This window comes from Lynx rufus, unplaced genomic scaffold (genome assembly GCF_022079265.1).
Source record: "Lynx rufus isolate CCGP_SWC_20201006 ecotype Redwood Valley unplaced genomic scaffold, mLynRuf1.p SCAF_9, whole genome shotgun sequence".
Lineage (NCBI taxonomy): Eukaryota > Metazoa > Chordata > Mammalia > Carnivora > Felidae > Lynx > Lynx rufus.
Window position 1 is genome coordinate 26287218 of NW_025814897.1, and position 144179 is coordinate 26431396.

Consider the following 144179-nt stretch of genomic DNA (forward strand, 5'->3'; position numbering starts at 1 on the left):
TTATTTTTTCAAAAAACCAACTCTTGGTTTCGTTGATCTGCTCTACTGTTTTTTTAGATTCTATATTGTTTATTTCTGCTCTGATCTTTATTATTTCTCTTCTTCTGCTGGGTTTAGGCTGCCTTTGCTGTTCTGCTTCTAGTTCCTTTAGGTGTGCTGTTAGATTTTGTATTTGGGATTTTTCTTGTTTCTTGAGATAGGCCTGGATTGCAATGTATTTTCCTCTCAGGACTGCCTTCGCTGCGTCCCAAAGCGTTTGGATTGTTGTATTTTCATTTTCGTTTGTTTCCATATATTTTTTGATTTCTTCTCTAATTGCCTGGTTGACCCACTCATTCATTAGTAGGGTGTTCTTTAACCTCCATGCTTTTGGAGGTTTTCCAGACTTTTTCCTGTGGTTGATTTCAAGCTTCATAGCATTGTGGTCTGAAAGTATGCATGGTATAATTTCAATTCTTGTAAACTTATGAAGGGCTGTTTTGTGACCCAGTATATGATCTATCTTGGAGAATGTTCCATGTGCACTCGAGAAGAAAGTATATTCTGTTGCTTTGGGATGCAGAGTTCTAAATATATCTGTCAAGTCCATCTGATCCAATGTCTCATTCAGGGCCCTTGTTTCTTTATTGACCGTGTGTCTAGATGATCTATCCATTTCTGTAAGTGGGGTGTTAAAGTCCCCAGCAATTACCACATTCTTATCAATAAGGTTGCTTATGTTTATGAGTAATTGTTTTATATATTTGGGGGCTCCGGTATTCGGCGCATAGACATTTATAATTGTTAGCTCTTCCTGATGGATAGACCCTGTAACTATTATATAATGTCCTTCTTCATCTCTTGTTACAGCCTCTAATTTAAAGTCTAGTTTGTCTGGTATAAGTATGGCTACTCCAGCTTTCTTTTGGCTTCCAGTAGCATGATAAATAGTTCTCCATCCCCTCACTCTGAATCTAAAGGTGTCCTCAGGTCTAAAATGAGTCTCTTGTAGACAGCAAATAGATGGGTCTTGTTTTTTTATCCATTCTGATACCCTATGTCTTTTGGTTGGCGCATTTAATCCATTTACATTCAGTGTTATTATAGAAAGATACGGGTTTAGAGTCATTGTGATGTCTGTATGTTTTATGCTTGTGGTGATGTCTCTGGTACTTTGTCTCACAGGGTCCCCCTTAGGATCTCTTGTAGGGCTGGTTTAGTGGTGACAAATTCCTTCAGTTTTTGTCTGTTTGGGAAGACCTTTATCTCTCCTTCTATTCTAAATGACAGACTTGCTGGATAAAGGATTCTCGGCTGCATATTTTTTCTGTCTAGCACCCTGAAAATCTCGTGCCAATTCTTTCTGGCCTGCCAAGTTTCAAAAGAGAGATCAGTCACGAGTCTTATAGGTCTCCCTTTATATGTGAGGGCACGTTTACCCCTTGCTGCTTTCAGAATTTTCTCTTTATCCTTGTATTTTGCCAGTTTCACTATGATATGTCGTGCAGAAGATCGATTCAAGTTACGTCTGAAGGGAGTTCTCTGTGCCTCTTGGATTTCAATGCCTTTTTCCTTCCCCAGTTCAGGGAAGTTCTCAGCTATTATTTCTTCAAGTACCCCTTCAGCACCTTTCCCTCTCTCTTCCTCCTCTGGGATACCAATTATGTGTATATTATTTCTTTTTAGTGTATCACTTAGTTCTCTAATTTTCCCCTCATACTCCTGGATTTTTTTATCTCTCTTTTTCTCAGATTCCTCTTTTTCCATAACTTTATCTTCTAGTTCACCTATTCTCTCCTCTGCCTCTTCCATCCGAGCCGTGGTGGTTTGCATTTTGTTTTGCATTTCATTTAAAGCGTTTTTCAGCTCCTCGTGACTGTTCCTTAGTCCCTTGATCTCTGTAGCAAGAGATTCTCTGCTGTCCTGTATACTGTTTTCCAGCCCAGCGATTAATTTTATGACTATTATTCTAAATTCACTTTCTGTTATATTATTTAAATCCTTTTTGATCAGCTCATTAGCTGTTGTTATTTCCTGGAGATTCTTCTGAGGGGAATTCTTCCGCTTGGTCATTTTGGATAGTCCCTGGTGTGGTGAGGACCTGCAGGGCACTTCCCCTGTGCTGTGGTGTATAACTGGAGTTGGTGGGCGGGGCCGCAGTCAGTCCTGATGTCTGCCCCCAGCCCACCGCTGGGGCCACAGTCAGGCTGGTGTGTGCCTTCTCTTCCCCTCTCCTAGGGGCGGGATTCACTGTGGGGTGGCGTGGCCCGTCTGGGCTACTTGCACACTGCCAGGCTTGTGATGTTGGGGATCTGGCGTATTAGCTGGGGTGGGAAGGCAAGGTGCACGGCGGCAGGGGGGGCAGGCTTAGCTCGCTTCTCCTTAGGTGATCCACTTCAGGAGGGGCCTGTGGCAGCCGGAGGGAGTCAGATCCGCTGCTGGAGGTTTGGCTCCGCAGAAGCACAGAGTTGGGTGTTTGCACGGAACGAGCAATTTCCCTGGCCGGAACCGGTTCCCTTTGGGATTTTGGCTGGGGGATGGGCGGGGGAGATGGCGCTGGCGAGCGCCTTTGTTCCCCGCCAAACTGAGCTCTGTCGTCCGGGGGCTCCGCGGCTCACCCTCCCTTTGTCCTCCAGCCTTCCCGCTTTCCGAGCAGAGCTGTTAACTTATGACCTCCCAGACGCTAAGTCGCGCTTGCTGTCGGAACACAGTCCGTCCGGCCCCTCCGCTTTTGCAAGCCGGACTTGGGGGCTCTGCTTGGCTGGCGAGCCGCCCCTCCGCCCTGGCTCCCTCCCGCCAGTCCGTGGAGCGCGCACCGCCTCGCCGCCCTTCCTACCCTCTTCCATGGGCCTCTCGTCTGCACTTGGGTCCGGTGACTCCGTTCTGCTAATTCTCTGGCGGTTTTCTGGGTTATTTAGGCAGGTGTAGGTGGAATCTAAGTGATCAGCAGGACGCGCGGTGAGCCCAGCGTCCTCCTACGCTGCCATCTTCCTCGATCCCCACTGCATTGTATTTTTATATATTTTGGATATTAACTCCTTATCAGATATATGATTGACAAATATTTTCTAATACCCTGTGAATTGCCTTGTCATTTTGCAGATGGTTTCCTTTGCTGCGCAGAGAGTGTTCAGTTCAATACAGTCCCATTTATTTATTTTTGCTTTTGGTGCCAAATCCAGAAATCATTGCCTTAATTTCTCTTTCTGATAGTTCATTGCTAGTGTTGTTAGAGGAAGTCTTTGAAGGGACGTGACCATCCGCTGACCCATGAGTTGGATCCATGCAAACAGAGGATCCTCATTCCCTTCCCTGTCCTTGGAATGTGTGTTCTGCTGGCCTTCCCCACACTAGAAGTTGCCTCAGAGATACAGCCTTGAGATAGTATTGTGTTGTTGAGGTCATGTGGACAGTATACATGAATGAACCCAGTTAAAGATTCTATATAAACTTTTAAGATTCTGGTGGGTGGGGGTGGGGATCTACTCATCTGGTGGCTAAGATAAGTCTCATATTTAAGTTCCCTTGCTTATTAAACCTACTACCTATCAACCTGGAGTGGTCTGTCTTTCTTGGGTCTCTCCTTGCCCTCCATGTAGGGGGACCAGTTTGCAAACCAACAAGTGTTTAGAAATGCAACTGATTTTTCTGTATTGCCTTTATATTCTGTAACATTACTGAACTCATTTAATAGTCCTAAGGATATTTTGGTGGGGTTTTTATAGTTTTCTATATATAAGATCATGTCATCTGTAAACAGGGACAATTTTACTTTTTCCTTTCTGATTTGGATGCCTTACATTTTTTTTTCTTTTTCTTTTTTTTGTTAATTGGTCTGGCTAGGACTTCTAGTACTATGTTAAACAAAGAGGCAAGAATAGGTATCCTTGTCTTATTCCTGACCTTGAAGGAAAAGCTTTCAGGTTTTTACCATTGAGTAAGATGTTACCTGTGGGCTTATTATATTTGTCCTTTATCATGTTGAGGTCATGTTTGCCTTATACCTAGTTTTTTGAGAGTTTTTATCATGAATGTATTTTGAATTTTGTCAAATGTTTTTTCTACATCTATTGAGACGATCATACGATCATTTGTATCCTTCAATTTGTTAATATGGTGTCAATTGATTTGAAGGTGTTGAACCATCCTTGCATCCCTGCAATTCATTCCACTTGATTGTGTTGTACAATCATTTTAATGTGCTGTTGTAACTGGTTTGCTAATATTTTGTTAAGGATTTTTGCATCTATGTTCATCAGGGATATTGGCCTGTACTTTTCTTGTAGTGTCCTTGTCTGGTTTTGGTGTTATGGTAAATCTGGTTTTGTAAAATGAATTGGGTAATATTCTCTCTTGTTCTGTTTTTTTGAAAGAGTTTAAGAAAGATTGGTATTAATTCTTCTTTAAGCATTTGCTAGAATTCATCAGTGAAGCCATTGGCGCTGGACTTGTGTTTGTTGGGAGGTTTTTGATTACTTATTCAATCTCCTTACTAGTAACTGGTCTGTTCAGATTTTCTATTTCTTCCTAATTCAGTCTTGGTAGCTTGTGTGTTTCTTGGAGTTTATCCACTTTTTCTAAACTGTCTAATATGTTGGCATAGTCTCTTATAATCCTTTGTATTTGTGTTGTACCCGTAGTTATGTCTCCTCTTTCATTTCTAATATTGTTTTTTGAGTTCTTTTTCTTTTTTTCTTGGTAAGTCTAGCTAAAGGCTTGTTTATTTTATCTTTTGGAAGCCAGGTTTTAGGGGTGCCTGGTTGGCTCACTTGGTAGAGCATGCGACTTGATCTCAGGATTGTGAGTTCAAGCCCCATGTTGGATGTAGAGCTTACTTAAAAATAAATTATTAATAAAAAAAATAAAAACCAGCTCTTACTTTCATTGATCTTTTCTATTATCTTGTAAATTTTCATTTAATTTATTTCCTCTCTAATCTTTGTTATTTCTTTCCTTTTACTAACTTTGGGCTTAGTTTTTTGTTTTTTTTTAAATTCTTTGAAGTGTAAAGTTAGGTTGTTTATTGAGCTGTTTCTTTTTTAAAATTTTTTTATCTTTTAGAGAGGGAGAGAGAGTGTGTATGAGTGGGGGAAAGGAGCAGAGGGAGAGAGAAAGAGGATCTTAAAAGCTCCACACTGAGCATGGAGCCTGACATGGGACTTGATCACACGACCCTGGGATCGTGACCTGAGCTGAAATTAAGATGCCACTGACTGAATGGCTGACTGATTCTTTCTTTTTAATTAATGGGATATTTATTGCTATGAACTTCCCTCTTAGAACTTTTTCTGCATCTAATACATTTGTTATGTTGGTATGTTGTATTTCCATTTTCATTTGTCTCAAGGTATTTTTTAATTTCTCTCTTGATTTCTTCTTCGACTCATTGGTTATTTAGTAGCATGTTGTTTCTTCACCACATATCGGTGTTTTTTTCTTCTTCTAGTTTTCTTACTGTAATTGAGTTCTAGTTTTATATCACTGTGCTGGAAGAGATGTTTAATATCAATATGCTTAAATTTATTAAGACTTATTTTGTGACCTAACATATAATCTGTCGTTGAAAATGTTCCATGGGCACCTAAGAAGAATGTGATTCTGCTGCTTTTGGATGGAATGCTCTGGAAGTATCTAAGCCCATCTAGTCTAACATGTCATTTAAGTCCACTGCATCCTTGTTAATTTTATGTCTGGATTATCTATCTATTGTTGAAAATGGGATATTGAAGTCCCCTACCATTATTGTGGTGCTGTGAATTTCTCCTTTCAGGCCTGCTAATATTTGGTTCATTTAATTATGTGTTCTTATGCTGGGTGCAAAAGCATTTACAAATATCATATCCTCTTGTTGGATCGACCCCTTTACCATTTTGCAATGACCTTTGTATCTTATTACAGTGTTTTATTACTTTTTTTTTTGTTTTTTAAGATTTCATTTTTAAGTAATCTCTACACCCAATGTGGAGCTCAAACTTACAACCCCGAGATCAAGAGTTACATGCTCTACCAACTGAACCAGCCAGAGCCCCTACGGTGTATGTTTTAAATTCTATTTTGTCTGATATAAACATAGCTACCTCTGCTTTCTTGTGGCTTCCATGTGCATGAAATGTCTTTTTCCATCCCTTCACTTTCAATCTGTATGTGTCCTTAAAGCTGAAACGAGTCTCTGGCAGTATACAGATGATTTCGTTTTTTTTATCCATTCAGGCACTCTATGTGTTTTTATTAGAGAACTTAGTCCCTTTACATTTAAGGTAATTATTGATAGGTATGGACTTAACTGTTACCATTTTGTTACATGTTTTCTGGCTGTTTTGGAATTCTTTTATTCCTTTTTTCTACTGTTGCTCTGTTGCTTTGTGAATTGATGATTTCCCACAGAGGCATGTTTAGATTCCTTTCTACCTTTTGTGTATCTACCAAGGGTTTTTGGTCTGTGGCTATTATGAGGCTTACATAAAACATCTTATATTTATATATTTATATATTATATTTATAACAGTTTATAACAACTTATTTTTTGGTTTTGCTTTTTTTTGAGAGAGAGAGAGAGAATGTGCATGTGCATGAGTGGGGTAAAGGCAAAGGGACAGGGAGAGAGAGAGAATCTTAAGCAGCCTATACATCCAGTGAGTGCAGAGGTTGATGTGGGACTTGATCTCACAACTGTGAGATCATGACCTGAGCCGAAATCAAGAGTCCCTTAACCGACTTAGCCACCCCGGGCGTCCCAACAACTTAACATTGAATGCATACTATAACTCTCCATTTTTACTCTCTCCTCTGAGATTTTACGGTTTTGATGCCACCATTTACATCTTTTTACCCTGCATTCATTAACAAATTATTGGTGACATAGTTATTTTTAATACTTCTGTCTTTTAACCTTCATACTAGATTTACAAATGATGTACCCAAGATGAATACACTTACAGTATTCCGAACTTAACTGTGTCTTTACCTTTATCAGTGAAATTTATACTTTCAGATGTTTTCCTCTTACTAATTAGTGTCCTTTTGTTTCAGCTAGAAGGAGTCTCTTTAACATTTCTTATATTACCAATACTGAACATCTTTGTTTTTTTGCTTGTCTAGAAAACTCTTCATTTCTCTTTCAGTCCTGAAGGGCAATCTTGCCATGTAGAATTCTGCATAGACGTTTTTCTCTTTCAGCACTTTGAATATATCATGACACTCCCTTCAGGCCTCCAAAATTTCTTCTTTTAAAAAAGAATTTTTTTTTAACGTTTATTTTCAAGAGACAGAGAGAGACAAAGCATGAACAGGGGAGGGGCAGAGAGAGAGGGAGACAGAATCTAAAGTAGGTTCCAGGTTCTGAGCTGTCAACAGAGTCCAACCCGGGGCTTGAACCCATGAACCACAAGATCATGACCGGAGCTGAAGTTGGATGCTTAAACCGACTGAGCTACCCAGGAGCCACGGGTCCTCCAAAACTTCTGATGAAACATCTGCTGATAGACACTGTGTTGGCTTTTGTACATCAGATAATGCTAACACTCAGTCTGATGGAATGGTCGGAATAGGAGATAAACATTATTTAGGTTGGCCTGGGGCAGGTGGAGGGAGGGCTCTTTGTTTTCTCTCAAACCCTTGTGATTGTCCAGACTGCTCTCTTTGTTCTCAGCTGAGGCTTCTTAATGTTTATTTATTTTTGAGAGAGACAGAGACAGAATGCGAGTGGGTTGGGACAGAGAGAGAGGGAGACACAGAATCCGAAACAGGCTCCAGGCTCTGAGCTGTCAGCACAGAGCCCGACGCGGGGCTCAAACCCACGAGCTGGGAGATCATGACCTGAGCTGAAGTCAGATGCTCAACCGACTGAGCCACCCAGGCGCCCCTCAGCTGGGGCTTCTAATAGTTGAAGGTGTGTCAACACCTATCAGCCTCCCACAGTGGGGAGGGGGTCTCAGTCAGCACCTGGATGCTAGCTGATTGAAGCCAGACATTTAGGCAACAGCTTTTAAAGTATGCAAATAGGCCTTTTTCAAGGAAAGGCTAAGAGATGGGCATTTCTGTCTGCTCTTTCAGTGCTAATCCCTGGAGGGGAGGAGAGCCTGTTAAGAACTCTCTGTTTGTTTGCTAAAGTCCTGTGGAACTTGCAAACACAAACTGCCACTGACCGCGGCCCTGCGGGAGCCAGGTGATCAAGGAGCGCGACCCTGGGCAGGAGCCCCCAAGCCAGCCCAGGGACCAGATGTGTGCACAAGCTCTTTCCAGGGAGGCACCAGCATCCTGGAGCCGGACACGGGGAGAATGTGGTAACAGTACCTACTGACCTCGGGGAAGATCCCAGACAGCTTTTAGATGTGTCCCACTCCCCTCCCCTTTGGCAACTTCCAGTTTGTTCTCTGTAGTTATGGGTCTGTTTCTGCTCTTTTGGTTTCTTTGCTTGTTTTGTTTTTTTAGATTCCACATATAAGTAAACCGGTATGGTGTTTGTCTTTCTTTGTCTGACTTGTTTCACTTAGTATAATACCTTGTAGGTCCATCCGTGTTGCCAATGGCAAGAGCTCATTCTCTTTTATGGCTGAATAACAGTACATTGTATAGATAAACCACATCTTTATTCATTCACCTATGTTCGCTACTGTAAACAAAGTTGCAATAAACACAGGCCTGCATGTATCTGTTCAAATTAATGTTTTTATTTTCTTTGGGTGAATACACAGTAGTGGAATTAATGGATCATGTGATATTTCTATTTTATTTTAATTTTTTAATTAAAAGAATTTTTTAACGTTTATTTATTTATTTTTTTTAAATTTTTTTTTCAACGTTTATTTTTATTTTTGGGACAGAGAGAGACAGAGCATGAACGGGGGAGGGGCAGACAGAGAGGGAGACACAGAATCGGAAACAGGCTCCAGGCTCTGAGCCATCAGCCCAGAGCCCGACGCGCGGCTCGAACTCACGGACCGCGAGATCGTGACCTGGCTGAAGTCGGACGCTTAACCGACTGCGCCACCCAGGCGCCCCTTTAACGTTTATTTTTGAGAGAGAGAGAGAGACAGACAGAGTGCAAGCTGGGGAGGGACAGAGAGAGAGGGAGACGCAGAATCCGAAGAAGGCTCCAGGCTCTGAGCTGTCAGCACAGAGCTCCACGCTGGGCTCAAACTCTTGAACTGCGAGATCATGACCTGAGCCGAAGTCAGATGCTCAACCAACTAAGCTACCTAGGTGCCCCGATAGTCCTATTAAAAGAAAAAATTTTTTAATGTTTATCTTTTTTTTCTTGAGAGAGAGAGCGCAAGCAGGGGAGGGGCAGAGAGAGAGGGAGACACAGACTCTGAAGCAGTCCCCAGGCTCTGAGCTGTCAGCACAGAGCTGGACGCAGGGTTCGAACACCAACTGTAAGATTATGTACGACGTGGGGCGCCTGGGTGGCTCAGTCGGTTAAGCGTCCGACTTTGGCTCAGGTCATGATCTCACAGTTTGTGGGTTCAAGCCCTGCATTGGGCTCTGTGCTGACAGCTTAGAGCCTGCAGCCTTCTTCGGATTCTGTGTTTCCCTCTCTCTCTGCCCCTCCCCTACTTGTACTCTGTCTCTCTCTTTCAAAAATTAAAAAAAAATTAAAAAAAAAAAGGAAAAGATCATGACCCGAGCCGAAGTCTGATGCTTAACAACTGAGCCACCCAGGTGCCCCTATTTCTATTTTTAATTTTTTGAAGAAACTCCATACTATTTTACACAGTGGTGGCACCAATATTCTGTGTGTCCTTGAATGTTGAGGACAGATATATCACACACGTCATCGATGCTGTGCTCGTCCTACCGTAATTCCATCAGGGGTTGATTTGTTCTATCGTTGGTGATGTTACTCTGGTCACTTAACTAAAGTGCTATCTACCAGGTTTCTCCACTGTAAAATCACACTTTTCCCCTTTATAATTAATACTTATTTTGTGGGTAGGTCTTTTGAAACGCTGTAAATATTCCATTACTTATCCAACTTTATTCCAGTAGTTTAGGATATATTCATATTTCTTGCTTGAATTATTACTATGATGTTTTCTAGTGATTTTTCTTATTTCACCATTTCTTATACATTGACTGCTTAGCATTGGCTATAAGGAAAGGTTTTTTTCCTCTCTCCTCATTTATTTATTCATTTCTGTTAACTTCAGTATTGGCTCATAGAATCCTTTTTTTTTTTTACTCAGTGAAATATAATTGTTTATTTTCATTATTTTGGTTCTTAATTTGCCCCAGGTTTGTCCAGTGGAAGCCGCTTCACACTATCCTCTTTGCCCTTTTGACATGTCCCCATTGGTCCTTTAACTCCCTTACTTTTGGTCACAATAGGATGTTCCAGGCTCATCTTGAATTTTTCTGCTCCAATCCTAGAATTGACTATTTCTCCTTTTACTGGAGAATGGTATTTGGAAACCAAAGTCTGGGTGTACAAGTTACGCTCATTGCTATTAAGACATTGCTGCTCCAAAGCACACTTGGGTCTAGGAATTATACGCACACCTATGCACACACACTGCTGTGGGCTCAATTGTATCCCTCCCAAATTCACATGTTGAAGCCCTACTCCCCAAGAAGTCAGTATTAAAGATGGAGGCTTTGGGAGGTAATTAGGGTTAGATGAAGTCATGAGGGTGGGGCCCGCATTATGAGATCAGCAGTTTTATAAGAAGAGAAGGAGAGAGAGGATCTCTTTGTCCACTAAGAAGACAGTTAGATGTTTGCAAGCCAAGAAGAGGGCTTTCACCAGGAAATGAATTGGCCAGCATTGATCTTAGACTTCCCAGCTCCAGAACTGTGAAAAATAAATATGTGCTTATTAAGACACCTAGCCTATGGTATTTTGGTTTTTTTTTTTCTTTTTAATGTTTATTTATTTATTTTGAGAGAGAGAGAAAGAGAGGGAGCACGAGTGGGGGGGGCGGGGCAGAGAGAGACGAGAGAGAGAGAGAGAGAGAGAGAGAGAGAGAGAGAGAGAATTCCAAGCAGTCTCCATGTGCTGTTAGTGCAGTGTCCAATGCTGGTGTTTGATCTCATAAACCATGAGATCATAACCTGAGCTGAAATCAAGAGTCAGATGCTTAACTGACTGAGCCACCCAGGCGCCCCTATGGCATTTTGTTATAGCAGCTTCAGCAGACTAGTACACACACACACACACACACACCTATATTTAATTATTCTTCCCATATGGAAGACCATAAGTTTATACCAACATCTCCAATTCCTTTCCAACAAGAGTGTTCCCTATAGCTTTCCCTCTTTTCAAATTTATGATTCCCTTCTCTCTGACAGTGAAAAACCTGGTTCCTGATGTCTTTGATACTTTTATGTAACTCAATTACCCTATATAACCAATCTTTTGATTCCACTGGATCTCACGTGGCCACCTCTTGCTCTGTCTACAATCTCCTGCCAAGCTGCCTTTCTGCCCAGTCTTCCTCTTTGTTGCTTAATGGCTCTGTGGCTGAATTATTTAAGTAGGAAGAAAGCTTGTGTTATTTTAAAAATGTCTTTTAACTTATTTTGAAATAGAATTTCAGTTCTCTTCTGTGAATTAGATGTTGACATGTTTCGTTACCCAGTAAAGATGTTATTTTGTTTCTTGTTCTTTTATTTCTTGTGAGAATTTCCATGGGATTTGACTTTGATGTTCGTTTTTATTGCTAATTTTTATTGAAATTGGTTTTCCTTGGGGTGCCTGGGTGGCGCAGTCGGTTAAGCGTCTGACTTCAGCCAGGTCACGATCTCGCGGTCCGTGAGTTCGAGCCCCACGTCGGGCTCTGGGCTGATGGCTCAGAGCCTGGAGCCTGTTTCCGATTCTGTGTCTCCCTCTCTCTCTGCCCCTCCCCCGTTCACGCTCTGTCTCTCTCTGTCCCAAAAATAAATAAAAACGTTGAAAAAAAAAATTAAAAATGAAATTGGTTTTCCTGAACGTTTAGAAGGCAGCATAGTTCACAGTGGTTCTTGTAACTTCACGGTAGTGTTGAAAAATATAGTGGCTTTCTTTCTAAGATTTCCTTCCTTTATCTTCATCTGGGTCTTTTCTTCCTTTGTCTTTGTTATCCCTGCCCTATGAAATTTTGATTTCACTCTTAGCACTTTCTCCTCAGTATGGGTCCTATTCTGGAAGGGAGTCTTGGAGGGTCAGTTTTGAGTTACAGAGACCAGGCTCTCCAGACCTTTCTGTCTTTACCTCGGCCTCCTTGCGCTCACTTACCATGGGGTTAGGCCAAACTGCTCAGTTTCAGCTGCTGTTCTCAAGTTAGATCACCACACTTTCCAGGGGATACCGGCTGCTATTTTGGGGTTCACCTGTTGTTGGCTTGTCAGATAAGCCATTACTTCCATTTGCATTCTCTCACACATATACCAACACCCTGCTGGTCTTGTACTGTTGGTAGTTGCCCTCACTGCTTGCATTTTACAGTTCATAGGGACACCTTGCCATTTGGTTTTCCCTGTAAATATCATCCATGGGTCTTTGGTTCTTCTATTAGTTATTTTATTCTATTAGAAAGAGTAAGAAATTAGATGATCATTACATACTCTTTTTCTTGTTTCTAATTGTTTTCAAATGTTCCTATTTAGTTTGTGCAGGAACCAGATGAATAGCTGCCAACGATTACAGAGTAGGGTAAACTTAATCAGGTGGTGATGCTTATCACGGCTGCATTTCTGGAAAGAGCATCCTCACTGGAGCACAGTAACAGGGCTTTTGGCTCCTGCTCCGCAACCATTGGCCAAGATATCCCACAGAATATCACACTTGACATTGATGCTGTTTTTCTGTTTGTATCTGGAAGAAGGCATTAGAAAGCACTCCAGCTACCTTAGTATGACCCATATATGCTAGAGAGTGGGAGCTGAAACTTGCTTGCTACATCGATGAAATCACTAGGGTGCTGTGGTCTGAGGCATGTCGGGATATCCACCTCTAGGTGAGGCACAAGTTTCTGCACCTTGCACTGCTCACCACAAGGGAAGGGCACAGGCTATGGGCCTCTCTGGATTTTGGAAGATTGCGTATGATGTTTGGCTGTGCTGGTCTGACTCACTCATTGGGTAACCCCTAACGTTGCATATTTTGGGTGGGGCCCAGTACGAGAAGTCTTGGCAGGGGTCCAGGCTTCATTTCAAACTGCCCCACCAATTTTACTTATAAAACCCAGCAGACCTAAAACTATTATAAGTGTCTCTGGCAGACAGAGATGCTATGAAACTTCTGGAAGGCTCCAGTAGGACACCCCAGGGCATGGCCATGCCCCCTTCTGTGGACAGCTATTCTCTATTTGCCTGCTTGCTACTGGGCCTTAGCAGAGATGGAATGTCTGACTACGGGACACCAAGTAATTATGCAACCTGAATTGTTCTCCCTGAACTGAATCTTAACTGCTTGACTAAGCTATAACATTGGGCCTACAGAGCAGTATGTCATTGTAGGATGGAAATATGTCCAAGGCCAGGTCTGAACATGTCCAGAAGGCACAAGTGCTTCCGTTATTCATTGCTGTGGAACAAACCATCCCAGACCTTAGTGGTTCAGAACAAGGACTCATAGTTTCTAATTCTGTGGCTCAGGAATTCGGGAAGGACTTGGATAGGCAGTTCATCTGCCCCCTGTGGCATCTCCATGTTGTGAGGTCACTGACTTGGCTGGACTGGATCGCCTCACAATACCCGGCTCCTTGGGACTCCTCTTCCTGGTGACTGTCTTCCCACATGGCTGGTTTGGCTTTCCTCACAAAGAGACCTGGTGTGGTCTCTCAGGGAAGCTAGACTTTTTACATGACAGCTGACTCCCAAGAGGAAAAAGTGGAACTGAAGGTTCTCCTGAGTAGCAGGCCCAGGACCGTTCTGGTGTCACCGATGCTGCATTTTATTGGTTGAAGTCAGTTAGAAGGCCAAGTCAGAATCAATCTCTCTCTCTCTCTCTCTCTCTCTCTCCCTCTTTTGAGAGGGGAGCAGGGGGGGAGCCTGACATGGGGCTCTATCTCAGAACCTCGAGATCATGGCCCAAGCCAAAATCAAGAGCTAGACGCTTAACCAACTCAGCCACCCAGGTGTATTTTGACTCCACTTCTTGATGAGAGAAACAACATAGAATTGTGGCCACTATAGCTGGTACATTCTATGAACAGGTGTCTCAGATTCCCATGTTTTGTTTTGTTTTTTTATCATCAGCCATTGCCTCAAGTAGCTTCAGAAAACTCTGAAGCTGAAAGCAGCAATGGTTTATTGGCAGGTTGGCTGAGGGTTGACTGATTTGGGCTGACCCTGGCTGGGGTGATTTGGTCCTCCTCTGCATGTCTCCCATCTTCCTTCTGGGGGAAGTGACCCACCGGGTATATTGTTCTCATGGTGACTTCAGCAGTGAAAGAGTATGAGTAGACACAGAAGAGGTCTCAAGTCCAGACAGACACAGAACAGACACATCACTTCTGCTTCGTTCTATTGGCCAAACGAGTCACGTTGTTGAGTGAAAAGGTGCTGAAAATGACAAATGGATGGATACAGGGAATGGTGGAGAATTGGGGTAAATAATACAATTTATGACAGCACTTGAAGAGAACGGTAATAGAACGTGAGGTGCAAGATGTAGGTACAAACCAGTTCTTGTAGTTCCAAAGGAGTTTGAATTTTACTCCGTATAGAGGGTTTACATTTTTTATATGCCTCAGTTTATCTTTTTTTTAATGTTTATTTTTACTTTTGAGAGAGAGACAGAGACAGAGAGAGACAGAGAGAGTACGAGTAGGGGAGGGGCAGAGAGAGGGGGGACAGAGGATCTGAAGCAGGCTCAGTTCTGACAGCAGTGAGCCCAATGTGGGGTTCGAATTCATGAACTATGAAGTCGTGAACTGAGCCAAAGTCAGACGCTCAACTGACTGAAACATCCAGGCATCCCTGCCTCGGTTTATCTTTAAAAACATTTCTTTTAAAGTAATCTCTGTACCAATCGTGGGGCTGGAACTCACAACCCCAAGAACAAGAGTCGCATGCTCTACTGACTGAGCCAGCCAGGCACCCCCCATATGGCAGGTTTTAAGCAGGAAAGAACTGGACCCCGAAGACCTGATCATCTCTATCTCCTACTTGCTCTTCGTTGACAACACTTTTCACTCGATGCTTTATGAACGCGGAGCTCATAGTTCTCTGCTTCTCATGACTCAGGCTGAGGTAACTTACAAACTCATTCATCAGTCGCAACTCAGAGTCTACTCTCTCAGAGGAACTTTTCATGAATCCCTCAGAAAGATTTAGGATTGCCTTCTCCCAGTGCACCTGGTAGAAACATCTTCATTATAGTCATTATCTTGTAATTGTTAGTTTATGCGGTAGTAATAGCCACCATTGGTTGAGTACCTTCACCGTATTGGTGTTCTGTGTATATAATTTCTAAACCTATGACAGCTTTGCTAATTAGTTTTCTTTGGCTGTGCAACAAATTACCACAAACAGCATTCATGTGTTAGCAGCTCACAGTTCTGTAGGTCAGAAGTCTGGTGTGCCAAGGATAGATCATCTACTCAAGGCTAAAATCAAGGTGGCAACTGAATTCTTTTTTTTTTTTAAGCTTATTTATATATTTTGAGACAGAAAGAGAGAGAGCATGCATTCCATAAGTGGGGGAGGGGCAGAGAGAGGGAGAGAGAGAATCCTAAGCAGGCTTTGCCCCATCCGTGCGCAGAGCCCGATGCAGGGCTCGAACTCACACACTGTGAGATCATGACCTGAGCCAAAGTCTGAGAGTCAGACGATTCTTTTTTCCTTCTTTTTTAAAAGCCTTTATTTATTTATTTTCAGAGCGACCAAGCAAGTCAGGGAGGGGCAGAGAGAGAGGGAGAGAGAAAATCCCAAGCAGGCTCCACACTGTCAGCACAGAGCTCAACGCAGGGCTCCATTTCATGAACCGTGAGATGATGACCTGAGCTGAAACCAAGAATTGGATGCTGAACTGACTGAGCCACCCAAGTGCCCCAGACCTGAATTCTTATCTGAAAGTTCTGATGAATGTTTTGCTTCCAAGCTTAATCTCATCAATGCCAGAATTGAGCTCCTTGCAGTTTTAGTGCTGAGGGCCCCAGACTCCCTGCTGGCTATCAGACAGGAGCCGCTTTCCGCCTGCAGAGGCTGCCCACGTTCCTTACCACATGGTCCTTTCAATCTTCCAGCCAGCAATGGTGCACTGAACCCTTTTCTTGTTTTACATCTGTCTCTGACCTCTATGCCCCAATTTAAAGGCTCGTGTGATTAAGCCAGACCCACTCACATTATCTCCTTATCTTAAGGTCAGCTGCTTTGAAACTTAATTTCATCTGCAAAATCCCTCTTGCCATATCATCCCAGGAATGATATTCCATCATAATCACAGTGTAGAACATGAACTATATCACTATACAGAACACATATACCAAGGGACAGGAATCTTGGGACATCTCAGAATTCTCCCACATCTGCTAAAGATTATTTTACTTTTTTGTGTCATCTAGTAAATATTCCTGAATTTATATGAAATGGATCATTGGGTTCTTTCGTTTTTCCTCACGCTGTTTTTAGATTTCTCTAAATTGGGAACCTACCACCACTGCCAAGGACTAAACTGTATTCCCTCTCAAATTCATCTGCTGAAGCCCTAACACCCAATGAGCTGGTATTTGGAGATGGGGCCTTCAGAAGGTAATTAGTTTTAGATGGGATCATAAGGGCAGGCCCTTAGGGTGAATTAGTGTCCTTATAAGAAGAGACAACCGGGGCGCCTGCGTGGCTCAGTCAGTTAAGTGTCTGACTTCAGCTCAGGTCATGATCTTGTGGTTCATGGGTTCGAGCCCCACATCAGGCTCTGTGCTGACAGCTCAGAGCCTGGAGCTTGCCTTGGATTCCACATCTCCCTCTCTCTCTGCCCCTCCTCCACTCATGCTCTATCTCAAAAATAAGTAAACATTAAAAAAAAAGAAGAAGAAGAGACAACCAAAGGAGACAGCTCTCACCTGCTAACACAGACCCTGCTGGTACCATGATGTTGAACTTCCAGTCTCTAGAATTGTGAGAATAAGTTCCTGTTGTTTAAGTTACCCTGCCTCCAGCCCGAGCTGCCTAAGACAACAATTTACAGCGAGCATCAGCAAATGTCAACTGTAGATACAATTGGTGCTGCATTCCCTTTCTAGGATATTCTGCTCCTTCTATATTTGTCTAAATAATCCAGTCATTAACTTTAAAGGGCATTTAAAAACATTTTTAAAAATTGAGATAAAACACACATAAAGTACACACTTCTTATGTTGACGGCTTCAGGAATTTTTATAAAAGTGTAGCTCCATGTACCTCCCACGTGGGTCAGGCCCTAGAACATTTCCAGCACCTCAGAAGGCCCCCTCAGACACTGCCCAGTCACTACCTTCCACCAAAGGTAGACCCCATTCTGATTTACTTCACCGTGGATTAGTTTGGCCTGTTCTTAAAAATAATAGACATGGAATCATATTTCATGAATCTATTGTGTCCAGCTTCTAGCCCTCAACGTTTTTGTCTATGGAATTCATGCACGCTGTGTGTCTAGCAGTTGTAATTTATTTGTAATTGCTGTGGTAGCATTTCATTGTACGGGTGTAACACCATTTATCCCCTCTCTGGCTGGTGAACATTTGGGCTGTTACCGTTATGAAGAATGCTGCTATGAACATTTGTACATACGATTTGGTATGATTGAGTATTTTCAATTCTTTTAGGTATATACTCTGTTTAAACCCCTGTTTTGAATTATTTATGGTATATATCTAGGATCTGAACTGCTGGGCCATATGGGAATGCTATGTTTAGCTTTCTGAGGAGCTGTTTTCCACAGCAGCTGTACTATTGTATATTTGCACCAGCAATGTACAAGGGTCTAATTTCTCCACCTCCCTGCCAACACTTGTTATTTTCCATTTTCTTTGATTATTGCCATCCTAGTAGGTGTGAAGTGATAACTCATGGTGGTTTTGATTTGCATTTTTCTAGTGACTGATGTTGAACATTTTCCCATGTGCTTCTTAGCCACTTGTACATTGTCTTTGGAGAAATATCTATTAATGTCCCTTCCCTACTCTTTAACCGGGTCATTTGTGTTTTTGTTGTTGTAGGAGTTCTTTTTATTCTGGATATTAAATGGATCTCACTCTTTACTTTGACTTCCTTATTTTCCCCCTCCTAAATAATCCTTGAGTCTCATAGAGTGTATTTTCTGAAAACCACTTCAATCTGTCCTTGTTTCTCTCATCCCCATTACTTTGGAAGTCCACTAGCTCTCACTTGGGTTAATATAGTAACTTCTGACCTGATTTCCCTGCCTCCGGTTGAATGTTCCTGCTCTGCTGTGGTCTACACTCTGCAAACGTTGTGGCCAGGGCTATCAGAGGCACTAATGTGGTTATGTCATTCTCCTGCCATAAACCCTTCCGTGCCTCATTGTTTTCAGAATAAAATGTAAATCAATAACATAGCTTAAGAGATGCTTTATGATCTGGCCCTACTTTTCTTCTCTCACTTCCTCTTAACAGTCTCCCCTCTCAACCTATGCTTCAACCACACTCAGTGCTGCAAATCCCAACAAGACACTTTGTCTTGTCCCTCGGTCTTAGATGTTTTTCCCCACCTGCCTTGCGTGCTCTCCCCAATTCCTTTCTTCCCAGCTAAGTCATACTCTACCTTCAAGTCTTAGCTAAGATGACAGTTCCTCTTGAAATCCTTCCCTGATCCCTCTGGACACTGAGCTAGGTAACTCTCTCTCTCTCTCTTTTAATTTTTTAAAAATGTTTTATTTATTTTTTTAAGACAGAGAGAGAGCATGAGTGCGGATGGGACAGAGAGAGAGGGAGACACAGAATCTGAAGCAGGCTCCAGGCTCAGAGCTGTCAGCACAGAGCCTGACGCAGGGCTCGAACCCACGAACTGTGAGATCACGACCCGAGCCGAAGTCGGATGCTCAACCGACTGAGCCACCCAGGCATCCCTATGTACCTCTCTTTTGTGCTCCCATAGTTCCCAGTACATAATCTTGGGTATCGATCTGTCTCTGTTATGGGTATATTATTCTGAGGACCAGGAATGTGTACTTCTTCCAATTTTAGTATATGTGCTGCTGAAGCGAGCACAAGAAATGTGTATTTCTTTGGACAAACATGGTGCCTGGGGTAAAGTGGGTGCTTAATGAATATCCATAGGATATACGATCTCTATGTTCAATTTGCACACATTAGATATATCACAAAACCACAGTGCACTGCCACAATTAAGACAATGCAGCGCGATGCAAAGAAGGAAATGCTGCCATTTAAGAATGTATTATTAAATATATTGAAATATAACAATATCCTGTCCTTAACTCAGTTATCTGATTGGCTGAACAGTCATTAGGAGCACAGCACCTCAGCCAGCTTCTTAATCACTCTCCATGGTGTCATGGTAATTTAAGCAAGTCACGTGAATTGACGTTTTGTTTTGAAAATTTTGTTGAGGACAGGGGGAGTTGCTGTAGGTATGTACAAACTCGTTTTTCATGCCAGGCAACATTGATTTGCTCAGGAAGATCCATTCCAAGAAGAGAGAGGATAAGGAAATACGGGTGTTTGTTAATGAGAACATAGCAAAGTCAGCTTTGAATTTACGGTGTATGGGGTCAGGGCTTTCCCTCCTGGCAGGAAATGTTGAGTTCTTTCTATGTCCCTTCTTTCATATTCATCTTGTTATTAATATTTTACTTTTGACATTTTTCCTCCACCAGACCTTCAACTCTCTTTCTTCAAAGAGGGTCTATAACCTGAGTTAAGGGAGACCAGGTGTCATCTATGAATTCAGAGTCCTGTCGGTGCACCCGACCCATAATTAAAAAGTAGGAACACATTGCTGAATACACGAGAGATCTACCAACATCAGCTAATTACATCTTGAGACTAACTTGAGAGAGTGAGCCTTTCCTTATGGTTGAGGCCTCCAAACCTATGCCAGAGGAGAGCCGCATCTCTCTTACACGGTGGTACTGCGGGCACAGTCCGGGATCTTGTAACTGCATGCTCCAGCCTTTCTACTTGTACTACGTGCTTTTGTCGTATCCTCCCTTGTTAAATGGCCTTATTAAATAGAAGTAGAATTAAGTTGTATAAGACTATTTAAATTTTTTTTTAACGTTTATTTATTTTTTGAGAGACAGACGGAGCATGAGTGGGGGAGGGGCAAAGAGCGCGAGAGGAAGACACAGAATCCGAAGCAGGCTCCAGGCTCTTGAACTGACAGCACAGAGCCCGACGTGGGGCTCGAACCCACGGACTGTGAGATCACGACTTGAGCCGAAGTCGCATGCCCAACCGACTGAGCCACCCAGGCGCCCCGACAATTTAAATCTTTGATAGTGAGACTATCAGGACTAAGACTAGGGTTTAGGGCCAGCAAAGATAAAGAGTGTCTCTTGATCCGCTTCACTATTTTAGGAAAGAATAGCAACTTCTGACACTTCTGTCACAGAACTGGGGTTGAGGAGCCCCCAGAGCAGAGAACCGAACTCTGTGCGGCCGCAGAGTTACTTAAATGTCTGCACTGAACACCCATCGAATGATAGCTGCTAAATTCCACCCGAGCTTGTCCGCGCCGAGATTATGTTCGGAAACCGTGGGACCGCAATGGGCGCTGATTCATCACCTCCCTAGCGCCGGTCTTCGGTGTAGTATTTTTTTCTGCCGGTAGGGGGAGACGGGATTCCACAGCACAGACGCTGCGCTTCCTCTTCATCCAGGAGAGGGCAGTGTCAGCCACTCCGCGGCCCTTGATCGAGGCTGCTCCCTTAGAATAGTCCCCTGATGTCAGGCGCGGTGGAAAGCCAAACTTGCTTAGCCCTAAAGCTCCGTCGGATGCCTCTGGCCAGATAACTAGGAGCTGAAAAACCAGTGAGAACTCAGAGAAACCCCAACAGCGGTCTCCATTCTATGTAACTGCCAACGTACTTTCTTGGCTCATGAAATTTCTGTTAACTTGTAACAGGTGACTGGGACTGTCTCTAGAGGATTTCTCGTGTCCTCCGAAACCCGCAGGGCACATGGAAGGGTGAAGGTTTGTATTAAACACCTGACTTTGATATTTTTTGACTTTACTGTTGCCATATCAGGCATATTGGTATTCAACTTTTCTCAGTTTTATCAAGTGCTTAGTATTCTTCTTAATGCAGAGGATAAGAAAACTACATATTCATAAAACAGAAATCCATTAAAAATGTTTTATTATTATTATTTTAAATTAATTTATTTTTGAGAAAGAGAGTGTGAGCCAGGGAGGGGCAGAGAGAGAAGGCAATGGAAGATCTGAAGCGGGCTGTGTGCTGAGAGCAAAGAGCCCCATGCAGGGCTCCAACCCACTAATGGGGAGACCACGACCTGAGCTGAAATTGGATGCTCAATGAGTGAGCCGCCTAGGTGCCCCCCTCTTTTTAAATATTAACTGGGATCAGTGAGGGAGTATTGTCCCATAGAAAGTATGCTGTTGCGCTCAAAAGACCTGGGTTTGAGGGCCGCCCGGGTGGCTCAGTGTGGGATTCTTGGTTTTGGTTCAGGTCATGAACCCAGGGTCCTGAGATTAAACCCCATTGGGCTCCGCACTGGGCATAGAGCTTGCTTAAGATTCTCTCTCTCTCTCTCTTTCTCTATCTCTAAAAAAAACAAAAACAAAAACAGAAAACACCTGGGTTTGACACTAGGATTTGCAAAGATAGCAGTGTGGGTGTAAGTAAACCACTTACCTTTGGTTTCCTTATCTGTAAAAAGGAAATGAGACATGTCCTTTTTCATTCACAGGACTGTGTGAGGTTCACGCAAAGTAACACAATTGGAAAATTTCTGTAAATGGAAGTGTTATACAAATGTAAGATGTTACTGAAGTACAGTTTATTTTTTTGAACTTAATGTAATGTTTTGGGGGGAAGATGATAAGTGTTTTTTTTTATTTTTTTTTTAATTTTTTTTTCAACGTTTATTTATTTTTGGGACAGAGAGAGACAGAGCATGAATTGGGGAGGGGCAGAGAGAGAGGGAGACACAGAATCGGAAACAGGCTCCAGGCTCTGAGCCATCAGCCCAGAGCCCGACGCGGGGCTCGAACTCACGGACCGCGAGATCGTGACCTGGCTGAAGTCGGACACTCAACCGACTGCGCCACCCAGGCACCCCAATAAGTGTTAATTGTAAAATCGAGCAGTACTCAAAACTACAGAAAGGAAAGTAACTCCCTTGAAATTCCACTATCAAGGAATCATTGTTAATGCTTGAACAGGCCTTCAGGCACCTTTAGAGACAGAGAGAGAGTACACGCACAGGGGAGGGGCAGAGAGAGGGAGACAGAAACCCAAAGGACCTCACAGTGTCAGCACAGATCCCGATGTGAGGCTGGAGCGCACCAACTGGGAGATCAAGACCTGAGCCAAAATTCATTCTCTTAACTGACTGAGCCACCCAAGTGCCCTAGAATTTATTGATCCTTAACAATGTGTCAACCATTGTCTGGGGCTTTTATGTGGAATCTTTATTTAATCCCACAGGAATGGCATTGAGTGTTTTTACTGCAAAGACAGAGAACTGAGGTTCAGAGATGTGAAAGAGATTTTCCCATTCTTGCAATTTTAAGATTTTTACAATTAACACATTTGCTTCTGCTTATAGCTTTTCCCGCCTTTATTATTATCTCTTTCACATCTGTTTGTTAGACGGTAACAAAATTAAGAAGGCTGCTTGTTTAAAAATATCAGTTCTCACACCTCCAGATTCCTGTCTGGGGAAAGAGACATAGCACTCCAACCATGTTGTTGTGTGCAGTCATGTCTGAGAACCACAACCTTGGTTTACATTCCTAGGTTGGGCTTTACTGGATTGATTCTGAATTTGAGACATAATGCCAAACTGCCTTCCAGAAATGTCATACCAGTTTATGTTCCCACAAAGAGCGTGTGACTAATTTGGCCGCTTTTGTTTGGATCTCTCTGTATTCCACAATATTACCTTGTAGATTACTTCTTAGTTTGTCATCAGGACAGTAACCTACTTGTAGGCTACTGTGTGTGTGTGTGTGTGTGTGTGTGTGTGTGTCCATGCGCGTGCACACGCACGTGTGTATTCTAAAGTTTGAATTCAAGGTCCAGCCCTACTCTTCAAGCACGTTAATCATTTTGTGGTCCTCAGGGACGTATCTGCACATTCTGTGTTCACGATACCCAATCTGCGTGTCTCCTCTCTTCAGCACCCTCCCTTCTGTCCTTTCCCTTTTCTGGTCTCCAAGGCAGTAAAACCTACTTTTCCAAAATTATACTAGATAGATGAAGGCATAAACTCTGCATAATTAGTCCTTACAGATGGAAAACAAATTCTGGTTCTTTCCATAAGAAGTCAACTATAATCTACCCTCCTTTCCCTGTTTGGACTTCCTCATTCATCCCATTCTTAGTTCCAGAGTCTTTCTGCCTAATTCTCCAAAAAGTTTTGATCCTACCAACCTCAGCCTTGGCCACATGAACATCATTCCTTCACTGGACCCCAGATTTTATTAAGCAAGATTCAGGTTGAACTTCTAAATACAACTTCATATTAAAGTTCTAAATTCAAGTCTTTTTCTCTCTTTCAAAAATTATCTTCCTCGTACCTGGGAAATTGGATTTCTTTTAATTTCTTTGTCCTTGAAGTAAAGATCTATTTTCTCTCCTAAAGGAGACAGAAAGCCTTTTGTTTGTTTATTTGTTTGTTTGTTTTTGTTTTTACTAATTTATTGACAATTAATCCTTAACAATTAAGCTATAGACATTTAACAAATTATACACAGACGTCAGCCTAAGAGATCATGCACTCTGGAATATTCAGTGGGAGGGTGAGTCATCTCAGACAATATAAAGTTTACATTATTCAATTATAACAATAATCATTTCTAATTGTGGCTTTAAAAAGACTTCAAATAAATGCACAGAAAACAAAGCCATATAAAACCTGACATGGGTAGGTTATCTGTACTTAATGTTGCCTGAAATGAACATGAAAGATGTTCTTCCAATGCATTTATTCAAGCAGGACCTTGCATTCTAATACAGATTTCTGAACTAAATCATTCCATAAAACGTTTCAGATCAGAGAATTTTTAGTCCGTAAGTGAGAACTGTAATGTGAAAGGAAAATGGAGTAATATGGGCAGAATGTTGGGCTGGGATCCCGAAGTGAGGTCACATGCTCATAGAAACGCTAGTAAGTTCCAGGGGGAATACACACTATTCTGTGATTTCTAGTATTGCCGCTTTTATTTTTCAACATTTAGGAAACACCAGTCTGGCCTAGTTCTGGCATAGTCCCAACCTTGAGAACATAGAATTCAAATGAGCACAGAACTGTCTCAGAAATGTGACTAAGTCATCTTCATACCCATGACATTTTGGACAGAAATTCTGTCAGAATACCTCCCAAACATTTACTTGATAAAAATCACAACCTCCTTCAGGAACTCTGGACTGTATTCTGGTTTCAGAAGCGAAAACCAAAACCTTTTGAGCTGTATCCATTTACTGACTTCCCTGAGAAAATAATCCATTGTTCTGCCTATACAAAGGACTAATTTGACTAATTTTTTCCCCTGGCTTGGCAGAACCTTTTATCGAACTGATTGAAATGACCAGATGTTTTGGCGGCTTATGTAGACATAATCTAAGAGACTCAATAATTGACTTAAGTAAACGTATCAGGATGTAGATTGGCAATAATATCGGGGATTCTCTGTTCTGTGATGACTTCAAATCCCTTTTAAAAGGGCAGGCTGCTTGTGTAATGGCAATGCACAGAGATTGGCATCACCCCATTCATTTACTTCGGTAATTTATAGCTGATTTAGATCTGAGCACCCCTGTAACTTTTGAAAGTAAGCAAGGACCATTTTGCTTGAGCGTATCTGCCACATTGTAATCTCTCCTGATAATAAAAACATTCACTCTAAATAGCTCACAGAGGTCAATTTTCTCTTACGAGGCCATCTTCATAAGAAATATTTCAAATTGGGGTTTATTTTTTCAAAAAGGAAACGGTCTACATGCTGTTCCATGCATGAAGGCCTGCATTGTAACCTAGGCCGAACCCAGGACAGAAGGGTACTAAAAATGTGAAGTTTTGGCTGGGCAACTCGGCTCCTTTTTCTTTTTTCTCCGTAGATTATGGATTTGTCTTGAATTTGTTTAGCCAAAAAGATTTTCAAATGTCTCTCCTTTCCCCCTTAAAAACATTTTTTTTGATGTTTATTTATTTTTGAGAGAAAGAGAGAGAGAGAGAGCAGGGGAGGGGCAGAGATAGAGGGAGACACAGAACCTGAAGCAGACTCTGGGCTTTGAGCTGTCAGCACAGAGCCAAACAAGGGGCTTGGACTCACCAACCGTGAGATCATGACCTGAGCCAAAGTCGGACGCTTAACCGACTGAGCCACCCAGGTGCCACACCTCCTTCCCCCTTTTTAAAAGTTCCTCTTTCTTACCCAGTTTTTCATCCCTCTTAAAAAAAAAAAAAAAAAAAAGTCTACAGACCATGAGCCCAGGCAGGCATGCACACAAAGGCACACCCTCTCTGCGTAGACCTAAGTGGGTGATTAGCACCTATGTCCACGAGTTTGTACAAGCTCCTTCTTTCTGCGGAACCTGGAACGCAGAAACCATTACCTTCTCTGACTGGCACACTGCACCCGGCGTCCCTGGTAAATGTTCTTCTGTATTCGCAAACGACAACCATACCAGCAAATTTCTTTAATCATTCAAAGCTCTCATGAGTGTTGTTTTACCTTCATGGGTTCGGAAGGCCGACTGGCCCCACCAGTCTTTCCCTGCGCTGGCTGACACAGGAGCCTGCTTGTCCTCGATTACGGGCCATGTGAATGTCCCACTGCTAAGTGCCTGTTCTCTGAGATCCTGCCTTGCTGGGTTGCTGACTAGCCCTGTGTTAGGGAACATGACAAAGAGTTCATGAGAAACCCAACCTGGCCTGCTTGAGGCAAAGGAGAGAATAAAAATATTTTATGAGATGATTTGAATGGGATGTCACCCAGTGGGTGCAGGATCAGGTTTGCTTTGTTTGTTTGTTGTTTTTTGGTTTGGTTTTGTTTTTGTGTTTTTTTTTTTTTTTTTTTTTTTTTTTTGCAGACAAGAAAATGTAACAACTATAAATGAGTCAGTCTCTTGCGAAGTGCTCGTTAGAATGATTGACGCCTGCAGATGTGCTGAGTCTGTGGCTGTAGGTGCCAGATGTTAAGTAGCACTTGGGGACTCTTGGTGGCCAGGCCATTTCCTTTTAGTGAACAACAGTCCTCTGCAACACTCCTCTGCTTCCTCCTTCCCCCACTTTTTATTTCTTGGTGGATCCTGGGTTTTGAACATGGAGCAAAACCCAAACCCAAACACAGGCAAAATAGCAAAGGCTCTGATGCTTTTTAAAAAGCAGGTTTTTGGGGTGATGGTTTTTGGTCGCCAATTGAACTCAGGGCAAAGGTGGTGGGAGTGCTGTGCACGCGATCTTGCATGGACTCTTTCAACAAACCTCCAGTTGGCTGCCATCGCCCACATGTTACGGTTGGAGACCAGAGGTCAGGGGAGTTACTAAGTGATTGGCCAGGATGGAACCCAGATTTGCCTGGCTCAACGGTTTTTTCCACTTACCTCAGGGCTCTGCCCCACTGCACATTGAGATGTGCCTTTTCTGTTTGTAGTTCTCTCCTTGGTGAAGGGTTATCCTGTGGAGAAAAATGATGTTGAGGCCAGGGATGCTCTAAACACTCATATTTATTTTCACCACATTATGACAAAGATAGGAGAGATCAAATTTTATTTGCCTGGCTATGTCAGTTGAGATAATCAAAGCACACAGGCCATTGGCAGCAATAGGGCTGTCTCAGGTCACAATAACACCAGTAAGAAAGGGAAAGGATTCGCAAAACTAATGATATTATTTGATTTAAAAAATGTTTTTAAAGTTTATTTATCTTGAGAGAGACAGAAATAGTACAAATGGGGGAGGTACAGAGAGAGAGAGAGAGAGAGGAGAGAGAGAGCCCCAAACAGGCTCTGAGCTGCCAGCACAGAGCCCTACTAGGGGCTCATACCCACAAAGCCATAAGATCGTGACCTGAGCCAAAACCAAGAGTCAGACGCTCAACCGACTGAGCCATCCAGGCACCCCACAAAACAAATTATTTTAACCTGTATACCAAACTATTAAAAATTTGGAAACATTTGCACGATTAACTGCATTTCCAGTCTTCATAACATTTTAGAGCTCTGCAGATAGAGTTAATTGTCTTAGGTTTTTGTGGGTTATTTTTTCAGTTTAAACTTTTCCTCCACAAAACTGTTTTGAGAAAAGACAGAAAGACTTACTCAGACCTTCCCAAGCTCATTTGTGGATTACATTTGTGCCCTCTCTTGAAACGATGCTTTACCGTGTATGAGAGCAGTTCTTGTAAATTAATATCATCATTACAAATAAGCTAGCCTCCTTGTATACCACCTTTAACTTTTTGTTGTGCAAGGCTGCCGTGCTGGGCTCCACAGACGGCAGTGCGGGCATGGCCCTGGGGCCCAGGGGAATATTAACTTACAAGGCTTTCCCTATTTTGCTTTTACGTGTCTGAAACGATTTCAAAACTCAGCAACTGAAATACAAGTTATTAAATACACTTTACTAGAATATAAAAAGTTCTTTTGTCCCCCTTCCCTTCTTTGGAGAAAAGAGATTGGAAATGTATTTATAAGACCTTTGGTGTGGCTGCTTCTGAAGATCTACGTTGACACATAGCCCAAGGTTATAAAAGGATAAACTAAAAATCAAGCTGAGTTCATCTAGGGTGAAAGCCTGCATGCAATTTCAATGCTGCCCTAGAATTTTTAAAAACCACTTTGTTTTATTAAATTTTATGAGTTCTAGTTGAGTGGAGATACCAGGTGTGAACTGAAGTAGGAAAGAGGGATTTCTTGGTGTTTGACTGTCTGAGCCTCCTAACGTTGCAAAGATGTCCTTGTCCCCTTCTTTTTGGCTGGGCTCTGTCCCCAGGAATCAGGTGCCAGATGGAATGGGGGGCTGATTTCCTGAATTTTTATCCCTTTCCATGCCTGCCCAAGCGTGGCTCACTGCAGACGGTTCTGTTCCTCTCTGTGTGTGTTCCCCTCCCTGGGCACCAGGGCAGACACTGCCTGGGTAGAGTCACAGGAGGCTGGGAAGTGTCTGTGCGTCTCCAGCAGCTGGAAAAGGTTTGAGTCTCTTTGGCAGATGTTTGCTGTTCCAGCCACTTCATTAATGTTGGAAACTAAACCCCTGACTATTCCTGACCAAAGCCCCACTTCATGATTGACAGCTGGGGTGTGCTTCCTCCCACAGAAGCCCTTTACAGTCTGAGAGAAGGAGAGAGGGAGGGAAAAGAGAGAGATGGGAGTAAAATGGGAATTGGGCTAGATGCCATTGCTAAAAAACCAAAAATATCAAGAAAAGAGAGAGGCAAAGACTCATTTGAGGAGAAAGACCAATTCAGTACAAGTTAAGATTTCGAGTCCCATTATATGCTTGGGTCTTTCACACACACGTTATGGAATCATCTCAGCTTTCATGCATTCATTTATTCATGACATGCTTACTGAGAACCTACTATGTGCCAGGTGCCATGCTAGTATTGGTTAAACAAGATGAGTAAAACACCAGGAGCTCATTGTCCAGTGAGTGAAACAAACATGTAAAAGATAATGCAGCAAAGGAACCACTACCACCGAGGTAGGAATCAACAAACAGCCTTGGGAGTGGGGAACCGTTTCACAGAGGAGGTGACATTTGAGATGGGTCTTGAACTAGTTTTTCAGGCAGGGATGGAGGGAGGGGGTAGGCTGTGGAGGGCGTTCCCATAAAGGGAAAAGCTTGTGTAAAGGCATGGATTATGAAAGGCCAACCTTGTGAAGTAGGTAGGTATTACGATTACCTCTTATAATGAAAAAATGGAGGCTCAGCTTTGATTATAAGCGACAGACAGCTCGAGGCTCCAGACTCCCGGGATCTGGAATCTCTCTCTGGCCACTACATCTGAGTCTTGTGCCCTCAGACCCCCTCTGCGAGGTGGAAAAAGTGGAAAATCCAAGGAGTTGAATAGAAATTCTTTAGCTATTTAAAACGCGTTAGATTTCAAATCGAAGGGCAGTGTGCGGGAGACTGTGAGCAAATTTTGAGCCTGTGGTCCAGAGGCCAAGCGGGGAGCGGAGGTCCGGGGGTGGGGCGAGGCCAAGAGAGGCGAGGGCGATTGCCTCCCGCAAGGCGGTGAGGACTTTCCCCGCTGTCCCCTCCACGCGCTGCCTGCAGCCCCCCGTGTGGCAGCGCCGCGACGCAGGGACACAGGAGCGCGGCTGCAGATCCGGGTTTGAAGAGAGGGAAGGAAGAGAGGAAGAGGAGAAGGAGCAAGGGAAGGAAGAGAAGGGGAGAAAGAAAGAAACCAGGATAGAAGATGGGGTGAAGAGAAGGAGAGTGGAAGAGAAAAGAGAAGGGAGACGTTACACAGGGGAGGGGAGGCCGAAGTGCTGGGAAGGGGGGGGGGAGGCAAAGGGATGAATGGGAAGGAAGAAGAGGAGAGGAGTTAAGGCGGTTAAAGGGGCGGAGAGAACCAGACGGGGAGGAGGAGGGGGAATAAGTCTGGAAAAGGAGACAAGAGGTGCAGGGGAAAAAGAGCCATGCAAAGACTGGCCCGGTAAGAGTAACTCGGAGTAAGCGCGTCCCCAAAGCGCCCGGCAGGACCGGACAGTCCACACGGGTAACGCTGTCCCACTCCTGGGTCGCCCGGTAAAAGGAGAGGCTGTCACTCAGGTGCGGCGCCTCAGGCGCTGGAGCACTCCGGGAGGTGTGCGCTGCCCGTGGGGTCCTCCCCACGCCGCGCGCTCTCGAATCCCACCAAACACTCGGTTTCTCGGCGCCTGCCAACAGCTCCGCGCTCGCCAGGGAGAAAATATAACCCCCTACCCCAAATTGTCCTCGGCGCGAGCGCCGCGCCCCTGGGACCCGTCCACAGCTCGTGGAGCAGCTGGTCCCCGCTCCGCCCAAGCCCTGGAGAACCCCTCTGGGCTGGCATCGTGCGACGGGGCCCGAGCCGAGCCGGGAGCGGTCCTCTGCCAGGCGCCGGACAGAGGACAGGCTGCGGGGACTACTGGCCACCGGGGCCCGGGGCGCTCCTGGGCCCAGCGCGACGACCTACAGTCCCTGTGGCGGGAGGCGCGCCGCCGCCGGGACACCTAGCCGCAGTCTTCGCGGGCCCTCGAGCCGCCTGTGCGTGGAGAAGGAGAACGAACGAAAACCATTCTAAATGGAGAGGAGGGGACGAGTGGGGACGCTGGCACACGTGAACACTTCGGGAATGAAGCTCCCCAAAGTCTCCCTGCCGGCCCTGTCTGATACTAGGCTCTGATCCGGTTTATTGCTCTCTATGTTCTCTAAGTGCCTACTTATTAGTCCTCCAGGTGTGTCCCTTCCGTTCGACCTGAACCACCCGCCCAGGGGCTCGCGTCCGCTTGCTTCCGCGGAGACTCGGACTCCTAGGCGAGCAGCTCCGCAGCGAGCCCGCCGCGACTCCGGGCCGCTTGCAGGTTCCGAGCTGGATGTCCCCAGCCCCAAACTCGGTCTGGGAGAAGGCCGTCCGCGTCCGTCATTCGACATCTCCCTCTCGTGCATTTTCCTTCTGGCCCCACGCACACCAGTTCGGAGACAAAATCGTGGGAAACCGGCGCCAGCGGGCGGTTTCGGCCGGCCGCCGGGCGGGGTGCTAGGACGCAGGCAGCGGGAGCCGTCCGGGGCGCGGAGACCGGGCGGGGCCCCCCTCGCCCACCAATTCCAATAGAACGCATAAGTTCCTACAGATATTGATTGGTTGGAACAGACTCGGAGGTTAGGAGCCCAGCAGGAAGAAGGCAAGCCCCCCAGTAAGCACGTGTCCTCGCGGCTCTCTGAACGCTCAGCGTCTCGAGGGAACCGGGAACCGAAGCCGCGCGGCCGGAGCGGCCGGCGATGAGCCGCCGCGAGTGGGGCTGACGGCACGAGGGCCCGCAGGCACCGCGGGATCGTGCTGCGCTGGCTCTTACGGCGGCGAAAACGGTTTAAAACCTTTTGCTAAAACTTAAAAAAAAAAAAAAAGAACGCACGCCTTTGGGGGATTACTTTTTATTTTTACAATTCATTATTGGGATAACGGTCAGGGCAAGGGTCATTTACGGTCTGGGATCTCGTGGGGGGTGGTCAGGTTTGCGGCTCCGCTGGGGGCAAGCGCGTGGAGGGAACTCGAGGGAGCGCCGAGGGTCCTTGGGAAACGGGGTATAAGGACCCGCGGGTCGTCGGGGCGCCGGCGCTGGGGCCCGCAGCCTCGGGAGCCTCAGCAAGGACTCGACTTCTTCCTAGCGGGAGAACTAGGCGCGCCTCCCCGCCCCCCGCCCCGGGTGGCGGGTGGAGAGTACCGGACCTCCAAGGAGGTGCGCGGGGTCGCGTCCCGTAGGAGCGGCCGAGGCCCGGCCCGCGGGCGGGGGCGGCGCGCGCTCCCCGCACGGCGCGCACACCCGCGCGCGCACCCTCGGCACACACACCTGGAGCTCGTCCCAGGAGGGGGGCGGGGTGGAGAGCCAAAGCGAGTGTCTTAAAATAGAGAGGCTGGCAGAGGAGCGCGAGACGCCGCGAGGCGGGAGGAGGCGAGCGAGAGAGGCGGGCTCGAGGCGTGCAGGTCCGCGGCCGGCTCGCACGGGCGGACTGGGTGGGGTGGGCGCCGACGCCCCTCGGCGGCCGGCCCTCGGCGCGGCTCCGCACCAGGCCCCGCAGGAAGCGCGCGCTGATTGACAGCTGCGCTGTCCCAAAAAGGCTCGGCGAAGATGCTGATCTAGACGCGCGGCCGGCGCGCCCGGTGCCCGCTCCCCTCCGCGCGCCTCCCGAGCCCGCCGCCTCCCGGCGGCCGAGGAGCCGGGCTGAGGTCCCCGCCGGCGCGCCAGCCTCCGCGGCCCCGGCCGGCCGGCGCTCTCTCCGGCTCACCATGCACTGCCACGCGGAGCTGAGGCTGAGCTCGCCCGGCCAACTCAAAGCAGCCAGGCGGCGCTACAAGACTTTCATGATCGACGAGATCCTTTCCAAGGAGACCTGCGACTACTTTGAGAAACTTTCCCTCTACTCCGTGTGCCCGTCGCTGGTCGTGCGACCCAAGCCCCTGCATTCCTGTACCGGTAAGACGAGCCGCCGCAGAGCGGGGGTGGTGGTGGTTAGTGGGGTGCGGTAGCTTTCGCGCCGTTGTCGGGAGCTTTCCCGCCTTCGACCTCCCGCGGGAGGGCGAAAGGAAGGGTCGCGGGGATTCTTGTGTTGTGCGCCGGCCCGGGGTGGGGGGCAGCGGCGGGCATCGCACAGGCGTCCGCGACCTGGGAAGGGCCGGGCAAGGTGTCGATCGCGAGCTTGGAAGTGGAGTGGAGGTAGCGGCCCCCTAGGAGCGGCCGCTACTGCAGCGCGGGCGATCCTGCTCGCGGGAGAAGAGCTACCCCCTTCCCAGCGCCGCTGTGGTTTTCGGCCGGAAAGTTCAAATACTTGACCCGGTTCAACGCCTGAATCGTTGTTTCAGGACGTGGTGTTGTGGCTCCCCTCGAGTTAACTTGTCCAATCTCCTCTTGTCTCCCCTGGGAGTTTTACAAGTTAATTAGTATCCTGAGGTTCTCCACAAGATCCAGAGATCCTTGAACTTCACTTAAAAGGATCTCGCTCTGTGGCGGTAGTTCTGGAAGACGTCGCGTTGTGGTGCATGCAAGCTGAGGAGGTCACCTCTTTTTGTTTTAAGTGACTAAGAAAACAACAGGCATAACAATAAAAACATTCTTCACGTCTGGTTTCCTCTATCCACAAGACCTAACTCAGGCCAATAGGAAAGATAACATTTAATAAATACATTGAAAAAGTCGTAGGTTTGTGTGGAAAGTAAGTCCAAAGGCATTTTTAAAGCTTTGAGTGCATTAAGAGAAGCTCCAAGTTTCAAAGTGCACCCTGGCATTCAAAGGATTTAGGCTATCGAAAAGCAGGCATAGAAAAAAAAAAAAGTTGAAGCAACTTTTATAAAAAAAAATAAGTTATCAGCTGTGGTTTCAACTGAAGGTAAACATTTAGTATTTCCCAACGAAAAGGAACTTTGAGTTTATGTTTGTGGCATGGGTGCCATGAAATAATTTATATTGAAAAAGTAAAGCAAAGAGCTAGCAGTGTTTTTATTTAATTATTATTATTGCTGGCAGTGTTTTTAAAAGACTTTTTTTTTTTTTTTAACTTTCAGGCCTGAAGCATCTAGTACATAGTTCTTGGAATCCTTGGTTTCTTGGATTGTCCCAAATACATACAGCAAAGTTATTTCAAAATCAAGTTGTTCCTACATGTATTTGGTTCTAAGATGAATACTATATTCAGTTATACCTTCGTAAAATAAATTTTATCTGTAAGGTGGGATTAGGCCTGATAGGCCATCACAAGACTTGCAATCCCGAATTTTAAGAACCAAGAAGTATATGAGACAAGAAACAACTAAGACACTTTAGGAACGAGGTAGATATCCTTGATGTGTATATTTTTACATTTATGTGTCTGCCATGTGCAAACCCTCGAATGAATAGACTACATATATATATTGGGTAGGGGAGGTAGGCTGAATCTTGTAATGAGCATAAATTATCATGTGCTATAATAACTCAGACACCTTTGAGGAAAAATAAGATTTAATCACAAATTTCAATGCACCCTGCTAAGACATTGCCCTCCTGCAGGACCCTAGGACAAAACAGAACAAATCTGAACACCTAGGTGTGACGCAGGGCCGGCACAATTTTTAGCGACTTTCTGCTGTGTGTTGTCCTGAAGGCAGTTTTCCTGGCTTTTAGCAGTCACAGAATTGGATCATAGTAATAACATGCTAAAAAAAAAGAATAAATTGCTCAGAAAACAGAGGTCCAGTCATTAATACGGGCTGAGTAAGTTCTATATTTCACTAAACCTTGTATGGGAAATCAGTCGGAAGGAAGTAAGTTGATTCATATGTAGTTTTGAGACTGTTAAGGGTGAATTGTACATATATCACGAGCTGAAAGTTTTGCTTAGCCTTGTGCTTTTGAAGTTCATTGATGGTTCGTATGAAAGGGTGGTTGTTGGTAATGGTTTTCTTGCCCTGTCATTTCAGTGTTTACTTTCTTTAGATTGTTCTTTTGAAAAGGTCATGATTTTGCTCTCGTTGAGATTTAAAATATAGAAACTGGGATTTGCCAGTGGAATTAAGCCCATAAAAACTGGCTACAATAGTCCATACTTTCGGATCATAAGCCTTTAGTGGGTTTACAATTACAGTTAAAGCCTTACGTGTATTAGATCATGGGAATCCCATTAGTGACTTCTCAAGGGTTTTGCAAATACCACACTTTCAAAGCATTTTTGTTGTTTTTAACAGTTATGTTCAAGATCAAAAATCTTAGACTGGATAAACTTAATCTTTTTTTATTAATTAAAAAACTGGCAATAAGTTGCTGGCATTCATCATACAACTATATATGTAAATATATATTTGCTGGATAAAGATAATTATTTAGCACTTTTCATAGAACTGATGTATAAAAAGTTCAAATCAAGTGAAAGGCACAAATTGGAATTAAAATTACTGAACTTTCTCATCGTTTGGTTTGCTGTTCTTAAGATTTAAATAACTACCAGAAGTGAACCTTGCCTGGTAAAATAATGAAGTAAGAATAAAAAAAGTTATCACCCTGCACAATAAGTATATAAAATTGGGGTGGAACAAAAGCCACAGCATTTAAAAAGCCTCTACATAATTAAGTAGTCCTTGTTGTTTAGATTTAGTAATCCAGATGCCAATTTATGGTACTGAATCTCCTCAGGCAGAGGAACATGTATTCAAGTAAACTGAGAAATGGAAACATTTTTCATCAGGCAGATCATCACCTGACAGTCATTTATTATTAGACACTCTAACCTTGATGGAATACTCACCTCCAAAAAAATTGTTGTTTGTTTTAGCAGGCCCTTTCTTATTACAAATGCAGTAATTTTAGGCTTAGGAGGCTGTCTCTAAATTTACTGAAGTTTCCCAAGAGATGTTCTACATCACAAAATAGGCAGGGAGGACGGGAATCCTATCCTTTGAGGCCAAGCTAAAGGAACATTTGTCATTAAATTTAAAATAAAATTAAAAAAAAAGAAAAAACCAACTAAGCCCAAAGAGAGCCTCCATTTGAAAAAAAAAAAAAAAGTTTGTTATTCAGACCATCTATGAGGGGTGAAATATGTTTGGAATTTATTTAGTGTGTAACGTGTTTTGTTTGTTTTGTTTTGTTTTGTTTAAATCTGGTAACAGCAATCCCCAATTAGAATGGGAATATACTGCCGTTTAGAAATCCGTTAACATTCTCTCATACGTGTTAGAACATTGACAGATTAAAAACCAAAACTGAGGTGCAGTTGAGGATGTCATAAATACTATTAACTCTTGAGTACATTATTTCACCTTTTTGGTTGTGATTAACGTTTCTTGGGGGGAAGAGTAGCTTGGAGAAATCTGGTTCCTCAGGCTGGAATCCATTGCAAAGATACTGGCAGAGTCGTTTTTGAAGGCTCTCTCTTTCAGTTTGACCTTTAGAAACAGGCGGTTTCTAAATTTGAGGATTGTTTGGAAACGATGAATAGCCTGCTTCACAAAAACAAGGATACAATTTATCCTACGGGTTTTCATAGGGATGCCGAGAAACCAACCTACTGTGCTAATTACTTAGAGTTTTATTATAATTACTTATACTTATAACCTAGAATTGCCCTAGACTTGCACATGCACATTTTGGGGGAAAGGTGAATTGTAGATATTTGGGACATTTTCAGCCTGTGACCAGCACAGGGCTTTTTTAAATAATCCACCAAAACCTATAGGCTAATTCCTTTCTCCTTCTCCGGTGGAATGGTTCTGTTGGATTTCCCGGTGACCTTCGGTGGCCAGTCGTGTCGAGCTGACTGTTGCGGTTACAGAGCTGGAAGGGATCACAGAGGTCACAGTTAGAATCTAATCTAATCTCCCCAGTTAGAATATAGGTTTTTTTTGTGAAGTGCTGGGGTCACATCAGTGCTTAGACACTTTCAGTCCACACTGGGCACTGCTGCCCTTCTCGTTAGGGGACTCAGAAATCGAGAAGACTTTGCCAATTTGGTTACACACCCGGGATAAATCCGTGTACTCACACCCAAGGGACAGTCAACCAGCCAATTAAAAGGGGCATTTGGGGAAGGGTGTTTATCTTAAGAGATGGCATTGAGAACATTTTATCCTTTGGTGGGTCCAAGAGAAACAAGTTCTTTCGGGTGGTGTCCTTGGGTTCATTTTGATCACAAAGATTGGGTGTCATCCCAGTGAAAAATGAAATGAGGTGGGGACATGTGTAATGACTTCTTTGGGAGTTGGACAGCCAGCTATTGCTTTGTGGAGTTGGCTTCCGTGATTCCCCAAGTCTCAGCTTGGTCTGTTAGTCTAAGACCAAAACCCACAGGATCTTGGGAACCTGAGCACTGAGGACTGAAATGTTAATGGAATAATGTAAACTGGGGTTTGGGAGAATGATCATTATCACCAAGCATTTGCATTTCTGCCAGAGGCAAATAGGCTTTTATTAGCAATTACTTATAACTGCTTCTCCTGTTCCCATTCTAAGGGTAAATAAAATGAGGGGTGCAAAGGATATAGGACTCATCCAGGGTCAGAATATATTTGGAGCTGCGCTCTTCTGGGATCCTCAGCTGTTGTCTCATTTACTCCTTAAATTTTGTAACTCCTTTGTTAAACAGGGAGGCTCAGGGGACCCTTCTGAGTCAGTTTGAACTAGTGAATAGAGTTTATTAGCAGCTTCTTCTCCGGTTCTGATTTTCCTAATAACCCATGGGAGAATGTATAGTTCACATGTTAAAATGCCTCTCCAAATGTCTACAGTCTTTTGTATCATTTAATTTAATAATTTCCTTCTACAGCTGTTTACACTTGCTTGGTGATGGCACTGTTATTGAGTCCTTGTGTTTAAGTTTATTGTAAATCTTGACTCACAGTTGGGATACTTTAAACATTCCTCTAAACTACCTGTAGACCCACTACTGAGCCCTTCTTTGTTCTTCTCGAGAACATATGATGGGCAGTTTGGAATTGGGATAGGGGAACATTATGACAATTTAATATTTTTGCTTACCATGTAGAATTTTGTCTTTGAACTCCACCTAAAGGGTGTTATCACCAACCGAACTATCATATTAATCCCGTGAAATATAACCAAAATGAAATGGTGTAGACGGTACCTCCTTAATGAAGCCAGTCTGCTCAAGTTCTTGTTGGTTGTACCTCTCTCGATTAAAACTGCATTTGGATACAAGCGTGGACTGCATAAAGTTGCTAGTTTTATTTAACCTACCTAGGGAATCTAAGTGAAAAGATTGTTAGCTTGAATGTATGTATCCCAAGAATCTATAGGAAAGCAGTAAGGATTATAAAAGCTTGTTTAAATTGTAAGGAGAGGTTAAAATGAAAAAAAAAAAAAGAAAAGGGAAGGAGTAGAGAAAAAGTAAAAGAGCGGGTTTCCCTAGAACTCCTGACGCTTCTCCATTCAGCGTTGCACGAAGCCCCTGTCCTTCAGCATGACCTCCCCCCCACCCCCCAGCAGAACTCATGGGGCTTCTGAGATACCTGTCGGTGCATGGATAGTAAATGGCTAAAGTTGATTTTGCTTCCATACGTGCCGGACCCCTTAAAACAAGCCACCCGGAGTCTGGGCCCTGCCCAGCATTCAGCATTCACTGAGGGGAGACTGAAAAAATGTTAAGCCAAAAGCATTTTTAGGTGTCATTTGCATGTTGTTTTGCAGTCTGGGAGGAACAGAGATGAAAAGCTTAGGTAGGCCATGCGATCTGAGTCTCCCTCATCTGTACTAATCCTGTGAACTTTGGTGGGTGTCCCAGAACCTGCCCCGCCAGCGTGCGGGCTGCGTGAATCCAGCTCCACATTGAAGTTGACCCAGGGCCTGTGGCCGAACCTGCTGATGAACTTTTCAGTGGAATGTGGGACCAGAGGATTGGAACAGAGGGGCTGTAGGGATTGGGTTGAGATGTACAGATTTAAACCTCCTTTGACATCGTTCTTTGGGGAATACACCGCGGCTCATGGAGCTGGTGCTTTCAGTGTGGCACCAGAGAAGAACCCCACGTTCACAGCTGGATCAGCCTCTTCACCGAGGGCTGCCCAGAGCCTACGGGTGTTCCGAACTGTCAGGAACCACGCCTGTAAGTGGCCCACTTCCCTCGGAAGCAGCATGACAAAGTGGGAAAAAGAGAGGGACTGTGGCTATTCGGGTGAAGGCCCTTGACGTGTGTGACAAGCCCTTCTCGGCTGCCTCTCTGGTGCCTGTCTCTGCGTTAGCTGCCTGTGAGATTGGAGTGGTTATTTCTTCCTCTACAGCACAGTTGACGGGATTAAAATTGACATCAGAATGTATTAATAATGGGGTTCAAGGGGCGCCTGGGTGGCGCAGTCGGTTAAGCGTCCGACTTCAGCCAGGTCACGATCTCGCGGTCCGTGAGTTCGAGCCCCGCGTCAGGCTCTGGGATGATGGCTCAGAGCCTGGAGCCTGTTTCCGATTCTGTGTCTCCCTCTCTCTCTGCCCCTCCCCCGTTCATGCTGTGTCTCTCTCTGTCCCAAAAATAAATAAACGTTGAAAAAAAAAATTTTTTTAAATAAAAAAAAGAAAAAAAAAAAGAAAAAAAATAATGGGGTTCAATTCAGAACCTTGTATAAACTTGGTGATATTAACAAAACAAACGGTTCCAGAATGAGAAGTTTTTGTTTGTTTGTTTGTTTGTTTGTTTGTTTTTAACCAGAAAACCTTTGCAAACTCTCAGGATTTAATTTATGTTTATTGCAGCTTAATAGCAGTTAGAAAAAAAAAAGTCTTGTGAAAATGAATGCTCTAAATAAAAACACAGTTAATTTTCCATTACAGTGTCTAATTACTCATCATCACCAGGGCATTTTTATATGGCAATTTAACTTCTCGAAAGTGGAAACTTGGCATACGTTTAAGGAAGAAAGCAGTGCTCCTAGATAGGTATCAGAAGATGGTCTAATTATGTTTGGGCTAGAGTTGACTCTTACACATGACTGCCCTGGAGGAGATGCGGGGGGGCGGGGGCGGGGGGGCGGGTAGAGGGCCTCACTTTAGTCGCAAAAGAAAGTCTCTGGTTTCTTTAGTGCCAGTTGAAACTGAATACGGAGGGAGATAATTCTGAACGTTAGATGATGTGCAAGTACATCTGAAAAGGGACCCTGCCAGTCACCAGCTGAAGCTGATGTCAGGACTACTTGATAGGCCTGGAGAACAGCTATATATGCTTTCTGACTCCACTGGCAGAGTTCATAAAGATGAACATGGCCTTTCTCCAAGGAAAGGTCAAGATACGACTGAATAGAAGCCAATCTGGGAGGATCTCACCATGAAACTAAATTAAGAGTTCAAGCAGACAGGCTTACATGATTCCTTTTTACTGCATCCTTCTAGCTTACCAACACGTCCTTAGCAGCATGTTCCTCTCGATATTGGGGATAGATAAACATTTTCACAATGTGCATTGAAAAGGATTGCCTGCCACCTCGGCGATGTCAGTGTCACTATTTAAAAAAAAACAAAAAAACCCCTTAGGTGCGATCAGTGATATGATGGTCCTTTGGCTTTTCTTATTCAAGGATCTCTTATGAAGTGTGGGAAAATGGAATGGTCTTGGCCTTGGTGCAGTCTCATGAAGTCGTGGCTGTATTTCCACCCCAGGAATACCCGGCGAGTTCCTGATACTGATGAACCTGCCAGCCTCCACCACCCACTTCCCTCTCCTCAGAGTTCTCTTCATTCTGTAACATAAGCTTTGTTGAAATTCAGGATTATGGTCATTTCACAGACCGGAGCACAGCCGCTTGTAGACTGAAGGAAGTTCAAGGTAGATGTTTAGTTTAAGCAATATTTATAGGAAGCGACTTTGTACATTTAACTCATGGTAACTTACAAAGAACAGAGTCCTTGTTTTATCTCTTCTGTGGTGGGGAAATAGCTTGGGCACAGAGAGTTGCCCAGGCTTCTCTTCCTGAATCCTGCTTTATTTATCCCAAAGGCAGCTATAAACTTGAGATATGTTAGAAATACACTGAACCTTCTTATTCACATTCATAACAGTCATAGAAAGAGTGACTGGTTTTTTTGAGTGCCTGACATGTAATAAGCATGGGACTGAGTGCTCTATGATCAGCTTCAGATCATCTCTAAGAGGTAGGTGTTACTATTGCCACTTTACCAATGGAAAGCCGAGAAGTAATTTTCCCAAAGTCACAGGACACAGAAAGATCTCTTACAAACTAATGAGAAAAAGGGCAGGTAGAAAAATTCGCCGTTCATAGAAATGAGTATCCAGATGGTAAAGATGAAAGGATGTTCTGCCTCACTGTTAATCAGGAGAACACACATTAAAATGAGATAACATTTCACACCCATCAGATAGGTGGAAATCAAAGAATCTGACTCTATTTATCGATGACAGCGATAGACATTCTCATACACTGGTGGTGGTGGGAATGTTTTTTCGGTACGATTCCTTCGGAGAGCAGTGTAACAATACCCGTAAAGCTATAGATACACATGTACCTTCCAGCCCCCGCTCCCCCTCTGGGCTGATGCCTTGTATGTGTGCAGAGGGACACCTGTTTAAGACTGGTCATTTTTGTGTTGTTTGTGATAGTGACAAATCTAAATCAAACTGCCCTTCAGAAGGAAAAAGGATAAAAGTACATGTGCTCCCTTTAAGCAGTGAAATTCTATACAATGAAAATGAATGGACCAGATCTATTTGTATGAATATGGATAAGTTTTAGAAGTACAGTGTTGAGAAAAAAACAAATTATAGATTGATACCTACAGCCTGATACCATTTATATGCTGCTTGAAAACATGCAGACTGATACATATTGTTGAGGGAGACAAAGGTATGGGATTAGGAAGGCAACCCACAGGTTTTTATTGTCCTATGTCATAGTTTATTAAGGAAAAGAAAAGGCCTAATGTAAAATATGGCCAAACATCGAGATTTAACAAAGCTTGGTCGTGGGTATACAGATGTTCATTACATTATTCTTTTCTGTGTGTTTGAAATTTTTCGTAATATAAACATTGAAAAATGATAGTATGGGAGACCCTAGATGTCCATGAAACTCTTAATCTTGTGGACCTTTTGATGGCTTTCTTAATAGCTTTTCTGCCCTGAAACAGGGGAAGCTTTTAAATGCAGACCTTGTTGTATGCAATCTCACAGTGGGGAAATAAAAACACTTTATAATTAGATACATGTGTACAACTCTCACTAAAACAACCACTGTAGCTTCTGTAATTGGCTTTTGGATCTCACTTAACCTCCCCTGGCTGGATGGGGGCACTATTATCACCAGGATAGCTGCCGTTTCCCCAAGTAATACTTTGGCATATGAGTAAGCGCTCTCTGAGCTGGGCACTAGGACTAGGAGGTGATTGCTCCAAGAAATGTTTGTTTTAGATATACATCCATAATCATGTAAGCAAGAGTCATTAGGTTTTTTTTTCTCTTCTTAGTGATGTTTAAAATCACAATAACTTTTTTTTTTTTTTTTTGCATCTTGCATTTGTATGTATTTGCTGATATGATATGCCACCCTTGGCTTTTGAGCAAGGTTTGTCCATTGCTAGTGACAGTTTAACTTTAAAAAAATTGTCTGGGGATAGCTGTGAATACCAAAGAATCTAAATTAAAATGTAGCCTATTAGAGGGAAGAATGATGTCGGTATTGCCATATGAAATGACCGAGTGCTCCTTATATTTTGGAGCTGTGATTTTATTTTTTATTTTTATTTTTTAAAGTTTATTTATTTATTTGGACAGAGAGAGAGAGAGCAAGTGAGCATGGGGAGCGGCAGATAAAGAGGGGAGACAGAGAATCCTAAGCAGGCCCTGCACTGTCAGCATAGAGCCCAACGTGAGGCTCGAACCCATGCACCATGAGATCATGACCTGAGCCGAAATCAAGAGCTGGACGCCCAGCCAACTGAACCAGCCAAGCACCCTGGACCCATGATTTGATTTTAAAACTTTGATATGTGGTATCAAGGCTTGTTAAGAAGGGATGAGAACTGTTACCATGGAAATCACATAGATAGCTGTGTGTTAGGAATAATAAATGGCCATCCTGTGGTTTGGAGAAGTTAACCTAGACCATATTACTCTACAGTGACAACTGTGATGGCAGGTGCTTTGCTCGGCCTGTCTTAACATCCAAGACCTTTTTTCTTTTCTCTGCAAAATAGTTCCAATTTAGAAATACTGCTGTTAAGATATTTGACAAAAATGTGGCCTTTGGGGGCTTTATCTCTCTGCGTCCCTCAAAGGGAAAATATTCTTCAGTGCGGCCCAAACAGGAGTTGGCCAACGTGTTTCCCTTTCTTAGACCACCCCTCTCTGCCTCAGTACAGCTGACTCTTGAACAACACGGGCTTGAACTGCACAGGTCCACTTACACATGGATTTTTTTTTTATATATATAAATACAGTACAGCCCTGTGGATGTATTTTTTCTTGTGATCTTCTTAATAACATTTTCCTTCCCCCAGCTTCCTTGATTGTAGGAATACAGTACATAATACACATAACATGTAAGATATGTGTTAACTGCTTAGGTTGTGGGTAAAGCTATTAGTAATTAAGTTTTGGGGAGAATCAGAAGTTAGATGGTGATTTTCAGGCACACTGCAAACTCTTTCTTGTCCAAGAGTCAACTGTACATACAGAGAAGCAAAGAAATCTAAGTACTGTAGGGCCCACATCCCACCCGGACGATCTGTAGACAGTGCCACAGGGCTTTCTTTGGTGCTCAGCAGTGCAGCCACGGTCAGCAGCAGGAATTAATGACCACATCTAGAGGATTGTGGACAAATTGGACATGACTGAAGGGACGGTGGATCTGTCAGATTTGTTGTCCATGAACAGACTTCCACCAGTTGCAGGAACAAGTTCTGCAATTTATCTTAACCTATGTAGGCACTGGCAGTGGCCAGAGTAGATCAGACGGGCTGAAATTTTCACCGTGTCTTACTCAGTCAACCTTCTGGATCTTTTCAGTGAAATCTTACTCCTCGTAAAATGGACCAGCTGGGCTGGAGGCAGTGAATGGAGAAAACATTATCAAGAAAAAGTTCCAGAGAGCTGCCGCAGGATACTCTAAGTAGGATAAAATGCAGAAGGACCTGTTCTTGCCACCCGTGGAAGTCTGTTTGTTGGCAACAAATCCAACAGGTCCACCTTGGATCTTCTGTTTGGAACTCCTTGGGAAAAGACAGGCAAGGATTTAGAATATTTACGGTTACTTTTCAGCAAGTTTCACTGAGAGAGAGAGGTAGGAATCCTCCCAGTTCCAATCCAGCTTCCTTTTCTTCTCATGACTGAACATTTTACTGAAATAATTGGTAAGTCGCCCCAGAGGACATTGTTTTGGAGGACGTTGTTAATTGTGTTATCCCTGGATATCATGGCAACTCATTATTGCTCTTAGCACGTTAGACAGCTGTGTGTTCTGGAAGCATGTTTTCAATCCTCAGTTTAGAGTACAGCATAGAGGAGCATTCTGTGGGAGCTCCGGTTTTGTTTTTTTTCAAACTGGGACATTGAGCCTTGGAAGTTAGAACAATTAGCTGCATAAGCAGAGTGTTTCACTTGTCAGGTAACTGCAAAGTTAAAATAGAAATAATTATAAATGGTAACCGCGTGGCAGACACATTCCTGCATTGAGGCATTTACCTTAAAGGGAGACCCTCTCTGTAATAGTTGTGATCACTGCTTTTCCAGTGAGAAAGATGAGACACAGGGACACTAAGAAATAGTAACAAGGTCACATGAGTAAGTGGCAGAGTTGAGATTGGAACTCAGGTCTGTTTCTTTCAGTACAAAGCTCCGTACTGTATATAATCATATGAAAATGTGTAAATTAGAAGTCACATTTGTCCCTTTCCATGGAGTCCATAGAAAGTCTGTACTTTATATAAAGCAAGGCCCAATGAATGTGAAGGAGTTTACTTTGAACGTGGTAACTCCTTTACACATATTGCCAATCATTTAGTGTGTGCCCTCCAGTCTTTCCTTTCCTGAGATTATTTGGGTCTCTGAATGATTCTAGACAAATTCTCAGAAGCCATAAGATCTTTGGAGTGAGATTGTGGACCTACCGCCTTCTGGCTGTGTGATTCTGAACACATCTCCTTGCCCCTGGATACTAGTGTCCTTCTCAGTATGACATTCCCAAGGCTTCTTTCCTTAAGGTGCTTCCATGAGCTATGATTCTTTGAATAAAGCTTTTCTGTGGGGGTCAAAGGTGGAATTCCTATTCATTCATTCATTCATTCATTCATTCTTGTGACCCAGAGAGAAAGAATATGTATGCTTAACCACTAAATGCCTTGTGAGTTAAGACTTGGAATATTTTTCATGAAATATTCACTATTAAGTTTAGTGGGGAAAAAAAATCTGGCTATTGGTTTGACATCACTTTAAAAAGAATAAGAGACTAATTTTTTTCACATTATATCTAATTGGGCTGGGGTAGGTTCTGGGAAACTCTGTTTTCAAAAAGAGATTGTAATGATTTTAGTGAAAAGTCAAGTTTGGGAGCCATTGTAGTGTAGATACCAGCTTAAAGGTGAGATTGATAAAATTTGTACCCTATGACTCAAATATAGGAAGCCGGTTTAATGGAATGATCCTTGTGGATGGATTTTGAGTCAGAGGCACTGTTTGACCTTAGGCAAGTTATTTAAACTCTCTGACTCTCAATTTCTTCATCTATAATGGAAAGATAATATTAACTGCCTAATAGGGTTAGTCATGTAGGTTAAATGAGATAATGCATATAAAGCTTTTAGCATAGTTCCTGGAGCGTAAGTGCTCAGTAATTGATAGCTTCGATTAAAAACAATAATCTTATAATCATAACCATGTCTTGGTTGTCTGAAGCACAGTCCTTTAGAGAAAGATCACTATCCTTGATGAATTAAACTCACGAAAAATGAAATATCCGTAAAAAAAACCACTTCACTCTAGGGCATTCTTGTGAATTATGTCATTTCACTAACTGCCTTTTGAGGCCTCTTGCATCCTGGGTGGTCTGGGAGCCAAGTTCAGGTCTTTATGAATAGACATGTTTGATTCCCTCACCTTTCTGTTTTATGATATAAATTCAGAATTTTGTAAATTCCTAAATGAGTGGCACAAACAGGTCAACATGACATCGTCACAAACTGTGCTTTGTTATGTCATTTTTTACAAGAGTTGCTCAGGATTAATTACCTGTAGGAAACGTTTCATCATACAGCTGTGTATCTCAAGAACTGTTTTAGAAAAGTGGCAGAATTTCTCAAGTTTAAATGCTTTTCTTCTTTGAAGAGTACAGTTAGGGATAGTCTTGTACAAGAGAATATGAATATTCTTCTCTTATTTCAGAGTACTGAGAGAGAAAAATAATTCAGTTGTGACCTTTTTTGAGGTGATGTGGGAAAAGGTAGGTTGGGAGACAGTCATTGTCCTAGTATATTGGTCTGTGATTCACAGGGAGTTCCAAATAAAGCCCCTGTTCTACAGCTTTTAAATTGGTAGAGGGGCTAGTTGAAGATTGCATTCTGAATGGTAATGGTGACTGTTGTGTGGATGGGATTGTGTGGACAAGGGCTTTACATGGACTTCTCCTGGAATTGTGTTTCTCAGCTAGCCACTGGTATCTTAGGAGATAAGTAACTGCTAATGAAATACTTTAATCAGTGAATCCCCTCCATAGTGTGAGAAAAATTCTCTTGATGAGGAGTTCTCGCCTTCCATGGTATGAAGGAAGCCCCAGTGAACAGGGTGGTACCTCTCTCCACCCATTTATCATGATGATTCCTACAAACAGTGTCTAATGACATCATTCAGTTTCAGTGGTGGGTTGGGGGCCAAGTGGAAGCAGGTGAAATAGAATGAGTTGATATGTCATTAAGGCCACCATGGAGAGGTAGTGATTGGCATAGAGAAGACTCAAGTGGTTCCCTAAATTCCTCAGAACCAATGTTGAAATAGGACTCAGTTGGAGATAGAGATTTTTGGCAGCTTGTTGAGAATTTTCTGGTAAAGCCATGAACTCAGAAAAGCAGTGTGTACATATGTCTATCACAGTAGTAGGGGCATAGGCAGAAATGGGTTGGGGATGAGAAGGAATGTTGGCAAGTGGAGAAAGGAAGAGTCAAGGGTCAGGAAACGGGTTATACTACTGAAGACTGAAGCATGGGTCCTTAGATGCCTGCTCAGCATGTATTGTCCCCAGCAGGAAAACAGATTTAAAAATGAGAATGGAATATTTCATTTTGGAAATTGCCCTGTGAGTACGTGCTTATTACCAGAGGCGTTCCTCATCACTGACAGCCATTGATGGCTTCTGATCGGGCAGTGGCCCGCCCAGCCACTCATGTTGTCTAATTATCATATATAGTAAGGATGCATTAAAGAATTTCATCATCCTGGGTCACAAAACGATCATTATTATTACATGATAATACAGTATGCATGCAGTGCCAGGCAGGAAATCACACGTACTTGATATAAAGAGGCCGTGTGGGAGCAGAGTTCAGAGTGGAAATCCTGTCAGAAAACCTTTCTTGGGCCCTTCACTGCCTCAGTTTCTGCTATTGATAAAGCAGACCTACTCCCCCATGTGTTGGGGAAGAGTGATAGATTAAGGAGTACTAATTTAATGCTTTGCAAAGATAAAGGTGTGGTGAACATGCACAGACTTCACGCAAGATTAGCCACGCAGTCTCAGGGTAGTAACGTACATGATTACTGTGTTTCTCTAGACCGCTAGGCCAAAGGCGAGCCAAATTTGGCCGGCCACCTGTTTTCCTACTGCTATGAGCTCAGCATGGTTTTTACAGTTGTAAATGGAAGAAGAGAAATCAAAAGAAGAAGACTTATTTTGTGACATGTGGAAATTACCTGAAGTCCCAATACCTCTGTCCATAAAGTTAGATTGGAGCAAAGCCATGCCCACTTGTTTCCATATTGTGTTGGGTGGGCTTTCATACTTCAACAGCAGAGGGAAGCAGTTTCAACAGAAACAGTATGGCCCACAAAACCCAAACTATTTACTGTCTGGCCCTTTACAGGAAAAGTTTGCAGACCCTTGAACTAGACTACTGGAAGTAGGGTTCCTCTGTTGTGTAATAACGGTTATTACTGATCCACAACATGTGATGTCATCTTAGTTATTTCAGGCCACAAAATACCTCCTTTGATTCATCACAGACCAGGGTTCTGTTGTCATCCTGTGATGTGTGAACGGCCTTGGAAGTGGGAGTTTACTGGGAAATTTTGCAGGGACGCTTTTAAATTGAGACAAGGCTCTTGGAACTAGGGTTGAGTTTCTGACCCTTTCTAGAAATAACGCAAGATTCTTCTGCACCAAGAGAGGGGTTAACAATATTTACAATAAAGTAGTCAGGATTCAGTTGAATTCTGGGGACTTTTCTTTGCTGTCCTAACCCTCAGTGGGTTTTCCCAAAGGAAATCTGAAGATGAAAACTTTTTAGAGTCTGACATTACCAAAATTACTGACATTTTTCAGCTTGAGGTTTGGGTGACATTTTCTTTATTTTCTTTATTTTTTAAAAATATTTTATTTTTAAGTAATGTCTACACCCAAACATGGGACTCGAACGTACAAGTCCAAGAACAAGAGTCGCACAGCTCAGGGCACCTGGGTGGCTCAGTCTATTAAGCGACCAACTCTTGGTTTCAGTTCAGGTCACGATCTCACAGTTTGTGAGTTTGAGCCCCTCATTGGTCTCTGTGCTAACAGTGCAGAGTCTGCTTGGGATCCTCTCTCTCCCTCTCTCTTTTCCCCTCCCCCACTCACATGCTCCCACCCGCTTACTCTGTCTCTCAAATAAATAAATAAACTTAAAAAAAAAAAAAAGTCGAAAGCTTTTCCAATAGAGCCAGCCAGGAACCCCTGGGTAAACTTTTACATACTTCTCACTTGACTTTAACTTCTTGTCTGTCCCTGGAAATAATAGCAATAATAATACAAGTTCTGCACTTACATGACTATAGCCCTCGATTGTGGTCACACATTCTGCCTTGGAAATTCACACATTTCGGAACTTTCAATTATTCAGGGTCAGGGGGCCACCAGACCTTTCAGGAAGAACAAACGATGATTCTCTTGGTGCCTCAGTGCACTCTTATTTTGTTTTAGGCACTTGGGTTAGGATGAGGCTTCTAGTGTCTGAGGCAGCCTTTGAGCTAATGGAGCCCTTTCGGAAGTGGGAGATATGAAATAAATTTGATTCATGATAACTTCCTACCCACTATATTTATCCAGTCACGGCGCTGAGAATCCTTCAGACATTGCCCTTACCACTAAAATGGACTTGGAAAGAAGTGTGTATACTGGAAGGTAGGTTAACTTAAGAAGAAGAAATCACCGATGTCAGTAGGCACTGTTTGACCTCAAAGAGAAGCATACACGCTACCTCTGATTTTTTTTTTCTCAAAGAGAAGGTATATGCTACCTCTGATTTTTTTTTTTCTCAAAGAGAAGGTACACGCTACCTCTGATTTTTTTTAACTCCAAATGGAGATGAACTTGATTAAGGGACAGTAATAACAATGATAAACAAAATAAATATAAACACAAAATTAAATATAACATCAAACACTTATTTAATACTATTATTTCTTGCACTTAAAAATGAGGAAACAGAGAAATAGACCTCTTCTTGGATGGGATAGTATGGCAGAGGAGAGGAAATCACATTTTAGGTGGCATAGAGATTAATTATATTGGGAGATAATCTCTGATTTCTACACTGCTAATATAGAAAGTGGGGGGGGGAAAGCCCTACTCAAAATATATGGGTGGAGGAGTAGAGGAGAAATCCCAACTTTGTCACAAATAAGGAACTCTGTTGCTTAATTTGGAGCTTAGACTCCTGAAGGATTTATTTTTATTTATTTATTTATTTATTTATTTATTTATTTAAATTAAACATTTTTTAAATGTCTATTTATTTTTGAGACAGAAACAGAGTGTGAGCAGGGGAGGGGCAGAGAGAGAGAGGGAGACACAGAATCCGAAACAGGCTCCAGGCTCTGAGCTATCAGCACAGAATTCGACACGGGGCTCGAACTCACGCACCGTGAGATCATGACCTGAGCCAAAGCTGGACGCCCAGCTGGCTGAGCCACCCAGGTGCACCCCCCGCCCCCAAATTTCTCTTTTTGAAAAGTAGTGCTGCCTGGGTACAGAGTAGATCTGCAGCAGTATTTTAAGAAAATTTCTGATTTTCTCTTATTATAACTCATTTGATTTTCCTTACCTAGTTCTTTATTTCTAGACTATAAAACTCCCCGGAATGATTAGGATATCTTTTTCCCCAAGGAATGGTGAAGTCCTGGCTGAAGTCCTAGGGAATCCATTAGTGTCCAAATTTGCCAAGTGAGTGAAGGGTGGGCGCTGTTCAGTATTTTACCCATCATGCTTTACTGCCTTAGGTACTGTTCCAGGATGGGTATAATTTAACTTACCTTATTGTTAAGATTAAAAAAATTAAATGTGAATAGATAAAACTGTTTATACAATATATATACGGTATAAAGAATAACAATATAGTGAGCACCTGTGTGTGACTTCCACTCAGTTTAAAGAAAGGACATTTATTCTGAGGTTACCCTGTGCCTCTCCCCAACACTGCCCCATTCTTCTCCTCCATTAGAGGTAACCAGTATTTCCATTCTCTGTTCATATCCTGCTTTTCTCTGTAGTTTTACCATATGTTTGTATCTCTAAGTTACAGATTGCTTGACTCTGCTCGTTTTTTAACTTCATATAAACGTAAGTATGCTGTGTGTATTTTTTGTGACTTGTGTTTGCATGTAGCACTGCATTCCCAAGATTCATCTATGTTCTGTGTGGCTGCAGTGTGTTTAGTTTCTTCCTGGCTGTATACTATCCAGCGTATAAATACGCATTTACCCATTATGTTGGCGGACTTTGGGGTTGTGTCCAGTTCTTATTAGCGATATCATTGTTTTGAACATTCCTGTTAAATTCCTTTTCTTAAACCAGTGATCGGGAGTATTCACTTAAATAGTTTTTCTAGGGGCGCCTGGGTGGTGCAGTCGGTTAAGCGTCCGACTTCAGCCAGGTCACGATCTCGCGGTCCGTGAGTTCGAGCCCCGCGTCGGGCTCTGGGCTGATGGCTCAGAGCCTGGAGCCTGTTTCCGATTCTGTGTCTCCCTCTCTCTCTGCCCCTCCCCTGTTCATGCTCTGTCTCTCTCTGTCCCAAAAATAAATAAAAAACGTTGAAAAAAAAATTTAAAAAAAAAATAGTTTTTCTATGAAAAGCATAGTCTTACAGTTTAACGAAAATTGTAATATGTATTTTTTAAACAAATAGGTGTTGTTTTTATTTGGATGCCTGCTGCATATTAAATGGATTTATTTTTGATTGCTTTTTTGGTTAACTTTTTTCCAGAATTGAAAATGATTTGTATGTTTTATTTTCTAATGAATTGAAGCATTTATTGGAAAAAAAAATCCCTGGTAGAGGTTTTATATATTTTAAAAATAATTTTTAAATGTTTATTTTTCAGAGAGAGAGAGAGAGAGAGAGAGTGCGTGCAATCAAGCGGGGGAGGGGTAGAGAGAGAGGGAGACACAGAATCCCAAGCAAGCTCCAGGCTCTGAGATGTCAGCACAGAGCTTGATGTGGGGCTCGAACCCACGAACAGTGCAATCATCACCTGAGCTGAAGTTGGACACTTAACCGACTGAGCCACCCAGGTGGTTTTAAAATTTTTATTTTTTAATAAACAAGGTTGAAAACAAAGTAATCTTAACTAGAAGGTGAAGTACTTTCTTCTCTAAATGAAACATTAAGTAAGCTTTTTGTCATCCAGAGCAACAGAGAGCAAATACTGCATTATATAGGTAACATGGTCTTTGCTCCACCCGTTTCCTTATAGACTAGAAAAGAAATGTTTAATTTGGACATTTTTCAACCTAAAAAGATAGTCGTTAAAAACTTTCTGAAATAATCTATGGAGTTGTACAAAGGCACAGAGGTTTAAAGCAGGTAGGGATCTATACTCCACCCCGCTGTCTTTGACTGGAAAGAGACCCAAAGCCCAGAGTAATTATGTTACTTAACCAAGACCACAGAGGGGCCTGCCATGCCTTTTAAATACAGCTTTTCTCAAAGAGCTACAGGAACCCACAGTTTCCTTTGTAAGTCATCAGCCGCTTTTCCCAGTCCTATTTTTTGCTTCAGTGCATCTTAACTTATTTAGGATCATTTAAAAAATGAAATCATTAATCAAACCTATCATGACAGTTTAAGGCTTGATTTTTAAAACTGCTTTTCCCCACCCTGTCAAGTGTGCTGACCTTAGAGAGATTTTATTTACTTCCCGGAGCCTGGTTTCTGTCACTGACAATATTTCCATTGTCTTGCAACTCAGCAGCCGCCATCGGTGTTGGAAGACAAGCACTAAGCTTGAAGAATCCTGCTGTAGTGTCAACAAATATTGGCACAGGCATCTCTTCATCAGCTTGTCCACAACCTGTCCTGGGGCTTTCCCTCTTAAGGAAACGGCAGCTTTGCAAGAGAGAGCTTAATGAGGTCATTTGGATTAGAGGGGGGTTAGGGGGCAATGAGTTCCATGCATTTAGGGTTGGGTGTGAGGCTTTTAATGTTCTTGGAATCTCGCCGGGCCCTCCCATCACACCCCTCCAGTGCCCTGTCCAGCCCTCTCCCTCTGCCCCCATCCTGAAATAGCCATGGTTCAGCGTGGAAGAAATTTGCTCCTCTAATCTTCCTGAGCTGGTGAGCTCTGCATTTGCCAGGGGAGGGGCGGGGGGTGGGTTTTGACTTGGTTCCCCTTAAGAACAATCTCTGAAAGCTTAAAATCCGTTTTACGAACGGAACAGGAGCGCAAGAGAGGACTTGGAGGCACACTGTGCAGATGGAGTTGGTGACCGAATAAGCTGCTGTGTGTTTCTCCGCCTCTCCCTTATTGAGTGGGAAATAGATACATCAGTAATCAGATGTAATCAGATGTACCCGTGCTCCTGGGTTTTGCTGTAGAGATTGACTGAGCTGCGTCTCCTGAATCTTACGTGGACAAAGGAATTTACCTCTGAAATAAATATTTAAAAATAGATATATTCTCCATGTTTCCTTATTTTTTTGCATCAGAAAGCCAGAGAAGGCGTCTACAGAAAGTCGGAGGGAACGGTGATTGCGAGATGCGTGGCATGCCCCCCGCACTGGGGCACACCAGCTGGCCTCTTCTCCTGCCCTCCAGCAGCACCTGGCTCAGCTACTATACCGCACTGAAATTTTCTGTTTGTTTGACTGTCTCTGCTGTGGGCCTGTGAGTTTCCATCAGCCGAGCAAAATGCCTTATTCATCTTTGTGCGGCTGGCACCTAGCATAGTTTGGCACACTTAGTAGGTACTGAAAACAGTGTGGTTTTGCACCTTACCGAAACTTGCTAAACCTGCTGCGATTTGTCTCTGCCTGGTGTCGCCTTCCAGCACTTAACTTACTGTAGGCAGTGTAGTCTTTTTTCTGCTCAGCTTCTCCCTGCTTCCTCCCTACTAGGAACCCATCTAGGAACCGGCATGCTCCTACACCTGCAGTTCATGTTGGTGCTCCTTCCCGGACCCACTTTTTTTTTTTTTTTTTTTTTTTTTGGTCTCAGAATTTATGATATATACAGCTTGTCACACACGTGGCTAATAGACTTTATTATCTGGAATTGTCTGCTCTGGTGTGAGAATCCTTAAATTTAAGGCCTGTCATTCAATGAAAGTGTCTGGTGCTCTAAGTTCATATCGATTGTACTTCCCCATGAGGGATAATGGTTCATTTCCAGTTAATCTACAAGACTAAAGTGTAACTTACTGGGGTGGGGGAGATGGGAGCTAAATGGCAGCTGTTGAACAGTGCATAGCAACTCCTCACAACGGCTTAAACATGAAAAGGGAATTGGAGTAATAGAATATGCTGGAATTTGATGAGGACACCGTGTGCTACAGGACATGGGATTGGAACTTGCAGTTGTAGACAATGACTACGCCTCATGAGACCAGAGCCCCTGAGCCTTTAGCCCCGCGATGCCCCAGAAGAAAGCCTGGTGGAATCACCAGCAAGGTTTCAGTGTAGCTCGGGGAGCTTTACCCTCCGTTGGCACGCAGCATCCATTCCTTGCTTCCTTACTTGAAACATCCATGTAATAGACATACAGTTCTTGCCACCTTGGTGTCATGTAAAGTTGATGATCAGAATAATTGCAAAACCTTTTAGAATTTTCAGAGATTGGTTGAAAAGCACTAAGAAACTGAAAGAATAAGTCACCTACTATATAAAACTGGTATGAAACATCTTTGCATGAAAGAACCTGGCCATTGCTGGCAGTTTTGGGAAGATGCCCTAAAATGTTCACAGCTTCACTTCCGAGTGTGACCCATTTGGAGATGAAATTATTAATGAACTCGCGTGCCTCTCTTTGTGCACAGGAAATTGTACAGACGGCTGTGATTTTATGCAAATCAGATTCTAAGCAAGTTTATCAAAACTTACAATGTCTACATTAAAAACTTTAGTGAGTTAACAATAAGATATCACCTCACACCTGTCAGAATGCCTAAATCAAAAACACAAGAAGTAGCAAGTGTTGGCGAGGATGTGGAAGAAAAGGACCCCTCATGCACTGTTGGTGGGAATGCCAAACTGACCCACCACCCACCCACAGACTGGTGTGGCCACTGGAAAACAATATGGAGGCTCCTCAAAAAATTAAAACTAGAAGTACCCTGTGATCCAGTAATTCCACGACTGGGTATTTACCCAAAAAGTATAAAAAAATACTAATTCAAAAAGATACATGCACCCCTATGTTTATTGAAGCATTATTTACAATAGCCAAATTATGGGAGCAGCCCAAGTGTCCATCAGTAGATCAGTGGATAAAGAAGATGTGGAGTGTGTGTGTGTGTGTGTGTGTGTGTGTGTAAAATGGAATATTACTCAGCCATAAAAAAAACGAAATCTTGCCATTTGCAAAAACATGGATAGAGCTAGAGCTTATAATGCCAAGCAAAATAAGTCAGCTAGAGAACGAAAAATACCATATTATTTCACTCATATGTGGAATTTAAGAAACAAAACAAATGAACAAGTAAAAGAGACAAACAAACAAAAAGACTCTTAGAATGCAGAGAACAAACTGGTAGTTGCCAGAGAGCAGGGGGCGGGGGGGGTGGGTGAAGTAGGTGATGGGGATTAAGGGCACACGTATCATGAGGAGCACTGAGTAATGTACAGAATTGTTGAATCACTGTATTGTACCCCTGAAACTGATATGACACTGTACATTAATTATACTGGCATTAAAAAAACAGCCTTAGTGAATAAAATTTAACTCTTATATGATGGAGAGATCCACGTTAAACTTTCTGATTGAAACAAAGAAAAGGTAACAGCCCTTACTGTTTCAACTAGAGTTCATTAATAAAAAAACTATCAAGCACTTGTCCCCCAGGTGTTATGACAAGACTGGAGATAGGATGGTGACAAAGCATCCAGGTTTCTGCCCGCATTCTTGTGGGAGATGCACTGGAGTAAATACGAGGTCGCCAGTACAATATCAAATGGCAGATTCCATAATGGGGGTAGGTCAGTGTGCTGAGGGGCACCTAACCCAGACAAGGACATGGGGCAGCAGTTAGGGAAGGCCCAGGGAAGGCAGCCTCTAAGCTGAGGCCATCAGGATAAATAGGCAGGCTCAGAGGAATTCTAACTCATTTCTAAAATGAGTTCCTTTTCCTGAATGCTATGGCAAACGTGATTGAGCATGATTTTGATGGTTGAAGAACTTGTGACCTTCAGGGTAGTAATTTTTATCACCAGTCTTTATACAGTGTTGTAAATGTAGTTGTATAAAATATTAGTGGAATATTAAAGATACTACTGTCTGAAATACATCTTTGGAAGTTGTGTTTTAAACATAAACCCGTGTAAACTCAACCTAATATTTGTATAGGAGAAGGACAATGCAGAAGGAGGGTAAATTGTGTGTTGTTGAATCATGACCACTGTTGCCTCAAAAATCTCTTTTTCTTTTTTTAAAATTTATTTATTTATTTTTGAGAGACAGGGAGAGAGAGCACAAGTGGGGGAGGGGTAGAGAGAGAGAGAATCCAAAGCAGGCTCTGCACTGCCAGTGTAGCGCTCAACATGGGGCTAGAACCCGTGAACCACAAGATCGTGACCTGAGTCAAAGTCGGACGCTTAACCAACTGAGCCACTCAGGCGCCCCCCAAAATCCTCCCTTTTTCATCATTACTGCCTTGTAGGGTCAGTATAGTATCCATGTCTCTTGATGAAATTAGGTCTTTGTTTTACCAGAATGGAGGCTGCTTTGATATACTGAGTTTACTTGTAATTGTGTAATGAGTTCCTAGAGTGACTTACACTCCTAGAGTAAGTTGTAGTTCTTTCGAACTTTTCTTTTGAACACAGATAGCATGCTCATTGGTGGAGTACTTGGAGGTTCTTAAATACCAAATAGGAAACTTAGGAAAATGCAAACCGTAGTTATGTACATACACATTTGCCTGCTTCAAGCAGATGCTCAATAAATGTTTGCCAAAGTAAATTTAATTGAGATCTTAACCATTCCCGGTTCACTGCAAAGTGTTAGAATCCTAGTTGCAACAGGTGAATTTAAAAAAGTGTGTCCTTCCTGTTGGGATGAGCACTGGGTGTTGTATGGAAACCAATTTGACAATAAATTTCATAAAAAAAATAATAAAGTGTGTCTTCGCTGTTCCCATTGGAATTTCAGTGCTCCATGTGTATTTCAGATTCTGGTTTCTTCATCATTTGGTTGGCTGAGTTCGTCCAAATCTGCATGGGAGGTCAGGAAACGTGTTGGTTCACTTCGTACAGAACACAGTTTGGCACTCTACTGGCAGAAGCTGTGTTTGATCTCAGTTCCAAATACTTGGCTTATAAAACCTTGACACAGCCAAGTGCCCATGATAGGGTTTGTGAGAGAAGGGGCCTGTGTAGTTCTGAGTCTCCTTGTCCTCAGAAGGGTTGGGATAACTGTGTCCCTTGGTGACAGGGGCTCAGCGAAAATCACGCCAGACTCCTGTACCTAGTGAAGCTACCATTTAGGGATTGTGGTTCCACTGTAGGGATATTTTCAGAAAGAGAAAAAGCATAACAACTTTTGTCAGTAGCTGCTCAAGGAACATCGTGGCAGACGACCTATATGACAGTCCATGTAGTCCATGTACTTCTGTGGTCGTCCCTGGGAGCTCCTGTCTGCCCCCTAGATTAGCCCATCAGTATTGCATTTGTAACATGGTGTATCAGCATTGTAATCTCTCCAGGAGTGTAGTTAAATAATCAGTTTATCATTCAGATTACAGTGAAACCTTGGTTTGGGAGCATAATTTGTTCTGGAAACATGCTTGTAATCCAAAGCACTTGTATATCAAAGCGAATTTCAAAAACTCAATTGTGATCATGTGATCGTGTGATGTTCAGCGTCACATGCTACTTGTATTGCAAGACACTGCTTGTTTAGCATGGTAAAATTTATCAGAGATGTTGGCCTGTCTTGCGGAACACTCACAGAACAAGTTACTTGCAATCCAAGATTTTGCTGCACTGTTCTCCTGGGAAGACCTTCAGATTGGGGCACAGTGGGAGGGCAAGTGGTCCTGGAGAGCCAAGAGAACAAATTTGACTTGAAGTCAGCTGCTGCTTCTCTTGAATCTAGGGAGATGGTCCTTTGATTAGAACCCTTGACCTTTAAAGCCAGAGGGTACTTGTGGCTGTTCATCAACTAAGCACCTTCATTTGGCACGGGAGAAACAGATTTAAGTCAGCTCAGAAAACATTCATTGAAGGCCTGCTCTTTGCCAGGTTGAGGGAACAGCTACAAAGATGAATTACCCCCTCAGAGCTTACTGAGTAGTGAAGGGATACAAATATAAGTCAATTTAAGTACTCTGGGGAGAGCACTGTGAAAGGTAAGCACAGAGGCACCGTGGGAGCACAGAGGAAGGGATTTAGCTCAGTCTGTGTAGGAGGCAGCAGGAAAAGGCTGGGGAAAGTTTTATGGATGAGAAAGCCCAAGCTGAATCTTAAAGGATGAATGAGAATTAGGCAGGGGAATGAGACTCCTGGGGGTGAAGCCGGGGGCATCCTGAGAAGAGAGAAAATGTGATCAAGGAAAATGTGGCTTGAGACAACATGGTATGTGTCTGGGAACTGCAGGCAGGTCAGTATTAATAAAATGTGAAGTGGTGCTAGGAGGTGAGGTTGGAAAGGAAGGGCCCTAATGCCAATGGAGGTTTTATTCTGTAGGCCGCGGAGAATCACTGCATGGGTCCAAGCAAGGGACTAACGCTTGGGTTTGGTCTGGGGAAGAGTCATTTTGGAGGATGGCTTTGCCAGGCACAAGATCAATGGCAGGAGAACCATTAGGAGGCTTTTGTCATCATGCAGGCGAAAGATGATGAACTAGGGAAGTGCTACGAATGGGCTAAGAAGGGAGCCTTGGGGAATCCCAATGGGCAGGAGAGAACGAGGAGCCTGAGCAGAACCCCAGTCAGAGAGACGGAAGAAGAATCAGAAAAGAGTGTCAAGAAGAGAATTTCAAAAGGAATATGTGATCAGGGTATTAAGTGCAGCCAAGGGATCCATTTAACTCAAGACTGAGAAATGTCAGGAGCAGCACTCTCCAAATCGTGGTCTGTGGGCCAGCAGCACCAGCGGTATCTGGGAGCTGGTTGGGAATGCAGACTCATGACCCACACTTCAGAGACAGGGTCTGGGTGTGGAAGTGGTTGTTGATGACCTTGACATACCATTTTCACTCAAATGGTGGGGACAGAAACAACACTGCGGTGAATCTGGGGGTGACTGTGAAATGAGAAGGTGAAGATTATACAGTCTTGCTAGAAACTTGGCGAAGATGGGAAAGGGAGAAATTGCCAGAGACAGGGATAAGTCAAGAAACCATGTTTTCAGCATGGCAGAGACCTGTGCGCCTGTGTTTTGGCTTCAAGGAAAGCAGAAAGATTGAGATTTGTGATTAGGAAGGTGGATAGAGTAAAAACAAATATGTAGGAGGCATAAATACCCTGACACAGAAGCAATCGAACAAATGCAAGGCATTGTCGTGTGTGGGATGGAGTGCTGTGACTGCTGTCCTGAACTCATGAGGCTTGCCTTTCAGTGCCGGTTCTGTGTTTCTGGGGATTCGCTGAGAGGCATCACTGTGTGTGAATAAGAACCCACAGCTTTTTAAGGAACAGACTTGGTTTGAATTCTCAGCCCAGCACCATTAAGTTTGGGCAAATTATTTTAGACACTCTGAGCATTTGTTTCCTCATCTTTAAAAAGGGCGTAATAGGGGCGCCTGGGTGGTTCAGTCAGTTGAGGGTCCGACTCTTGATTTCGGCTCAGGTCATGATCACAGGATCGTGGGATTGAGCCCCGCAAAGATTCTCTTTCTCCCTCTGCCCCTTTCCCCCGCCCATCTCAAATGATAATAATAATGATAAAAGAGTAAGGCCTTTGAGTGGAAGGAGGCCTGTATTTAAAAAAAAAAAAAAGGCATAACATACCCACTAGACAGTATTGTTATGGTAATTACATGAGCAAGTGTAAGCTCTCAGGGGTCACATACTAGGGTAGACCAGGTAAGCACCCAACAACTGTTTGAATGAATGATTGAGTTGAGTGTGTAGATGTGAAAATCAGTGCATGACTAGGCAAGCTTTTTCATGCTGGAATTTGCAATTTCCTTATCTGTGAAAAAGGGCCAATAATAGTGCCTTCTGTATACGATTTTATAACGAGAAAAATGAGCTATTTATGAAACACTGTCATGACATGTTAACACTTTTAGAAGCTAAAGGAAACGTTAAACTATGTTTGTAAATACTGAGACTATAGTGGTCTGAGCATTAGCTGGTTGGTTAACTCCTTTTGTGACAGGTTCCTAGGAGACCCTCTAACGGAGAAATTGGTCAGTTAATCAATCAGGCGACGACCTGCTAACTGAATGTCTGAAGTATGTAAGATAACATTCTAGACACCAAGGGAGATCCAAAACAGACAGACAAACAGCAGTGAAAACCAGGAGGAGCGTGAAGTCTCAAAAGAGACTCAAAAGAGACTCAAAAGAGGGAAGTGGTTCAGGCCAAAGTGAGGCGCTCAAACAGTGCACGGTCAGAGGACAAAGAGAGCATTTGCAAATCACTGCTTCTTTTATTATCATTATTTTTTAATGCTTATTTATTTATTTAGAGAGAGAGAGAGAGAGCAAGAGAGGGAAGGAGAGAGAAAATCCCAAGCAGGCTCTGTGCTGACCGCGGGGCTCAAACTCACAAACCGGGAGGTCGTGACCTGAGCCGAAATCAAGAGTCAGACATTCAACTGACTGAGCCCCCCAGGCGCCCTGCAAATCACTTCTTTATGCACATGTGCAGTACTTGGAGAAATTGGCACATAATAAGAGCAGCCGTGGAATGCCCACGGTGTCCCTGGAATAAAGTGTAGCAGTGCTTGAGGTGAAATGGTCTCCCCTGAAGTTCCATGGCTTTCTAGATAGAGCCCGGAGCCGCTGTGGTTCTCTGAGCCTCTTCAAGGTTTCTTAGTATTCCTGTTGGCAGTCTGGAGGGGAAGTCCCTGACGGCCGTGTACTTACAAATGGTTTCTTCCTTTCCATTTCTCCTTGCTTAGAAGCAGGGATAGCACAGCAGTGTCACAGATGTAATCTTTATCACGGAAATTGGGTAAATTTCGTGCTCCTTCGTGCTGCAAAGTGGAGTGAAATCTGGATCTGTCTCTGGGTGTTATTCCCGGTTCATCCATGAGGCTCCTGTTGGGTTTCTCCACCTTCGGCCTTCCCACGGGCAGCCTCCACTCTTGGGCCCCCATTTCCCCACATGCCCTACTGCCTTTGGCCACAGTGCTCAGTCAGCGTGAGCGTTTCCCCGGCCAGTGGTGATTGTGCAAGGCGTATCCCTCTACCTCACATGACTGTCCACTTAACGTTTATCATACAACTGAGTGGCATTTTTTGCTGTAGATTTGGTGTCGAACTGAAGGCACCTGGACACGAAAGCAAGAACTTGAGTCCCTCCGCCTTGTTTCCAGCTGGGATGCTCCTTCATTGCTTCTGCCACAAGTGGATTTTAGGTCAACTGGCAACTGGCACTTTCCTGAAGGCACAGAAATGTCAGCAGGGGTAAGGACAGCACCAGAACAAGGGTTAGGGTGCTGAACCAGGAACCCATCCTAAATAACGATTTGAGCACAGTTCTCTCTGAGAGCTAGTCTAGTGTCCACTTAACCCTGAAATCTCCCGGAAGGAGAAGTATTGAAACCATACGTGAAGTCGTGCGTGCTGCCACACAGCCATTTTTGTTACAGTTTTGACTGGAATTGCCACATCCTGAAGTAAACCCCAGTCAGATTGGACAGGGCTTCACGGGAGGCCACAGGCTGACGTGCTGAACAATGCTCTATTCACAGGTTACAAGGGCAGGCCTGTCTCATGTGCCAACCAAAATGGTGCCGGGAATAGATGTCACTCTATAGTCTTGCTTCAGGTGATTAGACCCAATTAAGAGGGTGACACATCGTGGAGACGGGGAAAGAAAACACAGAGAGTGTTGACTTTTCTCCCCCTCCCCCTCCCCCTCCATGGCCCAAGAGAGAAAGCAAGTGTTTGCCATCTGCTGCTTCCCGAGTCCGTGTATAAACGCCGGATACCTTTCATTTGCCGGTTGGCCTTTCCTACCTCTTGTCCCCCTTGGTTCATAAAACAACAACGACACTACCTGCCCTGTGAGAGTCATGTTGTCTTAATAAACCTGATGGCAAGTGCTTTTCTCTTTGGAGAGCCTAGCTGTTATTTCACGTTGCATTCCCAGGAAAATCCAAAGCCTGTCCATTTGGTGTGAGCAGGGAAAGGAGGGTTCCAACAGGTGCCATGGCAAGCTTGCCGGTGGAGGAGCCATTCGGAGGGCAGCAGGCTTGTTTTGATCTCTGCTTAGATGGAAGGCTTTAGTGGAATACCCTCTCAGGCCGGGAAGGGGACTCTTTGATCTCCCTTTGTCTAATAGGCAGAGCCCTCTTCTCTGTTTCCTCTAAGGACAAAAATAAACAGAGAAGCTGAGTTTGTGAACAGCTGTATAAACAATGCAATTTGGAAGTATGCAAAAAATATGTGGGTTATATATACATTCATACATATATCCTCTTGATCTGTGTTTTGCTTCCTTGTGACCATCGCACGATCTGAGAGAGATTTCCATCGGATGCAGTGAAATCCAGTCCCTTAATGCTCTGAGGGGTTTGAGGCCTCAGAGCATTTGGGCAGAAGCATTTCTTTCCCCTGGACCTGAAGCAGTTCTGAGACATTCCAACAATAGTATGATAGAACAGCCCTCTTTCATATGCCAAGGCTGTTCACCCTCCAGAGGGCAGGTGACTTGAGTTAACTGTCTCGTGGAGGTGACAAATTTACGCTTGTGCTATAGAGTCTGTGAGTCTGAAACCAAATTCATCTTCCTTCCTGTGCCCCATCCTTACAGGGAGGTCTTCCTTTTGACATCTATCACGTATTTAATGGGATCACCATTTGGTCACAGGCAGCAAGCTCTGGCATGAGTCTCCCTGATTACCCCTTTACCTCCTACCTCAGACCCATGTCCATAAAGTGTGTAGGTTTTCTTATTTGCCTGTCTCTTCACTGATACTCTTAGTTCAGGCCATTATTACCCAGACCAATGTACCAGGCCCCTAACTGATAATATACATTTACATTTAAACATGATAAATAGAAAAAAAAAATTAAAAAAAAAACATGGTAAATAGAAACCATTTTGGTAATGTTATAGGGTGGGCATACTTTGTTGGCTTCCAGGAGCACATCCAAAAAACACTGCCTTTCAAAAGACAACAGAGGTTAAGAGTACAGAAACTCTGTTTCGCATTTGAATGCCAGTCTCTCATTCTCCTCCATGACTTTCCCCCCCACAACCTGTCCTGCATGTTTTTGTCTTTTTATCTCAGTCACGTTGTCCCTTCTGCCTAAATGCTTGCATTCCTTCCGTCTGCCGATCAAAATCCTGTTAAATCGGAGTGCACTGCCACTCCCTTCCGTGAACATTCCGGCAGAAGTTTTCACTCCCTCTACCAAGTTTCTAGAGGCCTTCTATTCTTTATTCCACATTTAATCAAATGCCTTGCTTTATAGATATCTGTGTGTATTACTTACCTGTCTCCTTACTGGATTACAAATTCCTGACAAAAGGCTTCTTTTTTTCTTGACATGTATCTGTTGCTACAGAGCAAAGCATAGTACGTTGCATAAGGTAACTCTTAAATACTTTAAAAAAATAAATGGAGCATAGTAAACCATGGCAACCACACATTCATCTAATATCCTTAGTGCCTGTTGCTTCCAGCTTTATTGAGGTATAATTGACGGATACAGTTCTCAGATTTTTCAAGTATACATGATGATTTGATACATGTATCCACAGTGAAAGGATTCCTCCCCTCCCCATGGAGTTAATTAACACATTCATCACCTCACATACTTTCCTTCCTTCCTCCCTCCCTCCATTCTGTCTCTCCCCTCCCTCCCTCTTTCCTCTCTCTCTTTCTCATCTCTGTTTGAGAGAACATTTAAGTTCTATTCCTTTAGCAATTTCAACTATATGATATGGCGTTATCAATTATAGTCATCATGTTCTCCATTAGATCTTCAAAACTTATTCATTTCATAATGATGGTAGCCTTTTACCAACTTCTCTTATTTTCATCACTTTCCAGACCCTGGCAACCAACCATTTTCCTACTCTGTTTCTATGAGTTAGGCCTTTTTTTTTTTTAGATTTCATGTGTGAGATACCAGGCAATATTTGTCTTTCTCTTTGTGTCTGTTACTTAAAAAAAGTTTTTTAATGTTTATTATTTATTTTTCAGAGAGAGAGAGACAGACAGACAGACAGAGCATGAGTGGGAGAGGGTCAGGGAGAGAGGGAGATACAGAATCTGAGGCAGGCTCCAGGCTCTGAGCCATTAGCACAGAGCCCAATGCAGGGCTCAAACCCACGAACCATGAGATCATGACCTGAGCCAAAGTTGAACACTTAACCAACTGAGTCACCCGGACACCCCTTCTGTGTCTGTTGTTTTAAACAAATGTTTAAGGAGCCCTTCATTAATAAAACTCAGAAAAAAAATGTCATTGAACTCCCACAATAATCCTGTGGCATAATTATTACTTTTGTCCTCATTTCACAGTTTAGAAAAATGGGGCTCAAAGAGGTTAGTGAATTCCATTGGGACCACCCAACTTGGTAGTGGCAGGGTCTGAACTCAAATTTAGGTCTGACTCCAAAAACATACATTTATATTTGGGGGCCATGTTGTCCATCAGGTGTCCCATGCAGATACAAGGCAAATAAAGCACTGTTCCTGCCTCCTGGGGGCTGGCAGGCTGGTGGAGAGGTGAGTGTGCAAGCCACAGTCTCATTGCAGCAAGATGGCTGCTGGAGGAGAGGCGCCTGCCATCAGGCACTGTGGGGGGCACTGGTAAGGGCACTTCACGAGAATCAGTGGACTGTGTCAGAGGGGGGTTTGTGAAAAGGATGGACACGTGGTTTTTCTCTGGGCTGGGATAACCAGTCTCAACGGGGATTGAATGTATAACTCTTCTTTAAGGTTTTAGTTCTGGTTAGCATGCATTTCCTGGTAAACAAAATTTACCCTCAGTTTTTGGATTTTTATGGCTTCTGAGGTAGTAGATAAGTCTATAAAATGCATAAAATAGATGAAGAGAAAGAGGTGCAGAGAGACCACTGGAGAGACTACAGGAATTTGTTTTAAAAATCAGGTAAATGGGCAAAAATAGGGGAAAGGGATTAAAAGGTACAGATTTGCAGTTATAAAATAAATAAGACATCGGTATACGATGTACATATCATAGGGATTACAGTTAATAGCATGTAACTACTTTGTATGGTGATGGATGGTAGCTGGATTTATCACTTCATAATGTATATAAATGTTGAATCACTGTTGCACACCTGAAACTAATATAAAATTGTATACTAATTGCATTTCAAAAGTAAATAAAACAAGTGTTTAAAGAATTTTTTTAAATCAGGTAAAAAAAAAAATAGAAAAAGCAACTGTGACTTTCTGTCTTTTTCATGCTGTGGAGAGAAGCCAAGGAAGCACTGCGTGGGTATCTCATGAGAAAAACCGACAGTGGTCTACCAAAGGGATATTCTAGGCAGAAGATGTATCTTTCTCATGTTCAAGTGTAGACTCTCTGAGTCCTAGAGCCTGTTGAATGGGACCAGAGAGGCCACCTTGTTGACCCCCCCCCCCACATGCTGTAGGGCTTTCCTCCGCAGACTGCACAGGTTGCCACAAACTCTGCTTGCACGTCCAGTGGGGAGGAAGACACTTGCTGCTTCTTCGGCAGCTCCTTTCTTTGTTGGTGTTCATAAAGTTAAAGCCACCTACTCAGAATCTTCATTTAACACTCTGGAGCCATGCATTAGAAATCTCATTTTCCAGGTGAAGGCCCCACAAATATTTGTAGGCAGCTTCTTAGTCCTGCTAAGTCACATTTGCGTCAATTTTCTACACCCTCATCTAATATATGCAGAGCATTTATTTTGTGTATTTATTGTGTATAAAATATTTGTATAAATAACACGAAATACTTGCTAGGGATACAAAGATGATAAGACACAGCTTTTTGCCCCGTAGGAGCTCATAGTCTAGTTCAACTGGAAATTCCTGATGCGATACTGTTTCCATCACACTATTCTAGAGAGGTAGGTTGCATTTAAAGGGTGGTTTCAACTATTGGACCCAACGCTCTATGCACAGTCTGTGTTTGTACTTCATTAGTGATGCCTTGGCTGGGCTCTGTTTGACCTGTGATCAACTCAGATCCCACTTTCCACCCATCTGCACTCCACAAACAACTGTTCAGTCGGATGGTTTCCAGGTTGTATTTATTTAATTCGTTTATTCATTCCGTAAACGTTATCTACTGAATATTTGGGACTCTACTAGATCCTGTTTCTCAGATGCAGTTCTGGACCAAGATGTAGTTTCAGAATCAAGCTCAGTCTAGTAGGAAAGACACATAAATAAACGGATATTACCAATATGGTGGGAAAGTGCTCTGATAGAAATGTAGGCAAGATGCTATGCAGTCACAAACGAGGGCCACTGAACCCTCTCTGGGAATGAAAGAGTGCGGGGAGAGGGCCAGAGAAGGACTGCTGGAGGATTTGGTACCTCTGTGAACTCTTGAAACACAAATAAAAGTAAACCAGGTGAAGGAGAACCAGGCAGACAGCACACACTTTGCAGGACTGTTGGGCATGAAAGAGGCCTGAGGGTATTTGGAGGACTGGCTTGAACAATAGGCTCCCTGATGAGGGCGGAAACTGCAGAGGTGGGGAGGGCTTCTCCTGCCTTGCTAAAGAGATTGAATTTTGTCCTGAATGCCATTGAAGGATGTATTTAGTAGCTGTGATTTTAGCCCCCTCCAAGCTTCAAAAATCCTGGTTGTGTCACGCAACATTATTACTTTTCTGTGACATGAGAGGATTTGGTTAGAACCCCTTTTCTGTTTGTAGCCAAATTTTGGATAATAAAAAGGGATAATAAAATAAGGTCTGAGCACCTTAACCTGCCTTGGAAAGTAGCTGTTAAATAACACTGAACAGGATGGCCAGCAGGCAGTGCACAGGCCTTACAAAGCCCGCTGCACCCTGTCTGACCCGGCCTTTGCCTGTCCCCGTGAACTCCTATTGTGTTTCATCTACATACATCTTCTTTGCTGTTCCTGAAACACGCTAAGCTCTTCCCTGGTCCCCTGCATATGCTGTTCCACTACCTGGAAAATTTTCTGTGGCTGGTTCTGAAACCTTCAGATTTCTTCTAAAAGGTCTTAGCCTCCCCATTCCCCAAACCACGCCCATATATTCTCCATCTTTCAACCTGTTTATTTTTCTCATAGTACTTACCATGAGTTATGATTATATATTTGTTTCCTTGTTTATTATTTATTGACGTTCTCTCTCTGTCTACATTGTAAGCTCTTCAAGAGGAGAGAACACGTCTGTTTTGTCAACTATAGGAGCTCAGGTAGGCAATAGTAAATGTGAAGGTTTCTGTGTGATACCAGTTGAATATGGTTGAACAGGAACCGTAAGAGAAGTGCAGTGACCTTTGCCGCCCTCAGCTAATCAAAGGGGAGTCTAATACACTATCCAGAATCCAGAGTAATGGTCACATTATATACAAGCTGGAATTGTAACAAGATTCCTTTCAAGTACATTCTTGGACAGGCTTGAAACAGGTCCGTAACACAGCAGATTTCACGGTCTTTCTGATTGTGCTCTGGTGACCCTCCCTCTGAAGCTGAGAGTCTATAAAGAAAGGCAGAGAGTAGATGTAAATGAGAATAATACGGTCACAATGAAGTTATGCTCAGTAAATAGCACTTAAATCTTTGGGGAGCTGGGCCCATATGGAAATTCTGTAACTAAATTTTGGGCTAACGGGCTAGGTGGAATCAGGAGAACCCGGTGAGAATTGGGATGAGGCTTATGTAGGGCAAAGATCACAGAGCATGGATTTATTAACCTAGGAACAGGAAGACTGGGAGGCCTCATTATAGTCCAGCAAATTTGTTGATGTCCATCAGCAAATCAACAAGAATTTGTTGAACTGTATTTTGTTATTTGGTTTTGAGTAACTCTCAATGTTGGCCACACAGTAGAATCCCCAGGCCCTACCACGGTCCAGTTAAATCAGAACCTCTGGGGGCACCTGGGTGGTTCAGTTGGTTGAGTGTCCGACTTCGGCTCAGGTCATGATCTCAGACTTCATGGGTTCAAGCACCGCGGTGGGCTCTGTGCTGACAGCTCGGAGCCTGAAACCTGCTTCGGATTCTGTGTCTCCCTCTCTCTCTGCCTCTCCCATTTGTGTTCTCTTTTTCTCAAAAATAAATAAATAAGCATTAAAAAAAATCAGAACCTCTGGGGATGGGGCCTGGGAATTAATATTTTTTAAAAGCTCCCAGTGTCGTTTTAATTTGTAATGGGAATTGATGCTCATAGGAATGGAGTCTCTGTGGAAGACCACCAAGTACAAAATAGGACTCCTGTCGTTAAGGTGCTTGATTGGAGCCTGAAATTTAATGCTGAAATTAAAGTGATAATATAAGGTGTGCCAAATAAGTAGTTTATAAAATACAAGATAATATTCCAAGATGAGCTTGCAATAGGGAGATATTTCTGTGCTTGGGCTAGCTGGGGACTCTAAATTAAGTGCCAAGTATGTGCTCAGCCCTGAAAGAAGTTCTCAAGGAGACACAGAGGAGACTAACACACAAGAAACTTCTGTTTTAGGGGAAAACAAAAATAACAAAGATGAAGAGATGGGAATGCAAACTGGTGCAGCCACTCTGGAAAACAGTATGGAGGTTCCTCAAAAAACTAAAAATAGAACTACCCTATAACCCAGCAGTTGCACTACTAGGCATTTATCCACGGGATACAGGTGTGCTGTTTCGAAGGGGCACATGCACCCCCATGTTTATAGCAGCACTATCAACAATAGCCTAAGTATGGAAAGAGCCCAAATGTCCATCGATGGATGAATGGATAAAGATGTGGTGTATATATATAATGGAGTATTAGTCAGCAATGAAAAAGAATGAAATCTTGCCATTTGCAACTACATGGATGGAATTGGAGGGTATTATGCTAAGTGAGTCAGTCAGAGAAAGACAAAAATCATGACTTCACTCGTATGAGGACTTTAAGAGACAAAACAGATGAACATAAGGGAAGGGAAACAAAAATAATATAAAAACATGGAGGGGGAAAAAACAGAAGAGACTCATAAATATGGAGAACAAACTGAGGGTTACTGGAGGGGTTGTGGGAGGGGGGATGGGCTAAATGGGTAAGGGGCATTAAGGAATCTACTCCTGAAATCATTGTTGCACTATATGTTAACTAATTTAGATGTAAATTAAAAAAAAATTACATTAAAAAAAAAAAAGATGAAGAGAAACAGAGTCATTTGCTCCTAAGTTATGATTGGAAATTTAAGTGCACTAAGAATTCAAAGAGGTATCCTTAGATATATTTGGGACAAGTTTCTAATTGTAGGTGGAATTTGAGTTTCACCTTAAAGAATTGCAAATAATTAATTTAGTTTTATCATTTATAAAGCAAACAGCAAGGGCATACTTCTCTTCCCAGATACCATGAGAAACACTTTACATGGATTATCTTCTCAGTATACTTCGGAGTTACGTGTTGTTACTCTCTGTATTGCAGGTGGAAAAACCAAGGCTAATGAGGTTAAAAAAAATTCATCAAAGGCCACGCTAGTTATCATGTGGTGTTGGCTCTTGAGCTGAGCTTGTGACCACCATCTGTAGGACCAGTGAGCAGAGGAGGGAGGCCAGAGTGAGCAAAGTGTTTTTTTTGTACATCGACTAAGCAGCAGGTTGGGTTGAGTAGCTATACGATTCTCTGGAAAGTAACCTGGGGACCAGTTCAAGTTGTCAGGGGTTTTGATGGCCATTTCGTGGAATTTAACTTCATCTTCTGGACCCTAGGGAGTCCTTGAAGAACTTGGAGGCAGGAAGTGCAATGATGAAAAGTAGTTTTTAGGAAGATCTTTGAGCCTGAAGGCACAGACAACAGTTAAACAGATGTCTCAGTGGTCAAGGCATGAAGCGCCTAAACAAAGTCTTTACGATGGGAAAGGGTGGGAACTGTGTCAGGCACTTCAGAGAAGGAGGACTGTCCTTTCTGTTCAGAGCTGGCAAAGCATGTAGGACTGGACAATAAATACCTCGCGGGTAATTTAGGCTTGATGTTAGTTTGAATTTCCTTACATTAGTAGATTTGGGAGTTAAGAGCACATATTTTCAAGAGACTATTTAGGGGAAGGCAAATGGTGATTTTTCTGGAATTATAGTCTATCTAAATTAGCGCTAGGTTTTGTGAGGATAGTATGACCTTTGATCTAGTTCAGTTCTGGCTATTACTTAATTTAGGCCCTGTGACTAAGCTACTTTTTATCTATTTATTTATCTATCTATTTATCTGTCAGCAGGCTTCACATCCAGCGCTGAGCTCTGTGCTGAGCTTGAACTCACCACCTTGTGATCCAGAGTCAGATGCTTAACTGACTGAGCCACCCAGGAGCCCCCTAAGCTACTTTATAAGTCTTCTCTAAGAGCTTCTGAGACAGAGGAATTACATGAAGTATAATCTTTGATCCTAATGTAGGACTCTGCTTGGCTGCTTTCTCAGCTTGCCAATCATTTCTCACTCCCCTGCTGTCTTCTCTTTAGTTTTAATTATGGCTACTAGGCACAGATCTTTCTTTTAACAACTTGAGACCTTTCTCCACTGAATGAGATGTTCTCCAAGTCTGGGATGGGAAACTTCTATAGATCCTTTCCTAGGCTTCCATAATGCTCTCTCGATACCTGAATCTTCAGTCATATGTTAGCACTACACCGGAATGCCCGCAGTAGGAAGACAGAACGAGTCCTTGTCAGCTTGTAGCTCTGTTGTGATTGTTGCCATGCACTGGCTTAAGAAAGACCCTGTGCCTTGATTATGAGTGTCCCAGGTATGTGAAAATACTACCTGAGCTAGGTGTGAGAAATTCAAGTGCATTATTACTAATGATTTTCATAAGGGCTAAAGAGTTTAGGCCAGAAATAATTAGGGTGAACAGTAGAGCTGTCAGCAAATCTCCCAAATAATGCGATAGCAATTAATGAATGGACTCATTGTTCTCTTTGGCTCTAGGGCATTAAGTGTTTCATTTTAAGTCATGATAAGTAGTACAATATTGCTCCTGTATACCTTTGTTTAAAACTGTTAGTTAATTTTAAATGGTTTTACTATTATTTATAATTTAATATTTAATCTTTTAATTTAAAAATTAGAGGATTCCTCCCACCTCAACCCCTTTATACTCCTTATGAGTAAACATGGTTTTTGTGCACTGAGTTCACTCCCTATGATAGGCCCCGTAATTAGGCTCTTAATAAATGTTTTGATGGTATTAATGATGATGATGATGAGTTTTAAGTGTGTTCCCGTTGCCTACTAAGACAGGCTCTTTGATGTTTCCCGTGACTTCATGGTGTGGGGCCAGGCTGGCCAGTTGTTCTCTTCATGGCTCTTTTCCCCTTTTAGACCCAGAAGCATCAGGAAAAGCCGTTCACCTTATTATTATTTATTTATTATTTTAGCAAAACCTGTAGGATGTCGTGGGAAAGTCTTTCACATAACTATTCCAGGCCAGGCAGCAAGCTTTCCTTCCTCCAGCTGTCCAGAGGTTTCAGATAAGCAACATTGGTCACTCTACTGAGCCCATTTTTTATAATTTGTATATTAAATGCATCACCCGTCACCTTCAGCACCTCTCTCTTTTCCTCAAGAAAGCCCAAATGTTTACAAACCATTTCCCAGATCATGGACCATTGGATCCTGGAAAGTTTTGACTCCTTCTTGTAACTAAGTTGTTCAAAGTGTCATAAGCTGAGGAATGAACATATCCTTCATTGCATAAGATATGTTTAGACATTTATCAAGACTTGGTTTAACAAACTCCTCTCCTCTTACCCCAGTTGTCCCTTGTACCCTTCCTCCTGAAGAAAAGTGGTGACCATAGATGTTTTTGAAGTGTGGGGGTGGCTTAACGTCCCACCGATTTCCCTGTATCTCCAATGATACTGTTTCTGGAGACTTTTTATTATGGGGTCTGACATCACCTGGGCTTTTAGCCCCCTCGTTAGGCTTTTCAGAGTCCATGTCCAGAAAGACCCATCCAGTTTCAGAGTTGTGGACTTCCTAAGAATCTCCTGCCCCTTGCTTTATCCTTTTCTTTCATGGGAAGGATTGGATTCCATGGGCTGGCTGTTCTCCACATGGGCACTTGCAAGGCTTTCCCGTGGTCTGCAGGTGGGTTCAGGGCCAGGGGTTGGTACAGGAGATAAAGCTGAATGTGCTTTTTAAAAAATTTTTTTTTTCAACATTTATTTATTTTCAGGATAGAGAGAGACAGAGCATGAACGGGGGAGGGGCAGAGAGAGAGAGGGAGACACAGAATCGGAAACAGGCTCCAGGCTCTGAGCCGTCAGCCCAGAGCCCGACGCGGGGCTCGAACTCCCGGACCGCGAGATCGTGACCTGGCTGAAGTCGGACGCTTAACCGACTGCGCCACCCAGGCGCCCCTGAATGTGCTTTTTAAATCCTCACTCCGACTCTGTGAATTCTGCCACTTCGTGGCTCCATGTTTGGGAACCAGGCCAGTGTCTTGGTCCTCGATTGTTTACCCAGCCTTGGCAGATGGGTGATGTTCAGTGGTTGTTGTGGAGAGAGTAGGGTGTGGTTAGGGTGGCGGTGGGAATGTCAGTTAAGAAAGACTAGCAAAGGTTAGTGTGTTGAGAAGTGGGAGGAGCGCTACTGGGGAATGGAGACATTTGGCAGGACATCCTCTTTCTACAGAAACTTTCTCAGAAATGGCTCAGGAGAAACGAATTGACTCAGTGTTTCTGATGGATTATCTTTGGCTATAATGCACAAAGCATTGTGAAACTAAGGATTGTTATAGATCCTTGAAATTGTGGAGTCTGTCACCTATACTTGGAGTTGGAACATTGGGGCCGATAATTTACCTTTGAACTGTGACCAGCCAGAAGCCTTAATCGGTAGGTGGGCAGGTTAACAAGTTGTCACCACTAGTTTATATTTAATTACTGCTTGGAAAAGTGACGGCTTGAAACTGACACTAATAACTTCATTATAGGCCTAAAAAACGTAAAAAATCAACTGTGGTTCTTCCTCTCCTCTGTGAGTGGATGACTTCCATTGAGATGTTGGTATGGCATAATTTGGCTGCTGCCCAAGGCTATTTTTGGAGGCTTTTGGAGTGTCCTAGGAGTCTGTCTATCCAATAGATCTATTTATATAGTAAAAGACATGACAACACTCCTGCCTTCCACCAGTCCTTTGCTGAGTTGTGGGTTAATGATGTAGACACAGCTGGATCAGAGAGATACACTGCTACGTTCTGACTCACTCTCAGCCCCATCCCCCAGGACAGGAAAGACCCTGGAGTGGCCCTCATCTCATGCTCTTAGGCTGTGTGATGGGAGAGGGAAGGCAGGGTCTGGCCTGAAAGGTCCTAAATGGGCAGCTGCATGGAGAGGGCCACTGGAAAAGAGCTAATGCCCCATTAAGGGGGCGTGAGCCTGCAGGGCACATTGCATGTTTAAGCTCCTCTCTTTTTGGGGCCCAAACATTGCTTCGTCAAAAATCCTCTTTTCTATGCGGCATCTAAATAGCAGAAGTGAATACACATTGTGGATATCGGAAGGCTGAAGGCCCTTTGCAGAATCACCCTGTGTCTGTGCTGTTAGCTAAACTTGGTGTGGGAATTGGGTTCTGTAATGTTGACAGCAAGAAGGGAGATATTCTGGGAAGTACTGTGCTAGCCCAGAGGTCCCTGTCAGATGATGACAAGAGCCTACATTTGTATTGCCCCTTTCGGCTTATAATGATAGTACATATTAAGCACCGACTGTTACATTAACATTTCTATAATTTTCCATTTTCTGATTACATTTTAAGACCTTGTTCTGGTATCCATCTTATTTAGTAGGCTAAGGGGATCCTAAAATTTTAAATGTATACTTATTTTAAAAATCTGTGCCTGGGTCACCTGGGTTGCTCAGTTGGTTAAGCATCCGACTCTTGATGTTTGGCTCCGGTCATGATCGCACAGTCGTGAGATCAAGCCCCAAGTTAGGTTCCATGCTGGGTGTGGAGCCTACTTAAGATTCTGTCTTTACCTATCCCTCTGCCCCTCCCCTTGCTCACGTTCTCTCTCTCCCGTTCTCTCAAAAAAAAAAAAAAAATACTGTGCCTTTGATGTAATCTTGGTACAATTCTACCCTGCAATTTTTTTACCTTATTTTTTTCTGTTGATGGAATGACAGTTTTTTAATGTTTATTTATTTTTGAGAGAGAGAGAGAGTGCATGCACAAGTGGGGGGGAGGTGTAGGGAGAGAGCAGGAGACGCAGAATCCAAAGCACGCTCCAGACTCTGAGCTGTCAGCACAGAGCCCGACTCGGGCTGTAACCCACAAAGTGTGAGATCATGACCTGAGCTGAAGTCAGACACTCAACAGACAGACATCCAGGCACCCCTGGAATGATAATTTTTGAGCCTAAAATTCTGAACTCAGAATCTAGTGAGGAAAGGGAACGTTTGTTTTTCTCCTTACTTTTCTATAGCATTTGCTAACTTGTTAGCAGCAAAGAAAATAAATTTGACTAAGTGGAACCCAAAGTAATATTGATACAGATCTCTGGGGCTAATGGTTTCAAGTTCTATGAAAAATGCCTCTCTACTTCTCACATGGTCAGTGGGGAAATAGCTCATGGAAAATGAGACAATACCTGGGCATCTGGCTACAAATCTGAGTTCTTTGCCCTAGTGTATGGCTTGGCTTACTTCTTTGGTCTTGGTAATAGGGTCATTATTGCTATGTTAGATGGATTTCAGAATGTCATATGTTGTTTCAACCCAAGCTGTTCCCCAGGAAACACAACTATTTGTTCTCTTTTCTGGTCCAGGCTAAAACCATGGTACCATCTTTCTTCCACGCAGAGCCTCTCCAAATAGGATCTCCTTTATATTTCAGAAATCTGTGAACTTCACTGGTTTTTCTGTACGTGGGAATATACTTTTTTTGGTGTCTGTATTTCTGTAGATTTAAATTTTATACATTGAAACATGTTGCTTCCTACTGGGTAAAAATTAATGCGATTGAAGAAGAAACAAAAGTATATCCTTGCTTGCCTTTTTCTTTTGGGAGTGGGGCACCATGTCATGAAAATTAGGGGGCCCTTGAGAAAGTATTGACTATTCTTATGCAATATGAGCCAACACCAATGCATAACTCATTAGTATCCCTTGGAAGAAGCAGAAGGTTTTAACTGTGTATGCATGTACATGGATTACCTGGACCCCTAGAATACCAGAAAGGAAAATCCCTGGGAAACTGTATTTTAGAATTTTGGAAGATAGTGTGATATAATTAAAAGAACATGGCCGTGAATCACACATATCCATTCAGATTCCAGATATGTGCCCAAGTCATTGATGACTTTTGTTGGGACTAAGAAGTAAATATATGCAAAATCTAGCCCACAGTAGTGCTCAGTAAGCTTTCCTTTTGGCTCTTCTGTCCATTGCCTTTTAGACATGGGTAAAATTTAAGAGGCATGAAACTGATTTAGTGGTTTGTTGACCCTCTATTATTGTAGAGAGATTGATCCTTCCTGTGGCCCTTGACACAAGATGAGTTACTATTTTTTTTTTCTTAGTGAGCCAGTCAGTGCCAATGTTGCCATCAAGTTGAAATATACAGATTAAAGGTCTACCTTTACATTCCTCCTCTCTTCCTAAACGTGTATTTGCCCAATTTAAGAGAAATTTCCAAGGAAAGTCTTTCAAATTGGCTTTGTAACATGTCAGATTATTAGCTGTTAATCTCTAAAACACTCAAGCTTTCTTGGGGTGATTGGCTGGCTCAGTTGGTAGAGTATGCACCTCTTGTCCTTGGGGTTGTGAGTTCAAGCCCCATGTTGGGCATAGAGGCCTCTTTCAATGAATAAATGAATGAATACATACGTACATACATACATACATACATACATACATACACTCAAGCTTCCTTAAAAATAGGCCACATGATTACATCCACTGTGGAAAACAGTATGGAGGTTTCTCAAGAAATGAAAAATAGGACTACCATATGATCCAGCAGTCTCACAGCTGGGTATACATCCGAAGGAAATAAAGTCATTATCTCAAAGAGAGATCTGCACTGTCGTGTTCATTGCATCATTATTCACAGTAGCAATAACATGGAAACAACCCAAATGTCTATTGACAGGTGAATGGATAAAGCAAATGTGGTGTACACATACAATGGAATATTATTCAGCCTTAAAAAAGAAGAAAATCCTACCATTTGTGACAGCATGCGTGAACCTGGAGGACATTATGCTGAGTGAAATACGTCAGAATCAGAAGGCGAAATACTGCATGATCTCACTCATATGTGTAGTCTATAAAAGTTGAACTCCTAGAAACAGAGAGTAGAAAATAGTTACAGAGAGCTGGTGGTTGGGGGCAATGGGAAGATGTTGGTCAAAGAGGACAGACTTTCATTCATGAGACGGATATGTTTTGGGTACCTAATATACAGCATGTGATGACTATAGTTAAAAATAATGTATACTTGAAATTTGCTAAGTGTGTTCTTGCCACACACCAAAAAGCAATTATGTGAGGTGATGGCTGTGTTTATTAGCTTGGTTGTGATAATGATTTCACAATGTGTACATAAATCATGTTGCACACTTTATACATATATAATTTTTATTTCACAATCATGTTTCAGTAAAGCTGGAAAAAAAAAAGGAAATTGCAAAGGCCCAGAAATTTCCAAAGTAGTATTTACCATGTCCTCTCAGATTATTAAAATCACAGTGGTTTGTAACACTAGGTTGCAGAGTGAGAGAGTTAATGATTGAAAAAAAAAAAAAAAACCAGAACACATGAAGGAAGACATGTTTGAGGCCAACCAGTACTCAGCATTTTGGTAGCTGTTGTCTAGGCAGGCAATACGGTGACATGAACAGAACATTTGTCCTTACCTCTAGGGGTGTGGCTTGGTTCAGACCTCGACCTTCTGTATTACTTTGTTTAATTCCATCTGCCTCACACATCAAAGACTAGGTTAGAAAAAGTAATCCCTGTGTTCTGTTATTCAGTGTGTCATTAGCTACAAATCACATGGCCACAAAGTCTTCATTGAACATGGTTAGATTTTATGCAAAGATAGTCTTCTGCCTGTAGTAGCTGCAATCTGGATCACCTGTGGGAAATAGGAGATGAGTCACACAGTTGATCACTCTGCTTCCTTGTGAACTGAGAAGATTTAGTAGTGCTAGAGAGGTTTACCTGCATGCATTAATAGTCTTGTTCTCAGCGTACTTGTTTAATTCAGCTAATACTTGTTCAGTTGGTGTCTTGGCAAAGTAGGGAAGTACCACATGGGAGGTAGAGATAGAAGGCAAAGACTTTACGTCGGGTTGAGAAACCCAGAGACACACTGCCTCTGAGTGTCATTAACTGCTGATAAAATGATTGCATCTTGGTACCAAAAAGGGACCTTAAAAACCATCTAACTCCTCTATTTACAAATGAGGACAATTTAGAGAAAGACCTCATTGTGCCCTGAAGACGAAGTAAGCTTAATGGCCTTGTTGAGGGTAGAGTTGGATCTTAATAGGCAGGACTTGACTCCATGCAGGGAAGGGGAAGGCCTTCTTGCTGTACGGCACAACTCTTTGGTCCTGGTTGGCCAGTTGGGTAACCATGGTCCACATGATTCACGTTCACTGATTTTATTCCTAATATTATCGCTTATTACTGTTATCCTTTACTGCCTACAAGAGCAAGACTCACACATGAGTAAGTATTGATGTTCTGCTGTATAATATTCTGATTACTGTTTGCTCTTAATGACTTGAGTAAGAGAAAGGGAGAGGAACTCATCCATCCTACCCAACAAGATCCTTCTACAAAATACACTGCTTCTCTTTTGTCCTCTCTTTGATAGGGTGCATCTCTCCAAAGTTTGAGTCCTTTCTGCCACACAGTTCTGTGTTTCCTGACTTCATTCACTGTATAGCCTTTAAGGATACTCCTTTATCAGCAAACAAAGGGATATCAAGGGGAGGAGACTTGACCACAGAAATGGTATGACTGACTGCATGATCCCAAGACATCCTGATGAAAATGCCTGTATTATGCTGATCATTATGGCAAAGGGAAATATTCTGACCCCTGACTATGTTTGGGGGGCCTTCCTAGACCCCAGTTGGCTTGAGAGCACTCTGGTTTAGAGACTTGCCTTGTTGTTCCAGCAGGGAACTCTTCCCACTGGCCCTACTCAGTGGAACCAGTTTCCACATTCGAATCTCTTTAGGTATTCTCTGGTAAGGCCCAAATGCCTTTTCATCCTGTGTTTTTTGTTTTTCTTAAAAAAAATCGTTTTTTCTTTTACAATAAGTGTTTGGCGAATTTGCATCCTTTTACCTATTTCTCGTCTTGGATTAGAATCTCAGCTAATCTCAACCTTACATCTCCGTTTAAACGACAGCCTTCTTGGAGCAGGCTGACCGCCTATATTTGGTTAAATCCTCTTGCTGAATGTTCTTTATAGCACCCTGCATTACTTCTTTCTTAAGTGTCTGCCATCTGGCCAGACCATAAGCTGGGCAAGGACCTGGTCTGTCTTGTGTACCGTTTTATCCCCAGTTCTTGGCACCGTGTCTACGCGAGGTATTCCATAATTTGTTAAATTGAATTGAATTTTATTCTCTTTTATCCCACTTTGCTTCTATTCTTTGCAACCAAAGGCAAGCTATGGAGAATATATTTAAGCCAGGATTAGAATGCATAGGGAGAAGGAGGAAATTAACTTGAATTTAGAAAATTACATTTTGGCATAAGATAGGTACTGAGTCTGGCAGGTGATTTTCCTTCTGGGTAATCAGGAGCTTGCCTGTGGACTTGTGGGGCCACTTGCAGAAAAGTAACCTCCTGTGGCTTTTTCTAGAAACTTCACCTGGGGCCCTGGCGTTACACACATTTTCCCAGCTTGCCTGGTGGAGATTCATATACTATGATGGTAGGTCTGTATGTGTCAGAAGGGGGGAAGATTTTAGAACTTAAGGCAATGATTTTTTTAAATAAATGTTTATTTATTTTTGAGAGAGAGAGGGAGAAAGAGGTAGAGAATCCCAAGCAGGCTCTATGCTGTCAGGGCAGAGCCTGATGCAGGGCTCAAACTCATGAATAGCGAGATCATGACCTGAGCTGAAATCGGGAGTCGGACGCTTAACCACCTGAGCCACCCAGGCGCCCCAGGTCAAACGATTTCCTAGTGAGTAGACTCACTGAAAGTTAGTCATTCTTACAATTCTCTCTGGCCGTTTTCATGGAGCCTGTGCACTTCTATTGTGCTGCTTGTTTCTTAGGCAAGTTTGTCTTGTTTATTACTTCTTTTTCCTTTTCCAGCCCCATTGATAAAGACACACCTCAGGGCCCTGTCCTTGATCCTCTGTTGTTCTTAAGTGTTACTTTTTGGGAGATGGATTTGACATTCCATCCTTCAATTCTGGTTCTCTGTACAGTCTCCATACCCACCTCCAGGCGCTTCTGGGGAGTACAGTTTGCAACTAACACTGCCTATTAGGTATCATCACTTGGGTGTCTGATCGTCACCACAAACTAAATAAGCCTCTGTAAGCTTTATCTTTCCTACCAGGACATTCTCCCACAGCAGACGTGCCACAGTTCCGGCAGGGGCCACTAGAGTCTTTGAGTCTTCCTGTGCCTTCCGTGTGTCCGCACCTGTCTCCCACCCCACGCTAGTAGTTTTCCAGATCCTATTGGTTTTTCCTTGATGGCGCCTCTGGAATCCATTCCTTCCTTTCTCCCCACAACCCAGCCCTTCCTCTTTCCCGAATCAGCCCTGTACGCTGTAGAACACAGCCATCTGTCCTGAATTCCTAGGGTTTTTATCCCACCCAGCATTTGCTGCATGCTTTTGTTTTCTTGTCTCCTTTTCATTTTAGTGGCTCATTTTCCCAATGAGATAATTGGCTTCTTGAGGGCAGAGGTGAGGAATCATTTCCCTTCCTGTCTCTAGCAGTTAGTGTAGAGCTGAATAGCTGTTTGGTCAAGTTCACTGATGATAGTGACAGTGAACAAGAGGGATCTTCCTGGTTGGCTTTGTGTAGACCGCATCCATGGGGTGCCAGGACCTTAGGTAGAAATTGCAAAGCACAAGGTATGAAGCAAAGGGTTGGATTAGATTAGCACAAGGGAGCAGTGTTGGGACTTCTCATCAATAGAAGTATCTCCAAAAATACAGAACGTTAGTGCCTTTTGAGTGTTTGGAAAAATCAGTGCCTTTTTTGGTATGGTCTTCACTGTTTAAAAATATTTCTTTTCCTGCTCATTATCTAATGTTAACCTTCAGCAAGCCTGTGGAGAAGTATCATTGCCATTTTATGGAAGAGAAAACAGAAGCTTGGGAATTCGGTTTGACCGAGGCCATTAGAGCCCAAGGGTGTCAGGAGCACATCTCCAGCCCTGATTGTCTGATTCCAGGTGAAATCAGTTCAAGTAAGGCATGCAGTTAAACACTAGGAAGATGCACTTGTGATCGTGTCCTAAAGAAGTTTGCAATCTAGTGAGAAATAGATGGGTAAACAAATTAATTCTTACTCCAAGGTTTGAATTAAGTAAGGGTGAATAAGGACACAAACAAAATGCTGTGGGCGCATGAAGGTAGGAGTGATTAATTCAGTCTTTGTACTAAACAACAGCTGCTCTGGGAAGCTTTCCGTCAGTGAGTGATTATGAGGTATGGATGAAAGCAGGTGTGGGTGTATGTAGAAAACAGAATGGCCAGGGGGAGAAAGACAATGCCGTCTCCAGTGTGTTCCTTGGCAGAAGGCAACGGGGGGTGGGGGAGGCTAGAGGGTGGATGGTGACCACATTTGGGTAGTCTGACATTCTAGGCCGGAGGGGAAGGTCCCTAAACCTATCGGCCCCAACCGGCTTTATTGATTTCACTGAGCTCTCAGAGTGGCCCAGTGTTTTTGTGGGTGGCTGCAATTTTGATGACATTGCAGGTTGACTGTGATAAGACTGAGCCTGTCTCTTTGCAAAATCAAGAATCTGAAAAGATGGAATGATGCAATCAGCCTGCCGGGGTTGCTGTGATGGCCTCTGCTTGTTTTCCCAATTTCCTGCATTTCTCTAAAGACCCCCAAATGTTTTCTCCCTGCTTCCTGTATTTTCCAACCTTTGCAAACCTTCTTAAGTTTTTATTTAGATGCTTATTCCAGAGTCTACAGCATGGCAGTCTCATGTACATTTTGGAATAAATATATCCTATATGTTTCTTTCTTTTTTTAATGTTTATTTATTTTTGAGAGAGAGTGCGAGAGACCGAGAGTGAGAGCTTGAGCAGGGGAGGAGCACAGAGAGAGGGAGACACAGAATCCGAAGCAGGTTCCAGGCTCTGAGCTGTCAGCACAGAGCCCGACACGGGGCTCAAACTCACGAGTGGTGAGATCATGACCTGAGCCCGAGTTGGATGCTTAATTGACTGAGCCACCCAGGCACCCCTTATCCCATATGTTTCTAATTCATTTATACTTAACCTATCAAAGCACTCCCCCTGCCGCCTTTTTTTTAATGAAGTAGTTCATGGCTAAGACATATTTGTCAGCCTTTGAGTTGGCCTCTTAAAAAAACATTTTCTCTTTTCTTTAGTCGTACAAAACCATAACCTGTAAAGGGGTGCATCCGTTTCACATTAGCTCTTGCTGGCCAGAAACGTGGTGGGTCACAAAGTGAAAAGGCCTCTCAGAGCATCTTTATATTTGCTTTCGTCCCTCTCCCCCTTTCCCATGCTTACAGATTATCCACCTAGACACACAGCGACTGAATTTTCATGTCTGGTTACCACTTCCCCTCAGCCCAGCCTTTCTTTAGCCCTCTTTCAGCATAAGAGAAGCCAAATTCATTTTCACCACCCATATCTGCTTTCTCTGCAGTTGTTAGAGATTGACTTTGGCCCATCTTGCGTCTCCCATCTCTGACCGCATCCTTCTTAACCTTGGGAAGAGTTGTGCGTTAGGCCCCTTAAGCGTTCTGTGAATTTTTTTATACACGTCTGCAAAGCCCGAGTAATGATTTCTGGAGTCTTGATAGTGATTAGGGGATGTCCAGCCAGGTCAGCCTTCCCACCGATTTCTTTTGCTCCCTTGCTGCTGTCTGTCTGTCTACATAGCTGTAAGGGCAGTTGAAGACCTCCATTTGGCAGATTCTGGAGTTGCGGTCTTGCTTTTCATGTGAAACCATAGATGACGAGAAGACCCACTTCCGTAGTTCACAGGGAAGTCTGCTTTCTTGGTAAGAACATTTATCTGCTTTCATTTGGCTGACTCACAGAGCATCAGGCAACTCCAGGGAAGGTAGGAAAGGAAAAGGAGGGAACAGCAATTAAATGCCCACTGGGCACTTCACATAAGGTAACGCGTCTAAACCTCACAGTAATCTACATGGGTGAACTATTATTAGCCCTGCTTCATGGAAGGGGAAATTGAAACTAAGAAAGGGTTGGTAACCTGTTCAAGATCACTCCACAAGTCAATGGTAGAGACCCTAGTCTTTCCACTACCCCAGGTTACCTGCCAATTGGTAGAAATGTGAGCCTATGGGAATAATTTGATGTGGGTGATTTTATGACTTTTCCCAGGAAGCTCAGCTAGAGCTACCCAGTTGTCCCATTGAGTCTGTCAGGTTATCTGAGTATTTCTGCACCCTGTCTTTGTGTGTGTTGCTTTCGACCCTCGGAAGCTTTCAGCGGATATATAGGTCACACATTCCTGGAACATAAATCAGTCAAGCAGGCAGCTTAGAGATTCTTATCCACTCAGACCTTTGGCCCTCGCCTGTGTCAACCGGAAGCGTGGGTGTGGAAAGTCAATTTGGGGACTGGTATGTTGGAAGCGTGGAAGAGAGAAGCCCACAGGAGATGAGTAGGAACAAAAACTGTTCTTTGGAGATTCTGCTCTCAAGTTCAAGGACAGCTGTAGTTGGAGGGGACGGGCTTCTGCCATGAAAGGGGATTTCCTTTGAGGAGATGTGCCTGGAGTCAGCAGCCTGGCCCAAATGTGTTCACGTGCATGAGTTTACAGTTTTCAGAATCAGCACAACAGAAAACGTTCTGTTTAGCCTGCTGAATGTTCTGTATCATCCCCCAAATCCTGGGATGTCCCATGTCCTACCCACCACTAATGCACTCAGATTTTCTAATCCAAAAACAGATTCTAAAAGTGGCCAACCCTTTGGCAGGGAATGACTTCTAGGTATACTGTACACAGTTATGTGATATCCGTCCTCCCACAAAACATTGTTTAGGGGATTGTTGGAAGGAAAACAACTATTAGAAAATGCATTCGTTGTGGTCGTGTTTACACCCCTTTTGTCAACTAGAAATGTGTTTGTTTAAACAGTGTCTTTGCTTTATTAGTCATTACTCTCTCGGTAGCAGATAACGTGCTTGAATTTCACAAGTGTATGTAAATGGTCCAGCATAGCAAGGCAGCTGTCTTCAGTCAACATTTTCACATAGTGATAATTCTCAGGGAAAGGGAAAGACATACTTAATACATAGCATTCTACATCATCTGACTTCTCAGTAACCGCAGTGCCCCCTAACGTGTGTGTTAATTTTAAATGTTTCCTTGCTATTTTTAAAACCTAAATCTGATTTTTAGCCAAAATGTAAAAATAGGGCCGATGATCCCACAGTAGTTTTGTGGGAATATGAAATGGGAGTTGCAAGTGCTTTGTGAAATTAAAGCTTGGGGCCAGTGGTGTTTTGTTGGAAATCGGGTCATATATTAAAACAAGAAGAGACAGCAAACAGCTGTGGCTCAAGTACGTTGAGTCTCACTTTTCTGCTCCCTGTTGGTTTGCCTTTCAGGAGACTCCATGCTCTGGAGCACACACGTTACCCACCCTGACTTCCGTTGCATCTGAGTTTGTGCTTCCCAAGTACCAAAAACTCAGCACAGTGCCTCACTGCAATTATATTATTTACAAGGGTGGTCCTGCTGAAACCCCCGAACATTTATCATCGTCACAGTGGCCTTGTCTGTGCACCTCCAACAACATAAGGTGCTCTCAGCCAGTGAATAGAGTGCAGCTTTCTTGCTGAACTTGCATTAGAACCTCGGGTCAGGATTCCTGCAGCTATAGGCTTTGGTGAAGGATATTGCCTTAGGTCACTGTCTTTCACTGGAAGTTTTTTTTTGTTTTTTTTTTTTTGTGTGTGTTTTTTATTTTTTAGGTAAGCTCTGTGCCCAACATGGGGCTTGAACTCATGACCCCAAGGATCAACAGTTACACACTCTACTGACAGAGCCAGCCAGGCGCCCCTGTTTGTTTTGTGTTTAATGAAGGTGTTTTTGTTGTTGGATTTAAGTCTTTTGGAACCAAATTACATCAATTCCCAATTAGTGTCAGGTGTACAGCATAGTGATGTGACAAGTTCATACATTAAGCTGTGCTCACCGCAAGTATAGCTGCCATATGTCCCCATACATGCTATTAACAGTATCATTGAGCATATTCCTTATGTTGTGCATTTTATTCCCGTGACCTATTCGTTCTCTAACTGAAAGCCTTTATCTCCCCCTCCCCTTCACCCATTTTGTCTATCCCCCAACCCCTCCCCTCTGGCCATCATCAGTTTGTTCTCTGCATTTATAGGTCTGATTCTGCTTTTTATTTTTTTTTTAGATTTTACTCATGAGTGAAATCACACGGTATGTGTTTTTCTCAGTCTGATTTATTTCACTTAGCATAATCCCCTCTCCATCCACCCATGTTGTCTCAAATGGCACTATCTCATCCTTTTTGTGGCTGCATAATATTCCATTATGTATATAATATGAACACACGCACCCACACACACCACATCTTCCTTATCCATTCATCCATTATCTATTGATGGACATCTAGGTTGTTTCCATATCTCGGCTAGTATAAATACTGCTACAGTAAACATAGGGATGCGTATATCTTTTTGAATTGATGTTTTTATTTTCTTTGGGTAAATGCCCAATAGTAGAATTACTAGATCATATGTATTTCTATTTTTAATTTTTTGAGGAACCTCCATACTATTTTCCACAGTGACTGTCCCAATTTACATTCCCATCAACAGTGTATGAGCGTTCCTCTAAAAGCCATTTTTAAGTGTTTATTTATTTTGAGAGACCAGAGAGCACGAATGGGGGAGAGGGGCTGAGGGAGAGAGAGAACATCTTAAACAGGCTACGGGCTTAGTAGAGAGCCTGATGCGGGGCTTGACCTCACGACTACAGGGTCACAACCTGAGCCGATATCAACAGATGGATGCTTAACTGACTGAGCCACGCAGGTGCCCCTAAAAAGCCATCAACCTGCCAGAGGATAGGGTCACCCAAAGAACAGTTTTTGCCTAAATTAATCTATAAGGTTAGTGTAATTTGAACCAAATTTTTAGTGGGATGCTGAAATTCAGTGGGAAACAGAAAATTTTGTTAAAAGAATAAAGACTTGTTCTGCCAGATAGCAAAACTCCCTTAAAAAACTATGATAATTAAAGTCGAGTGGTTGGCTCATAGATTAGTTCGATAGGTTGGAAGAGTCCAGAAACAGACACATGTGTACATAATACAACCTGTTTTTAGGACCACATATGGCCCAGTGTATGTACAGAATTACATTCAAAGACAATGGAAATCTGACCACAGAAGCATTGAACATGAAGATCTTTAGTTTTTCTCAACAGGTATATTCATGGATTATATACAGTGTATGCCCTGTTTTTCAGAAATCTTCTCTAAATAGCGTTTGCTCTCTCCAAAGTTGCAGACTCATGGCAGCCTCTAGAAATTTACCCATCTCTCTGATTTCCTGCCTCTCCGCCCCGCCACCTCCCCATACTGCCTTCATGTAATACTACCACAGTTGTGTTCTCTGTTTGTGACCACCTCCCCAGAGGGCAGCCCTTGGGAAGGGTAGTGCTGCTTTTCTGGACAGCAGGAGATTCTCAGGATTCTGGTGACCAAAATTCCCAATTTCATTTCTTTGGGAACTTAGTGTGTCTTAAAGCTGGCATTTTAAGTCACTGGACTGGTCAGTATATGGCGTTGACATTGTTGGCTACCCATTTAGAAAAAAATTAAGGGATATATTTATATTTCACAAAATAAACACTTTGTAACTACGTGTCTCAATAGATGAGCCTAGGTATTACTAGATTTGGAGCATCTATCTGTATGTTTGTGCTATATACATAGGAATAGTTATGGAAGTTTCTAAGTTTTAGGTTTCATAGTAATGAGAGGAGACTTGTACTTTATATATTTCTGATTTGTTTTAAATTTCTTTTGTAACAGATTGTGTTACTTTTATAATAAAAATGAAATAGCATTTTCATTTGCTTTGGGTAAATACCTAGTAGTGGAATTATTGCATAATAGGGTAGTTCTATTTTTAATTTTTGAGGAGCCTCCATGCTGTTTTCTACAGTGGCTGCACCAGTTTACATTTCCATCAACAGTGCATGGGGGCTCCTTTTTCTCCACATCCTTGCCAACATTTTTTTATTTCTTGCCTTTTTGATTCTAGCATTTCCCTGCTGAAAGAAGATGTGTTCACACACACACACACACACACACACACACACACACACACACCGGAGTATTACTCAGCTTTAATGGCAAGATGAGATCTTACCATTTGAGACAACCTGGATGGACCTAGAGTGTATTATGCTAAGTGAAATAGGTCAGAAAGAGAAAGACAAATACCATGTAATTTCACTTATAGGTTGAATCTAAAAAAAAACTAAACAAATGAACAAACAAACAAAACGTAAAATCAGACCTGCAAGTATGGAGAACAAACCTTTGGTTGACAGAGGGGAGGGGTGTGGGGGGGATGGGCAAAATGGGTGAATGGGACTGGGAGATACAGGCTTCCAGTTACAGAATAAATAAGTCATGGGAATAAAAGGCACAGCATAAGGAATATAGTCAGTGGAATTGTAGTATGTGTGGTGACAGATAATAGCTACACTTGTGATGAGCACAGCACAATGTATAAACTTGTCTGATCACTATGTCGTACACTTGTCTGATCACTATGTCGTACACCTGAAACTAATGTAACATTGTGTGTCAACTATACTGAAATAAAAAAAAAATTAACCCTAAAAAACCAAAATAGTACGTAAAATATTTATTGACTGTTTTGGGGGCTTTAAATTTTATTTTTAATTTATATTCAGCAAAAATTCACTATTTTAGTGTATGGTTATGAGTTTTGACAAATGCGGCAATCAAGATACAAAACAGTCCCGTCACCAGAAGTAAAGTGTAGTGTAAGGTATAGAGTGGTCCAAGCACTGTGTTGTATACCTGAAACAACTGTATGTCAACTACACTTCAGTAATAATAATAATAATAAACCCAGCCCTGTCACTTCATCCCTTCACCCCCAATTATTTTGTGTTACCCCTTTATAGTCAAATTCTTCCCTCACCCTTAATCTCTGAAAACCACCGATTTCTAGATGTCTTCTCCATCTCTAGTTCTGCATTCTCCAGAATGTCATGTAAAGCAAATTCCACAGCTTTTGAGTCTGGCTTCTTTCACTTAGGATAATGCATTTGAGATTCATCCACGGTGCTGCCTGTATCAAATAATTTGTTGTTCACTTTTTATTCCTGAATAGTATTCCATTATTCCACTTTATGTATGTATCACAGTTTGTTTATCCATTCCAGTTGAGGGATATTTGGATTATTTCCAATTTTTGGTAAGTAATTGCTAATAATGCCACTATAAACGTTTGCATACAGGTTTTTATATTTTCACTTGGGTCAGTACCTAAAAGAGGTGGGATTACTGGGTTATATGGTAACTGTAAGTTTAACTGTATAAGAAGATGCCAAAACGCTTTTCAAAGATGCTGTACCATTCTGCATCTCATCAGCAGTGTATGAGAGAGAGTTCCAGTTGCTCCACATCCTTGTCAGCACTTGATATTGTCAGTTTATAAAAATATTTAGACCATCCTAACAGATATGTAGTAGTATCTTATTGTTGTTTTAATATGCATTTCCTTAATGACTAATCATGCTAAGCATCTTTTCATGTACTTACATGCTGTCTGTTTATCCACTTTGGTGAAGGGTCCAAAACCTTTGTTCATTTTTTTTATTGGGTGATTTTTTTTAAGTTGTTGAACTTTGAGAGTTTTTTAAAATATATATTCTGGATACACCCTGTCCAGTGATTTGCAAGTATTTTTCTCCCAATCTATAGCTTATATTTCCATTTTCTTACTATTATCTTTTGCCAAATGAAAGTTGTTAATTTTGATGGAAACCAATTTTTTGCCTTTTTCTTTAATGTGTCATGCTTTGGGTGCCATGGCTAAGAATTCCCTGCCCAACCCAAAGTCACAAAGATTTTTCTCCTATGTTTTCTTTTAAAAGTTTTATAAGATAATGTTAACTTTTGGATCTATAATCCATTTTCAGTTGATTTTTTAAATAAGTTATGAGTTCTAGGTTAACATTTTTTTTGGCATATAGATATCTAATTGTCCCAGGACCACTTGTTAAAGACTATCACTTCTCCACACTAAATAGTTTTTATTTTAAAAGAAAATATGATTCTATCTAACATGAGAACTCAAACATCTTCTATCATGAAGAGAGAAAATTCCATAGACCCATTGGCTCAGAGGTGGCTAAGAGAGAGTCCCCTTTGCTCAGAATACCACAATATTTGCTTTACTATCAGTGTCATAAAACCAGAAATACTTTATACTCTATTGCTGGAGTTTCTAGTTGGTTATTGTTTGCCTAGCTCTTGAGAAGTTTTAATGATTTATGGGTATGAGCACCAATACATGAAAATTCTTTTTTTGACAAATTGAACATATATTAAAACTTTCCAATGAGAACAAAACTGAAAGTTTTGTTTTTAAATTACAGAAGTAATACATGCTTATAGTAGAATGTAAATACAGTTGACCCTTGAATAGTACAGGTTTGAACCGCATGGGTACACTTCTATGCAGATTTTTTTCAACAAATGCAGTACAGTATGGTAAATGTATCTTCTTTTTCTTATTATTTTCTTAACGTGTTTCCCTAGTTTACTTTATTATAAGTATGGGTGTGTGTGTGTGTGCGCGCGCCTGCGTGTATAATGTAATGTACAAGATATGTATTAATCAGCTGTGTATCAGTAAGGCTTCTGATCAACGGTAGGCTATTACATTTGGGGGGAGTCATAATGTTGTACACAGATTTTCAACTATGGGGTCAGTGGTTTCCTATTTCTATTTCCTTTCCTTGCTCCTTTGGCAGGCTTCTCATCCTTTTTATGACCTCAGATGTTGGCATACCCCAGGGCTCAATCCTTGGGTCTCTTTACTTCTTTATTCCACTCACTCTCTCGGTGATGGCATTTAATCCTGTGGTTCTAAGTGCCACATATACTGCCATGAGTCAGGGTTGTATTCTCCAACCTAACCTCTTCTCTGAACTCGCGGCTGGTGTATGTAGTTGCCTTTTCAGCACATCTACCATGTATAACGGCATCTTGTCTGAAACTGAAATCTTCGTTTCCCCACCTAATTCTACTCCTCACCCAGTCTTTCCTTCCTTAGTAAATGGCACCATTGTTCCTCTGGGTGCTAAGGCCAGACACCCAGATGTGTCATGGCAACTGTCTGTAGCTCAGACATGACATCCGCCCTTCCACAGGCTCTTCCGCCCCTAACTGTAAGGCACACGCGGAATTGACCACCTCTCACAACCACAGCTGCTACCTCTCTGGCCCGTGCCACTGTGGTCTCTGGTCTGGAATGTGGCCTGGCCTCCTGGCTTACTCCTTTGCTTCCCCTCCACCCCTACATTCAGTCCCCGACATGGCAGCCATAGGGATCTTCAGGACACAGATCACATCATGTCCTTCTCCAGCTCGGATCTCACCAATATTTTTATCTCATTCTGAAGAAAATCCTAACTGTTTGGCCTGGGCTTGAAGACCTTATGTGATCTGACTGCAGCATATTTCTCCAAATTTTTATTTCCTGTGACTCCCCCCCCCCCCCCCACTTTACTCACTCTGCCTTTTTTGCTTGACTTTGAACACAGACCATTCCCACTTTAGGGCTTTGCTCAAGCTGGTTCTGTGCCTGGGTGCTCTTCTCAAGATTCTCCTCTCCCCTGACTCACCTGTCTGCCAAAACTGTCACCTCTCCCTTGCCTTGCCTCCCCTCTCGGAAGTATCTGCCTCCTCCTCACCTGCCCCATCTTCATAATCTGTTGTGTTTTTCTTCACAGAATTTATCACTACTTAGCATTATATGTATGCATATCTGTATGTATGTATGTATGTATGTATATACATATAGTGGATATATATATTTTTTTTAATTAAAAAATTTTTTTTACTTATTTAATTTGAGAGAGACAGAGAGAGCAGAGGAGGGGCAGAGACAAAGGGAGAGGATCCCAAGCAGGCTTTGCACCATCAGCACAGAGCCCGATGTGGGGCTCGAACCCATGAACTGTGAGATCATGACCTGAGCTGAAACCAAGAGACTAATGCCACCCAGGTGTTCCTTTAGCATTATATATTTATTTGTTTTCTGTCTACCTCCCTGACTGAAATGTAAGCTTCCTAAAGGTGGGACTTTATGTAATTCACTGCTATCCCCAACCTCTAGAACAGAGTACAGCCCATAGTAGTTGCTCAGTAACCATTTATGGCAGGATTGAATCCAGGATTAGATTAATACGTAGAGACCACTGTGTGCTATGTTCCACTCCCACTCCTTCTGTAGAGGTAATTACTGTTAATAACTTGACGACTAACTTCCTAGGCTTAAAAAAATGCGTTTATAAATACGGATACACATCTGGATTTTTTAATAGAATGCAGACTGTTCCATACCTTTATTTTCTCTCAATAATATATTTTAGAATTTTTTCACTTTATCCATCTTTCCATGTAACCTATCAATCAATGTATCTATCTATTTGTTTATATAGCTCTGTTTAGTGGTTACATCGTAGTCCATACTGCAGATGTACCACCAATCATTTTCCTGTTGATACGTGAGTTGTTTCCCTTTTTCACTATTATAAACAAGGCTGCAGTGAATACGCTTGTACATAAATCTTTGTGCATATGGGCAAATTGGCCTCATTATAGAATTGCCTGGTCAGTAACTTGAGAGGCACTGCTTAGTTTGTCCTTTTATTAAAAAAATTTTTTAGAGAGAGAGAGCAGGGGAGAGGGAAAGAGGGAGAGAGGGAGAGAGTCTTAGGCAGGTTCCATGCCCATTGTGGAGCCCGACATAGGACTCGATTCTATAACCCTGGGATCATGACCTGAGCCGAAATCAAGAGTCAGACACTTAACCAACTGAGCCACCCAGGCACCCCAGTTTGTCCTTCTAAAAGACTATACTGGTATATCACCAACAATATATGAGTGCCCATTTCCCCATATCCTTGCCAACACTAGATATTACCACACTTCCAAAATATTTTTTAATGTTAGGGAAAAAAGTTTAACTCTCTTCACAAGAGAAAGCGGAAACTCAGGTGATAAAAGCATTACTGACAGGCAGGTAACTAGGCAGTTGCCATGCTGGTAACCTCCAGAGTGTCTAGAGTATAAGTTAGCCTGTTTAATAAAGACTGTTCCTTTTAAAAGAAATGTCCGAATTAAAGGAATAAAGTGATTTGAGATGAGAAATACCTCATGCCAGTAAAGAAGCTTTCAGATAATTTTTTTTTTCAAGAAGTGACATTTCGTAATGTATACTGGGAGATCCAAAACCAGAGGCCCAGGTGTCCTTATTTTCTTGCTATAATTCATTCCCAGATGGTTTTTTTTTTTTCCTCAAAAAGAATCCACAACACAAAACCTCAAGTGTTAGCATTGGCTGGAGAGTTCATGGAAGTCATAGCCGTTGGTGATTTATTATTTAACAACTTTGTGGTTTGTACTGGGCCTTTCTAGAAGAACAAGAGAAGTTATCTGCTTTAATAACTGTGACTGGAGTCCAAAACAGAAGCATGGGAATGAATAAGAAGAGAAAAGCCAACCCAGAGGAGGGAGACAGAACACAAGCAGCCCCTGAATGTTTCTTTGAAATTGGTTCGTTTTAACCCAGAACTAGCATGAATGTTGCCTGGCTCACATGCCTGCCTTTGCCTTCGTAATGAGTTGTCAGGGCCAGGCCGAGTCCCCAAGGGCAGTCCCTATGTCTCCTCTGTATTCATCAGATATCAAAATGGGCTTGGGATGAGAGGTATTTTACTGGCATCAGTAAGTTAGAATTTGAAGAATTCTTTGAAATTATCTACTTTTACTCACTATGTGGATGGCAGGACTGAGGCCCGGAAAGATAAAATGACATATAGGTAATGATCATGACATTTGAAACATAATCCTATTGAATAATGAAAAGGAAGAGCTCTTTTACTTGAACTTTAAAGACGTAAGATTCTTGGACAGAAAAGTACTTCTGCCTTGAAATTCCTAAGGCAGGAGTGGCACATGGCTAGCATATATACCACCTTACGCCCCCGCAGATGCCCACGGCATTTCGGCAGACGTCATCACTCAACGTCAGCTCTCTTTTCTCAGCCAAGCTCTGACCCAGCCTGGCAGTCGTCCTCAGCACAGTGCTGTAGGCAGCCGGCCGTAATGGATCCGAGTTTCCATGTGAATTAAAATCTTTCTGTTTGTCCCCCTTCCCTAAATGATGTATGCATGTGGTTCGTGATGTGATAAGAGTGGACTTCAAGCCAGAAGAACTTGGTTTGACTCCTGGGCCTTCTTGCTCAAAGCTCTAATCTCTGTGATGTTAGGCACGTCACTTAGCCTTTCACTCAGCCTTGTCTCTGAAATGAAGAAGTTGAATGAAATACTCGTTTTCTTTTTAAAGTTTATTTGTTTATTTTGAGAGAGACAGTGGGGGAGGGGCAGAGAGAGAGAGGAGAGAGAGAGAATCCCAAACAGGCTCTGCAGTGGCAACACACAGAGCCCTAAGCAGGGCTCAGACCCATGAAACTGTGAGATCATGACCTGAGCCAAAAACCAAGAGTTGACGTTGAGCCGACTGAGCCACCCAGGAGCCCCTGGATGAAATAATCGTTAAGCATCCTTCCAGCTCTGAAAAATGTTATGATTCAAGGTCTAAAGACCTCTCAGAAGGAATGCACAGTTATAACTATGTATTTTTACGAAGACCAGAGGTGATTCTCAGGCAGTTTGTATATTACAAACCTATTTGTATTCTCAAGTGTGTGTTTCTAGCTTTTTCTGACAACTACTTTTCATCTGCTCGGATTATTGACCCATAGTTCTGAAACCAGAATTCAGAGGTTTAAAAAAGATGGCGGGTGCTCCTGGGTGGCTTAGTCAGTTACGTATCTGACTCTAGATTTGGGCTCAGGTCACGATCTCACAGTTCATGGGATCAAGTCCTGTGTTGGGCACTGTGCTGACAGTGCAGAGCCTGCTCGGGGTTCTCTCCCTCTCTCTCTTCCTCTCTGTCCCTCTCCTCCCCCTTAAAATAAATAAATAAACTTTAAAAAGAAAAAAGAGAGAGGGGAAACGTCCACTTAACACCAGAGGAATTGCAGGACCCTCTTCCTGGCCGTGGGGACCTCTCATACCTCAGGCTGAGCACAGCTCACCCGCCCACCCAGCAGTTCTAGGTCATGAGTTGCTGCTGCTTCCCCTTCTTCCATTATACCTCCTTGTGATCCAGAGGCCCCACCAGTCAGGTCTCTGCAAGTGGTCCTCCGGGGGCCTCTGGCTTCCTTCCCCCGCTGGCTTCTCTTGTGACCTGCTTCCCTGTTTGTCTTCCAGGCCCTGCTTCCCTCCGGGCATACCCTCTCCTCTCAGTGATCACCCGACAGCCCGCGGTCATCTCCCACCTGGTCCCTGCCACCCCAGGAGCTGCCCAGGCATTGTCCTGCCACCCGGCCTCTGAGGCCACCTCTGCTGAGGTCCCGGGGGGCGAGGCTCTAGGCAGCAGCGAGTCAGAGACGGAGCAGCCCACGCCCCGGCAGAAGAAGCCCCGTCGGAGTCGCACTATCTTCACTGAGCTGCAGCTCATGGGCCTGGAGAAGAAATTCCAGAAGCAGAAGTACTTGTCCACCCCAGACAGGTGAGAAACCAGGGAGAGGACTGTCCACAGGGAAGGCCCTTGGGCAGGGAAGAAGACCCCTTTGGCTGTGTGTGGGGGATGGATGGCCACAAAGACTGTTTTAGAGAGGTTCCACACCATGGCAGGAGTCTCGTCCTTGGCTTCTGTAGTTCCCGCTCATTCAACAGAACCCAGCCCATGTGCACTCCTCACACTTAAGCCCCGGAAGCCTGCGTGGTGCTGAATTTATGCTCCTTGCTGTATTTAGCTTAACTGCTCAAGTATAATAAGCAAGGTCATGTTTAGGAAATGGTTGCCCAGGTTCTGAGCTGGAAAACGGGTTTGGTTTTGAAAAGCCACTTTACATGCAGGCTCAGGTGCAGTGGGGCTAGATGTGGAATTGGGACCCGGGACCTTCTGGGGCTTCTCCCTACCCCGCGACTCCCAGCTGGCTCAGTGTGCTGGCCTGGCTCTTGCATGGAAAGGCCTGGATTAATTCGGTTGAGGAGCTGTTAGATGTCCTGATACATGTGAGAGATACTAAGTCAGAACCACGTGGCTGAGAGGAGGAGGACTTGGATGGGAGGCCCTTCTTTAAACCCTTTTGAGATCCAGATCATTCAGCTATGACCCCTGCTTTACTCAGATTCTCACCTTATTTCTTTAATTTAGTATCTAAACTGCAGACTGTGCAAGAATGTATGTCTTGTCTTGTTTCTTCAAACTCACTCTGGAGATGTGGAAGTGGCTGAGCTAATGAGCGATCTATTTTGGGGGAGGATTTTCCAAGTCCTTTCTGCTCACTTCCTGGTCCGTGCTAGGTTTGGCCCTTAGTCCTAGCAAAGAGAAAGGGAAGGAAACCCCAATGCATCTCTTAAGCTATTAGTAGCTGTTTGATACAAATTTAAGTGAGAGGGGAGTCTATAAACCACTGACCAAAGGGCACACATTCAATTAATTGGGCACCCATCAGGGGTTTGCCGTATGCTGGGCACTGTGGCAGGGGTGATGAGTCTAGAAAGTCGGGATCAAGGGGAAGGAAATGACAAATGACTACAACACAGTGCGTGGGTACTGGTGCCGGTGTGTTACCAAGGGCTGGAGGAGCACAAAGATATCGCTGAGTGTGTCGGGTGGGGATCGGGAAGGTTTCTCAGAGGAGGCAGCATTTACGAAGAGCTTTGATTCCAGAGGGAATGGCACTCAGAGGCAGAGAGGCACATCTCCCTGTTGAGGGAAAGGCAAGTGGTAGGGACATCTCCAGATGAAGGTGCATGTGTGGGCGTGGCCAGAGATGAGGCCGTGGGGATGGGAAGGCTCGTGGGCCTGGCCCAAGAATGCAGACTTTGTCTAGGCTGTCCATCAGCAGCCACCAAGCACTGCAAATGACATGGCCAGGTTGACATTTTAGACTCCTCACTTTGGTGGCACCGTAAGTGATTGATTTGAGAGGGAAGCGATGGAGCAGGAGAATGGGAGGGAGTCCAGGGATAGTCACTGAACACCCGAGTTAAGGTGGTGACAGTGGGACCACAGAGGGGAGAAGAGATTGGAGAACAGTTTTGAAAGTGGAATGGACAGAACTGACACTGGCATGAAGAAGAGAGGAGAGAGTGGGAATTCTGCGCTTCCAGGATCGGGCCACTGTAACTGCAGGTGTGCAAGGCAGAGGACAGACTGGGTTTGGTGGGCAAAGAGTGAGTTCTGCTTGAACTTGAGCATCTGAGGAGCCTTTGGGTGGACAGTGGAGACGTGGCTGTGAACTGGGGATTAACAGAAGGGATCTCCAGGCATCAGCAGCAATTTCGGTACCCCCGGCATGTGATGGAGAGCCTCGGGGATGTGGGCAACCAGGTGAGGTGGGCGCATTATTTACCACTTGTGTGGTGGTTTACCAGAAGGGCTTCAACAGGGTAAAACTTTAGGCTTATGTTCTAGAAGCCAGAGGATTCTTTAACAGAAATGTTAGTTCCTAATAAAGCTCCTGGGACTTCCGGATACCTGCCCAGGCACCTCTCAGGTGACCTACGTAGGATTGATTCACTTGCCTGGGGAGAAGGACACCATCTGGTTGGCATGGAAGCTGCCGCCTTAACCCGCCCTCTCCCGTGTTCCTCACCTACCTATGTACGTGACCAGGGCCATGAGCACTCCCTCCTCCCACAGCTTTCTCCCTCTTCCCCTTTGTTTGTTTCTCCAGTTTCCTAGGTGACCCCATTTAAGTGAATATGCAGGGAAGTGAGAATTTGTAACGGTGGCAGGTAATGAGAGAAAGCTGATGACAGTGAAGCTGTTTCTGTAGCCAGAGTGAGTCAGGGGTGCATTTTTCCCAAGTGAGCTAACGCCATGTGCTAACACAACGCACAGAGCTGCAAACTGAGCCTTCCATTGACTAATGCACCTGATGGCCTCAGGTGAACCGGGCTGGAAGGCGCGGTGGGAGCCTGGGAGACCAGAAGCCTGTGGCATGGCCCCCTGGGTCCTTGGTTCTTCATGAATGACTGCCTGGGAAACAGCTCTCCGTTAGCAGGGGAGACCTAAGTGCTTTTGGCACCGGGGCTTTATTAGCTTCAATCTGTTAATCACTTTCAATAAAACTGTTAGCTTCCAGGAGCCCTTTTCCTGGGACGGCCAGACATACATGAATGCAGATTTAAGACAGGTTCTGAAGTTCCTCGGAGAAAGACTGTGTTTAGTATTGGAGGTTTAAATTGTGCACGCTAGTCGGAGCAGGGGGGCTGGGCAGTGCACCCGGCAGTACCAGGAATTAGCACCTGGAACCTTCATTGCCGATACCCATTGGCCTTCCTGATGGTGATATGTTGCTCGTCACTCTCACGGGGAAGATAGTTGGAGCTGAGAACTCACACCTGGGAGTCCCTAAGGCTCAGGTTCTTGGCTCTGAAGGTTTGTGTGAGATAAGGGACCTTAGATCCACAAATTATGATCCTTAGAAACCTCAGAATTGTAATCCTCAAGATCCTGGGTCCCTTGAAAGTGGTGACCCCTGCTCATTATATCAAGGGTGCTCATCCCAAATTAGTGCTCTAGCTGTCCATACTTCTGCAGTGACCCAGGTTGGAGCCACAGGGAGACAGCTAGGGTTGGCTCAAGGAGACGGTGCAACCAGTTGATGCCCAGGTAGACCTGGGGTTCTTAACAAAGTAGGTCAACAAAGTAGTTGTAATCTTGAGGACTGGGTTTGGAAGCCTGGTTCTTTTTCACATTTAATATGCTCCAATTGGGTTGTTTGCTACACCTTATGATGTGGCACCCACCCCTGCATTCTTCTCCACAAAAGCTTGAGCGAGGACTTCCCTTTGACAGATCTAACTTGTACAAAAATATGGTGGGTGGAGGGGAGCCCCTATACAGGAGGAGGACTAGAAGACAGACGTAAGCAAGTTTGAATTCTGGCTCCACTTCTCACTCTAGGATCATCTACCAAGGGTCAGCAAAGTTTTTCTTGTACAGGGTCAGCGAGAAAATATTTTTGGTTTTGTGGGCCATATAGTCTTTGTCTCCACCATTCAACTCTCAGGCTGTAGCATGAAAGCCGCCACGGACAGTACGTAACAAAACTTTATTTACAAAAGCAGGTAGCAGACAGGATTTAGCCATGGTTAACAAGAGATTCTAGTCTCTCCAAGCTTCACATCTCTCATCCATAAGATGGGGAATAATTATACCTACTTCACAGCACTGTGAATGAAAGAAATAAGACAGCATATGTCAGGGGCTTAGCACGGGGGCCTGGGGACTCAAGAAATAGTTGCTCTGTTGTCAGAAGTAGCTCCAACCTCACACCTCCCAGGAATGGCTTTGACATTCAGGACTTTTCAGAAGGCTACAGAGAAATGCAGAACCGTGGTTAAAAGCAGAATGGGAAACAGGAGGGGCTACTGATTTAATTTCATTTGGAGTCTACCATTATAACAGTTTAGGGCAGCTACAAGGAATGAATCAATCCATCAGAAGGTATTTTTGAGCAGGAATGAATCAATCCATCAGAAGGTATTTTTGAGTCCTTGGTCTGGCTTTAGAATGTGATAGGCACATTTGTGGACTCTGCCCTTGCAGTTGAGTCAGGGAGGCACAAATTATTCATGTGAAACAGTTAGAGAACACTTGAGAATGTGGAGCCACCTCGGGGAGGGCTGACAGTTGGGAAGGTACAGAGCAGATAATCCATGAGAGGTGTCATGGGTGTGGGGAGGCTCACCTGGTGGGGGGGGGGAGTGGCTTGAGCCAGATCTGGGATGATGAGCAGGATTTTGACAAGGATGATAGGTCTTAACTTTTCCTTTCCAGTATGGATTTGGGGGTCAGAGCCCTTATTTTGTGTAGGATCCCAGTAAAGACTCTGTCAGGTCAGAAAGAGGACTTTGCAGTCAAGGCTGAGAAATCCTCTTTGGGTCCAGTGTAGACAGTGAATGTTTCCAGGATGATTGCCCTAGGTATCTGTGGGTGTGGGCAACTGTTTTCTAGGTTCCAGAGTTTTATCCATGAGATTCTTGGAAAGTATAGTTTTGGGGGGAAGAACTGGTTTAATGGGGGACGTTCACGCATTGATAGCAGTGCCAGAGTTGGTCAAAGGACCCCATCTCTACTGCCCTTTCCCTCCTTCCTCATCCTTCTTCTGTATCTCATGCCTTCTAGGTTGGACTTGGCCCAGTCTCTGGGACTCACTCAACTGCAGGTGAAGACTTGGTATCAGAACCGCAGGATGAAGTGGAAGAAAATGGTAAGAAAGAAGAGAGTGAGTCTCACCGTGTGCCCGTCATGATGGGAAAAACTCTTACTACAGGGCTGGTAAGGAGGCAGGAAGGACCATTTGGTGGTTTGGGTTCCAGAGAGTGTGATTCCTATCATGATGCTGGCTGTGGGGGGAGGCAGTTTGAACAGTCAGATAAGTCATTCCTCCTGACCTGGATTTCCTGACCAGAAGGATATTCTTTTTCACAGTTTCCTTAGAAATAAAAGAAAGCCCACAAGCTTCTCAGTTGCTAGTTTTAACCCCACCTGCTAGCCTTTTCAAAGAACTTCCTTCCCCCTCCCACCAGTAGCTTAGAATAGAAGTCAGTACTCTTTGTTTATAATGACATATAGGACCCATCTGTTGTTCCTGTAGCTCTGTGTCCTGTAATGCAGTGATTCTCAAACTTTAGTGGGTATCAGAGTAACCTGGGTTGCAGGCAAAAACGTAGAACTCCAGGAGCCTCCCAACACCCTGACTGCAGAGATCTGTGACAGGGCTGGGAATGCATGTGCTAACAAGCTCCCAGCTTCCTCTGATGCACTTGATATAAGGACTACGGGGTCCCTAATACTGCTCTACCACCTAGCTAATGCCTCATTCCATCTTTGGTTTTTCAATGGACTGATGAACAGAAACATCTCTCTAAACAAACCCCCCAAAAAAACAAATCTACATCTCTTATGTTTTGAGGAACTCAGCTTCCTTTAAAAAAAACAAACAAACAAAAAAAAAAACAGTTTGAAAGATGTGTTAAATCCAAACTTCCCAAGTAGTTGAGTGTTTCATTTCCAGTTTTGTAAACTGCAAGGGGAAAAGGTCAAAGCCCAGAGAACAGAGGTGAGCTGGGAAAAGAGGCTGGGAAGCAGCCTATTTTCTTTAGGGACCAGGAATACTCAGAAACCTCAGAATTGTAATCCTCAGAAACCTGGGACCTGGTCCTTTGTCAATCCTCACTGAATCCTACTGGTCCTTTCTCGTCTCGCATGGACCAGGGGGTCTAGGCCTGCTTGGTTGACATTCTAATTTGCTAACCCAGCTGGTCATGCACCATCTTCTCTGGCATTTCAAAGGCTAGAATCTGATTTTTTTTTTTTTATACAATCACTGGGGAATATTACCTTAGCTATTGGAGAATAGCTAAGGTAATTCTCCATCCCCTAGTTTTCAGGAAAACAAGTAAGCTAATAGATATTTTTAATAGCTAATAGATAGTGAGACATTGTCTCATTTTTTGTGTTTTTGTCCAGTAATTTTTTCTGAAAACTTTAGTTCTTGCTGTTAACTGCTAACAATGAGAAAAATAAATACATTGTAAATTAATATTAATGGGAAACATTAAAAAAAAAAAAAAGCCAACAAGGCAGCATTTATCTTCCTGGAAGGAAATTCCTAGGCAAATCTCATCATTTCCTCTGGAAAGGCCTGAGCCTGAGCGGAAGGGATGGTCATGAAGGTGGAGGCTGGGTGGCTCGCGGAGTGCTTGCGAGGCGAGGCCTAGATGTCACTTGCGTGTACAAAACACACATACGCTGGGTGAATCAGCACGTGTGTTAGCCTCTCTTGTGAGCCATGCCTTGTCCTAGGCATTATGGGAAGTAACGAAATAAGATGTAAGCCTGCCTTCATGGCATTTGTGATCTAGCTGGGGAATCGAGGTCCAGGAAGCAGCCAGGGAGCACATGATGATGAGTTATAATTACTGGGTGGTGTATAAGCCCACAAGAGTTCAGAGGACAGGTATGTGAGAAGGGTGCCGGGAGAAGGTGCCGGATAAATGGGATTCAGTTAAATAGTGTTCATCACAACACCTCGAGAACGCTAACACACACGTGAAAACGATGGCAAAAACCTTCTGGGGGACTGATCTCAGAAAGAACCAGATCTGGGAGTTAGAAACCCTGGGCCAAGTTCCCATGCCTGTCCCTCCCTGACTGATTTTGGGCAAGTCTGCCACCCACCTCCTTCCTCCGTCAATCATCATCGTCGACATCAATGTCTCCTGAGCGGCAGAGGCATTGTTGAAATCGGTTATCAGCAATCTCTTCGTGAGTCAGACGATTAATGAATTGACAGCTCGCCATCCCTGCCAGCACCGCCCGATGCCCGTGGGACGAGCGTGTGCCTTTGCCTCCGACGTCACTTGCTGGTCACCCGCCACTGTGCTACAGGCACAGTGTGAGCTGGTTATCCATGTCGTATAAGGCAAGATGGAAGTAAGTGAGCAGATTGAACCTCAGCGTGCCACAGGCCCACCACATTCAGGTCCCTTTAGGAAGCAAGAGCGCCAAGCTCTCCATTCGCCAGTTATTTATTGAGCATATATTGGAGCACCAGGCAATGGAGATGCAAAGGTAGGTCATGAACCCGTCCGTTCCAAAATAAAATTAGAGCTAGATACTCAGTCAAGGAGGAGGAGACCGACCCGTAAAACTAGTAATCATTCAGAGTGATCAGGGCAACAGGGGGATTTACTGGGTTCAGAATCAGGATAGAGAAGGGACGGCTTCACGTTGGTTTTAGTGGGGGAATAGAAGTGGGCCAAGCGAAGGTGGGAAGAGCGTCATGGGCAGAAATCCTTAGAGCACTTGAACTACTTCAGAATGGCCAGAGCTAAAAGGAGAGAGAGGGTCGTTGCTCAGTTTGTGGGTCTGAGTTCCGACTCCCCCAGAACAGCGAGCCATTGTTGGGGGCCTGAGCCTGATTGCCTCATGTTTTCCTGGTAAAACTCTTTCAAGGCTAACTCTTCAAGTACTGGGAGAAAAAGAAAAAGCTAATTGGGTAATAAAGATGTCTCAAGGCTAGTAACCTAATTGGAACTGGAAAAAGATTAGCACTTGATTCTGAGTTATTCACACGGCGGCCAACGATAGTGCTGCCAGAGGCCAGATAGCATCTCTGACTAGTTTTTACCGGTCAGCATTTGTAAGCTATAGCAGGTTGGGTAAATTTAATCTTGCACATTAGATGGGATGCTCACCCTCCACTCCATTTCTCTTTGGCTTTAGTTCCAGGAGGACCCAGAATGTTTTGCAACAGGCTGAAAGTGCCTCATTATTCAGTGATCTCTTTCAGCTCTAACACGCAGTTCTGTTCTGTGAGAGGATCCAAATGTATTCACTACCTTCCTGCCCCGGTCACAGAATTGGGTGGGCCACAGACCATGTACCATCATCAGCAAGTCTCCAGAATAGGCAACAATTCCACACAATGCTACCAGTTACTGTCTATGTAATCTTGAGCAGGTTACTTAACCTCTGTGCGCCTGTTTCCTCATTAGTACGATGCCTAATATACATGTGCCTTATAGGGTTGTGGTGTTGACTGAGCTAATCCCTGTAAAGCTCTTACCACCATGCCTGCTGCATAGTATGCAGCTGAGAAATTTAGCTGCCACCCTCCTCCTCCTCCTCCTCCTCATTTACCTATCCATGCTTTCGGAGGCCAGGAGACACAAGCTGAAATTTCCAGCAGAATGTTTCTTTTGGATGAGAGCGATCCTGGCTGTTTGTTCTTTCTCACTGAGCACTTGCTGGGTCGTCTCCCAGTCAGTGTCTTCGTGTTTGGGGCCCTGCTTGAGGCACCACTGGGCCTTTAGGACAGAAAGGCTGCTGAACAGGGTGCTGGGAAGAGATTCATGCTGGAGAATCTGAACTTGCCTCTCACTGCTTGGGAACACTCATCAGTTTAGCAGACTCTCACTGCTCCAGAGAGCTGCAAATGAAGACAGAGAAAAAGGAGCAAAAAGCACCCTGGTTAATGAGTCCGTGGCCGAGGGTCTGCTGGGAGACTGCATAACTGCAGATGAATATTAGAAATAACAGGAGCACAGGGCTGCTCAGTGGTTGGCTCAGTTGGTTGGGCGTCCAACTTTGGCTCAGGTTGTGATCCCACAATTCGTGAGGTCAAGCCCCGCATTGGGTTTGCTGCTGTCAGCGCAAAGCCCCCTTCAGTCCAGTCTTCTCTCTCTCTGCCCCTCCCCTGCTTGTGCTCTTGCTCTCTCTCAAAAATAAATAAACCTTAAAAAAAAAAAAAGGAAAGAAAAGAAATAACAGCGGCACATTTTAGGTATCCTTCGTACATTATGCACAACGAGCGTTAGATTCAAATGGGCAGGGTTTTGTGTTCAAATCCCAGCCCTGCCCTTGGCTTGCTCTTTGACCACGACAAACCACTTCTGCCTGCTCGGTTTCCTGTCTGAGTAATGGAGGAGGTAGAGGGTTCCTCCCTGCATTGACATTACAGCTGTGCTGTCAAACTCCCTGTCCCTGACCCAAGCGCCTCGGGAAGGGAAGAGAGGCCTGTCCTGACATCTTCAGCAACAGAACATTTGAAAAACAGTTGTAAAACTCTAGTTTTAGAGTTCTGAGGCAGACTGGCAGCAGGCACAGCTAATAGACGTAGATGGTGTGCAAGCTGTTTTTCCGAGAGGCATGTGACCTCGAGAGCAGTGGGTTGTCTGACTCTCCCAACCGAGGGAACTAAACTGGCTTTAGGAGTCATTGGGAAGGAGGGATCTGGGGAGGAGGGCCACAGGGTGCATGAGAATGTGCAGCTCCTGGAGTGGGGCGGTTGTGAGATAATGGCACATCTCAGGTGTGCTGGGAGGCAGGGGGCCAGAGGTTGAGTGCGGGAAGCAGCCAAGAGGGTAGTTATCTCCTAATTACTGCTTGTGCTGGAATGTTTTATTCCATTTAGAAAATGGTCTGATTGTTTTTATTATTATTTTTTTTCATGCGGTAGGAAAACAGCCAGGTGGGGTCTATCCAAGCTGTGTGGGTGGTGTTCTCTAATTGCTGGGCTGGACTTTCTTTTGCCAATTAGGTGGCTTCCTTAGACCTGCCCTTTTATAACTTGATTACTATATGGGGCAACTTAATTTTGTATAACCTCTTTTATACCAAGTGGAGCTGCTTTCAACATGTCAATTCCATCTTGGCACATCTGGGTGCTTTCAACAGCCTACACTCAGACTGAATTAAAAATCAGATGCTGACTTATGTGAAAAGGAATATATAGGGACGCCTTCTCCCCAGAGGTGGATTCTGTCAGCATGTATCCCTTGTTAGAGGTCCCCTTCATATCTCTGTGTTTGCTGTTTGCATGGAAAGTACAGTGGCCAAGCAGATTCCTGGCTAGAAGGAGGTGTTTACTGAGAGCTAATGGGTTTCCTCGTGCCATATACAAAAAATAAAGTGAACCCCAGACCTAAATGTAAAAGCTAAGACTGTAAAACTCTTAGAAGAAAATTTAAGAGTAAGTATGCACAGCCTTGGATTTGGCAAAACCCGCTTAGCACACTAAAAGCACAAGCAACAAAAGAGAAAAAAAACTGGGCTTCATCAACATTAAAAACCTTTGTGCTGTAAAGGACATCCTCAAGAAAGCAAAAAGACAATACACAGAATGGGAGAATGCATTTGCAAATCTTGTATCTGATAATGGACCTGTATCCAGAATGTATAAAAAGCTATTACAACTCAGTAATAAAAAGACAACCAGATTTTCAAATGGGCAAAGGATTCTTCTTCTAAAGAAGACACAGAGCTGGCCCATAAGCACAGGAAAAGATGCCAAACGTCGTTGGTCATCAGGGAAGTGCAACTTACACGGGAGACCACTTCCTACCCACCGGCATGGCTATAACCACAAAGATAGAATATCAAGTATTGGTGAGCATATGGAGAACTGGAACCTTCATATACTGCTGATTGGCATGGTGCCACTGCTTTAGAAAACAGGTCTGGAAGCTCGTCAAAAAAATGTAGTGACCCTATGACCAGCAATTCCATTTGTAGGTATGTACCCAAAAGAACCGAACAGATACTTCTATACACATCTTCATGGCAGCACTGTTCACAGCAGCCAAAAGGTAGAAGCAACCCAGGTGCCCATCAATTTACGCATGGGCAGATGGAATGTGGCATATCCATACAGTCTATATTAGTTGGCCATAAAACGGAATTGAAATATCGATATATGCTACAACATGGATGACCCTTGAAAACATTATGCTGACTGAAAAGAAGCCAGTCACAAAGGATGACATATTGTATAACCTAATTCATATGAAATGTCCAGAGTAGGCAAATTTGTGGAAACAGAATCAAGATCAGTGGTTGCCTAGGGTTGGGGAGCAGGGGCTGGGGAGAAATACAGAATGACTGTTAACGAGTGTGGGGTTTCTTTTGGGGGGCAATGAAAATGTTCTAAAATTGGATTCTGGTGATAGTTGTACAATTCTGACTGTACTAAAAATCACAGAATTGTCGATATGAATGGATGAAGTGTATGGTATGTGAATTATATCTCAGTAAAGCTGTTTTAAAAAAAGAACCTATGGTTTATTGAATTCATTCATTCTTACAATTTGGCACTGGAGATCCTGTGCTCCTCTCAAAGGAAAGAGTAAGTATTTAGTGGCTGCAGAGATGTAGTTAGAAGTTGCTTGCCTAGAGCCTGACGCAAGGGATAGATGTAGGATTCACCTTCAAGGAGCCTCTGTTCAACTACGGAAGATAAGATTAAGCTAGTTATGTAAGCAGCAAAAATATAGTTCGCTCCTAATTATCTGTGCTAATCCAGGTACTCCTGAAGCCCTTCTCACTAGCTGCTGAGAAAATCAACAACTAAACCACACCAGAGTACAGAGCCAGTGGAAGGACTATCTGTTATGTTCTAAAGTAACACATAAATATTTTTAGAGTTACCCCTTCGTAAGTCATGGTACCCTTGTGAACATCACACACTGGGATAATAATGTATGAGATCAGCAAAGGCCATTTGGGATACTGTTATTTTTCTTGCTTTAAATCTTTCTTCATCTCTAGGAAAAGGCTTGTTGTTCAATACCAGTTATTGAATGCCTGCTATGTGCAAGGGCTGAGTGGGTGGGACAGGCAAGTAAACATGCAGTGACAGTGGTTTATGAAAAGTGCTCGCATGGAGGGAGTGTAAGAGCTCATAGGGCACATGGTGGAGGGTGTTGGACTTCCACTTGGGAGATCACAGAAGACTCCCAGGAGAAGCACTATCTAACCTGAGTTAACCAGATGAGGAGGGTGGGAGGCCTATTCTGGACCGAGGAAATCTGCCATTCAGAAAAAGTTCTTGCTCTTTCCAGCACACTATCTGTTGGTCACCCTGTGAGATAAGGTATTATTATCTCTGTTTTGCAGATAAGGAAACTGAGGCTCAGAGTCTTTAAAGAACTCTGAACTCTCCCAAGGACAAAACAGAAAAGTAACAGAGTTAGCATTTAATCTAGTTATTCTGCTTTCAAAGCTAGCTAGAACTTTCTATTCTCTACTACATCCTTGAACACTATAATTCTATATATTTTTTTTCAGTTTTTAAACACGTTTTTGAAATTTACATCCAAGTTAGTTAACATATATAATAGGGTAATAATGATTCAGGAATAGAATTTAGTGATTCATCATTTACATATAACACCCATTGCTCATCCCAACAAGTGCCCTCCTTAAAGCCCATTGCCCATTTAGCCCATCCCCCCACCCAACACCCTTCCAGCAACCCTCAATTTGTTCTCTGTATTTAAGAGTCTCATGGGGCACCTGGGTGGCTCAGTCAGTTAAGCGTCCAACTTTGGCTCAGGTCATGATCTTGCTGCTCATGGGTTTGAGCCCTGCATTGGGCTCTGTGCTGACATCTCAGAGCCTGGAGCCTGCTTTGGATTCTGCGTCTCCCTCTCTGCCCCTCCCCCACTCACACTCTGTCTTTCTCTCTCAAAAATGAGTAAATATTAAAAATTTTTTAAAGAGTCTCTTATGGTTTGTCTCCCTCTCTGTTTTTATATTATTTTGCTTCCCTTCCCTTATGTTCATCTGTTTTGTATCTTAAATTCCACATATGAATGAAATCATATGATATTTGTCTTTCTCTGACTGACTTTGCTTAGCATAATACATTCTAGTTCCATCCATTTGTTGCAAATGGCAAGATCTCATTCTTTTTGATCACTGAGTGATATTCCATTGTATATATATACCACATCTTCTTTATCTGTTCATTAGTTGGTGGACATTTGTTGTCTTTCCACACTTTGGCTATTGTCCATAGTGCTGCTATAAACATTGGGGTGCATGTGCCCCTTTGAAACAGCGCACCTGTATCCTTTGGATAAATACCTAGTGCAATTGCTGGGCCGTAGGGTAGCTCTATTTGTAAGTTTTTGGGGTACCTCCATCCTGTTTTCCAGAGCAGCCACACCAGGTTGCATTCCCACCAGCAGTGCAAAAGGGTTCCTCTTTGTTTGCATCCTCGCCAACACCTGTTGTTGCCTGATTTACTCATTTTATCCATTCTGACAGATGTGAGGTAGTATCTCATTGTGGTTTTGATATGGATTTGCCTGATGATGAGTGATGCTGAGCACGTTTTCATGTGTCTGTTAGCCATCTGGATATCTTCTTTGGAAAAGTGTCTGTTCATGTCTTTTGCCCATTTCTTCACTGGATTATGTCTTTTGGGTGTTGAGTTTGATAAGTTCTTTATAGATACAATTCTATATTTCTTACATTTTTTTCTGATTACAGAAATATATGATCATTGTTTGAAAAAAAATTAGAAAATACAAAAAAAAATTTAAAAATGATTGATGATCTTGATACTGCAAACAAGGTGGTATATAGTTGTCTGTCCTCTAGTTTGGATTATGCTGGTATAACCTGTTTTCCACAAAAGTATATTAATAATATTTCCCGTATCACTAAACATTCTCTTACATAATAACTGTAATGGTTATCAAGTATTCTCTGTTTGGGATATACTGTAATTATCTACCCAATCATATAGCAGAAATTTAGAGTATATTTCCCCCAGTTTTTGCTGTTAAAATCAATTCTTTGATGAACATTTTTTGCAGATCAATCTTTACATCAGTCTTTGATGACTTCCTTAGGCTTAATTACTAGAAGTGGAATTTCTATGTCAGAGTGTACACATTTTAAGACTTTTGATTTGAATTCTCAGATTGCCTTTTGAGATGGTTGTACCCTTTACACTTCCATACTGGAGTATGAGTATTTCTCTTCCTGCTTGCTATAAATACTGTCTTTTTCTTTTAACTTGTCAATTTGATAGAAATCACAGTAATATTTTAATTTTTTATTTCTTTCCTTACCGTTGAAGTTGGATTTTTTAAACGTGTTTGTGATCATTTTATTTAATGCCAAAATATGTAATATTGACGGAAAATGAGTAATGAACATTTAACGAATAAAAATGTCTTTATACCCTAGAAGTGATGAGTTGAAAATCCTTTTTGCCAGGCCGTCACTGCTGGGAATGGATGGTATAGATGCTCTTGACTGGGAAAGAGGAGGGAGGAAGTTCTTTATTAGATTTAATGAGCATCCTTTTTTCCCATATAGGTTCTTAAAGGTGGACAGGAAGCACCCACAAAACCCAAAGGTCGTCCCAAGAAGAACTCCATCCCCACCTCAGAAGAGATTGAAGCTGAAGAGAAGATGAACAGCCAGGCCCAGAGCCAGGAGCGCCTTGCATCCTCCCAGAGACAGGAGGAGCTCTGTGACACACAGGAAGCAAAAGCATGCAATGTCCCCTTAGAGATGCCAGAGCCCCCAGGCCAGCCCCAAGAGTTGCCAGTAGCCTCTTCGGAACCCCCACCATCAAGCTAAAATAAAACTCTTTGGGGGGAAGGGGGAGATGGGGAGGAATGGAAAGAGAAGGCAGGGAGAATAGGGAACCGCTTCCCAAAGCCTGGTAAACTCGGTGGGGGGGAGGGGGACAAGAGATCCGCGTCCCCCTCTCCCCCACGGGTCTCAGTGGTTTTCGTCACAAGCATTTGATGAAGACTTGGCTTGCCTTAGGCCTTTCTGTTCCTGAAAGGCTGCTTTAGCCATGGGATGCCCTTGACGAAGGGAAACAGTGCCTTGGAACTGCCTGCCCCCACTGGGGTGGTGGCTTCGGGGCTGGGTGCAAGAGGCCTGCCCATGTTGCGAGCCCCACCTGGCGTGGTGGAGCACTGCTCTGGCTCTCTCCCTGCCAGCCTCTGGGCAGCCCGGCGTCCAAGCAGAGAGAGATGGAGAAGCTTGGGCAGCACGCCTGGCTTCCTTACTGACTCAGCACTTAACTTCTGTAGTTTTGAAAGAGAATTTAATGGTTTTGGTTGGTTTTTTTTGGGGGGGGGTGGGGCCGGTGAGGGCGGACAAAGAAAAGTTGGGGGAAGGGAGTTCTGAATTATTAGACTTGTTTCTGAATAAAGTTTGTTTGAAGACTCGTGTGCCTTTGTACCCATTACAAGATGGTCAGGTGACCTGAGAACGGATACGCCTTGTTTTTCTTGCTTTTTTGAGTTGCCATCCCTGAAGCTGCAACGCAGATATGTTAAGAAAACTTTTATTTTTTAATGAAAAATAAATCTTTCAAAAGGATTGGGTGTTTGGTTTCTTCGGGGGAGTATATTTAGCCCTTTCTGAATATGTCTTCTGGAAAGAAAGACCCAGAGAGCTAGCCCGGCTCCCTGGGCTTTAATTTCCCCCGCTGTCAAATAAAAGATTGGGCTCTGCCCACCACGCCTCCCACCGCCTTCTGCCAGAGTCGCTCAGCCATCAGCCACTTTACACTGTAGCCTTCCAACTGTAAACATTCCTTTACTTTTTTGAAGAGATGATAAATGTATTTGTTTCAAAAATCCAAAAAGACTTGCTCCCCACCTCCACCCTGCATAGGTAACCATTTTTATTGGTTTCTTGTTTATCTTTCTTTAAACATGGATGTTTAAAATTGGGTCATTTGGATGATGGGCTCCGCCACTTTTAACAAAAGGAGATTTGAGAGCTCCTTGCTAGATGTGCTCTGCGATTCGAAATTTAAAATGATTCCCCAGCTTTCAGTAAGACCAGGAAAGAGGGGACTCCAGACTCGCTGAAGAACTGTGACCATCTCTTTGTCGCGCCCGCTGGCCCAGAGGCCTGACCTCACAGGGGTCCCCTTGATCTGCATTTCCCTGCACGCTCTCTGCTGATGTCCTGCTGGGCAGAGCGCCCACCCTGCACGCTGGCAGCTTACCATCCCACAGTCACTCTGGGCTCGGGAAACGTAAACCAGCTTTTAGTCATGGCCTCCACTAGGGAGCAAAACGTGTCGCTTGTTCTGTGAAACAAATCACGTAATTCTTTTCAAAGGTACGTGGGACTGATCTGCTTGTTTTCGGTAATCCGGCTGCCTGCTTCCCTCCATTAACACCGACAACGAGAGAGACTGCAACTTTGATTTGGCGAGGCAATGCCTTCATCCCCTTCGCTATTGAGATCAGCAAAAAGAAAGCAGTCTTTTTCTTATGTCTTGTGAACAAAGGAGGTAAGGATTTGGCCTCCGAGAACCAGTTTGTGCAGACCACACCCAGCCGTGTGTGAGGTTGCTCGCCCTGTGCGTGCAGAAAGCTGCCTCCTGCAACTCTAGTCCACCCCGAGGTACAGCTTTATGATCTGCCTACCGTGCGGTGACCCAGGGAGCCAGAGGATACACGTGGGCACGGTAAGCGGGTGGGCCTGTGCCAGTCTGGTCTCACTCCTAAGGAACTGCACTGTCCTGTTCAGCCCCATCCCAGAAAACTTTTCATTTGGATGCTGTTTTCCTGTGGTTGTTTTCGGGCTCTTGTCCAGGGCTCTCATACTGTCCTTTTCTTTCTTTCTTTTTTTTAATGTTTATTTATTTTTGAGACAGAGACAGAGCATGAGCTGGGGAGGGTCAGAGAGAGAGGGAGACACAGAGTCCGAAGCAGGCTCCAGGCTCCGAGCTGTCAGCACAGAGCTGGACGCGGGGCTCGAACTCGCGGACCGTGAGATTGTGACCCGAGCCGAAGTCGGAAGCTCAACCGACTGAGCCACCCAGGTGCCCCTCATACTGTCCTTTTCTGACGTGTCTGGTAGTGACAGTCATCACACCAGATATGTGCACACACACACACACACACACACACACAGGCACTGTTTCTTTAATTTTTTTTCTTGTTTATTTTTGAGAGAGAGAGACAGAGCACGAGCGGGGAGGGTCAGAGAGAGAGGGAGACACAGACTCTAAAGCAGGCTCCAGGCTCTGAGCTGTCAGCACAGCGCTCCTGGCATGGGGCTTGAACTCATGAACCACGAGATCATGACCTGAGTCGAGGTTGGAAGCGTAACCGAGCCGCCCAGATGCCCCACACAGGCACCGTTTCTGACTTGAGGCCCTTAGTCCTTGGCCTGTCATCTGTATTGTTTCTAGGGGTTGGAGGTATTTCAGTGGAGGGTTTAAGACCTCTGATGATCTTCCTGGTATTTTGGAAGCCTTGAGCCCAGTGTCACCTCCACTTGGGAGCCCTGGGTTTGTCCTCTGGCCTCAACTCTGTGTAGTCTTGCCCTGTGACTCCAAGATGGGTCAGGGCTGGGCCTTGAGAAGAGTGGGCATTGATTCCACACCAAGCCCTGCTCTCCCTCCATCTTTCCCTTTTCCTTCTAGTCTTTTCCATATTACCTCTACTTCCCAAGATATGTGATGGTACCCAGAAACCAACTCCGTAAGTTGTCTGAGGTGTGGTGACTAGGAGGCCATGTGGCCTTTGCTAAACGAAAGCATTCTCTCCCTTGTCTGGTGTGCAGGATGGTGACACCATGAGGGTTCAGGGTCTTATTCTAGGGTCTGGCCACCTGATGCTTTCTGAGAATTTCCAGAGGAAGGGAGAGAGCCGAGGCCAACTGCCCACACAAGTAAGTAGACCACAGAGACCTTGGCCCTTACTTCTCAGTGTCTCTGAGCATCGGAGAATGCTTTCACAAGCACTTTTAGCTGATGCCGCCCCTCAGGCTGTGAAATGGGCTATTTCCTCCAGTTTTATAGGAAGCCTATTAACCAGAGAGAGGTTACCTTGTATCTCTGTCCCTGGGTCACAGAGCTGGTCAAGAGCCATGCTGAGAACCAGCCCAGGGGCCAGATTCCCTGCTGGGACCTTAGAGGTTAGCACTCCCTCCCAAGGCCACAAGGGGCTGTCAGGGGGGAGGGGGTGGGGGTGGGGTTCAGCAGCAGTGTGCCCCACAAGTCAGCCTCGTCCTAGGCAGGGAGGGGCTGGGGGCTTTCCTGGCTACCTAAGGTGAGGCTGCCGGAAGCCACCACCTCTGCTCCCAAACCCTTGCATCTTTGATGTTAGAGAGCAAGGATTCCTGGAGTAGGTTCTAGACTCTCAGTAAGTGTCCCAAGTGTGTGTACCTAACAATGGGTTGGGGTTCTGGGTGACCGTACCCTCTGATTTGCTTCTACGTAGTCTACAAAGGTTGGCTGAGACATAAGGCTCAGGCCTGGCCTGACTCAAACAATAACCAAATGGGTTCCATGCTGTGAGCCTGTAGTCCTTAAATTAGTCCAAAGAGATATATCAGAAACCAGCCCTCACTAGGCTGGTTTTAAGTTTTCCTCAGAGACTAGTCCGGTCTAGAGCTGTCTTAGAGATGGGGTCTGGGGACCTCTGTGACCTCCTCTTCCCTTCCTCAGGTGGTTCAAGTTCCCTGTCCCTTTCATGACCTTTCAACTTGGTTCCACCCGGCCTTGCCCCACGCCCTGGGCTGGGCTGGGCCGGGCTGGACTTACAGGGTATGAAGCTCTTTCCTCAACAGGTTGTGCTTTGTCAGCCGGGTCACATGCTGTCCACTCAGCAGAAAATGAGCAGGGACTTTGCAGGACCGGAGTAAAGACTGTCCAAAGGGGTCCTCCCCCATCTCTCTCCTGCCTGGGCCAGCCACTTAGGTTAGGTGACTGCCTGATCCTCCCAGCAATTTCTGTAGATGCCGCCTAAATCTTAACCCCTATCATGTCATGCCCATCTTTGAAGGGCAGGAGCTATTGGGTTAGAGGGCTGAAATTTGCCTTGCACCCAAAAAAAAAAAAAAAAAAAAAGGCAAACTTGTTCCTCAGGATTTCTGTTCACTGAATTGCTCCTATGTTTGCCTAAAGCCCTGAGGGGCTGCTGTGGCTCTTTGTCTGGGTAGGTACCCCCTTCACTCCTCTCTTCTCCGTTGCATCTTCCAGAGAGAGGCCACCCTCCTCTCTCTCTCTCTCTCTCTCTTTCAGTCCCACTCTGAGGGACTGTACCCAAGCTGCTCTGTGCCCAGGAGACAACGTCCTCTCTCTGACCTGCCTTGGCTCCCCTCTCCCTTACCCTTCTCAGTCATGTCTTCTTGCTCCTTATTTACCTCACCTCTTCTCCAGTCTAACCTCTTCATTCCTTTCCACCTCTTCCTCTTCATGCACCTGTTGTCATCAACACCATGGTCCTGCCATATTTCCAAAGAGGACATGGATTAGCCTAAATTCCTTGTTCTGAGTTCCTTTTCCTGTGCTGAGGGTCCCAAGGCCCGTGGGTACGTAATGAGAGGATCTGGAGGCTCCTGGTATCCTGTCGACATCTTCCTTCGATGTCCAGAGGCTTTGGGTTTTTAGTGGTCTGGTGGGCACAACTCGCTGTCACAAAGCCTTGTGGTCCCAAATCATGAAGAACTCTCCTGGTCATTGGCCATTGTTAGAGCCACACTCATTGGCTTTAGGGCCGAGGGATGCCAGCACTTTTCCGACACAAGAGAGAAGGCAGAGGAAAAGATCTTTGGTGTCCATGGAAACATTTCCATCACCCAAGGGAAGCAATGCTTGGCCCATTTCCCCAGGACCAAAGAGGGAAAAGAATGATCAGGAGCCCATACTTGGCTCATGGTCAAAGGTCAATCTATCCCCTCCCTCCCCCATTTTGCTAATTCTTTTAGAAGAAGTATTGACAGGGCTCTGAGGAAAATACCCTCAGAAGAATTTTCCTCAAGGAGATCACAGGCAGTGTTGCAGGGGGCAGTCTGAGAGGAAGAGAATGCCTACTGAGACATTGGTCTAAAACAAAAATTAAAATCCCGTCTATACCAAAATCAAATCTGGTAGCTGATGGTGGGTTGGTGAAGTTGTTTGACCTGATGATTCATTCACAAGGTAATATGGAGAAATGGCTAAAGGAAGGTGAGTGCACCCTAAAGTATGCCTGGGAGGGCTATGGTGGGAAGGTTGCAGTGTACCCAGGGGCTCAGCTTTGAGGACTGCAGCCAAATCTAAAACTTTGGGATGGGCAGTATCCAGAGACATCCTTTCCGCCCACAGAGGGAGAAACTGAGAAAGACAGCAGTCATTTGAGAGAGGGCCCCGAGCCAGCCGGATGGGAGGCCAGTGCTGGGGTCCTCCGCCCTCTGGAAGCAGAGTGCTCTGGGCTTCTGTCTCCTTAAGTAGCACTAGCCACAGTTCAGATGCTTGCTCAGCATCTATCCTGTGCCTAATACCGTGCTAATGTGGGGTGGGTGGGGGGTGGGGGGATAGGGTGGGGGACAGGGTACAAAGGAACAGGGACCTGCCCTCAAATAAGTTAAAATCCTGTTGGAGAAACTCCTACTTTACTGGGTTTGGAAAAGCAGCAGGGATTCCAAAAAGAGTTTTGAGGTATTTACACCTGCCCTTCCCTGCGAGATGGCATTCTTCCAGGGCAAGAAAGGTGATTTAGTGTCCTCACCAGGCTAGTTCCACTAAGGGTGGTGGTGGTGGGGGGGTGTTAATATTTTAAGTAGGCCCCTTGTTCACCTGGAAGGGTGATTAACACTGGAACAACAGGTGTTTGCTAGATTCACCTGAATGTGCCTCTAATCCTGGATTGTCACCCAAATCCTGGGTGGTTTGGGGCTGGTCATTCCATCTGTAATCCAGGTGCAGATGCTGAAAGGAAGGCGCTTGACTCCAGTCTGCCTTCATCTCCTTGCCTTCCACACTTGCCTCCCCAGTGGGCAGTGGATGCCAGTGGCCTTTCCTGTGTCTTCTCCCACCCACCTGGCTGTGCCCACCCGGCCGTGCCCTGGAGTGGCCTCTACCCAGGGCTCCCAGTCAGCCTTTCATATCTCCAAGTCCACAGTGGCTGGGTGGGGACGAGGCCGCCACTGACTGCTGAGGGGGTGGTGGTAAATCACTGTGACAGGCTCCTTTCATACCTGACCTCCTTTCTTTCCCAAACCCGCTTCCCTTCTGTTTATTTTTGTTGCAGATTTATTAGACACGCAGTTAAGTGCCCATTTAGCTCTGCAAACTGTCATCACGCCTGCTTTATGAATAAGATCATTCACTGACAAAACCCTTTAAGCCTTTTTTTAAAAGAAGGTGGGGAGGAATGGGGCCGAGGAGAGGAGGAGGAAATAGTGCCCCAGGTCAGTGAGGAGGCCAAGAACAACCGAAACCCAAGCTGCAGCCTCTCCTGGAGCTCAAGAATGTAACAAGGGCCCTCAGAGTTGCCTTGAGTTCACCCTGTCCGTCAAGACGTGTGTCGTCTCTCCTGTGGGACTCAGGGGTCTAGAGTTCATTCTTTGTCCCCGCTGCCCAGGAGCAGACCGCTTGGGGCGGCTGCATGGTGGCTGTGCACCTGCTCAAAATGGTTGCCAGGAACCTCCAGGCATGTTGGGCTGAGTCCCTGCCATTTGGGGATGCTTCGACAATGTCCTTGATCCGAGCCCTCCTGGTTCTGCCAGGGTTTCTTCCCTAGCACCTGGCTCCTGAAACACGCATAGCTTTGCTGAACGTAGCGAGACTCTGGCCTGACGTCTTTATGCACCCTGACTATTCGCCAGGCCCTGTCACCAGGACATTTGCATCATCACATTGGATCATCTCAGTAGCCCCGTGAAGCAGGCACTATTACCAGCTCCACTTCGGAGATGGGAAAGCCGAGACAACGTGGGGAACACTTCAGGCAGCTGCCTGACACCCCTGGGAGTGTACTTCTCAGCCCTGAACCGGGCCTGCCTTACTTAGACCAAGGCTGAGTTGACTGAGCCTGATCTCAGGGCAAAGCAGGGAGGTAGGCAGACTCCTTTGTCTCCCAGCTTCCCCTACAGGTGCCTTGGCCCTGTTCTCATCCTGCTGTAACCTGGGGTATCTTTCACAGCATGGCCTCGTGTTTGGGGTGCAGACAACAGATCTTAACTGTGAATGGTCAAGCCCTCCATCTACCCACTCACACCAGCAGTAAGTCCAGCCCCCCTCCCACCTTTTCTGTTACGTATCCACAGGCTTGAGTATAGTCATTGTACTGCATTGTCATTTGCAGTGACCTGGGAAAGGGATGCTGGCACCAGGAGGAGGCTCAGAGGAAGGGGTCACGTCTGAGGCACAATAACCGGGCAGCATCCTCACTCTGGAATGCCAAGGAGTGCTAGCTGACATTGGCTTCCAACCCAGAATGGGAGCCTTACAAGTAGAAGCTTGAAGATGCTTGGTAGAAGCTGCTTAGAAGACTGAGTCCTCTGTTCTAGCTCTGAATGCAGCTGCCGCTCTTGCTCAGCAGCTCTTGGAGTGACCTCTGAGGTCAAAGCCAGCCTTGGAGCCTCGGCCATGGACCCAGATCATCACGCTCCCGCCCCTCCGAGACCCTAGAACCAGTCTTCCTTTTCCTGCTTCCTGCCACCCTCCTCTTCTTCTTCTTCTTGGTTTCTCTTTCAGCCAATTATTGTTTTTTAATTTGAAGTTTGTGTTCAATGTAAATCAGTTCCGTATGAGAAAGTCACTATGACCCTCCGCATAGTTACACAGATACAATGTACAATCAAAGCAGATGTTCAGCATGCAAACATGAAGAGGCGGTGTTCATTTACACATACAAAAGCTTGAGATGTGTTGGAGCTGGTTGTTTTGTATCCCTTTCTAAGGATGGCAAACATTTTCTTTTATTATCAAGGCTGCTCTGCCTATTTGCACCCTGGAACACGTGTGTGTGGTCATGACCGTCAAAGAATTCAGTGAGTGTATATTTCTAAAAAAGGCTTCTGCATACTGAAGGTGCTGTACACGATTTCCTTTCCAGAATCCAGCTGGTTTTACACCAGTAAGTTGTAATTATTTAAAACACAGGCTGATACATAGGGCGCCTGGGTCGCTCTGTTGAGTGGGCATCCAACTTCAGTTCAGGTCGATCTTGTGGTTTGTCAGTTCGAGCTCCGTGTTGGACTCTGTGCTGACAGCTCAGAGCCTAGAGCCTACTTCAGATTCTGTGTCTCCCTCTATCTCTACCCTTCCCCCACTCATTCTCTCTCTCTCTCTCTCTCTCTCTCTCTCATAAACATTTACAGTATTTACAGAAATAGCATAAGAGAATTTTTGTGAGTTTAACTCACATGAGTCTCCAGTGTTCAATTTACCTTGTATTTTGCATCTTTTGAAATTTATAAATATGTGCTCAAAAAGGGTCTTTAAAATTTTTACATATTATTTTACGTATGCTGGAAAAAAAGTACTAGTTTAAAGTTATTTGGGGCCATATTCTTGGAGCTAAAAGAAGCTGACTCCTCTTTTGGGGAATAGGAGTATATGAAGAGAAATGCCCAGCTTTTAACCTTTTTAGCATATAAATAGGGGTCTGAGTTTAAGAGCTGGTGTGTCCCTTAAGCTCTTTTTTTGTCTGTAGATTTCTCTTCCATTTCTTTTTCCCTCACCTGCAATTTATTTGCAAATTGGATATATTGTTGCTAGGAATGTATTGACATCAGAGTGAACTCCTGATGTATATTAACTTAAAAAAAAAAAAAAAGTGTTTCCTAGCTGCTTTTGGAAAAGACCGAGAACAATGGTTTAGCTCAGTAGCAGTGGAAACTCCTGGCACCAAATGATGATCTCAAAATTTTATTTTCCACTAAAAGGAACTAGGAATCCCTGGAAATGACTCATTCTAGGTCTGGGGCAGAAATTGCATAAGGTTGGTTTAGAATGTCTTGTACTAGAAGGCAGTGAAGCTTTCAAACATCACTGGGTCATGTCAAAAGGATCTAGGGGGTGGGGCGCCTGGGTGACACAGTTGGTTAAGCGTCCAACTCTTGATCATGGCTCAGGTCATGATCTCAGGGTTCCTGAGATCCAGCCCCACGTCGGGATCTGTGCTGACAGTGTGGAGCCTGCTTGGGATTCTCTCTCCCTCTCTCTCTGCCCGTCTCCCACTTGTGCTCGTGCTCTCTCTCTAAATAAATAAATAAACATTAAAAAAGAAAAAGGATATGGGGGCTAACTTGAGACTTCCACTGACTCCAAGTGGGGCCATGCGAGTGTCAGTAAGAATAATAACTGCAATGGATTGAAGTACATCAGATATGTATAAATCCATGTGTTCAGAAGTTAAAAAATAAAACCACTTCATCACCTTTGAAGGGCTGCCAGGAAACCAACTCATGCTTTTGAAAACTGGTAAATAGGGGCGCCTGGGTGGCTCAGTCAGTTAAGCGTCCGGCTTCGGCTCAGGTCGTGATCTCGCGGTCCGTGAGTTCGAGCCCCGCGTCAGGCTCTGTGCTGACAGCTCAGAGCCTGGAGCCTGCTTCGGATTCTGTGTCTCCCTCTCTCTCTGCCCCTCCCCTGTTCATGCTCTGTCTCAAAAATAAATTAAAAAAAAAAAACATTAAAAAAAAATTAAAAAAAAAACTGGTAAATAAAGGGAAAGCATCGAGCTTTTACCCTATATGAACTGTGCCTCTAGGTAATGAAATAATTGGTGAGGGAAGTTTCTCTTTAGAGAAAATAGTAAGTAAACAAGGAATGACTGATTTCGAATATCACCATACTCGCCATATTCAGAACCCCCTGGAATGAATGAATCTGGGTGAAGTTCACCAAAGTATGCTAGTATTGCAGAATGAGACACAAGCAGATATGTGTATCCTGATAAAAGCCACTATCTACGAGGGAATCTTGCAAAAGACAAAAACAAAAAACAAAAAAAAAAAAAAAAAAAACACGAATCTGAACCCAATCGAGCTCCTACCTCAAAACATTAATTTATAGGAAATCAAGGGACAGAGAAATGATGCTCCAGTGAGGCAATCAGCAAAATCCAGAAAATTTCCCCAATAACACATCCAAATGGACTTTCTTAACTCCCCCCAGCAAGCATCCTCACTGTCCTACCTCAACAGTCACATTGTGGGGCACCCGGGTGGCTCAGTAGGTTAAGCATTCAACTCTTGATTTCGGCTCACATCAGGATCTCACAGTTCATGAGTTCAAGCCCCACCTCTGGCTCTGTGAGGAGCCTTCTTGGGATTCTCTCTCTCCCTCTCTTTCTGCCCATCTCCTGTTTGTGCTCTCATGCTTGCTCTCTCTCTTTTTTTCTGTCTCTCAAAATAAATAAATAAAACTTAAAAAAAAAAAATCCAGTCACATCATGAACCTTGTCACCATCCCAAGCTCACCTACCTTGAAAGTGACTAATTCAAACATTTTACTCTGCACTTTCTGGTCACGACTTTCCATGCTTCCCATTCTTGTTTCAACTGTTTCCCCTACAACTATTCTCAGATGCCAGCAGACTTCCATTCTGTAGGTTTATTTTCTCACAAACTATTAGCTTTCTTCTTTCCTCCTTTTACTCCTTATTCACCATAAGTTTCGTGCTGCATTTCCTGAATATCCTGAACCCCCTTATCTTTCTATCATCACTGTTTAGCAAAATCTGCAACCCCGTGTGACTAAGCTCTCTCTACTTCCCTGATGTCTGCATGAGAGCCTCAGATGCTGTAGGAAGAAATCCTGTGGAAGGGCAGAGGGGTGCTACTATTCACTTGTGCTGAGCAACCTCGGCGGTGCTCTCAACACTTTCCAGAACCCATTCTCCTTTTTATTAGACACACTGTGTTGCATCTGCAATGATGCAACTTTCCACTAAAAAAAGAAGCCATTTAGGGATGCCTGGGTGGCTCAGTCGGTTAAGCCTCTGACTTCATCTCAGGTCATGATGTCACTGTTCATGGGTTTGAGCCCCATGTCAGGCTCTGTGCTGACAGCTCAGAGCCTTGAGCCTGCTTCGGATTCTGGATCTCCCTCTCTCTCTGCCCCTCCTCCTCCTCTCTCTCTCTCTCTCTCTCTGTGTGTGTCTCTCTCTCACTCAAAAATAAATAAACATTAAAAAATTTTTTTAAAAAGGCTAAAAATGGGAATCCCTCAACACCCTGCTCCCAAAGGCACAAACCTCTGTCTCTGTCCCCAGCCTCTCCTTTCTTCCTCTTGTTACTGAAGAAGTGTCCCTACCCTTATGCACAATTACTTCTTTGACCTGTGTTTCGGATGCCCACCTCACACTTCTGGAAACTTTTCCTGTAGCTTATACCTTCTCATTCTCAGCTCTTCCAACTGTGCATCTATTATTAAATAGTTTTACTGAGGCACAATTGACAAATAATAAGTTTCACATAAAGTGTATAATTTGACAAGTTTGACATATGCATATACATGTAAAACCATTAGCACAATCAAGATAGTAACCATATCCACCACCCAAAAGGTTTCCACACGCCCCTTGCTAATCCTCTGCTCCTGCCCCACTTCCCCAGGCAACCACTGATCTGCCTTGTGTCACTTGAGATTAGTCTGTGTTTTCTAAAGATTTATATAGATGGTATCAACCAACAAATACTCAGATGCTTTTGTCTGGCTTTCATTCAGCATACTTATTTTGCGATTCATTCATGTCGTATATAAATAATTCATTCTTTTTAATTGCCGAGCAGTATTCCAATGTGATTCAAAACCAAAATTTGTTTATCCGTTCACTAGTTGCTAGACATTTGGGTTGTTTTGAGGTTTCAGCCGTTATAAATACAGCTGAAAAGAACATTAATGTACAAGTCTTTGTGTGGATGTCTGCTCCCTTACTCATGAGTAAGTACCTAGGAAAGGCTCGATCGTAAGGAAGGCTTATGTTTAATTTTTTAAGAAACTGTCAGACTGTTTTCCAAAGTGGTTGTACCATTTTACATTCCCACCAGCAACGAGTGAGAGTTCCAATTCCTCCACATCCTCACCAACACTTAGGATGGTCACTGATGTGGAGAACAAAGTCAAAAGAAAAAAAAATTAAACTTCCTTATAAGTTAGCCCATTGGCAAGGACTTGGGACAGGCAGGGTGACCTTCTTCCAAGGAGCTCAATTGCCCCCATGTTAATACTATGTTAGAGGCAAAAGGCAACCTTAGCTTGACATTAGCCTGACCTCCAGGATCCCATAAAAATCCCTTTGGAAACTTCCTTTATCTCTACCTTGGCAAGATACATGTTAGCAATCATCCTCCAAGCATATGGACCACTGATATACATCTGAAGGATCTTGTGACTAAGGTTTTACCAGACAGTGGTGGATGACCTTTCCCCAACAACAGCTGGCCCCTCAAGGTCCTGGAAACCTTGCCTCCAAATTCTTTAGAGACTTACACTATCCCTACCCCCCCACCCCCGCTTTGAAAGTATATAATCCACCACTCCTCGTAACCCCAATGCAGCTCTTGCTGCCCACAAGTCTTGTCCCTGTGCTTTAAAAAGTCACTCTTTTTGCACTGAAGACATCTCAAGAATTCTTCCTTGATTGTTCATTCTTGTTAATTTTAGTGATTCTCTTTTTTTTTCTTTTTTGAACAGACTTCACACATAGTGTGGAGCTTGAACTCAAGATCCTGAGGAGATCAAGACCTGAGCCGAGATCAAGAGTTGGATGCTTAACCCACTGAGCCACCCAGGTGCCCCCTACTTTTAGTGATTCTGATAGATGTGTTGTGGTTTTTCATGGTGGTTTTCATATGCATTTCACTAATGACTAATGATGCTGTGCATCTTTTCCTGAGCTTATCTGTGATCTGTGTATCTCCTTTTGTGGAATGTCTGTGTAAACCTTTTGCCCATTTGAATTGGGTTGTTTCCATTTTTCAATATACCATTGTCTCCAGCTCCTGACCTTTTTCCTCTTCCAGCCACACAGTTCCTGTGCTTACTCTCCCCGCCCCCCACTACTCAGTTGACTCCAATCCGGCTTCTGTTCTCTCACTTCACTCAAGACATTTTTGGGTTTGTTTGTTTGTTTTTTAAGTTTATTTAAGTAATCTCTATGCCCAACTTGAGGCTCGAACTCACAGCCCAGGGATCAAGAACCGCACACTCTATCTACTGAACCAACCGGGTGCCCCCAAACAGTTTTTTAATTAAGAATAGCTAAGACTTGGGGTGCCTGGTGGCTCAGTTGGCTCAGCTTCATGGTTGGTTTGTGAGTTTGAGCCCTGAATCAGGCTCTGAGCTAACTGCTTGGAATTCTCTCTCTCCCTCTCTGCCCCTCCCCCCCCAAAATAAATAAATAAACATAAAAAAAAGAATAGCTAAGACCTTTATGTTTCTAAAGCCAGTGGACAATTCTAAGCATTCATCTTATTTGGCCTTTCCACATATTTGACCATTCCCTCATTCTTGGATCCTCTCTCTCTGAATTTGATGACACCATGCTCTCCCACTCTCCCTCTTTTGACATGCCTTTCATGAGTTCCTTTTAGACTCATCCTCATCTATCAAAGCCATTACATTCTTGCATCTTTAGGTTCTACATAGACCCCCTATTTTCTCTGTAATCTGTATTGCCTCCTTGATCCTTAAAGAGAAGACTCTGGCTGCTTCCATTTTGACCTTAAGCTTTCTAGTTGGGTTCTTCTTTCCAGGGGGTCTCTTGGCTCAGGTGGAAGATCCTGAGGGCACAACATCCCCTGATGGGAACCAAAATCGCCTCCTCTGACAACTGTCCTGACATGGCAAGACCTCCTGTGACTGACCCCAAGACAATGGTCGACCTGACCTTTCCTGCCCACATGCACGTGCCCGCCCACCTTTGCCCCACATTTTCCTTCTATAAACCTGGAAGTATTCTTGGCACTTTGGAGGCAGTCTTTGAGACACCTGTCTGCTGTCTTCCCAGTATTGGCCTCATTGACATAACTTCCTTTCTTGTTTCCCCACCACTCCTCTCTCTGCCTTTGGATTTTGTCAGTGGTGAGCCCTGGAACTCGTCTGGGACCCCCTCCCCAGGTGCTCTGGCAACCCTGTGTCCTGGCTAAAGTCCATCTCATAAAAATCCACAACTTCAAATATAATTCAGTTGTCTACTTAACATCTACACTTAGTTGCTGAAAAATGCATCGTAAACTCAACATATTAAAATTAAACTCATGGGATTCTCCCAAACTTGGTCTTCCTTTCCTTCTTGAAAAACCAAAACCAAAACAAACAAAAAAACAAACAAAAAAAACCAGTAAAGGGTAGATTATGCTGTGTCTCTGTGAGTGGCGTTATCATCCACCAGTCATACAGGTCAGAAACCCAGAGAGCATTCTGGAGCCTTTCTACCCCTCATGCTTCTTATTTCTTTTTTTTTTTTAATTTTTTTTAAATTTTTTTTAACGTTTATTTATTTTTGAGACAAAGAGAGACAGAGCATGAACGGGGGAGGGTCAGAGAGAGGGAGACACAGAATCTGAAATAGGCTCCAGGCTCTGAGCTATCAGCACAGAGCCCGACGCCAGGCTCGAACTCACGGACCGGCGAAATCATGACCTGAGCCAAAGTCGGCTGCTTAACTGAGCCACCCAGGCGCCCCTCATGCTTCTTATTTCATATATTACCTCTATCCTATCACTTTGTGGCAAACACCATTTCTTATTAGCTAATTGTACTCACCCATTACTGAGGGGGTTAATTTTGCTATCTCTCATGAGGGTGTTTGATTTGATGTGGCTTGAAAATAATATAACAACAGTACAATAAGATATTTTGAGGGAAAGAAAGAAAACCCATTACATAACTTTTATTTCAGTATATTAGAATTATTTTTATTACTTATTGTTAATCTCTTTCTGTGCCTAATTCATAAGTTAAATTTTACCATAGGTATTACACATAAGAAAAAACATGGTGTATATCGGATTTGGTGCTATTTGGGGTTTCAGGAAGCCACCGGAAGTTTTGAAATATATCTCCAGCAGGAAAGCGGGGACTACTGTACAGAACTCAAATTTTGTTTACTTATTTATTTTTAAAAAATGTTTATTTATTTTGAGAGAGAGAGAGAGAGAGAGCACATGCAAACGGGGTAGAGGCAGAGAGAGAATCCAAGGAGGCTCTGCACTCTCAGGGCAGAGCCTGACACAGGGCTCGATGTTATGAACAGCCAGATCCTGACCTGAACCAAAATCAAGAGCTGGACGCTTAACTGACTGAGCCACTCAGGGGCCCCAGAACTCAAATTTTATATATTCCCGGGAAAGGGGGAAAGGGAAGGAAATAAGTAGAAGGCAAATAATTCCTTTCATTCAAGTGACACAGAAGTGGTGACATCACTTCACTTGCATTTTTCACTGGTGGGAACGTAGCCATATGGCCATTCCTAGCTATAAGGGAGGCTGGGAACTGTGGCCACTGTCTGATAAGCTTTGTGCTCAACTAAAAGTGTATTAAATTATGGAAGAAGTGGAAAAGAGATTTTGGAAGACAGCTAACACTGATATTCCTGCTACCAACCGCTTTGCTCTTTACCTGTGTATACTACAGTTTCTTGACTACTCAGAGCACTGAATAACTTAAGAATCATATCTGTTGGTTGGGGGATGTGACGTACTTGCAAAAGAATCAACCCAAGCTTCTTCAGGGCATCTCCGAGAGCTAACATAATTATATTCGTCCAAAGCTTGTATGCTGTTTTGTCCAAACAGTGTCTCAGTTTTTGTTTCAATTTGACTAGGAGGATGGCAGTTAACCTACAGGTATTTTTCCAAATGGAAATAAAGAGGGTAAAATCATAAAATGATCTTTTGAGAGGAGGTTTTATGTAACCGAAATTTCATGGAGCCATTTAAAAACATTCTAGCCGGACCCAAAGAATCTGTTCTCAAATTCATAGGGGAAGGAATATTTAAAACACGAAGAATGAAAAAAAAAAAAAAAGATGAAAGAATATTTGATATTAAACCTGGAAAAGGAAAGTCAATGGGTGGGGCTATGACAGTTGTCTTCCGTGAGTTGCCAGCTTGGAAGATTTATTGTTTTCTGTGTAACTCAGTAAGGCTTGGTGCATGGAAGGCAAAGGGATGCTAGTATGATAGGAGTGAGTTAATCAAGGGGCACCTGGATGGCTCGGTCAGTTAAGCACCCGACTCTTGGTTTCAGCTCAGGTCATGATCTCGTGGTTGTGAGTTCGAGCCCCACATGGGGCTCCGTGGGGCAGTTCAGAGCTTACTTGGGATTCTCTCTCTGCCCCCCTCACTGCATCTCTCCTGCCCATGCTCTCTCTCTCCCTCTCTCTCTCTCCCTGTCAGAATAAATAAACTTAAAAAAAAAAAAAAAGTAGGTCAACTTATATAACAAACTCCTAATTTTGATAGCTTAATTGTAAATAAAAACTGTGATTTCTTGGTATGGCAACAATTCAATGGGGTGTTCCTGGTTGGACCACCATTGTAGCTCTCGTCCAGTGGTGGTGCAGGGACCCAGGCTCCTAAGTGGACTGCATCCCTTAGGGCTCCACAGCCCTCTCCTGCACGCCCCGTGCTCGGGCAGCAAAACCAGGAAGAGGGACAGCTGCGGGAGATTGCTAGTTTAATGGACCAGCCTTGAAAATGGCGTGTATCAGTTCTAACCACATTTTATGGGCTAGAACTCAACCATAAGGCCAAAACTGATTGTAAGGAAGATGGCAGAATACAGTCTAGTTCAGTAATAAGAGGAAATATGTTTGTTCGTTATTGACCCCATCTCTGCCATGGACTGCCCTTATAGTCACCAAATACTCTTTCATTCTTCTTCCCATATACAGATTTTCTCCTATCTCCTCAAAGAAAACAACCCCAAATCTAACTCAGCTATTGCATTCTGCTCCAATCCACTGTTCCCAAATATTGCATAGATCTCTCTGGCATATCCAGTTGAGGTTTCTTGTGGTGTGGACATCTGTGAACTAAATAGATGAGTTGTCTGCCTGCCCTCAGTCTCCAAGCATCCATGTATCCCTAACAGACTATGATGGAATGGTGACTGGGTAGTCTCAGTAAGTTACCTTATTTACAGAAGGGAGAGTAGGAGACACACAATAATCACCGATCTACAATAATGGTAAAAGCACGCTGGGGAGCCATTATGAAGTCCCCCTACTAAGGCAGGGGATTTAGAGAGGGAGAAATGTTCCTTAGGTTAGACTTGATCTACTTTGAGAGGGTCTCTTTTGTCCATTGTTTTCTATAGCCTCTGAATCCACCCCCGGTAAGGTTCTTCTGTGTCCGCTTAAGTACATCTGAAGTGGATATTTTGGAGGATGCTTCCTTGGGGTTGTATAGCCTTCATGTACATTCATTCTTGTGTAAGTTTTGAGGCTCAAGGACTGTTTTGAGTCAGAATACAGTTAAAGATTTTTTAGTATGTTTTGTGGCCTCTTTGGTAATACAATAGCCTTAAAACGTTATTGGGATTCCTTTCTATTTGCTTCTAGTCAGTGCTATGTGCCAGTAACTGTACCTAAATTTCTTCCCCAAGCTTAATGCTCAACCTTGATCCTCACCTCACCTCATCCTCACCAAGTTTATTTGTTTCTTTGAAGCTAGCTGTGCTAATAGGCTTGGGTGAGAGGCCCCATGGCCTTCAATCTCGCCTTTACTAAAGGTCCATTTCTTTCCTGAACTTATCTCTTTCTTACAATATTTATTGAAGGCAGCCCATAGTAGCCAATGCAGACTACCACTTGGATGGATTGTTTTGGGCCGTCACCCCTGGAGCTGTGCCCTTAGAACCTACAGGCCTGCTTTCTGAGTTAGCACAGGCCAGTTTATACCAAATATTTTGCCATTGTAAATACCTTTCCCAGCCTTTATTACTAGTTCTCTTGTCACCTCACTGCTAAGCCAATGTCACATATCATAGTGGTTTTTGGGGGGAGGAAATGGCAGCACTCTATTTCAAGGTACAAAGTTTTATGCAAGTTACGTTATGCTAGTTGCTCTACAAGGCAGTCCCCAAATTTCTATTCCATAGCACAGTGAAATTCACTTCTTGCTCCGACAGTGGTCCAATGTGCATATTCCTAGTCAGGTGCTTCTCCTGGGGAGCTTTCCTCCAAACTGAGCATCAGGGACCTCATTTTAGGGGCTCTGCCATTTCTCCCTCTCTTTTTAAAAAATTTTTGCTTGGTTTTATTGTCTTATTCAAACAGATTTTTTAAAATCTTTTTTTTAATTTTTTTTAACGTTTATTTTTGAGACAGAGCTGAACGGGGGAGGTTCAGAGAGAGAGGGAGACACAGAATCTGAAACAAGCTCCAGGCTCTGAGCTGTCAGCACAGAGCCTGACACAGGGCTCAAACTCACGGACCGCGAGATCATGACCTGAGCTGAAATCAAAAGCTTAACTGAGCCACCCAGGCGCCCCAAATAGATTTTTAAAAATTTTCTTTTCGGGGCGCCTGGGTGGCGCAGTCGGTTAAGCGTCCGACTTCGGCTCAGGTCATGATCTCACGGTTTGTGGGTTCGAGCCCCGTGTCGGGCTCTGTGCTGACAGCTCAGAGCCTGGAGCCTGTTTCCGATTCTGTGTCTCCCTCTCTCTCTGCCCCTCCCCCGTTCATGCTCTGTCTCTCTCTGTCCCAAAAATAAATAAACGTTGAAAAAAAATTAAAAAAAAATTTTTCTTTTCATCATGATAAGCATACTCTTTAGTCCCCATCACCTATTTCACCCATCCCCCCATCCCTCCCCGCTCTGGTAACCATCAGTTTGTTGTCTATACTTCCGGGTCTATTTCTTGGTTTGTTTCTATTTTTCCTTTGCCCTTTTGTTATGTTTCTTAAATTCCACACGAGTGAAATTATGGCATTTGTCTTTCTCTGACTTATTTATTGACTGTCTTATTTCACTTAGCATTATACTCCCTACCTCTCTTCATGTTGTTGCAAGTGGCAAGATTTCATTCTTTTTATGGCTGAGTAATATTCCATTATGTATATATACTACATCTTTTTGATCCATTCATCTATCAGTGGACACTTGGGCTGCTTCTATAATTTAGCTATTCTAAATAATGTTGCAATAAACATAGTGGTGTATGTATTCTTTCTTTTTAAAGTTTTTTTTTAATGTTTATTTATTTTTGAGACAGAGAGAGACAGAGTGCAAGTGGGGGAGGGGCAGAGAGAGAGAGAGACACAGAATCGGAAACAGTCTCCAGGCTCTGAGCTGTCAGCACAGAGCCCGACACGGGGCTCGAACCCACAAACCGTGAGATCATGACCTGAGCCGAAGTCGGACGCTTAACCGACTAAGCCACCCAGACGCCCCATGCATTCTTTTGAATTAGTGTTTTTATATTTTGGTGGTAAATACCCAGTAGTGTAATTACTGAATCCTAGGGGTACTTCTATTTTTAACTTTTGAGAAACCTCCATAACCATTTTCTATAGTGGCTACACGAGTTTGCATTCGCACCAATAGTGCATGAAGGTTTCTTTTTCTCCACATCCTGGCCAACACCTGTTGTTTCTTGTGTTGTTGATTTTAGCTATTTTAACAGGTGTGAGGTGCTATCTGACTATAGTTTTGATTTGTATCTCCCTGATGATGAGTGATGTTGAGCATCTTTCCAGCTGTCTGTTGGCCCTCTGGATGTCTTCTTTGAAGAAGTGTATGCTCATGTCGCCTAGGGCTCTCCCATCTCTTAATGCCTCTCTCCATCCTCTACATCCAGCTGGCAGAAGAGGGGCAGAGAACAGAGGTTTCAGTGGCCCAGACCCAGAAGTAGGATATAAGCTTCTGCCAAGAGTGGCTAGAACTTAGTCACATTCCGCATCGCATGGAAAGAAACCCAGGATATATAGTCTTGCTGTGTTCCCAGGAAGAGGAAGAAATGGGTTTTCTGCACATCTAGCTAGAATCTGCCAAATCAAGAACAATTTTCATAATTATTACAACGATCTGGAAATGAGAGCACGCTGTCGCCGACATTTCTCCGTGGCAGATAACCATCTATCTGAGAGCAGAGATAATTACGTGTTGGGAACAAGTTGGACTAGATTCTCTGGGAGGTCTCTACCAGCGTTGTGGTCAGAGAAGACTAAGAGTCAACTAATAACCATAGCAACAAATTAATTAATTAATTAATTCACATAATTAATAATTATTAATTAATATGTTCACAGGGGTGGCTCAGTTGGTTAAGTGTCCGACTTCAGCTCAGGTCATGATCTCATGGCTCCTGAGTTCCAGCCCTGCATCGGGCTGTCTGCTGTCAGTGAAGAGCCCACTTGGGATCCTCTGTCCCCCTCTCTCTCTGCCCCTCCCCCTCTCATGCACGCTCTCTCACTCTCTCAGAAATATATTGAGTTTTTAGCTGTGCTGAGAGTGCAGTAGGCACTGGAACTTAACATGAGTAAGATATAGTTCTTTTCTCAAGGAGCTCTTAGTCTGGTAGAGGGATATAAGCTTGGGAAAAATGTGTTGTAAATCTCTACAAAGCACAATAGGGCGTAAAACATGAAGTGATTGTTTCCAACTATGGGATCAGGAGACTGAGAATGGAGAAGTTTCATAGAAAGGATAATGGTGGAGCTGAATCACTCATCCTACCTAATTAGAACAACACCCAGGCAGGCAGATGTTATTCCCATCATTCAGATGAAAAAACTGAGGCTCCATGTAGTCATGTAATCTGTGCAAGAAGAGTTGGGAGGTGAATCCAGGCCCCTGCTCTTTCTGCTCTGCTACACTTATGCAGACTATACATGGGTTGCTAAATTATAGACGCAGCAGTTATCGAGCCCAGTTTTTTAAAGCTCTGCTAATCACTCTGATGTTTGCCTTCATTTCCCTCCTAATTGGTTTATTTGGATGGGGGGCAAGGCTAGTGAAGTTCTCTCTTGAGGAGACAAAATTCTTCTGGGCTCGAGGTTCTCATGCAGGCTGCCCCCTCACCATCGCATCCTTCTCCTTCCTCCCTTCGGTTCCTTCGGCTGCGTTCCACCCTTGCTGTGAAGTCCTCCCCTGTGGCCCTGGCTTCACGGAGCCAGCTCCAGCTCCGACCTTCTCTAGCACTGATGGAAATGGACTTGAATTGTTCTTCAGTTTGATGACTCTTACCCTCTTCCTCCCCCCGCAACCCTCCCAGGCTATAGGGCCCTCAGGTAGGGACCATCCTATAATTTCCCACACCCCCAAGTACCTGGGCAAGGGCTGAGCCCATGCTCAGGTCCTACCAGGTAATGCTTATGGGCTGACGGCTTTATTCAGGAGACATGAAAAGCGATGTGCTTTTCTCCTGATGTTTTATAATATCCTATTGAACAAAATATAAAGTCGGCAGCCTAGTCTGAGTCCTTTGTTGCGTTTGTGTGTGCGTGCACACATGCATGTGCAAATCTTGTTGGTCTGTGAAATCTAAGAGTTTAGGATCCATAGCCCTAGTGGGTGGTTCCCTAAATCTGTGGGATGTAAGGATCATTTGGGACAATAAAAAATAGATTCTTGGGCTTTGTCCCAGAACTGAGGAACTAGAAAATGAGGGCCTGGGGAATCCATGTTTTCATTTTTTTAAATTATTTTTTAAATGTTTTATTTACTTTTGAGAGAGTGTGAGCGGGTGAGGGGCAGAGAGAGAGGGGGACAGAGGATCCGAAGGGGCTCTGTGCTGACAGCAGTGAGCTCGTTGTGGGGCTCAGACTCATGAATCGTGAGATCATGACCTGAGCTGAAGTCGGATGCTTAACCAACTGACCCATCCAGATGCCCCAGGGAATCCATGTTTTTTAAAAAAAGACCTGCAGGTTATTCTGATAGTAGGTGGCATTTAAATTACACCTCAAACAATTGAGAGGGTTTGGGCAGATGATGATGGAGGGAGAGGGGTAGGAAACGGCCTTCAGGGCAAGAAAAGTGTGAGCAAAGGTGTGGAAGTAGAGAAGCAAGTGTTTGGAATGACAGGTGGATGAAATGGGATAAATGGCCCATAAAATGGAGTAATGGGGTTTCTGCTCAGAAAGGTAGGTGGTGGCTACATTGTGACAAACTTGAACCTTCTACTGAAAACAGTAGAACTTTCAAGGAAGCACGGAGCAGGAAAAGGAGAATTACTGAAATCCTAATATGCAGTAATAATTGTCTTTGGGCAGACCAAATAATGTCTCACCTAAATATGTGTTATTTTGAATCGATGTGGATGCTGTTTGGATTACTAAAATATAACTTAATACACAAGATTTCCTGGCTCTTACATAAGTAGCTTTTGGCTATTTTAAGCAGATGGCACAGTACGACTTCCATGTTGTAGAAAGCTGTAAATTTTTTTTTTTTTTTTTTTACAAAAAGATTGAGAAGGGCTTATGGGAACAAGGGGAGCCCCTGGAGGCTTTTGAGAAGAGTTACAGGTGCTCAGAGTGGGTGGAAGAAGGGAGGAGGCTGCTCACATAGCTCCAGGGTGAGGTAATGAGGACCTGCACGGAGGTGGACAGCAGTGGGTTTGATGTCAGCACCATATTTTGTGGCCTGGCTGTGAGTCAGCTGCTCCTTGCTCTTTTTGCCATGTGTCTGTCCTTTACAGACCCATCTGAGCCCCCATGTCTGTGCTGAGTTATATGCCCTCGAAGCAGGGGATGTGCCCCCTTTTTCGGCAGAATCCAGGCAGAGCAGCTGGTAATCAGGTTTTTGATGAATGTGTCTACTTAATGATGATCTTCCCACATAGCTCTCCTGGCTTGAAACGATCCCCCTGAACCCAGACATCTATTCCTCTGGATCAAATTATTGTCCTGAATGAACGGCGACAGAGAAATGGGGCCAGAGAACAGCCTACTAATAATTCTGAGAGAGATCAGATTTAAAGAGGCGGCAATCCTTTAATCCCAGGTGATATCGCTTCCGCTGCGAACCGTGGAGTCCACATCACCATACAGAAGAACCTTGGCTGCAGTCCTCAGCCACCTGATCTCCAGAAGAGGCAGGGAACATTAGCTATTCCAAAAGTGGGCATGATGGGCTGTCTACTGGGGGTCAGGTGGGGCTGAACACTTAATTTTAGCCACAGCCTGCCTATGTCTCTTCTGGGAGTGATTGGTGTGACCAAGATGCAGAGAACCCTAATCCTATCCTGGCACAGAGGCAACCTGACATTCGCCAAGGCTCTTCTACCCAGAAATTCTACTTTATAAATAGAGGGACCAGTACGCAAGATTGCAGCAAGGGTCAATGAAGCATGTTGCACGGTGATAGAGTGTTGGAATTTCCAGGAGGGAGGGGCATTCTTGGCACTAGATCTAGCCTTCTTGTCTTAGGCAAGATTGCATTGTGGGCTAATTTGGCTTCTTTCTAGATCACACGAACTTCCATTTTAGTGGCAGAAAGTCCTAGATGGATACAAGATCTAGATTGAGGTTTTTACTGATCCCTAAATCTCAGAGATCTCTGGGCAACTGAAATTGTGTATCTGTGTGCATTAACTCATAATTGTGCACTCTGGATATAAATGGCTATAAATTACAATCTTGTGTAGTGAACATTAATTATTTATTTGTGGTCATCCTATAACTCTCAATTCCTTCTTACATTTTGGTAACTTACTGTATTCTGAATCCTCTCTCCCCAAGGTAGAAGCTGGAAAATTCACAACTGCAGACCTCACCCAGCTGTGGTGCAATCATATGGTCTAGATTCTGGCAATCAGACACACCCTCATGAGACTTTGATTCAGAAGTAACAAATATGAGGAGAAAGCTATACATGAGTGATCAATCCTCAAGCAGCCGTGGTAGCAGAAGTCTCCAGATCTTTAGGAGTGGCAATGGTGGAATTTCTGGCTGTAAACTGTTGGGAGACTAAGCAGATGCACATTGTTTTGGCTGCTTACCTTCAGGATCTAGATCTCTTGACCTCCAGGAGATTTGATGAGCTACCTGGTATTCTTAAAACTTTTTTTTTTAGCTTAAAGTGCCAGAATTACTTCTACTGTTTGCATTTAAAGACCCTGACAGAAAGGGCTAGTATCCAAAATCTATAAAGAGCTCACCAAACTCCACACCCAAAAACAACCCAGTGAAGAAATGGGCAGAAAACATGAATAGACACTTCTCTAAAGAAGACATCCGGATGGCCAACAGGCACATGAAAAGATGCTCAACATCACTCCTCATCAGGGAACTGCAAATCATAACCGCACTCAGATATCACCTCATGCCAGTCAGAGTGGCCAAATGAACAAATCAGGAGACTATAGATGCTGGAGAGGATGTGGAGAAACGGGAACCCTCTTGCACTGTTGCTGGGAGTGCAAATTGGTGCAGCCACTCTGGAAAACAGTGTGGAGGTTCCTCAAAAAATTAAAAATAGACCTACCCTATGACCCAGCAATAGCACTGCTAGAAATTTACCCAAGGGATACAGGAGTACTGATGCATAGGGGCACTTGTACCCCAATGTTTATAGCAGCACTCTCAACAATAGCCAAATTATGGAAAGAGCCTAAATGTCCATCAACTGATGAATGGATAAAGAAATTGTGGTTTCTATACACAATGGAGTACTACGTGGCAATGAGAAAGAATGAAATATGGCCGTTTGTAGCAACACGGATGGAACTGGAGAGTGTTATGCTAGGTGAAATAAGCCATACAGAGAAAGACAGATACCATATGGTTTCACTCATGTGGATCCTGAGAAACTTAACAGAAACCCATGGGGAAGGGGAAGGAAAAAAAAAAAAAAAAAGAGGTTAGAGTGGAAGAGAGCCAAAGCATAAGAGACTCTTAAAAACTGAGAACAAACTGAGGGTTGATGGGGGGGTGGGATGGAGGGGGGGGGTGGGTGATGGGTATTGAGGAGGGCACCTTTTGGGATGAGCACTGGGTGTTGTATGGAAACCAGTTTGACAATAAACTTCATATATTGAAAAAATAAATAAAAATAAAAAATAAAGACCCTGACAGATGCACTGATTGGTACTTGGAATGGTTACCAGCAATAAACGTTCAAGGAAATGGGGACTTGACAGTTGGTTATCTGAAGTGGTTGCATTTGAATGCAAGGCAATGATTGTTTAGTTGGTGTTAGAGGAGGGGACTCTGGTAGCCTAGGAGGAACAGTGATGAAACAATTATGTAAACTGTCCCATAACCTACCAACCCAAGGCTTTGGTGGCCTTCATGTTGGAGGGCCTGAGAAATGTAAGTACTGTGGACTGAGCTTGATGCTTCTAACTCTGTTGGATGTTTTAAACAAAGAAAGTGTTAAAAGTGAAAAGTTTTAGCATATGAGACTATCCTGTAATCAGTTTCTATGCTATCTCTTGCAGCCACAACGTTGAAATAGCTGAAAATAAAATTCACAATGGAACACCGAATTCTAAAATAGGTTGAATTCATTGCTTTAAGCGGATTCTTATATGGAAGTTAAGACACTGACTGGGAAAGAGTGAGGCATGAATTGGTATGGGGACATTTGAGAGCATCTCAATTCCCAAAGTTTCAGCAGCAGGAGGGACTTTTTCCCTTCTTCATTGAGTCTGTTCCTGCATGATGTTACCTTAGAGGTAACATTTTGTCTTCATGGGCTATACTAACCGCCTTGTATTGTCTTCAGATCTGTAATTAAAGTCAAATCCTTGGGTATGGCAGGGAGGCAATTACAAACTCAATCCATGGAAGTAACAAAAATGACAAGATTTTGCTAATTTATATGGTTAAAAACTGGGAAATATACTTGGTAATAAATGATAAGAGGCTGCGTGGGATAAGAGTAGAAATATAATTTTAGATAAGGCCAAGCTGATTAATATGGGTTCACTTAGTGGAGATTTTGAACTGAATATGTTAGCTCAAATAATTGAGAGTAATTTTAATGGTTTCTCATTTGGCTGGTTAAAATTTAGTCTCAGTGAGGATCGATGCCAAATAAAACTTGAGATGCTAGACATCATCAGGGGAAATATAGGAAGAAAGAACTCCCAAGACTTCAGAAAGAAAAAGAATGTTCGAGTGGATTTATCATGTGACCCACTCACTAACCCTCAACTATGTCCTTGAAAGTTCCTAGAAGACAATTCATTCTCTAAGACCCTGAAATATAACACTAGTGAAGAGAGCACCAATGGATTGGTGTATGTAGATACTGTTTTCTGCAGGCTGGGGATACATATGGAAGATGTTTCTGTTGAAATCATCTCTTTGAATGAGGATTATGGGGTAGTAAGGTAGCAGAGGTAGCAGGATTTATCCAATGAGAGGCAAGGCAAGGCTGATGTATGTATTAGTCAAGGTTCAATGGTAGATAGCAAGGACTTTGGTTGCTGGCCCAGATAAAAGAGCCAGAACCAGATTTTCCCTTCCACATGAAATATCCAAAAAGAGAGAGAGAGAGAGAGAGAGAGAGAGAGAAAATATAAAAAACAATGGTTTAAAAAATTAAAAATCAGATAAGGGAAATTATTTCTGAGAAATGAGAAACCAATAAAAGAACTCCTATGATAGCATCAATTTACATTCTGGAGACAGTTTCTTGATAACTCTCCTTTGGTGCACAAGGAAGGAGACCCAGGCAGAATTTGGTACTGTCCCTGAATTGAGGAGACAAACCTGGGAGCGTAGAAAGAACAAAAATGATTAGCATTTGCAGAGCGAAGGACCAAGAGGAAACACCTGAATAGAGAGAGAGCTCTGCAGAGCTGCAGAAGATCCCTCTTGAGTCTAAATATGAGTAAAGATTAACGAACACATGTGAGGAAACTCCCCAAGGCCAGGAAAGAACCACATTAAAGAATTAGGATGAAGAATGTTTAGAATTCACACAGGGCTGAGAATAGTTCCTGTTCTCACCTGTCAAGAGTACAAAACTTCATAATTCATGAAGCATCAGATAGAGTCTTGACTAGTGGGAAAGTATTAGTCCTTAATGCTGTTCTAACACCAACACACTAAACATAAACACCAGATGTGAAAGAAGCAGAGTATTTCCAAGCGATTGAACTGGATTGAAAAACAAAGCTACCAACTACTTAATAGAAATATAAAATTTTCAGGGGTACCTGCATGACTCAGTTGGTTAAATATCTGACTCTCACTCTCAGCTCAGGTCTTGATCTCAGGGTCATGAGTTCAAACCCCACGTTGTACTCCATGTTGGGCATGGAACTTACTTTAAAAAAAAAAAAAGAACTATAAAATATTTAGCAACCAAACATAGTAAAATATACAGTGGCTAGCATCCAATCAAAACTTATCAAACATGCACAGATGCAGGAAAATATAACTTGTAATGAGGGAAGCAAAATTAATGAAATGAAACTGACTCAGAAATGACACAGATGATGGAATTAGAAAACAAAGTTATCAAAACAGTTGTCCTAACAGGTATGATGTCTGAGATGAAAAATTTGCTGGACCAGATTAACAGCAGATTAGATATTACAGAAGAAAATATTAGTGAATTCTTAGACTAGAAACAAAATTTCATTTCCAAAATGAAACATTTAGAAGAAAAAGATTAAACAAACCCGTTGAGCATCAGTGAGCTGTAGAGAAATTTCAAGCAGTGCAATATACATGTAATTAGAGCCCGAGAAGGAAAGAAGGAGTGGGTGGCAGAAAAAATATTTGAAGAAATAATGACTGGACATTCTCCAAATTTGATGAAAACTTTAAGTTCACAGATCCCACAAGTTCAATAAATCTTAAACACAAAATACATGAAGGAAACTACACCAAGGCATATCATAATCACTTGCTTAAAATATGTGATAAAGGGAAAGTCTTAAAAGTAACCAGAAAAAAAAAAATCATGTACCGAAGAACAAAAATAACAATGCCTGCAAATTTCTTGTTGTAAACAACACAAGCCAAAGACAGTGGAGTAACATCATTGAAATACCGAAAGGGGAAAAAAAAATTCAACCTAGAAATCCATAGTCAGCAGTTTTCTTAAAATTTTTTTTTTTTTTTTCAACGTTTATTTATTTTTGGGACAGAGAGAGACAGAGCATGAACGGGGGAGGGGCAGAGAGAGAGGGAGACACAGAATCGGAAACAGGCTCCAGGCTCTGAGCCATCAGCCCAGAGCCCGACGCGGGGCTCGAACTCACGGACCGCGAGATCGTGACCTGGCTGAAGTCGGACACTTAACCGACTGCGCCACCCAGGCGCCCCGGCAGTTTTCCACAAATGAAAGTGAAAGAGACTTTTTCAGACATTCAAAAGCTGAAAGAATTTATCACCGAAGACCTATCTTGCAATAAATGTTAAAAAAAACTCCTATAGGCAAAAGGAACATGAAACTTGTTGGAAATTAGGACCTACACAAAAGAATGAAGGACACCAGAAATGGCATCTATACGGATCAATAACAAATATTTTTGTCTATTATTTAAACCTCCTGAAAAGATCATTGACAGTGCACACAAAATGAATAACAGTGTACTATGGAGCTTAAAATATGTGTATAAATAAAAATATGGGTGAAAAATTGATCTATACAAATCATTAAAGAGGACTGAAAATGGTAACTAGGTGGGTAAATATAAAAGACCTGATTTCTCTTTGTAAAAACCTTTTTAAAAGTAACCGATTAAACAAAAATAATAACAGTGCATTGTGGAATTTACAACATATGTAGAGGGAAAGTATATGACAACAATAGTACAAAGGCCAAGAGGAAAGAAAAAGAAGTATATTATAGTAAGGCTGCTATACTTCACGTAAAGTACTGTAATATTATTTGAAGATAGATTGTGATAACTTAAAGATTTATACTATAAGCCTTAAAGCAACCTTTAAAATGTTAATAAATTGTTATATATAACAATTGTTTTATATGTACATATATGAGTTATATATACACACACACACATATCTATCTAGATATCTATATCTATCTACATGTTGTGTACATTAAATAATTACATATATATATCTATAGATAGATATAAATATAGATATAGATAGATAGAGATTGAGGGAGAGAGAGAGAGAGACCAGCTATGTTACTAGGTATGTGAACATATGGGATTGTCATGTCCTCTGACGAACTGACCTTTTTATCACTATGAGATGACTCTCAAATGAAATTATAAAGATACTCAATCTAAAATTGGCATCAAAAGAGGAAAAATGAACCAAAGAACAAGTGGAACAAATAGAAAACATATAGGAAGATAAAAGACTCAACTAAATGTAAATGGTCTCAGCATTCCAATTAGAAAGCAGAGATTGGGGCACCTGGGTGGCTCAGTCAGTTAAGCATCTGACTTTGGCTCAGGTCATGATCTGGTGGTTTGTGGGTTCGAGCCCCACGTCAGGCTCTGTGCTGACAGCTCAGAGCCTGGACGCTGCTTCAGATTCTTTGTCTCATCTCCCTCTCTCTCTGCCCCTCCCCTTCTCGTGCTCTGTCTCTCTCTCTCTCTCTCAAAAATGAATAAATGTTAAAAAAATTTTTTTTAAGAAAGCAGAGATTGTTGGCAAGGAAGAAGTCAAACTTTCACTCTTCATAGACAACATGATATGTGGAAAACCTGAAAGACTCCACCAAAATACTGTCAGAACTGATACATGAACTTAGCAAAAGTTGCAGGATATAAAATCAATGTATAAAATCAGTTGCATTTCTATACACCAATAATGAACAACAGAAAGAGAAATCAAGGAATTGATGCCATTTACAATTGCACCAAAAACCATAAAATACCTAGGAATAAAACTAACCAAAGAAGTAAAAGATGTGTACACTGAAAACTATAGAAAGCTTATGAATGAAATTGAAGAAGACACAAAGAAATGGAAAAATATTTCATACTCATGAATTGGAAGAAAAAATATTGTTAAAATGTCGATACTACCCAAAGCAATCTACATATTCAATGCAATCCCTATCAAAATAACACCAGCATTCTTCACAAAGCTAGAACAAACAATTCTAAAATTTATATGGAACCAGAAAAGACCCCAAATAGCCAAAGTGATGTTGAAAAAGAGAACCAAAGCTGGAGGCATCACAATTCCGGACTTCAAGCTGTGTTACAAAGCTGTAATCATCAAGACAGTATGGTACTGGCACAAGAACAGACACATAGATCAATGGAACAGAAAAGAGAACCCAGAAATGGACCCAACTAATCTTTGACAAAGCAGGAAAGAATATCCAATGGAAAAAAGACAGTCTCTTCAGCAAATGGTGTTGGGGAAATTGGACAGCGACGTGCAAAAGACTGAATCTGGACCGCTTTCTTACACCATACACAAAAATAAATTCAAAATGGATGAAAGACTTAAATGTAAAATAGGAAACTATCAAAATCCTAGAGGAGAAAATAGGCAACAACCTCTTTGACCTTGGCCACAGCAATTTCTTACTAGACATGTCTCCTGAGGCAAGGGAAACAAAAGCAAAAAATGAACTATTGGCATCTCATCAAGATAAAAAGCTTCTACATGGTGAAGGAAACAATCAACAAAACTATAAGGCAAACGACGGAATGGGAGAAGATATTTGCAAATGTCATATCTAATAAAGGGTTAGTATCCAAAATCTATAAAGAACTTATCAAACTCAACACCCAAAGAACAAATAATCCAGTGAAGAAATGGGCAAAAGACATGAACAGACACTTTTCTAAAGAAGACATCCAGATGGCTAACAGACACATGAAAAGTTCAACATCATTCATCATCAGGGGAAGACAAATCAAAACCACAATGAGCTACCGCCTCACACCTGTCAATATGGCTAAAATTAACAACTCAGACAACAGATGTTGGTGATGATGCAGAGAAAGGGGAACCCTTTTGCACTGCTGGTGGGAATGCAAACTGGTGCAGCCACTCTGAAAAACAGTATGGAGGTTCCTCAAAAAATTAAAAATAGAACTACCCTATGACTCAGCAATTACGCTACTAGGTATTTATCCAAAGGATACAGGAGTGCTATTTCAAAGGGGCACATGCACCCCAATGTTTCTAGCAGTACTATCAACAATAGCCAAAGTATAGAAAGAGCCCAAATGTCCATCCACTGATGAATGGATAAAGATGTGGTATATATATATATATATATATATATAACGGAATATTACTTGACAATCAAAAAGAATGAAATCTTGCCATTTGCCACAACATGGATGGAACTAGAATGTATTATGCTGAGTGGAATAAGTCAATCAGAGAAAGATAAATAACCTGATTTCACTCATATGTAGAATTTAGGAAACAAAACAGATGAACATAAGAGCAGGGAAGGAAAAATAAGATAAAAACAGAGAGAGGCAAACCATAAGAGACTCTTAAATATAGAGAATAAACTGAGAGTTCCTGGATGGCTGGCAGGAGAATGGGCCAAATGGGTGATGAGCATTAAGAAGGTCACTTGTTGGGATGAGCGCTGGGTATTGTATGTACGTGATGAATCACTAAATTCTACTCCTGAAGCCGTGATTACACTATATGTTAACTAACTTGGATTTAAAGAAAAAAAAATAATAAAACAAACAAAAGAAAGCAGAGATTGTGAGACTGGATAAAATAGCAAGATCCAACTAGATGCTGACTTCAAGAAACCCACTTCAAACACAAAGACACAACTGGTTAAAAGTAAAAAGGTGTATAAAAATATACCATTCTAACACTAGTTTAAAAAAAGCTACAGTGGGTATTTTAATATCAGACAAAGCAGATGTCAGAAAAAAAGAATAAAAAGAAAGTATGTTCATAGTGATAAAGGAGTCATTTTATCAGAGGTTGTAACAATCCTCAAGGTTCATGCACCTAATAACATGGCTTTAAAATCTATGAAGCAGGGGCCCCTGGGTGGCTCAGTCAGTTAAGCGTCTGACTCTTGGTTTCGACTCAGGTCCTGGATTTCGATCTCATGGTTCCTGGATTTGAGCCCTGCATTGGGCTCTGTGCTGATGGTGCAGAGACTGCCTGGGATTCTTTCTGTCTCCCTCTCTCTCTCCCCCTCCCCTGCTTGTGTGTGCACGCTCTCTCTCTTAAAATACATAAACATAAAAAAAAGTCAGATGATGCCTGCTAGATTCATACTAGCAAAACATAAATGCTCCCCCAATCCTGCCTCGTGACGACCATAAATGTAAGGATTGGATACTGGGAATTCAGCCAACCTGACAAAGAAAGACTCAATACAGCCATAACTACGCTTACTGGGCGAATCAACAGAAGCAGCAAAAACATGATTTCTACCTTCCAGATCTTATGGAAAAACATCAGGTTGGTGGAGCCTAACTCACATCCAGAGTCATAGCTGCAAAGGGTCCAAGAAAGGTGACTTTCAGTTTTCCTGCCTCTGTCGTGCAAGGATGAGGGGGAAATGGATGGCCACTGTAATAACTATCGTGATTTAGCAGGGCTAAAGTGGTAACTAGGCTGATCGTTAGCATTACTAACTGCTCATAGGTGCTCAAGGACTGAAATAGATGGTCAGTCCATTAGTGTTTTATCTGAACTCTAGAAAAGAGAAAAAAAAATCCTAGGTCTGGTGAACGGAGATGTGTCTCTAGTAACTACAACAGAGCATCATGGGTGCTCACTAAATTCCCAGTCCTCACAGTTCGAAATCCTGCAAGCAATTCTACAAGCCCAAGGAAATTACAGGGATTTGTGTAACTTTAAAGACTTAGAAGATGCAGGTGGAGTGATTCCTATCCATGTCCCCCATTTAACATTTAACTCATCTGTTTGGTGGGTGTAGAGAAGATTATCCTGGGAGCCAACATTTTTTATTATCCTACTAATGTCTTGCTAATTTGTTTATTTATTTATTTATTTATTTATTTAAAGTAGGCTCCATGCCCAATGCAGGGCTTGCACTCACGACCCTGAGGTCAAGACCTGAGCTAAGATGGAGAATCAGACGAATAACCCACTGAAAAACCCACAGGCACCCCTGTGGGTATAATTTTTTAGATACACGTGCTTTACTAACATCTTCTCCTATCCTGTGGCTTGATTATTCATTTTCTACATGGTATCATTTGTTGAGGGAATTTTTAAATTTTGGTGAAGTCTAATTTATCAAGTATTTCTTGGATGGTTATTCTTTGTGAACCTTGCTGAAAACATCCTCGCCTACCTTTGGTCGTAAAAACATTCTCTTAAGTTTTCTTCTAGTAGCGTTATAGTTGGAGCTTTAAAAAAAAGTGTTTATTTACTTTGAGAGAGCGTGTAAGTGGGGGAGGGGCAGAGAGAGAGGGAGACACAGAATCTGAAGTAGGTTCCAGGCTCTGAGCTGTCAGCACAGATCCCGATGCAGGACTCGAACCCATGAACCACAAGATCATGACCTGAGCCGAAGTCGGCCCCTCAACCGACTGAGCCACCCACGTGCCCCTATAGTTTGAGCTTTTTATGTTTAGAACTCTAATTCATTTTGAATTAATCACTGTGTATGAAATACAGCAGGAGTTCATTATTTCCCATATGGATAAGCAGCTGTTTGAGTATCATTTATTGAAAAGACTTTCCTTTCTCATTGGCTTGATTTAGTATCTTTTTGAGAATCAAACTGCCGTATAAATACGGGTTCCAGCAGCATTCTCGATATAAGTTTATTGAGCTATTTGTTTATCCTCATGCCAGTAGCATATTATCTTGATTACTATAACTTATCATATGTTCTGAAGTCAGATATTTTGTCTTTTAACTTTGTTCCTCTTTTTAAAATTTTATTTTTAGGGGCAGGTGTCTCAAGTCAGTTGAACATCAGACTTTGGCTCAGGTCATGATCTTGTGGTTTGTGAGTTCTAGCTCCACATCGGGCTACGAAGCCGGCCTCAGATCCTCTGTACCCCTTTCTCTCTGCCCCTCCCTAGCTTGTGCTCCCTCAAAAATAAATAAACAACAACAAAAACAAATAAAATTTGATTTTTAACATGAACACATAGTAAAAGCCAATTTTTGAAACTGTATAGTTCCATTAATTTGAACACATAAATAAATTTATGTAACCATCATCACACTCAGAATACAGAACCCTGGCACCATTTCCCTGCTCCTAAACCCTGGCGATCACTAATCTGTTCTTTGTCATTATAGCTTTGTCTTTTAGAAAATATCATATAAATGGAATCATACAGTATGTGTACATGTTTGAGACTGGCTCTTTTCACTCAGTAAAATGCCTTTGAAATTCTACCAAGTTGTTGCATGTATCAATAACATTCCTTTTATTTGTCAAGCAATATTCCATCTTACGGATACATTGCAGTTTGTTTATCCATTCACTCATTAAAGAACAAACATTTGGGGAAAATTATAAATATAGCTGCTAGAACAGTAAAGGTTATGGTGTGAGCACATTTTTGTTTTTCTAGGGTCATCCTTTTATATGATTCTTTTGGATATTCTCGGTCTACTGCACTTCACATTAATTTTAGAAGCGGCTTTTCAGTTTATACAAAAGTCTGCATCAATTTTGGCTGAGATTGCATTGAAACTACAGATTAATCTAGAGAGAATTGATATTTCTTTTTTTTTAATTTTTTAATGTTTATTTTTGAGAGAGAGAGACAGAGAGACAGAGCGTGAACAGGGTGGGGAGCAGAGAGAGAGGGAGACATAGAATCTGAAGCAGGCTCCAGGCTCTGAGCTGTCAGCACAGAGCCTGATGCAGGCTCGAACCCACGAACGGTGAGATCATGACCTGAGCAGAAGTCGGGTGCTCAACCAACTGAGCCACTCAGGCACTCCAAGAATTGTTATTTCAACAATACTAAGTCTTCCAGTTTGTAAACATGGTATATCTCTCCATTTATATGGGCCTTTTAACATTTCTCCCATCAGCACTATATAATTTTCATTAATTGGTTTTGAATACCCTTTGTTTAAATCTATTCTTAAATATTTATGATTTTTACATTATTATAAATGGTATTTTAAAAAATTAATTGCTCTAGTTTTTGCTAGTAATATATAAAAACACAACTGCTTTTTGTATATTTTTCTTGTATCCTGCAATTTTAGGAAATTCACTTACTGTTTCTACTAGGGTTTTTTTTTGGCTAGATTTGTTAGAATTTTCTATGTAAACAATTATGATTTGCAAATAGAGATGATTCTATTTCTTATTTTCTAATCTTATGCTTATTTTTTCTCTTATTACTACCTTGGTTAGGCTTTCCAGTACAATGTTGAATAGAAGTGATGAAAGTGGACATCCTCCCCTTGTTTGATCTTAAGGGCAAAGTGTTCAATATTTCACTATGAAGTATGATATTAGTAGTAAGTCAACATCAACAAAATGAATAGGCAACTTACTAAATGGGAGAAGATATTTGCAAATCATATATCTGATAGGGGGTTAGCATCTAAAATATATAAAGAACTCCTACAACTCAATAGGAAGCAAACAATCTGTTAAAAACAGGCAGAGGATCTGAATAGACATTTTCTCAAAGATATACAGGTGGCCAACAGCTATACAAAAAGGTGCTTGATATCACTAAACATCAGGGAAATGCAAATCAAAACCACAATGAGATATCACCTCACACCTGTTAGAATGGCTGTCATCAAAAAGACAAGAGCTAACAAGTGTTGTCAAGGATGTGGAGAAAAGGGAACACTTGTGTACTGTTGGTGGAAATGTAAACTGGGGCAGCCACTATGGAAAACAGTACAACAGTTCCTGAAGACATTAAAAATAGAACTACCATAGGATCCAGGAATCCCATTTCTGAGTACACATCTGAAAGAAATTAAAATAGGATATCAAAGAGATAGTTACATTCATCATGTTCACTACAGCATTTTTACATTAGCTAAGTACCTATCAGTGGATAAATGGATAAATAAAGTGGGATATATATATAACAGAATATTATTCAGACACGAGAAAAAAGGAAATCTTCCCATTTGTGACAACATGGATGGAACTTCAGGGCATTATGCTAAGTGAGAGAAAGACAAATATGGCATGGTATCACTTAAATGTGGAATTAAAAAAAAGTCAAACTTGTGAAACAGAGTAGAAAAGTTTACAGGGGCTGAAAGGTGGGGCAGTAGGGAGAGGTTAGTAAAAGGGAGGGTACAAAGTTTCAGTGATAAGATAAATAAGGTCTGAGGATCTAATGTACACGATGTTGGCTGTAGTTAGTAACACTGTATTATTTAATTAAAATTTCTGAGAAAGTAGAACATGAAAATGTTCTCACACACAAAAAAAGACAAAAGATAAATATGTGAGGTGATGGATATGGGATGGTTGAAATTCTTGCATGATGTATATGCATATCGTATCACCATGATGTACGTTTTAAACGTCTTACAATTTGGGGAAGCTGAGTGGCTCAGTCAGTTAAGCGTCCGACTCTTGATTTTGGTT

General features: G+C 43.2%; 1 protein-coding gene across 1 annotated transcript; it reads left to right on the plus strand.

The window, feature by feature from the left end:
• The first annotated feature begins 32028 nt into the window (after positions 1 to 32028).
• Positions 32029 to 107645, plus strand: BARX2 (BARX homeobox 2). Its single transcript, XM_047070220.1, has 4 exons — positions 32029 to 32215; positions 92948 to 93248; positions 97887 to 97971; positions 107379 to 107645. Exons 1-4 carry the CDS (start codon positions 32029 to 32031, stop codon positions 107643 to 107645), a joined length of 840 nt encoding a protein of 279 aa, XP_046926176.1.
• Positions 107646 to 144179: the final 36534 nt, after the last annotated feature.

What these genes read in the sequence shown, in the direction of transcription:
- BARX2 (XM_047070220.1), top strand. Translation starts at nt 32,029, where the DNA reads ATGCACTGCCACGCGGAGCTGAGGCTGAGCTCGCCCGGCCAACTCAAA. An exon ending in TACTTGTCCACCCCAGACAG is followed by an intron (nt 93,249 to 97,886) that starts GTGAGAAACCAG and finishes CATGCCTTCTAG; the next exon opens with GTTGGACTTGGCCCAGTCTC. An exon ending in GGATGAAGTGGAAGAAAATG is followed by an intron (nt 97,972 to 107,378) that starts GTAAGAAAGAAG and finishes TTTCCCATATAG; the next exon opens with GTTCTTAAAGGTGGACAGGA.